At 38.2% G+C, this 144179-nt stretch overlaps 1 protein-coding gene across 1 annotated transcript; it reads left to right on the forward strand.

Moving 5' to 3' along the window:
* The first annotated feature begins 4700 nt into the window (after positions 1-4700).
* On the forward strand, positions 4701-55419 carry LOC126377323 (Down syndrome cell adhesion molecule-like protein Dscam2). The gene is made up of 30 exons (XM_050025000.1): positions 4701-4737; positions 5247-5335; positions 7446-7537; positions 8307-8458; positions 9599-9689; positions 11651-12071; positions 13442-13577; positions 15365-15484; positions 16029-16205; positions 16585-16729; positions 17118-17266; positions 17992-18157; positions 18680-18816; positions 19685-19837; positions 21056-21146; positions 22003-22085; positions 25831-25965; positions 26789-26941; positions 28242-28371; positions 30142-30326; positions 32008-32187; positions 34465-34659; positions 35051-35251; positions 35602-35762; positions 36043-36232; positions 38249-38366; positions 39752-39906; positions 41014-41127; positions 49600-49677; positions 55391-55419. The coding sequence occupies exons 2-30, from the start codon at positions 5285-5287 to the stop codon at positions 55417-55419; spliced, it is 4188 nt and encodes a 1395-aa protein (XP_049880957.1). The 5' UTR covers positions 4701-4737; positions 5247-5284.
* Positions 55420-144179: the final 88760 nt, after the last annotated feature.

Raw genomic sequence — 144179 nt, forward strand, 5'->3', positions numbered from 1 at the left:
ACTCAGAATCATGATCTGAATCACATCCATAACATCCCGAATACCATCGAATTGCCGACTTACAATAAAAAAAAAAACTACTACGTATAGACCGGCAATTCTCCGCCCCCCGTCAGCGTCTGAGCTAGGTTTACCTCACCCCCTCTTGAACACAGTTTAGACTTGAATCGTATGGCGTCAGACGTCACACACACAGATGCGCGTGTACGATAACGTCAATGTGTAGTGTCTGTGTAAAACGGGGTTGTTTGTATGAAGTGTCCGGGGTGTGCTTAAGATTTATTATTATGTCGGATATTCACAACTATATATGTTATTTGAACCATCAAAGCGTCTATTTTAATCCCCTCGCTTCCACTGATTGCTCAAGGGTCGAGAACTGTCTTCGTTACATCAAAGGCTGTTTATTCGCAGGAAATAAGCACTTTCGAGTCACTGAACATTCGATAAGGGACATGTCTCCCCCAATTTGTGCACTGAGAAAAAACGTACTGTTATTCTTATTTATTTAGATAAGTAAGTACATACTTTTCATAAACGTTAATCATCATCATCATCAGCCCATAAACTTCCCCACTGCTGGGGCACGGGCCTTCTCTGTGGATGGATAGGGAGATCGGGCCTTAAACCATCACGCGGGCCCAGTGCGGATTGATGGTTATTAACGACTGCTAATGCAGCCGGGACCAACAGCTTAACGTGCCTTCCGAAGCACGGAGGAGCTCGAGATGAAAACTTTTTTTTTGTGGTCACCCATCCTATGCCTTTGCGAAAGTTGCTTAACTTAAACAATCGCAGACCGAGCGCGTTTACCGCTGCGCCACCGAGCTCCTAAACGTTATAGGGTTCCAATCCCGGTACCAAATTTGCACCAATGAGTTATTAATTAATCTTAAGTGCAGTTTTCACTAACACAGTTGCCTCCACTAATATAGACGCCGATACTGCTCACCACCTATCACGCTATTCTAACAGGAAGCTCGGTGAGGTGTGGGTACTTGTTAATTTTGCGATGAATATACCTCTTCAAGAGCAAGAGGCAAGAGGGAAACCACTGCCCTATTTTTCCTTTAAAAAGTAGCATGGAAAATGCTGCCCCGACAAGAACGTGGCTCTTAAATTGATGATGATGATGATGTCTCTAACTACCCCATTTGGGATATAGTCGTGAGCTTATGTAGATTGAGAAGCGATCGCTCTAACCACTAGACCACGCAGGTCAAATCATCATTTTCCTAGCATTGTCCCGTGTTCCACGGGGACCTCGGAGGTCAAACATATCACGAAAAACGCGTGGATGTTTTATTTCACACTACCTCTGTCAATGTCATAATAAATGGGATTTTCCACGTAATCAATCAAATAACTCATATCAACTCATAATGTAAGGTTTGACTTCTGGCGAATAAGCGGCAGCGATTATTTCTACATAATATTAATTTGGTCTAATCTGATCGAGGCTAGAAAATTCCACTGCTGGCCAAACCTCCCTTTCCTCTTTCCATTTTTCGCGGTCCTGTGCATACTCCGTCCAGTTCCTCCGGCAAGCACAGAAACTTAGGACATAATGGTGTTGATTCCTATACACACCATCTAATTTTATGTTAAGTTATACCTGTCTTTTTCTTATCCGTTGAAAAAGAAAGGGACGGATAATCGACAGACATAAAATTATTCATTTACTCATTCACTCACTTTACTCATTCATTTATTCATTCATTTACTCATTCTTTCTAAAATTAAGAGTTGTCAATCATCCGTCCCTTTCCTTTTCGGCTAAGAAATTGACAGGTATAACTTAAAGTGAAATTAGGAGGTGTCTGCAGGAATCGGAGCCAATACTTATCCTATTTATTTATTTACCAATAATTTGTACTTACAAGACAACACAGAACCACAGTATCACAACAAGAAGAGAGACATAAGGCACAAGTTATTTGTAACAGAAATTTATTCCAGTACGCCTGAGATATTGATGTAAATGTTACGATTAGGTATGGGCCTGAGAGATTAACAAAAACCTGTAAGTAAGTTGTTAGTGTAAAATCATCACTAAGTTAAGAGCCAGCATTCTCCATGCTACTTTTTAGGGAAAAACAGAGCAGTGGTTTTCCTCACGCCTTCCACCCAAGTGAAAATTACGATGTTTTTTTTTAATTTACGGTGTTCGCATTAAATTTTTAGAAAAATTATGTACTCCTATGTATGTACCTTTTTACGAAAACCTCGGGAACTTTGAATTTATGTTTTATAGACAATTGATATCACGTGGTTTCCGGCATTTGTATAGATTATATAGATTCGCCCTATATGTCATGGAACTTGGGACTTAAACATTGGGGCTAATAATAAAAAAAACTAAAAAAAAAAACATGATATTTGCGACGGAAAATTCCACTTGATATTAACTCAGAATCATGATCTGAATTATCCCCATTAGTATTCGTTATGATGTCACTAATACCCTATATCAACGCCTCTGCCCACCCCCTTTAAGTATACAGGGTGAGATGTTATGTTATGTTATGAAACTTCCCAGAGTTTTGAGTAGCTATTAATAGTTTCCCGCTAATCGCTTATACTTAGACTTAACGTATTAGCGTCAATCAGGTTTGGTCTGGTAGCATGTCAATGTCTATGTCAGGAATGTAAGTAATATTGGAAATGAGAAGGCATCGTATGATTTATTACATTGATTTCGACTAACACTATGTAAAGACATTGTCACACCTCGGACTCTTCGTATTCCACCGAAACACAGACACTACGTTATTAACACATTAACGTTATCGTACACGTTTATCTCGGAGGAGCTCGGTGGCGCAGCGGTAAACGCGCTCGGTCTGCGATTGTTGAAGTTAAGCAACTTTGCAAAGACCGGTCATAGGATGGGTGACCACAAAAAAAAGTTTTTAGCTCGAGCTCCTCCGTGCTTTGGAACGCACGTTAAGCCGTTGGTCCCGGCTGCATTAGCAGTCGTTAATAACTTTCAATCCGCACTGAGCCCGCGTGATGGTTTAAGGCCCGATCTCCCTATTCATCCATAGGGAAGGCCCGTGCCCCAGCAGTGGGGACGTTAATGGGCTGATGATGATGATGATGACACGCTTATTTGTGTGAGAGACGTCTGACGCCCATACGATTGGAATCTAAAGTAAGACCGAAGTGGGGGGTGAGGTAAACCTATCTCAGTCGCTGGTCGAGCAGGGAGTTGCCGTTCTATACGTAGTGTTATTCCTTATTCTATGCCAGGGGGTGAGGTCGGCGCCCGATACGAATTGGTGCGGGGCGAATAGTTACCTTTCTGTAGTATTGTAGCAGAGTACAAACTCTGCACATACTGGCCTTTCGTTCTGACCGTCATCATTTTAAATTACGAAATTCTCATTCCATTCCGCATTTCCTTTCATTTTACACTGACTCATTGCATCCCCGACCTTCATAAAAACAACACAAGTATATTATACTGTTTAGTTTAGGCCCGTGCCCTCTAATTCTTGATTCTTTTGTGAAGTGTGTATATTGTGAACTATGTATATTCCTATACTGTTAGTGAAGTGCTTTTAATAAACTGTACATATTCCTGCCTGGGTGACCACAAAAAAAAAGTTTTCATCTTGAGCTCCTCCGTGCTTCGGAAGGCACGTTAAGCCGTTGGTCCCGGCTGCATTAGCAGTCGTTAATAACCACCAATCCGCACTGGGCCCGCGTGGTGGTTTAAGGCCCGATCTCCCTATCCATCCATAGGGAAGGCCCGTGCCCCAGCAGTGGGGACGTTAATGGGCTGGTGATGATGATGATGATGATTCCTGCTTGCTTCTAATTTATCATCGTTGTCACCAATCATTCTCCTACTCTGCCGACACGTCGGGATACCATATCCTCCGTGCCGCAGTATTATTCTATGCCGCAACATCTTTTCCTGAAAAACGTACAAAGAAACAGCATCGCTCCCGTCTGTTATTTCATTTAACGATGCCCACAGAACACCGCATTTCAATTTGGCTTCCAGTGCAATTCTCTTTGAAGTTAAAGACCTATTAATTTGGATGAGAAATGCGGAAAATATTACCGTGTTTTCCGGATAACAATTTACTGAATTGTATACGTGGCGTTCGGGAATTAAAATTATAGTACGTGCCGATAGAAACTCACGCCGTAATACCTAATGGAGTGGGCAGAGCCGCAACTGCTCATAGACAACTTGTTTCTGATGCGATCGGTATAACTTTGAGAAACTCTCAAATTCAGAACGATAAAAGAGTAGTGACCACCATCATGTGGTCTGTAAAACGTAGCAAAACATTTGTATGCGTATATATAATCTAGCCTACAAGATCCCACTGCTGGCCAAAGGCCTCCTCTTCCCCTTCCATTTTTCGCGGTCCTGTGCATAAAAAAAATCGTCCCGTCTTTATACCCGCATGAATTGTTTGATGAAGATGCTGAACAATTTTGCAGAACTTGGCATCATGCAATTCTTCAATTTTAATTATAGAATATATTCCACAGTCGACCTAATTACCAAGTGCAAAAAGCAATAAAATACGTTGATTAAATATTTGATTGAACACAAAATTATTTCTGATTGAAACGAATGTAACTATAATTGATTTATCCGTGATTGAATGTATATTAAATTGAATTATACAATGATTGAACCGTCAATTGTTTACAGGTTAGAAAGCAATGATGGAGACTTCAAAATCGCGAGATGGGAAAATGGTGTTTATAAGGGTAAGTATACCAGATTAATTTTCTATATGTAGATGAGCCTGTAGTCTGTATTATAAAGAGTCGGAGACTGAGAAATCTCTGAAATGATAAGAAAGTATACAATATATATTTTACTCTGAAATTTTCAAGGATTCCCAACTACTATGCCCAAGAAACCGATATTATCTACCTACAGGGTATTAGTGGCAACGTTCTGAAAATCGCGAAAGGTGATTAAGATCGTGATTCTGAATTAATATAAAGTGTTTTTTTTTATTTTCGCGATTTTGTTAAATATATTATATTTTTTTAAATACAGTTTGTGATGAAAAATTCTACGTTGATCGTTTATTTTTCTTCTAAATGACTAAAAAAATGCATGCTTAGTATGGCTTTCTACAAAATTCTGCTAATTTGTGTATCTCCGTTTTGTGTCCCTGTTTTGTGCAGAAGAAAGATTAGGAGCATAAAATTAAGTGGAAAAAATAACAAGAAAATATCTGTGGAATGTTTTATGACAATGCTTTCAGATTTTCATACACTAAGGAGAGTAAGAAGAAACTTACAGATGGTTATAACTCAGCATTTCAGTGATACCACAGTGATGCCTGGCGTTGATGTAAGTATGGATTAATTTTAAAGACCCTATCTGACTAGGACATATTTAAACATTGTTTTAGGTTTACGCGGTTATTATCATAATTAAAACACATTATAACACAGCCTGTGATCATGGCACTTGCAAGTGTCGAAATATCGGGAGTCTCATATCCCTGATTTAAACGCGGTAAGAACCCGTTATTATGTGTTTTAATTAGGACAGCTTTGTCGCGCCACCAGCGAGAAGTTATTCAATCAATGCTGGAAGAGATCTCTCTTAGAGATAAGTGCTCCCTTGTAAACGCCAATTTCATGTTTGTGATTTAACTAGTTGTTAAGTGCAATAAGGTATATATAATTTGTGATGGTGCATTAATGATGACGCTACCATGGTGTCCTATTGAGATAGGGCCCTAACAATATTTAATCAAATTAGCTCCATTACGAGTAGATAAAGTGTACATCTATCAGTGGATTCTATCTATCTATGTGCTAATCATGAGAAGCTAAAATCAAAGCCTCAGGGAAATGACTCCCGGGAGATCCTCACGGCTCATGCTAATGAATATTATCTTCGTATTTGTATTGGTCCTAGTACTCGCGATTTACATCGCGCCACGCGCGATAGTGTAACCATGTAGACCGTGCAGGACGATAAAGATCTAGTTCTAACCCATTGTATAAATAATTGTTTAAATAAAGTTTGACAGCTAAATCACTCGACCAATTTCTACCTCTACAACACAAACGTAATTTATTGCTTTCTCAAGTACCACAACACAACATGCTCACGTAGCAAGATGCTACGGTTTGTAACGTTGTTGTATTCTACGTAGCACGATGCTACGTGTGTTACGACTGCGGTAGTGACGTGTGGGCTTCGACGTGTGGGTGTATTTGGCTGGCTCAAAGCTATTATATCTCGTAACATCGGCATCGATTTCGGATAGTTAATAAGTTTCTCGTATCAGAACTATGTCTTCATTATTATTATATAATAAATAGCATATTATAATTATACCTTCTCCTGCTAGGCACATGTCTTCCCCCAATAAATTGGAGGGGTTACGGGAGATACACCACCACGCTGCTTCAGTTCGGTTCGGTAGTGGTGATGTCGTCATCATGCAATAAATAAATGAGAAGAGAAAATCAATCCAATACGTTTTTCAATTTCAATAAATTAAATGCAAAGTTCTCAGTAAATATGCATTTCTTATATCCGTGGAAAACACTTCTGATTTCCGACAATGAATCTTATAAAGCAAAATGCAATGAATTCCATTTGCACCGAGCACAGACCTCAGAAATTTATGTCGGTTCTCGTATTGGAAATGTCATTTTAAATCCGGACAATACTCGGTTTTATTGCCCTCATAATACGAATGGTTCCATGAATGCCAAATGTAATTATGCTGCACGGTTTCGCTACAAAGATTGGTCATCAGTTTTCAAATTGTTCACTTGATTGTACATAAATTGGTTCTTTTTTGTTTGTTACGTATATACATGAAGGAATTGCTTTATTTTTTTTTATTGTCCAAACGGAGCAATTTATATTTATGACGTTTATGATTCTCGGATTTGCATTTTCGTTTTGTTTTCGCCTGGGTGTGCAGTTATTATTTTAAAATACTGTCATTCTACCCAGCTGATTTTTGAATTAAAATTTCATTTTCCTTCAGGGAATAGAATTTGTTTCATACACACAAGTAACCAATAGAAATAACTGACAATAAAACAAAAGTTGCATCCTACACTTAGGGCCAAAACTCACTGTGTTGCTATGGCCATGTCGCCGACGATGAAAAACAATTCATATTGTAAATGTGATGTCGGGCAGGCAACTCAATAATAATAAATAACAATAAAAAAGTTTATTTAGGTAAAATCTACGACACAAATATACATTTACAACATTAAAATATACACACATTAAATTAATATTGGCGACGCTGCGCTGTGGCAACGAAGCCATATCAATATACCTACATTTTTAGCGACGTAACCAGCGACATGGTTATATGACTTTGATTGCAATTCTTTACGAGTGTCTCCTGTTTGCTCGTAAAAGCTAAGATTCTTATCACGTAAACACTTCTTTGTGGCTAATTTGTAATATTTTGCAGGTAAGTCTTCACTGCACCGTAAATGGGCCACATCCAGCCAGGTTTATATGGGAAAGAGACGGCCTGGTCATTTCTTCTAACACAGATTCTAGGTAAGAGCTGAGAACATTTAGTACAGGTTAATTTAACACTTTCACGGACTTAACATAAATTAACGGTGAACGTGTATGTGTATTGAGAGCCAATCAAAGTTGATTCGAATAATTTGGTAATTTGATTCAATTTTGCTTGTGTCTTAAATACTTATACACACGTTATACGCATGTTTATTTTAGTTAAGACAACTTAATCTAAATTTGGTGTGACACCAACCGGCGATTATTCCTATATGCACTATGGGACCAGCGTTGCCAGACGTCCCGATTTTGGCGGGACGTTCCGATTTTAAAATCAAAATTTAACGTCCCGCACGGGACAGGCTCAGTCCCACTTTCCGGGAATAACTCGACCGTGTGTGCAACGTACTGAGAAAGCGCGGGCGGATGACACAGACAAGTGTGGACTGGCCGTCTTGCCGGCGGTCGGGTAAATCTGATTAAAAATATTTTTATTAAAATACATTTTCTATGGATATTTTTGCTATCTATTGTCACGTAAAGGTAATTTGAACTCAAATTAAAAGATAAATATTCAAAAACTTTTTATTATATACGTTTTTTACTATGTGCCGCTTTCGACGAAAGAATCCCGCTTTTTTCACTCAAAAAGTTCCAAAATCCCGACTTGGCAAAAAAAAATATGTGGCAACGCTGTATGGGACACATAAAGACAATCCCCGGTTCGTGTAGGACTATTGCAGACTATTATTATTATCGTCTATAGGATGTCAGTGTTATCAATGGCAGGTTTTGTTCATGCCAGGTACGCCATCGGGCAAACCATGGCAGCTGATGGTGGAGTCACGACTCAGCTAAACATATCACATGTTAGAGTTGATGATGGGGGACTGTTCTCATGCTCTGCTCATCATGGAGAGAATACCGTGTCTCATCACGACAGGGTAAACGTGTATGGTAAGTGTTGTTAGGAATTATGATACGATTTTTATTTTTTTAATAAGATCATCTATCCTAAGCAGAGGTTTTTTGCAGTTATTTTTCCTCGCCTTACATGTTGTGAGAAGCCGCAGTAGTTTTAGCGGATGAGACGTTAGACAAAACAATATCTTTGAGTTTGATAAAAGGAAATTGACTCTTATTCTCATACAGACAGGTTCTCAAAAGGACAGATATGGTACAGTTACACACACATAAATTGTTTATTCATAAAAAAGCATGACAAAGTTCGTTGACGAGACTTCCCAGTAAGTAACAATAGTACTTGTGTTAGGAATGACTCGACAATCTTGGTGAATAACATAATAAAAACCGACTTAAAACTCGCTAAAAGAAAATATGCAAAATAAATGTATGGTAATAAATGTATGGGGAATGACTATAATGAATTCCTCGTGATTCACGATTCTCTCAACGTCGATACGTTGTGCCACGACGTTGCGTCGTTGTCGATATGATGTCGTTTCGTGTAATCAAATTTTTACTTCCATCTGATACAAGTTAAATATTATTTCTATACTTAATAATATGTATTTTATACACTCAGAAATCAGAATCATTTATTCAACGTAATTTTCATGGATAACTTGTTGAAGGTCAATGTAACATTTTTTAATTTACGTCATTTCGCAAGGTGTTATGGCTAAGAAATGACAAGAAACTGCAATAGCAACACATCTTTGTATACATTACAAGTTATTCATAATTTATTCATAAACAATATCATTGTATGCGAATGTCAGGTAAGTAAACAATTATAATATTTAATTACTAGAGGAACACATTTAATACCAGGTATGTAATACCACTAGTGGACAAAAATATAGGCTCAACTTATAGTGCAGGGGTTTGAGAAAATAACTGTAGGATACATTTTAGAGTGATAAGACTTGAGAATAATAATTTTAATTAATTTTAATTGTAATTTTGTTTATATTTATTATATTGTTATTATTACGATTTTTTTAAAATGATTTCTTGATATTTAAATTACAATAGGTTTATTTTATTTGTATTATTTTTGTGTGTGATACCTATATTTTCATCATTATCATCCTATTATTTAGCAAAGCTCAACAAAATTCTTTTTTTCCACAGGCCCTCCCTATATTCGCACTCTTCCTCCGTTTAAGGTCCAAAGCGGTCAGAGTGTCACATTTCGATGTCCTTATTATGGATACCCGATCAGGTAAGAATTACCACAGATCATATAAGAATTACATTTTATTTTATTATTACAAAATATTGGTACAAAATTCAAATTCATTTTCAAAATTAAATTCATTTATTCGTCAACATAGGTAAAAGAGTTTTTATGTATTGTTTTAAATCTGAAGTTTGGCACAACCCTAGTGTCCATGTGTAAGTACATACACTCTCCAGCCCGCACTAATTTATCTATGTAAAGCCTGGACACTTCATACAAAAATCTCAATCTCACTGTGTGTGTTGTGTGTTATTAGTCCCTGTGTGCGAACGAGACGAGTACGGCTTACATAAACTAAAGTGGACGTCGCTAAATCAAGAATTGCCAGCCAAGTAGTTAATATCATCTGAGGAAAATGCACAATAATCTGTCATTAATCTGGTTTGAGTCACGTCGAAAAAAGTAAATCAGATTCGCTCCAAGCTCGTATCAGCGCGGGGCGGAGTGTCCTCTTTTTTTGAAGCGACTTATTGTAGATTTCCCGCAAATCGCATTAACTACTTGGCCGCAGTGTCGCTTCTATATGTAGGTACTACTATTGTATATTCTTTGCCAAAGGCCGGGCTCACTTAGCTTAACGACTAGGAAAATGAGTCCAGTGGGATTGTGATAGACGCATTGACGTACTGACGAAGCCAGAAGAATTCAAAATAACGCTTTCCTAGTGATACTTCCACTTATTTATCGCTTCCATTTGTTTGGTCAATTAGCGAATGGTAATTTTACAGTGAAGTCGAAATTGTAGATTTTCTCTGTGCCACTTGTGAAATCAAGGTTGCCAAACTGGTTGGTCAGTCTGGCAGTCGCTTCTGTAAAAAACCGGACCTGTCAAATCTTCAGGTTGGGTAAGCGGACTCTGTGAGAAACGGAATGATGTCAGGGAGATGATGATTTGTTTACAATCATTTGAAAAATTACAGAGTGATTACTCCACGATACTACAACTCTCTAAAGAACAATGAACACATTTTATTTGAATATCAAATACGGATTTTCCTTCAAAAAGATTAAAGGCAAGATTGTATTTACAACGCTTTTAGAGACATTTACTCAAAAGACGTGTAAATTGATGTTTTTTTCCCGTTTGTCGTTTTCAATTACTGTTGTTTTTTTTCCTTTTGACAGTTTGAAGTCTTTCTGAATAACTTGTTTTTCTTATAGCTTAGAGAAAAGTGATTAAATAATGTCTACTACGTTGATGTCCGTTTCTGTTCATTATTTTTTTTTATGAATATCCACCATGAGCGTGATGGTAAAAAATTGGTGAATATTCATTGCCATTCTGTTTTTGAAGTAACGAAACGGCTAAGCCCCATATTTTGCTAACATGTAGAGTTTGTGAACTTAGTGTTCGTAGTAAACACACACCATACAATCCATACATACATACATATCTGCACCAACTTTACAAACGCAAACACATCAAATCTTACTCACCCATCACCTAGTGCAACAGATACCCACCAAATTTTCAGCAGTGAGACGTATATAGGCTGTTTATGTTATGCATGTAATAATATCTCGTTTTCCATTGTCGCCTTACAGTGAAAAAACTTTGTAATCTCCTTTTTGAACATTCGAATATGATTTTTGTTAACAAAGTCTCGCAATAGACTAGCTAGCTAGTTTCAATTCAGATAAAAAATTGTTTCTATTTTATTTTACCCGGAATGAAATTGATTCATAGAAATCGAGATTTTGTTGAAGAAAATCGTATCCGAATGTGAATTTTCAAAAAGGCGCTGTTTTCACTATAAAACTACAATACAATTTTATCTTACCTAACTTTGGTATTGATACCAATGCTGACAATGAACGAGTTTTAAAGGAAATGGCGTTTAGCAAGTTGATAATATAGATATGAATAAAAACCCCACCTAAAATATAATTTAATTTTAATCGTATTATTTCCAAAATATTCTAATGAGTATATTTCTTTTCAGAGACATAACATGGGAATACAGAGGCAAAGAAATCGGTTCAGACGTCCAACAGACGAATAGATATAAAAAATCAATTAACAACACATCGTTTAGCATAGAAATATACGGCCGTAAACCTAAGTTAAGAGAAAAAAGGGAATTAGCAACAGTCAGTAATAACGGTGTTCTTACTATAGGCAAAGTTTCGAAAGCCGACAGCGGTTCAAATTATGCCTGTGTCGTAAGAAGTCCTACTGGTGAAATGGCAAAAAGGTCTTTCGAGTTGCACGTGGTAGAACCGCCACAATTGGAGGAAATATTACTACCCTCAGACCTGCAGGAAGGTCAAATTGTTCAAATACATTGCAACCTCAAGACGGGAGATTCACCAGTGTATTATTCCTGGTTGAAAGACGGCAAGAAAATACCGACGCATTTGAAGGTGATCATTTTAATTTGTGTGAATAATTTGAACATATTATTATCATTAGAAAGGCAAAATTGCGAAAGGCTTTTTCGTTTCTTGTCATGACTTTTTACCCATTTGTCCAATTTAGATGACATCAACGAAAGGTTACATTGCTTTTTCAATTTTCTATGTCCAGCGATATCACATAGACTGCCATTTAGGAATATTTTGGCGCTTATGTAACTTTTCTTGCCTCTCCAGTGACGATAATGACCCCGATTCCTGCAGACACCTCTTAATTCAAGTTTAAGTTATACCTGTCATTTTCTTATCCGCCGAAAAGGAAAGGGACAGATAATAAACAGATGTTAATTTAAAAATGATTGAATGAATCAATGAAATAACCCTGGCGACTCAAATAGGCATCTCACTGATATGTGCGTTTGACGTGTGCTATCAACTTAATTTTGTCGGCCTATTGGCTAATGTAAAATTTTGAGAAGTTTGTTTTTTAGTATAAAATTGACTTGTGTTCCATAACTGTCGATTACCCGTCCCTTTCCTTTTCGGCGGATAAGAAAATGACAGGTATAACTTAAAATTAAATTATACGGTGTGTATAGAAATCGGCAACAATGACAATTTAGATACATAATCATTTATACAAGTAGGCTATTTATTGCTTTTGAATATTAATCTTCTATAATTTCTTCTCATTTATAAATAGGGTGTGTTTGTATTTATGATACCTACACCTACATTAATATTATTAAGCATAAACTCTAGTTCAGTACAATTAATGACTATATTTCAAAATAGATAAATAACACATCAATGTACGGCACGAGTTAGTTCTGTGAAAGTACAGAAACCATTGTTGTGATGTTCATTAGCATATCGATGTTAGTGAGATTAGTCCGAACTATTCTGTTCTATCTAACAATACGAAACTGAAAATAGAGAGGTAAATTTCAGTCTTCAATATAGATTCTAATTAATTTAAATTTAAATCTAGAGCAGCGGGTTCTGTAAAATTATCTTCAGAGAACAAAACGCATACAAATCTTTTAAGTTTAAGCGAGAGTTCACCCTTTAATTTACTTAATGCAAGAAGTTTCGCGGGCTCACTCAGAAATCACAATTCCACTTCAGTTTCTCGATCCCATGTAGTAATGAACACAAAGATTTAGTCGTAAAGTCTTGTGTAATTAGGCTTTACAAAATCCTCCCGAATTAGCGAAACCCGAATGGGGATTCGTTCCAGTTATCCTTAAATACTTAATAGGTGTTTTGGGAGCATCCTCCTTTGCATAATCCTTTCCGCTCGTGGATTATAATTTCGTTATTCCAATATCTTACGCTTTGAATATCTTATGGTGTATATATTTTGTGGTATTTTGCAGATTGCCGAGCGTAGCTTGGAGGTGTTTAGTGTGCTTATTATCAAGAATGTCTCCTTGGAACATTGTGGAACGTACACTTGTGTGGCAGCTAACCACGTCGCCAAAGTGAACAGGACAGTTAACTTGTACATTAAAGGTAATTTTAGTACTCACACAACCTTTTTTAAGATTGAATCTTCTGGTAAACAAACAATCGACACTGTTTCTAATGTTTTCGTGAAATAAACAGTGTATTTAGCACATAAAACTAAACATTACAAAAGTCACACTTGTTTTGATAAAAATGACCATATCTTGATATAATTACTTCAACATCACTAACAACCGCCATGTTTGAAGGCTCAAGAAACCTAAGTCCACGCACATTGGTCTCTATTGTTAAATTTTTATTACCTTAAGTAGTAGCGATTTGGAGTTTTTTTGTTTTATCCCACAGTATTTTTAGACAAAATTTCACACAGTCAAAACCGCATACAGTAGGGTAGTTTCCAAAAAGGCAAATCAGTTACTTTTTATTAAACGTCAAACCACAAAATGACTATGGAATTCGTTGGAATTCGTATGAAAAAACAACCTGTGACGTCATAGAAAAACGTGACAAAATGTGGTATTTATTATTACATTTTTCATTATTAAAATTCATAAATAAGTTAAATAGAAAAAGAAAATGTCTTTTGACATTTTTCGATTTGTCTTTATTAAGTAATCAGAATTTCATAATTTCTCATTGATCCAGGAAACTACCCAATTTTAATAAATAGGCTACTTGACAATCTAGTCAAATAAGATACTTTTTACGAAACGTCAAAACGAAAGTTTTCTTTGGAGTTTATATGAAAGTACTTTCCTGTGACGTCATCAACAAACAGTCAAACGTCCTACTCATTGTTACTTATTTCATAAATAAAATTCGAAAATAAGTCGCAAAGTAAAATGAGATTGATTTTTGATCATCTTACACTGGCATCTATTTCTAGGTTAGCTTTTTATAATTTATCTTTGAACCAGTCAATAAATACTCAATTGTTATAGACATAAGCGAGAAAATACTACTACTACTATTTCTACTAGTACTACTAGTACTTACTGACATTATTTTATATTATGTACAGTCATGAGTAATATAATGTACCCACTTTAGGACTCTGTCGCACAAACATATTTGACATTAAGTGAGACTTACAGTTCAATTTGTCAAAAAAGTTAATGTGACATGGTACCAAAGTGTATATATGTTAATGCTCGTGACCGTAGATATTGATGTATCATTAGCTAACAAGGAAATTTAGCTTCGATCGCCATCGACTCGCAAAGAAGAAGAAGCTAACAAGGGGTGTTGAGTATACTGCTTTACACGTAATTTTCACTAATATTGTGTATCATTTTACGTACATAACCTTGTTAACAATATTCATTATCTAATTAAATTACAGTTTCTTTTTAATTTACACAGAATTTTACTGCTCGTAAAATATTCCTCTTTCCGTTAATTTACTTTGAGTACTAAGACATCAAAATTAATATTAAGAAATAACCAGAGTGCTTTTAAAATTTCAGAAAATGCTCTCTAAAGAAACATTTTTGAGCAAGAATTTTCCTCCATCATGGTGTTGTGTTCTCTCGAAATTATTTTATATCTTCATTTTAATTCTACCTCGCTCTTATTTTTGGTACGACTTGAAATATTTCTTACTCTTATTTTAGGTATCTTCACTCCGTTTATTTATTTATTTTAACTTCTTCTGTAATGTACTTAAATCCAAATCGATGACATATTTAGTATTATTTTTCGTTTTAAATGTTTTAAATGTGATCACTATTTTAACTTAAGATTCTGACAGACACGCTAAATGTCAAGTCTCATACACCGGTCATCCTGACGTCAAAATCGGCAAGCAAGTTTTAATTGATAATGTGTTTCAGTTGCCCCAAAATGGAGTGAAGAGCCTCAGAATACTTCGCTGCTTTTAGGCAGAAACGGTCACATATCTTGTAGTGCTAATGGTTATCCACAGCCTCAGACTCATTGGCTAAAAAAAGATGGTGAGTTATTTTATATTGTTTGCATTACGCCTGTATCTTCGAGGGGGTAGGCAGAGGTGTATAAATAGGAATAGAAATACTCTTTATTTGCCTTTGAAAAGGGTTCATTAATAGATGGATGTATATAAAAGTTCCGCTTTATCAGTTATCAACAATAGCATGCAAATATTGTTACAGATTAGGTATACTGGTATGTCAGATCATGTAGTATTTATCAATAGTCTTTGCATTGTTATAATCAAATCAATTAATTCCGTTAATTACATCATTAGCTTACAGCTTTCCTCTTCCTTGCCTTCTTTGCAGCTTCCTTTTTAATGAATTCGTCGTGTCTTATTAAATGGCCAATCATCTTGCCTCTTCTGTCCTTAATAACTCTCGACATTTTCCTCTTTTCTCTTACTCTTATTAGCACTTCTTATATATATGTATGTATGTTAAAAAGAGTTGTAAAGTTTGAGAGCTTAAATTTTAGATGTTCTAATATGGGACTTCTTGTAAAAAGGGACTGCATGACTCATTGATCAATTCTTTTTCTTTTCAGTGGTATCAGAAACATGGCGTCCAGTACTAGAAGTAGCAGGTGGTGGTGTCCTGAGTCTGTCAAATGGCTCCTTAATATTTGACTCGGTAGCCTTGTCTGATGGTGGACTGTACACTTGTCATGTCGAGAACGGTGTTGGTGAAGCACTCAGCAAGACCATTTGGATCTCTGTTAATAGTAAGTTCACTGCCAAGACCGAACGGCCTCTGCGAGCTCTGAAGGTCCCGGGTAGGACGTATCCCAAAAGTCACTTTGTGATTCCCAGTTTTGTTCAGATATTGCTGGTTGATCACAAATTTCAGAGATTATGATAACTTAAAATTCATCTTAGTGCCTCTAATTTAGTGACGATTTTTTTTGCTTTTAGATGGCTCTAATTAGAAATATAAAATAATTGACATCATAATTTTAATAAAAATCATATAAAACGCTTCGATATTCTCACCTGAGCTTTCTGAAATTTCATACCACTGCTCAGTACGAATAGTTTTATTTTTTGTGCCTCGAAGAAATTGAGTTAAACACCTATAAATTAATTAATAATTTTTGTTTACAGAACCAGTAACATTCGACTTAGTATCAAGAAACCTTACAGCAAAATTAGGACAACATGTTTCTGTAGAGTGCCAAGCAAAGGGCGACGACCCTATAAGAATCATGTGGACTAGAAACGGAAAACCTATTAACCCTTTGACTCAGAGGTATGAAAAGCCTGTATGCCTATTAGATTAATTGATTACGACTTAGTTACTTGAACAGGTCATTGACTATTTTCAAAGGCAGGTACCTACCTGTCACAGATTTTTTTTTGTCTAGTTTCATTGCATAGTTTCAGTAATCTGTACGCGCCATTAGATGGCATATATTATTTGGTCAAAACTTATATCTATGAGTGTGTTATCGGCATTAAACTACGATGCTGCTTTATTTCCTTCAACGCAATTGGTTCGTTTAATTCTTCTCTAATAGGCCTCATCTCTTTCACGCCATCCTTTCCGGTCCTGTGCTTTCCGGCGTACCTCACAATGTGTCCAAAAAATACCTTAAAGGCCGAATCGAAAGTTTAAACCAAGATTTCAATTTCATTAGGGTGAAAATATCAGAGGTGAAGTCAGAAGATGGACTGACGAGTATCCTGGAGTTGCTACAGACGGAAACAAGTGACGGTGCTTTATACCAGTGCAGAGCTGGTAATCCGTTTGGAGCTGATGTTTACAGTGTTCATCTCACTATACTAGGTAAGGCTGTAGCATTATATTTCACAGACTGTCATTTGGATACCGGTACCGGACTTGCTCCAATGAAATATTAATTTATCTTAAGTGCAGCTTTCGACCATTACAGACGATACAGCTCTCCACCGATTACGTTGGTCTAACAGAAAGCTCGGTGTCGTGTGGGTACTTAGTTCATCTTGCAATGGATGTATCTCTGACAACTCCAATTGATATATTTATAGTCGTGGACTTATGTAATTTAGACCTCTCTACTGGACTGTGACACAACACAGTCCAGTAGACAAACAACAGTAGTGTGTCCAGTAGTGTTTGTGTGTGAGTAAACATAAGTGAACATAGAAATCGTTCAGTTAATGAATAATCGTTCAGTTAGTGTTCGAGAATGTCCTAAGAGTTGACTAACTCTTAGGACATTCTCGGGACGAAAAGCAAAACGAAAAAAAAAAAGATTTGCTCAGTCGAGCAAATCAATACCAAGAATAAGTCAAGGGAGAAACGCAGATTTGTATTTGTATGTAAAAACTCAGTTATAACTTCCACATTTCCGACAATATTTTTCATAAGAATTGATTAGTTGCCGGCATTGATTGCAATAAATCAGTAGAATAGTTCAAACGAGGTTCGAGTAACGGTAACGCTTTTATAAGTGCCCTGGCGAAAACTTACTTTTTTCATTTTTCTTTATCCGTTTTCAATTTTATTCACAAAATGTTATATTTCTCTAGAGCCACCATCACCACCGACGGATTTATCAGTGGACTCCATAAAAAGTCGTTCAGTCAGGTTGTCCTGGAGAGATATGACCAGGACCCTGGCTCAGTACTATAACCTGCAGATAACCAGCACTCAGCGGCAATCCTGGAGTACCGCGAGGAGTATCAACATTACTAGGTAATCAGTAGAAAAACCAAGTTGCCTTGCCTAAATCAGCATCATTGTGATTATGTGATATACTTTTCGAAACTATTTTCACAAAATATTGATATTTTGATGACCTCTGTTAACGATTAATATACCTAGATCAAACCGGAATTACGGTATTGTGCTCACAAAAATTGTCGTTTCAAAAGCGGCTTTGGTCTGAGTATTTCTCCACGATTTATATCGTCGACTCCACGAATGTTGATTCCCGCTACGGCGAGTCTTTTTATGTCGAGTGGCACCAGGTAGCGTCTGGCATTTGTTTGTACAGCTCAAAAATAACTATCGACGATCCGAAGTATAGCAGATATTTTAAAATAGCTGAAGTATGAAATGTTTTCAACAGTCCTTTCAAGATACCTTTTCAGAACAAATAGTATTTTAATTAGTACACCAATATATCATTTCAGCTCCTTAAGTACACCATTTTATCAGTTCTACTCCTTGTCTACCTACTTCTGCTATCTCTCTTTAAATGTGTTATTATTTTAGGTTAGAAGAGATCCGTCATTCCATAGACGTAGATGACCTGCAACCTTCGACCAGTTACACGGCTCGTGTGGCTGGTGGGAACCAGGCAGATCTCAGTGTGTACTCTACTCCTGTCAGATTCATTACTACAGAAGAAGGTATGTCATTATTATCATCTAAAATTATGTATTTTTACTTCTACTGTACGAGTCATAACATTGGTGCCTCTTGGCAACAATATGCTGGGCCAGTCCCATTTTCCTGGGCCGTGTTAGTTCATCCATTACTAATTTAACAGCCACGCTTTTGTCGGTGTAGCATTCTCCATTCTTGTTTATCAAAGGCAAATTCTTTCACTTCCTTATAAGACGCGACGTTCACCTTCTCTTTAATCTGTTTCATGGAATCTCATCTTGGTCTTCCCCTTCCTCTCATTCCTTGTAGCTTACCTTCTATGATGTTTTTAATAAATTCGTGTCTTATTCAGTGACCAATCATCTTGCTTCTTCTGGCTCGATAACTCTCAATATTTTATTCTTACTAAACACGTTCAGCTATTTTTCATACCAATGAGTAATATAATGTTACCATTTTCGTTGAATTTTCGACTAATTCCAAATAATTACAAGTATTATTGTGGTGTCTTGTGTGTGCGTGCGCCGTGGTAGCCCAGTTGGTAGAGCGCTTGCTTTGAGGTCGCAGGTTCGAATCCAGCACAGGCCTAAACCAAAGATTGTCGAATTTGTTTTCGAATTCATGTTTGGATCATAAATTATTATCACGTGCTCAGCCTTCAAGGAAAACATCGTGAGGAAACCCACATTCCCGAGAAATGCATTTTCGGAGGTATGTGACCTAACCTGGCTGGTATTCCCTTCGCGGGTTGAAAAGTCAGACAGGCAGTCGCTTTTGTAAAAAACTGGACCTGTCAAATCGTCAGGTTAGGTAATCTGACCCTGTGAAAAACGGGATAACGTTAGGGAGATGATGATTATTATGATGAATTTTATATCTTTCTTCCTCTAGCACCATCGTCACCACCAGTAGGAGTGCAGGTAGAACAAACGGACTCGCCAGGAGAATTGCGAGCCAGATGGTTGCCCCCTCCAGCTGATGCTCACAATGGCCAGATTATAGGATACCGGTTAAGAGCTGTGCCACAGCTAACTGGGGTCAAAGGTGTGTACTTAAAAAGTAAACATGTAAGGAAACACATAATACCAGCATCGTGGTTCACTCCGCGACTTGTGCTAAATGAGGCCTTTTTATCTCAAGGACGTCCACCACACGTTTTGCTTTGTTTTTTTGTGAACATTTTAATTGATGTTTGCGTGTGGCGTGCCTTTGTAATAAACTATTTCTATTCTATACCGTACTTGAAACATGATGCCTAAAGTATGGAAACATGTTGCCTAAATTTTGGAAATGTGATGCCTTGAGTTTAGAAGCGATAATACTAAATTATAGAACTTGCTGCATAAAGCGGACCGTGAGTAAATGTAATGCCTAATGTAAGGAAACGTGATGTCTAAATTTTGGAAAAGTGATGCCTAAAATACAGGCAAGTGGAAATATTATAATCTTGTAAATTTATTTACATCTTAAAAACAAAATAATATACAATATGTCAAATAATAATAATAATAAATAAAACAGAACATACATACATACATAAACTCACGCCTATTTCCCACCGGGGTAAGCAGAGACTATAGAATTCCATTTGCTTCGATCCTGACACACTTCTCTTGCTTCCTCCACATTCATCAATCGCTTCATACACGCACGCCGGTTCAGAGTAGATCGTATTGAACCTTTTCTAAGGACATCTCCAATTTGATCATCGTAAGTCCTTCTCGGTCTTCCTCTGCCAGCCCTACCATCAACTTTCGCTTTATATACCGCTTTTGCAATTCTATTATCCTTCATCCGCTCAACGTGTCCAAACCAACCTAACATTCCCTTCTCAATCCTAGTCACTATATCGTCTTTTACACCACATCTCTGTCTTATCACACTGTTTCTCACTCTATCACTCAACTTCACACCGCAGATGCTACGCAAAGACCTCATTTCTACGGCATTGATCCTACTTTCATGCTTCTTCTGCCATACCCAACATTCACTACCGTACTTCAGCGTAATAAAACAGAAAATACTTAATTCAATATTGTAGCAGGGATCCCTGCTTAGTCAAACAGCCCCCCAACCCCCACCCCCCGCTGCACCCGGGAAAAAGTGCCCATGACACTCGCCGAATGACGATGGACAGCCTTTGCATCGGGTATGACGCGGAGCGAGCATCACATCATGTGTTTCAGGAAATACAATTGTAGGTATAAATATATGAATACCACTCAGAGTTACAAGTGTATTAAAATATCTCATTTTTTACAGAAGCCGAAGAAGCCAGCGACAAAATAATAAAAACGACCTCGTTATATTCTAAACAAGAAACAATTATCACGGGTCTCCTAAAAGGTGTAAGGTAAATACATTTTCTATCTCGTTTACAAATTGTTTTCCTTAAAATGATCCTTTGGGTGTCTTTTTATGAAAAAATATTAAGAATTGCCCTTGTGATTAAAGTCTCATATTAATTTATAAGTACCTGTTTCCCTATTGGGACCCATTTATTAAGTGGGTCAGCGCTGTTGCCTTTATTAAGGGAATTATTCTTTCAGAAACGTATTTTATAATTCATTTTACTTCTCTGTATAAACTTATATTCATATTCGTTGCAAAGTCACAAGTCACTTAGAAAATTATGAATTAAACAAGCAAAATTACTTTAAAAAAAAATTGAGACAAGTTTATTTAAAATAACCTTTTTTTAGACAATGAAAAATTTACCGTCCAAACTTCTATGTAGAGTCTTGTGAGTTTTTTTTTTAAATAGTAGGTTTGCGTTTGACCATGCCTCAGGTGGTACCCGCTTACTGGGACCTATTAACTCTAGATTTGAGGAAGAGTCACTAAACAGGGAGAAAGCAGTCTCCTTCTTCTATCGTGTGGGTTGTGAGGTGAATTACCAACCTCACCAATTCTGGTGTCAGGGTTATTATTGAACCGCCAAAGGCCCCTGACATGGCTCATGTAACGATTACTTACTTATCAGTTATGGCCGGGACCAACGGCTTAACGTGCCTTCCGAAGCACGGATCATCTTACTTTTTGGACAATCAGGTGATCAACCTGTAATGTCCTTACCAAACTAGGGACCCGGGACCTCCGGATCGTGAGTCCAACGCTCAAGCACTGGACCACGGAGGCCGTTAATTTCCGGCCGGCCCCGGGAGATAGCAGTGGGACAACGACTTGTTGAAATAACTTTTTTATAACAGGTATTCAGTGTCAATAGCTGCTTTCAATGGCGCGGGGACTGGTCCATTTTCTATACCACTATTCCAAGACACCAGAGAAGGAGGTAAGCACACAAAAAATAAAACTTGATTTTACACCATAAACAAAACAGTTAAGTACAGAACAAAAATTTGAAACAAAACAAAAATTAAATAAAACTAAAACAAATAAACAAAACTCAAAATAAAATAAATTACACAAAATAATCACAACGGTGCCACACAAAGAAATCGGAGCTATAGATGGCTTTATACAGAATGTTAGTGACACCGTATCGAATACTAAGGAGGTTGATTCAGCTCACGATTCTGAGTGGAATAAATCAAGTAAATAATATCAAGTGGATTTTCCCGTCACAATATTCATGTTTTTTTTTAAATGATGGTCTGGATCATCCCCCAAAGTTTACGTTACGGAGTCACTAACACGCTGTCTCGTGTACTCTGTCACCAATTTGATTATGACATAATCAAAAAATAAAAATCTAAGAATTTTAGGTACTTACCTATCATTTATAATTACCACGTCACAAATGAGACGGTATTGCGAGAACTTAACTTTTAACAAGACAAGATTAATGTACCCCCCACAAGTATTCATAATGACGTAAATGAAACACGTCATATTTTCGTCCTCTTTTATTCACTTCCCTTTGAAAATGCAAAGTTCCATTTCAAGAGCCTGATTTTCATGTTCAAAATTTTCCTTGCAAATTGGTGCTTCAAACTCAGGGTTGCCTGAATAGGGTCCTACTTTGTTCCATACGAGTAAACTCCAAAAGTGTAATGATAAATTGAAGAAAACTCCAGCCAACTTTGTAACATTTTCATTGTGCCAACTTTGGGACAATTTCAAATTTAACAATTTGTACGCGGCACGTAAATTAACAACTCTTACTCTCTGGAACTTTGCTAAAGTGTTATCACCTTCATTATCGTGCTCCCCAAACTTTCCATTGTTGTTTTTAATTACTTCGCACCTTTGCGTTTTAAATTACTTAATTCTTTTAATATCCTTATTAACTTAAATTACGGCCGACGTAAACATTAAATATTGTATAATTACGTTTCCCGGAAGGATTTTTTGCCTCGAATTGAATAATACCGTCTAATGAGCGAGTCGAAAAATGGGAACTTCAGAAAAATAACAAAAGATTCGACATAAAAATGTTTACCAAATTATAAGGAAATAAGTGTTTGTTAAAAGATTAAACTTCAACGAAAAAGTAAATGAATATAAAAAAAGGTACGATAAGATTAAAATTTTAAACAGAACATACATTACAAATTATATAACAGAGGTATACTCAATGTTGAATATCTTGGTAAATATAATAGCCAAGAAAAAATAGGCATTATCGAAACTATTCAACTCGTCTAGACAACACGTTCAAGATCTGATTTAGGAAAATAATATTACAATACAACACAATAAAAAAACGCTTTATTGCACGTATAAACACAACACTAAAAAGAAATTTACAAAAATGACAAGAGAAGCACAATCGGCGGCCGTATTGCTAAATAGCAATTTCTTCCGGGCAACTTTAGGGTGAAAGAACTTACTACATGTTGGAGTCGGGGACGATGCAATACAGGTATAAGTAAATAATGCAATATAACTTAAAACGATCTACATAAAACAAATGACACTACAAAAAAATAACTATTATATGAATTATATTACAAACAGATTACGCGACATATTCATTTTTGCATTATATCCAAGAATTATTTGCAACTCACGCCTTTATTACTGAAGTACGCATATACAATTTCAATATCGCAGCTTATTAATAAGTAGTTTAAGAATTTCCATAACAAGGAAACTAGAACTTCAGCTTCGTATTCAAGCAAGTTGTGTCACCATCAATCACTGATGTGCCATTTCTGAGAATGTTCCCTATGTAAAAAGAGCTTTGTTACCTAGCCTTTAGGTAGATATGATATGATGGTTCAATTGTTCTTTCTTGTACTCTGGTACAAGAAAGAAAATTTTAAAAAAGGAAACAGCCAGTTTTTTTTTATTGACGTGACTTATTGTAGATTTGCCGCAGATGGCATTAACTACTTCTATCTATCTATCTATCTACTTGGCCGGAGGAACAGCCAGTATCCTTACTATTCTACTTCTATCCATGAGGTGGATTACCAATGTCAACCACCCGCCAGGGTCAGGTGTCAGGGTTATTATACAGCTGCCAAAGATCCCGAGACATGGCTCATGTAACGACTATGTACTTACATCAGTATAGTGCCTTCCGAAGCACGGACCATCTTATTTTCGGACTATCATATGATCAGCCTGTAAAGTCTTAAGCAAACTAGGGATCACAAAGTGATTTTTTCCCCGCCGGCGTGGTCGACGATTTCTCTCAATCAGCGCTTATCGCTATCGAACCGCTAGGGTCGATTAATTCTTTCAAATATTTTTCCTCTCAGACGACGCCCTGAGTCGAGGTTCGCACCCAACTGGGCACCCTCAGGCCTGTTGTCTTAAACGTTGTACCGGGTGGGAGCCATCAGCGCTCCCCATTCGTCCGGCCAAGTAGATAATGCCATCTGCGTCAAATCTACAATACGTCACGTCAAATAAAAAGTGGTTTTTGTGGTATGCTCCCTACGCACAACCATGGGACCACGAAGGCCTACTATTAAGGAGTTTTTACAAAAGGAATATTCCCATTTCGGAAACATTCTCGGGAACGGTAATACCCCTGCCTGCAGTACTGTAAAGCACAAACTTGCAGCAGTTTCATAAGAAGATAAGATTGCACAGACACTGCTGGAAGGAAATTATGAAACAAACATGTTGGAACATTTAAGTTTTTAATCTTTCTTTGAGAGAAGATGTAATGAAGCTTCGCAGAAACTACTAACACTTACAGAAAAGTATAAAATCTTCACTAGGTTTATCATCCTCCTTAGCGCTATCCTGTTCCTCACGGGATCCGCTTACCTAACCTGAAGATTTGATATATATATTATTTTTTATTTATATTGGCCAAGTATATTGACTCAACTATGCCTGATGGTAAACATGGAGAAACCCTAATTGCAGTAGCAACTGAAAAGCAACGCAATGAGTCAGTTTCGAATCAGTTGCGATTACCATACTGGCCTACTAGGTGCTTCTTCACGCTTCGCTTAAAGGACCCCATATTGTAAGAAGGAGGGAACACTTGAGCCGACAACCCGTTCGTCCAATTTTATGAACTATCGATTTAGTCAATTATGCATTATAATTATTTTACACTCCTAAGTCTTCTTCTATGTAAAATTTAATTATGACACCCGACATAACAGATTTGAATCCCGCTTGTGACCTAAAAGTTTCGATACTTTCTTTTTTCCCATTTGCAGTTTCCTTAAAAACAGATCAATGCTGTAAATATAAACCACTTCTGTATTGAACTTATCTTACGCTTCTTCTGCTACCGTGTAGGTTGTGAGGTGGATGACCAATCTCATGAACCCTGGTGTCAGGGTTACGCTTTAACTTAAACATGGAAACCTTTGTAAAAAAGATTACTATAAAATTTGTGATTATTTACGGAACTGATATTAGGCACCCAAACTACTAAATTGTATAACAGTATTTTGTTTCTTTTTAAAGATCGTCTAGGGCCTTGTGCCGAGGTTTTTCTTGAAGCTTCTTTTCCCCGCCTATACGTACAGTTGAGAAGCTGCAGTAGATTTATGCGGATGACACGTTCGTTATGTAAAAAATGACGCTTCAAAGTGTAACTATGTTACATACTGAATAAAGATATTTTTGGACTTAAATTTGAATTGCCTATGTTTATGTAGCTCCAGAAGAAGGTCCATCATCAGTGGAGTGTGGTGGAGTGACGTCAACAGCATTGAGGGTGAGCTGGCAGCCAATACCTCCACACAAGCAAGCCGGGGCTCTCATTGGATACACTGTCTTATTTGCTGCACAAGGTAAGAGATCTTCTTCATCTTCCTATATCACTTTTTCTCTATCTATTTCTTTCATTACGTCTTTTCTCTTCTTCATGTCAATGGCCAATATCCTTTGGAGTTTGAGTTGCCATCATGGTGAAAAAGATTTGCTTATGGGACGTTTCTACCTGCACCCTGGTTCCATTACACGTCAGGAGTGTAGAAATTGTCTTCTTCTTCTGTCGTGTGGGTTATGGGGTGGATTACCAATCTCATCGACCCTGGTGTCAGGGTTATTGTTGAGCCGCCAAAGGCCTTTGACTACGTAATTAAATCAGTTAGTAATACATTTATTGCACAGAAATTAATTTTAACAATCAGACATAACACATCAATACAGTACAATTTGAGCGGCATTATTGTTCTAGACTCTAGAGCAATTTCTACCAGGCAATCATTACCAGGAAACAAACATCCATAATAATAGTACATTATTCAGTGAGACTCCTTTTTTACATTTTAACACTTTGAAGGACAGAACGTCTGATGACGTGCCGATTCCATACTATCTATTATGAACCATCAATGACTCACCTCGAAGAGGAAGAGAATGGCCCATGGTCTCTGCTCATGAAAGGGTTCATTAAATAAACTGAAAGTCCTTGTTATTTTTTATGAATGAATACGCGGCGTATTTACTAATGTGTAGCAATGTGTTCGCAGTTGGTACAGGTGTACTATTGTCTTTATAACAAAGCTACTAAGTCATACAAATATAAGCGACTAAGAAATAGCTGCAGGCAACAACAAATACTCTTTGTACCTTTGTTTAAAACTATGATTATGTAAATAATCCCTACAGGTCGACACTGGCAGAACGCAACGTCCCTAGTTACCGAACTACGGTTGCAAGGCTTGCTCAAGTATACCAACTACACAATCAAAGTTGCTGGCTTTTCAAACTACGGTAGTGGACCATTCTCCTTCCCTATTGTGTGTTCCACTATGCAGGATGGTAAGTTTAAGTTTACTTCCACCAAGTTTTCTACCAAGCTCTACTTTGTCAAACTCACGCCTTTGTACGGAACTTGGGGAAAGTCGCCAAGTCTTATTAAGATTGTTGGTGACGATTTTCAATTGTTTTGAAGTATTCCCGTGAATGTAGAGTTTGTTATCTGTTTGTGAGTTTTTTGAATCACTGCTTCTAGGATTACGTGTTTTGTTTTTGTTTGGATCTCTTTAATTGCGTTTGCTTTGTTATTTTTTTATCAGATGCTTGTGGTTCTTTTGAAATACTTTGTTATCTAACAAAGTTTGTTTACTATTGTTATTATCTTCTCAAGTTATACCGGTTCTTCTCTTACATAATTTTATGCACGGCGGTCGAGCATGCGTAGTGTTCACATACATGTGTAATTTATGCATACATAGTATTTACATGGTGTAATGTTTGCAAGCAAAACGAATGCGTGCGTGATGTATGCATACGTGAAATGGGTGAGCAGGTTAATGTTTGATCATAAACTACGAGCGCCTAAGACCTACGCAATAGGCTGGTTTCCAACTAGTCAAATCAGTTACTTTTTACTAAACGTCAAAACACGAAGTAACTATGGAATTTGTATGAAAAAGCACACTGTGACGTCATAGAGAGACGTGATAAAATGTCGGACTTATTATTACGTTTTTATTGACTAACATTCATAAATAAGTTAAATAGAAAAAAAAGTATCGACCATAGACGACAATACGGCTCACTACTTATCACGTTGGTCTAACAGAAAGCTCGGTTAGGTGTGGGTAATTCATCTTACGAAAGTTGTACCTCCGACCACCCCAATAAGCTAGCTCCCAACTAGTCAAATCAGTAACTTTTTACTAACCGTGATAAAATGTCGGACATATTATTATTTATTACGTTTTTGTTGAATGAAATTCATAAATAAGTTAAATAGAAAAAAGACAACGGTGTTCGTTAGTTTTACACCTCTCTTTTTTTAATTTTTTCGTTTTTATAGAGTAAACAGAATTTTATAATTTATATTCAACCTAGTACACGACCCAATTTAATTAAGCGCATTAAAATCTGTAATCGTTTCTTGTTTTACCGGACAACGTATAGAATACAGAATCTATTACCTATGCTTGCATAAAATTATTACAAAACTATGTTAAATTATTTCTTTTTCTCATTTGATAATGATAAATCAAATATTAAATATTTACGCATAAATTAAATACTTATGTTTATTTTGTATGTTTCTTGTGCCTGTTTTATTGTAGAAATAAATAAATAAATTGAATATTCTCCCCAGTGCCCGAAGCTCCAGCAGAAATCAAGCTCCTCTCTCAATCTTCGCATAGCTTGTTAGTTAGCTGGAAGAAACCGAGGCAACCTAATGGCAGACTTCTGCATTACACGGTTTACTGCAAACCAACTGCAAGGTACGGTATGAAAACATATTATTACATCCATAAACTCATGCTCCGTGTCTCCTAATGAGGTAAGAAAACGACATAAGTAGTTGAGAAGTTGTAGCCACTTTTGATACGAAATCCTAAGATGGATATGATGAACTGTAAAGTGAAAAGTTTTATCAAATCAACGCCCACAATATTGTAATGGTCGATCGCTTCACATAAAAAGCTAACGAATAACAGTATCCCAATAAACTTTGAAAAAATAATTTATTAAAATTATTACAAATAAAAAAATTACAATCGAAACAAACATAGCTTAAATAAAAAAAACACGTAAAACTGCTGCTCTGATATTGGACCTCATAAAGCGTGTCAAATCCCCTCTAGTTATAAGGTACTAACATAAGTTAATTGAATTATACTAACAAATAAATGGATCTGTGTTGTCTTTAATAAATAAATTATTATTATTATTAAAACGCACAAAAAAACACAAAAATATTACAAAAAAAAAACTATCATAAAAAATATATACTTAAAAATATATTTTAAGCCTCTAAACCAGAAAAAAAAATCTAAAAATCTAATCTAAATCTTTTTAAATGGACAATTATTATTATTGTCTCATGAAACTTATTTTAATTAATAAATTGAAATACAAAAAGATCATAATCTGTAGTTTCATACTTTTTAGAGCGTGATTCTTCCGTAAGTAGTCGGGTTTTAGTATTTAAACTTATATTTAATATTTTAATTCCAAGTCTAGTATACTTACTAGAAACATGCGTTTGATTTCATGTATGTGTGTGCGTTACAGCTAAGTACAAGTAAGGCCAAGAATGAATTAAGTTAAGGGTGTAATTTAAGAGCTAGCTTACCACTTAGCTTTTTAAATTCAATTGCTGCTCTGACTTACGGTCTAGTTAAAATGTTTCTTAAATAAGTGAACGCGACGTCTTTTTACGTCGAGCTCTCCGTCGTCAAATAAATTGGGTTAAGTGCCAGTTAAGGAAATTGTGAAATAAAATTTGTAGTTTAAAGGGATTTTGAAACTACTTCTTGCTGTATATTCTTTAGAAAGTAAGAGTTAATAACTGCTAGTGAAACGAATAGCCCTGTTGTAAAAGTCGGATAAGGGGTTTTGTCTAATTCTCTTACCTAAATAAATAAAAGTCTAACCATTGTAAAGTAGGAGATCTCACAATACATAAAAAATAACATAATCATAATCATTATTTTATTAATAATCATACCATGGCGATGATTCTACTCATGATTCTGAGTTAATATCAATTGGATTTTTCCGTCGCAAAAGTCATGTTTTCTTTAGTGGTTTTTGAAATTTCAATTCCATACTTTTGTGTAAAAAAAATCACTTGATATTAATCCAGAATCAGGAGCTGAATCATTCCCCTCAGTTTTCGTCACAAAGCTTTAAATAACAAAAAGTAGACGAACAACGCGAATGTCTGGACACAATGATAATCGTAAGAAACGAGTCACATGGACTGTAACCTGGAATCTGACAGAGGGCAGCAGTAACTGTCAGTACTATTCAGAGGCGGAGGACAAGAGTCCTAGTACGGCTTTGAAATAGACTACTCTGGGCGCCATTGCACTCGCGTCAAAATACTGCGGGGCGGAAGGCAAGAGGGAAACCACTGCCCTACTTTTCTCTAAAAAGTAGCATGGAGAATGTTACACCGACAAGAGCGTGGCTCTTAAATCAGTGATGACAATGGTAATGAAAAACATCAAAAAACAAAACATGTTACATTATAATGAATGTTACAGCAACGATGGTCCCCAAACCATCCGAGTGGAAGCCCCTTCGAACACAGAAGCGTACGAACGGACCCAAACTATAGAACTCAAAGGTCTGGACATGGGCCAGCAGTACGACGTGTGGGTGACGGCGAGTACTGCGGTCGGCGAGGGCCCGGAGAGCAGGAGGGTTACCAACACTCCTTCTCAGAGAGGTAAGTTCAGGGTTATGATACAGAGTGTGATGTGGGTCATTCCAAACACAAATACTTTAGCTACTTACTGAGAAATCTAAATAAATGATGATACCACGTTCCAGGTCTCAAATTCAATTCATGGATCATTGACCCATTATTCATACACATATGCCACTTTGGAATTGAGATGTCGCCTGTAGACATGCAAAATATGTGTCGCGTCCTTTAAAAATAAAAAAAATCTTAGTCTTATTTTTTTCTGTACTGAGAAGTTTCTTGGAAGAAAACTTCTTGAGTAATAAGGCCGACTGTTTTAAATAGAGAATTATAACGTCTTTATTTTAAAATCTTAAAATTAAAGAGAAGCCGAACAGCGTATCTTATAAGTAAGTCACAGAATTGGCTTTTGATAGGCAAGTCATCAAGAGCGTGGCTCTTAAATTGATGATGATGGTGAAGTTAAATCAGTAAATTTAGCACTGTAATTTGATCGTCATTCTAGGCGGTTTTAACCTATACGTTGCGAGATATAATTCCATCCACGATAGGTTGTAGAAAGAAGAAAAGAAGCAAATAAAACTAAGGCTAGAAAGGGAAAAAGGACAAACTGAATGAAACAAGAGACGTAAAACTAAAACGAATAAGAAATAAGTACGACATTAATGTCAGCATTCAATTAATATTACTCAAGTCTTGCGAACATGGACTCTTTGTTAAAAAGTTTTATAAGAGTTCAAACTTTGATACGCTTCGCATTGTTCTATGAGGAAACAGTGAACAGGCGATGTAAAAAGACGGAACAAAACTCTTAAGTTCAAAAGTTAGACTTGCGCTTGATAAATTCTCCCATGAAAATTCTGTACGAAAGTCATAAAACTTTTTGAAACCGATAAACATTAATAGAGACATGTTCAGAAATATTCAGAATACGGAAGTAACTTACTTTTCTTGCTTCATATAGTTGCGTCTTTACCTACAATCTCACCTGATGATAAATGAAAATGTGGCCAAGATGATACACAATTAGCTTTAACCTAGAATTTACCTTTACTTCAGACTTGAAGATTCCGTTGTAATGACTAGTAATCAGACTTCGACAGTATTCTAGTACTTTCCGTTTTTATTCCTATGAGAATACGAAACTCTATAGTCATTCAGGATCAGGTAATTCCCGACTCTGTAGTTACGATATCGGAAAAAAATACGAAACTGCAGAATTTCGTAACTCTAGAGTTAGCATCCAATCCAGAGTTACGAAACCCCAGAGTTACAAAATTCCGGATTGCATGCTCTAGATACGAATTCATTCAGTGGTTCTCGAGATTAGTCCAAACATGTTTGGGGCAGACATTTTTTATAATAATGTATTCTACAGCCTTAGTACTCTAGTGGTGAGAGCGTTAGGCTCACGATCTGAAGGTGCGGGTTTCTTTTCCTGATGGGGACATTGTCGCAATCACTTTGTGAGACTGTTTTATGTTTGGTAAGGGCTATGCAGGCTGGAATCACCTGATTGCCTGAAAAAGTAAGATGCTTCGGAGGGCACGTTAAGCTGTTGGTCCCGGCTATTAGCCGTAAAATCACCTCTATCAACCCGCAGTGGAGCAGCGTGGTGGAGTGTGCTCCATACCCTAGTGGGACGTGTATAGGCGGTGTATTTATATTTTATTCATGATTATTTTCCACCTTACCCAAACAGTGGTGGCAGGAGTAGCATCATTGGGTGGTGAAGTAACAGTGGCTGTCAGAAATTCCTTGCTGTTGGAGTGTATCAGCGTTGGGTCACCACCACCACGCACCGTGTGGTATCACAACCAGAATATCATCACGCACCATCCCCGGTTTACGAGGAATAGAGACGACAGTTTGCTGATAAAAAGTAAGTATGACTTTTTTATTTAGATGTATTATCTAGTTTATTATTGTGTGTTGATGCATCATAATAAATAAATAAATAACCAACGTCTTATAAAACGGAACATTTAACTAAGCGCTTAATAAACCGACTTAAGCTATTTAAAGGTTACCTTAGATAAATATGTTTATTGCAAGCCTATATATGTAGGTACCCAGGTGGAACATGATGGCGCTGTTTTTGGGGCATCATCAGATACGATATAAAAATATCCACAAAACGGATCATTTTCCAGTAATTCACAACCTAAAGAAAATATGGCATTAAAAGGTCTTCTTGCTCGTTAGTGTATTACATCCATACTTCCATCGAAAACCCTAAGCCCCTTGAAAGCCTGCTTGCTACCATTAGCGTCTACACTCCCCCAGAGGATTAATTCCTCTCCTATTTTCGGGTATTCCCCATGGTATGTTATGAAATGTTGACCTGTTTAATAATTCTGGTTACAGTTTGAGTTACACGCTGTTGCAGATAGGGTTGCCACTTTGGAAAAAATAAACAAACCCGGAGTAAGTTTTAAAAAAAGATGCAAAACCTGAGTTAACTTTAGTTTATAAAATGCCGTTTCACTTGGAATATATCAATCCCGTCAAGATTTAAAAAAAATCCTTTGAAGATGAAAACAATTCTGACAAAATATCTCTGAAAAACCATTTTGTTGAGTACGTGAGTGGATTTCCTCACGATATAATGAATTGTAACAGCAATCCTGAGAAGTCTCCAAAAATCCTAAAAACAAGACGTTGCATTACGGCATAGTTGTATAGTATACAGAGTTATACATCCACTCCTCGCCAGCCATGTTTAAGTTCCATGTAACAGGGGGCGAGGCTTGCGATCAACCGGGCACAAATCCTGGAAACCACGTGATATTAATTAATATTTTATATTTTAAAATAACGAACATAAAATAAAAATATAATATAAATATAAAAAAATAAATAAATCAATTAAATAAATTATATTTATTTATTTTTTTAAAGAACGTCTAGGGCCCTGTGCCGAGGTTTTTCTTGCAGCTTCTTTTCCCCGGCTATACAGGTTGTGAGAAGCTGCAGTAGTTTTAGGCGGATGAGACGTTCGTTATGTAAAAATTGACGATTCAAAGTGTAACTATGTTACCTACTGAATAAAGATATTTTTGAATTTGAATTTGAATATCTATGATTCAAACATGAATCCAAACTTATAAAGTCAAATTCATAGTTTCAATAGATTCATGAGCCATGGCATGGGCTTTTGGCGGGTCAATAATAACCCTGACACCAGGGTTGATGAGGTTGGTAATTCACCTCACAACCCTCACGATAGAAGAAGAATAGATTCAACCCGTGCCGTGACACAACAATGTGAGTCACGCCTTCCTTTAACATGGCTATCACGGATCCTGAGAAGGCTCTAAACATCCTAACAAAAAATATTAAAATCACGTTTAAAAATAAAAAGAAAAGAAAGGAAAACATGAAACAGTAGGACTAGGGCCCTGTGCTGGGAGGTTTTTTGGCCTCGTCTTTCCCTCAGCGTTACAGATTCCGATGTGGTAGTAGTTTTATAGCTAGTTACATAATATTTTTTTGTAATTTAATTTTTTTGACGTTAACTTTGTAAGCCAATTTTGAAAAATAAATATTTTTTGAATTTTTGAATTTGACGTCAAATCCTAAATATTGACAACCCTAGTTTGGAATAGAGATTCAAGTAGTACCTATGTCTGTAGTTGAATAATATCTGTTATTATGTACTGCGGAGTGCTCAAACTTGCTGCTAAGTTCTCCGTCTAGTAACTCTTATTGCTCAAGTTGGTAGTGTTCGTAGAACAGATGTGTCTTGCCTCGTACAGGAACACTGTGTGTTTAATTGTCTGAGTGTTATGAAATTATCATAATGCATAACATAACAACATAACATTAACATTTTATCCACACACACACACACATACACAACACATAACACTAACACAACACACACACATAACACACATTTTTTATTTTTTTATTCTATAGTTTATCCCGATGGGAAATAGGCGTGAGTTTATGTATGTATAACATGTTTTTATTACTCATATATCCCTATTGCGGTAGGTAGAGGTACAGTATACAGAGTGTAAGTGATATCGTAACGAAACCTTTAAAGGATGATTCAGAGCATGATTCTGAGTTGATATCAAGTGGAATTTTCCGTCGCAAAAGTATGGAACGCTCGTCCTAGATTTATATTTTACGTTTCTTTCTTTCTCTACAGGTATCGACCAATCACTAAGCGGGAACTACACTTGTCTAGCCAAGAACCTATACGGCTCAGATTCTGTTGTGTACTCTGTCAAAGTGTTGCCTTTACCTGATCCTCCAAGTTTGAGGGCCACTCCGTACAAGGACTCAATTGTGGTTGAGTGGGATGAGGTCAGAACGCACGGGAATGATTCCCTGATTGGTATGAGTAAGTATTCTTTTGTACTATTTTTATACCTTTTTGATGGTAATTGAACACTTCAGAGTGATGACGATTTCCCTCATTCAGCGCTTATCGATATCGATGCACTAGACTATGAGATGTACTAAACGCATCTATTAATTCTTTCAAATATTCTTCCTCTCAGACGACGCCCTGAGCCGAGGTTCGCGCCCAATTGGGCACCCTCAGGCCACTTGTCTTAAGTTTTGTACCAGGTGAGAGCCCTCAGTGCCCATTTGTCCGGCCAAGTAGTTAATGCCATCTGCGGCAAATCTACATTAAGTCACGTCAAAAAAAGATGGTAATTGTGTTCATTATGATCTTATTTTTGTTACTCTTCAATTATTTTTTTTGTTTCATCCAATCTCTTTTCCAGGTTACAATCTAACTTGGAGGGAGGGAGATGGCCTGTGGCAAGAAGCGTGGCCGGTAGCAAGGGAAACCCGTCTTCCTGGCATTCAACAGCATACTCTGACAGGACTCAAATGTGGCACCAAATATTCTATCAGGGTGACAGCTACTGACAGCGTTGGCACCTCGGCACCAGCTCATATTGATGTCACCACCTTAGGTGGAGGTAAGTTTAAGAGTTCTTTAAGAAACCATGCAGTAGCGTGATGGATATTGGTGCAAAATGAAAATTTTGGACATGAGCAGTGGATATATTATATGTTTATATCACGTCTTCTATTATTATAAGTTTATCTGCGTTCCGCTGCTTATCATCCCTGAGGAGTTCAAGTCAACTGAGGTATTTTGTCCTCAAAATTCAAATTCAAAAATATCGTACCAATGTTATTTAAGGCCTTAGTAATAATAAATAATCTTTATTCTGTAGGTAACCTAGTTACACTTTGAATCGTAATTTTTTACATAACTTTCTTTTTGAATCTTTTCAATTTTGAATCTTGCGCTTTCTCCAACCAGCCCCAGTGTCTCCACCATCAACGGACTGGTTGTGGAGCAACGCTACTCACATCTACATCCAGCTGAGCGGCTGGGACGATGGAGGATGTGACGTCACCAAATGGGATGTCGATTACCGGCTGTTGGGGTCCAGCTCTTGGCTTCGAGCTGAGAATAGAGCGGTAAGGTATTCTATTTTTTCGTTTGCTGGATACATGCACGAAATTTCTGTTATGCATTGTACTCCCTTTACAAGTGTGTAAGATCTCTGTCTATTTGTTACTTTATTCTGCTTAAAATGGAGATCATTTAAAACCCAGAGAAGGGCTTAGAATACCGGGGATAAAAAAGGTTTGGATAAAAATAATATGGCAGCGCGCCTTAACCGAAGCTCACGAGGACCAAACCCTGACAATACTTCTTTTAGAATTTACTCAATTTACTTACTTATTATCCTCCTAGCCTCTAGACCTAAACCTGGGTTGGAACTACATGGAGAGCTACCAAGCGCCCCCACTACGCTCCAACCCTACATCCTACGCCGTGGGATCTCTCTCCCCTGGCAGCTGGTACCAGCTAAGAGTCACTGCCATCAATGATGCTGGCACCGCTTCCACTATCTACACTTACTCCACGAAGACCATTGATGGAGGTAAGAATGACGGCTTGAAAACTCTAGCGAATTGGGTCTGATTCTTGTCTAAACGCCTCCACCTTTACGCAGCGTGTCTGCGTGATGTATAGCTATATACCTCCTCCGATTGATTGCATGGAAACTCGTGGATGGCAGTGGGACGTATAATTGGAAATTTTCAAAAATGTTTTTTTATTTTATTTTTATTTATTTATTTATTTAGATAGGTATACCAATGTTGCCATATTCCTTGTAGCAATTAACCTAATCTACAAAATTCTTCATGAAGTTCCTTAAAGTTATTTTAATGCGTAATTTCATTCACTTTCAAATTAAAATTACTTTAAAAATATCTTCTTAAGCCCCCATTAACGTCTCAGATAACAAAATACGTTCATCTGCCTTTTTAATAAAGACTCGGCTAATGGAAATCCGATTCCCCAAAATATATACAGGAGTTATGAATTCAAATACCCTTAGGCGTTAGGCAGTGCCGGATTAAGTGTCTTGGTTATGCAAAGTAGGTGTGCCTATTTGTGCCGCTTTTCCTTCCATTGTTATCTTTTAGATGAGATTCTGATCAAACAGGAATCTGAATTAAATATATAATAAAAACATGTTTACGAAACGCTTATTATGTTACGATTTACAAGCGAGCAGTCAGACATTTTGAGCTATCAGATTTTTGCTACACGAAATCGACGTTAACAGTAACTATCCAAACTAAGAAGCAAAGTTATTTCGGCGCGGTCCCCATCGAAAATCAAATTCTATAACCATTTGACCAGAGTCAATGTTGTCTGGAGAGCATAATAATGATAGAGCTATAAGCAACTGCAAATTCCGCTTATTAGTAAATCCTGCTCTGACATCAGACTTGTCGTACCTATCGTTTACTCATCAAAACTTTTGGTTATTAGAAATCTGATAGCGTCAGCGCTTTGCCGAACTTATCCTGATGTTTTGAAGGTTTAATAGACAATACTTTAGTCGTTTGCCGATGGAAATTAGCCTGCTGTTGCAAGTATCCGATGCTTGTCGAAGTTTGTGAATACCCCTGGAATCTTTGGGATGTTTCAACTGGTGTTCTCTTATCTATTCCGTATTTGAATCCGTATAGACAGCTGGTGATTAGAAACGTAATGTATTTCTTGACTCTAATACTAACTTTTGAAACCCGATTTTCCGTTTCACTACCTTGAAATAACGTTACCACAAATCGTGTAGGTTTAAAGCAGATGTTTAGCTGCTTATATTACGAGCAACGTCATAAAAGTTAAGGAATCGTGTGCTTTCTAACGGCAATGGGCTTGTAACCTGTGAGTGCACGGTTCATCATTTCGATTTTATGTGAGTGTGCCGACAAAATTAGTGCCGGCGAAATTCAGAAAATCTACCTTATTACTGCACTATGTTTGTTATTTGTATTGGTTATAATTGCTGTTTTATATTGACAAAACTGCGTGTTGAACTTAGTATCTTAGTTTATCGTATTAAACTTGACAAAAACGTAATAGGATCCAAAATGTTTAATTTACTACTAGATATTCTTCTTGGAAGAATGCAAATCGGACTTACTTATATTAACTTAGTTCTAGAAATTTCCCCGAAGATACTTATAGCGAACACAGCTTTACATTGTCACTGATTATGCATGAGCCATAATATTTTTGTTAGAAGACCAATGTGAAGAACAGCAGTTGCTATTCTTAACAAGAATCGGGGTGGAACTGGCTAGGTTCCATATTGTACTGTGGACCAAAACCTCAGCGAGCATTGAATTATTCACGCCATATATTTCTTCTGGCCAAAGTGTGTCATTACACATGTTCTGGAGTATATTGTCTTCAATCCTCTTCATTTCCTTATTGTTTCTTCTGATTACTATAGATGCGTAGAAACGGAATAGATGGAACCAATTGAAGGCGTAAGGTCGAATATCCTTTAAAATCACAACACCTATTGGACGTCTCGGCATTAAGAGGTTAAGGATCTCCACCAAAAGGAGTATTAAACAAGTTTTTATGTTTTCAGAGGAAATCGGTCCACCGTCAGAGTTCTTCGACCTGAACATGCTAGTCATAATCTGCAGCTCCATCCTGCTGGTGGTGTGCCTTCTAGCATTCATCTGCATATTATTTAGAAGACACAGGTAAGAAAATACCATATCAAGAAAATTTTGTCGACAAGCTTTCCTGATTCGAACGTAAGTTGATTTTAAAATATAGCAAGTCAATTTAGGCAGACCCCGAAATATAGGCTATGACAAAGAAGAGACGAATGCAAGATACATTGTTAGGGTGGCGAACTTATTAGTTCACATCCTCCTTTGAAATTAGCAATCTGATTTGTCACAATAATCAGTTTGTGATCCCTAGTTTGGTTACGACATTACAGGCTGATCACCTGACTGTCCGAAAGTAAAATGATCCGTGCTTCGGAAGCCACGTTAAGCCGTTGGTTCCGGTCACTACTTACTGATGTAAGTGTGTAGTCGTTACATGAGTCATGTCAGAGGCCTTTGGCGTCTCAATAATAACCCTGACATGCCATGTCTTTGGCAGTTCAATGGTAACCCTGACACCAGGGTTGATGGGGTTGATAATCCACCTCACAACCCACACGATAGAAGAAGAAGAAGCATTCTAGTGGCTGAGCGTTGGGCTCACGATCCGGAGGTCCCGGGTTCGAATCCCGGTGGGGACATATCACAAAAATCACTTTGTGATCCCTAGTTTGGTTAGGACATTACAGGCTATTCACCTGATTGTCCAAAAAATAAGATTAAGCTGTTGGTCCCGGTTACTACTTACCATGTCAGGGGGTTATTTTTTTCGCTCAATTATAACCCTGACACTAGGGTTGATGAGGTTGGTAATCCACGTCACAACCCATATAGAAGAAGAAGAAGCATTTTCCTTTGATCATTTTTCATTTGATATAGTAAAATGAAATAATTGGTAAGCACATTATTCAGGTGTACTAATTGCCACTTAAATTGGCTCTGCGTACTCGACAAAACCCGACTCAACTAATAATTGAATAGACGTTTGTACAAAGAGGAAAAACTCTAGCGGGTTAAGTTAATACGGGTGTATTCTAAGATGTTGATTCAAACTATCTTCGACCTCAAGGTCTTCCTCGAGCTCAGCTCAAAATCGGTGTTCTTAGACAACGCCCAACCTTACCTCGAGTTTAATCCAGTAAGACATGATGTCATTAATTTCACATTATTTGCAGTAAAAAGACGCGAACGTTATGAAAAAGAGAGCTTTGTTACCTAGCGTTTAGGCAGATAGTATAAGAGTGAAATAATGGAACAAATTGCAACTACCAGGGGATTTGGATGGTGCCGAGCAGAATCAAAAAAACATTTTGATGCTATTTTGCATTGGACAATGGTTGGGTGTTAAAATCCAAACTTTATTTTACTATTGTATTTGGAAATCTTTGCCCTGGATGATGGGGTTTGTACGATGACGTTACTACTCATCCAGAGGTTTGTATGGTAATTAATATTAGATATTTTTTCACCAGGCAAAACTACTCCTCTCAGTACCGTCATTCGATAGCTGAAGAGGTGAAGTCTCGCAACGAGAGTGTGGCCTCACACTCGGAACATAAGGAGAGATATGCCCACGCGCCGAGGATTTACACCTCGCCTATACACGCCAGAAAGAGCAGTAAGAATGGTAAGTTTAAGTTACCTTTTAATGGGGGGGGGCACACAGTTCAGTACAATAAACGATTATGAATGCATTAAACCACCAACCCGCAGTGGAGCAGCGTGGTGGAGTATGTTCCATACCCCCTCCAGTTGATTGAGGGGTGGCCTGTGCCCAGCAGTGGGATGGCAGCAGACGCATGACTTCTTTCATGGCGCCCTCTACCTTCCTCATATACACAAATAGGGCATATTTATATTTTAACAGCCTCCGTGGTCTAGTGGTTAGAGCTTTAGGCTCACGATCTGGAGGTCTGGGTTCGATTCCCGATGGGGACATTGTCGAAATCACTTTGTGAGACTGTCCTTTGTTTGGTAAGGACTTTTCAGGCTTGAATCACCTGATTGTCCGAAAAAGTAAGATGATTCCGTGCTTCGGAGGGCACGTTAAGCCGTTGGTCCCGGCTATTAGCCGTAGAAACACTTCCACCAACCCGCATTGGAGCAGCGTGGTGGAGTATGCTCCATACCCCCTCTGGTTGATTGAGGGGAGACCTGTGCCCAGCAGTGGGATGTTATATAGGCTGTTTATGTATATTTTAATTTTATGTTACAATTTCTGTTACAATTTTCTTTTCGCAGTCGAAATGTTGTCAAACATTAAGCTAAGCTTGTTTCACGAATCTGTGTCTAAAATCTAATATACTTATCTATAAATTATTGTAACACTAAGATGGTAGCTGATGTCTTTAGCACAGGTTTGAGTCTATTTTAGGCATCAGCCGAAATTATTATTTTGTAACTTGCTCCTTGCTAATTTTGTAACTTCAAAATTGTTGTCAAATGGCTTTTCGTCGAAATAGATTTTGTTATTAGAGATCAATAATAATTTTGGTGTAATTACAATCAATGTTTTATTATTATTGTGATTTTATTATTTATTTATTTTTTTCAACAGTGGCTGCAAGTTGTCTTTGATTACTTGTGGCTCTGCCCACCCCATTTGGGATTACGGGCGTGAGTTTATGTATGTGTATGTATGTTATTTTTTATCTTCAGGTCTTCGTTGTGTAATAACACTGTAAAAAGTCCTTATATAAGAGAGAATAAAAGCCTTTTCCATTCGCCCTAACAGAAATGTTCGAGATCAGTCCGTACGCAGAATTCGCTCTTGGATTCAGGACTTTCGACCACGTGGAAAACCAGGACCTTCCTAGCAGACTACCTAGCAGACCAAGATTCGATACCGGTGAGTGACTTCAACTTCTATCATTTTTCTAGTAGAAATTATTTAAGAGCAACAAGGCGTCTTTTAACTAATAATACGTTGACTTGGACATTGCAAACTGATTACCCGATTGTCTGAAACTAAGATGATCAGTGCTTTGGTTGACACGTTAAGCAGTCGGACCCGGCTAAAAAAAATTATAATAAAAAAGTTTCATTAGGTAAAACCTACGACATACTCAGCTAGCATCTCACACCACCAGTAACCCTGACACCAGGATTGAAGAGGTCGATCATTGACCTCACAACCCACACGAGAGAGGAAGAATGATTTATCGAAAAAAAAAAACAAAAACATGATTCAATAGTACAAAACCCGACACAGGATTCGAAATCATGACGTTACGAACGAGACACACTTTCTCCCAACTGGGATAACGTAGTTGTATTAAAAAACATAACATATTATACACATACGTCCCACTGCTGGGCACAAGTCTCCCCTGAATCAACCCGAGGGGTATGGGTACTCTACCACGCTGCCCCACTGCGGGTTGGTGGAAGTGTTTTTACGGCTAATAGCCGAGACCAACGGCTTAATGTATTCTCCGAGGAACGAAATTATATTACTTTTTTGGACAATCAGGGGATTCAAGCTTTCAAAGTCCTTAGCGAAGGACAGCCTCAAAAAGTGATTTCGGTAATGGCATTGAACCCGGACCTCCAGATCGTGAGCCTAACGCTCTATCCACTAGACCACGCAGGCTGTTGTATTAAATCATCCCCCTAGCATTATCCCGTTTTTCACAGGATCCGCTTACTTAACCTGAAGATTTGACAGGTCCGGTTTTTTACAGAAGCGACTGCCTGTCTGACCTTCCAACCCGCGAAGGGAACACAAGTACAAGTTAGGTCATATACCTCCGAAAATGCATTTCTCGGGAATGTGGGTTTCATCACGATGTTTTCCTTCACCGCAATCGGAGCATGTGATAATCATTTATGATCCAAACATCAATTCGAAAACAAATTCGACAATCATTGGTTTAGGCCTGTGCTGGATTCGAACCTGCGACCTCAAAGTGAGAGGCAAGCGTTCTACCAACTGGGCTACCACGGCTCCACGGCAGGCTGTTGTATTAAATAAAAGATCATAATAAAGTGACTGCCTAACTCTGACATTGACATGGAAATCGCACGAGGATAACGTCAGAAAACTGTCTGAATAAATGTCTTCTAATCCGTCAGGTTTTCCGTTCTTCCGTTACCTACAAAACAAAATCACTTTGACTGACGCAGCAAAAGAAAGAATACTCGATTTACTGCGTATAGCGCTCCGTTTTACCCTTTGGCTGAAGTGAAGTCAATATAGAGGCAATATATTCAGAGCTGGGTTCTAGCTAGTGTCAGACCAAAAATACCTTTTACAAACCGGATATTTGATACTTTCATATTGCAGTCAAAACTCTGTAAATTCCATTTTCGTTTTGCAATTTCATTAATTGCGATGTAGTCCTGTGGTTCACTGGCTTGCTTCTCAAACGGTGTGCGCAGCTTCGAACCCCGGTAGCGCACGTGAACTGATTTATTATTTATCTTAAATGCAGTTTTCACTAACAGTTGTACACCATAGACGACAATACGGCTCACCACCTATCACGTTGGTCTAACAGAAAGCTCGGTTAGGTGTGGATAGTTCGTCTTGCGAAAGATGTCCCCGACCACCCCAATAGGCTAGTTTCCAACTAGTCAAATCAGTAACTTTTTACTAAACGTCAAAACACGAAATTACTATGGACTTTGTACGTGACATAATGTCGGACTTATTATTACGTTTTTCCTGTTTAAAATTCATAAATAAGTTAAATAGAAAAAAGAAAGTGTTTTTCGTTAGTTTTAGATGAGTCTTACGGAATTGGGATATAGTTGTGAACTTATTAGTAACTTAACTTAACTTATTAGGGATTACGGGCGTAAGTTTATGTGTGTATGTATGTCCCCACTAGGAATCGAATCCAGGTCCAAGTCAGCTTGACGCTCTTACCGGTAGATCCATGCTTTTCTACAACAATATTTCCTCAAAAATACGTTTTAGATGCCAATGATAACCTCGGTCTTTTTTTAAAGTCGGTTGAAAACAAAAGCTGCATCCAATATTCGCGTCACTCTGGTTCTGTTCTCAACTCGAATTTCGATATTCAGTAGAGACGTTCAGTCCGGACAATTGAAATGTGGCAAGCAATTTCCAGGGTGAAGCCTCGCTACATTGTCACTAATATGTTGAGGGGTACAAGGGAGAAAACCGGGTGAGAACCCTTAGCACCCTTAGCGCTCTCCATTTGTCCGACCAAGTGAATGCCATCTGCGGCAAATCTTCAATTAGTCACGTCAAATACAAGGAAGAAAAAATCTATTCTTTTATTAGATTCTTTATTGTACACATAACAAACACCATGTACATAAAATAACCGGACAAGTGCGAGTCGGACTCCCTCATCGAGGGTTCTGTGCCCAGAAAAGTTCACCACCATGCACCACCCAGAACAGCCTGCCGAGACGGCAAAAGGAAATTTTCATTGCTAAAAACAAAGTGCAGTAAACGACGATGTTTTGATCGGATAGACACACTCTCACCATAAGGGTTCCTTTTTAATAATAATAATAATAAAAAAGTTTATTTAGGTAAAATCTACGACACACATATACATACATGCTATTTAAATACGTAACCCAAAAACAGCCTATAGTTTGTCCCACTGATCGCCTTCTTTGTACCAACAGGATAGGGTAGGGAGCATACTCCAACCCACTCCACTGCGGATTAATGGAGTTATGTTACGGCTAGTAGCCTTTGGGCACTTTGTCGCTTATCCTACCTTCCGAAGCACCGAATCACCTTACTCTTAGTCCTAACCAAATAAAAGACAGTCTCGCAAAGTGATTTCGACAATGCACCCATCGGTAACCAAATCCGGACCTCCAAATCGTCAGCCTAATTCTCTAAGCACTAGGCCACGAAGTCTGATTGACTCAAGTTCTGAGAATAATAATTTTATCACTGCCTCTTCAAGCACCTCCTAACATCCACGCTCCGTTTCCAAGTGAAGTGATCACGTCTCTTTTGAAATATGAGCCGGTCCGCTCGTAAATTTGAAGCCAGCAAAGTACCGACGACTAGATTCCGCTTTGTAATTGAATTTAAACGCCTGCAGATTCCAATTTTATTGTACAGTTGTTCCCTTGGGGATGTCTTGTGGAAACTGGAAGTTATTAAAAACTCTTGCGGCTGTGAGCGCTGGATGGTCGTGTGGGCTTATGGTTATTTAATGCTCGTAAGTTGAGGGTATATCTGGCTTTTGAAGCCATAGCTTCAAAACAAAAGCGTTCAAGCGTTTGGGTTTCGGTTTTTTTTGGACCTTTGGCGGCTCAATAGTAACCCTGACACCAGTGTTGATGAGGTTGGTACTCCACCTCACAACTCACAAGATAGTAGAAGAAGAGCGATAGTTTTGTCTTCTATACTGGACTGGGAGCGCAAATAGAACCCTTCAGCTGCTTGTCTTCCTAAAATCCATCTGGATAATGTTATGGGCGATAATTTGATCCTTTATCACATAAAGTTCATCATGTGGCGCCCACCACAGACGCGTCACCTACAAAATGGATGCAAGTCAGGTAGTGTTTATGCAACGACATGCTTTTGTTGGTGAGAGACGCTGCCTGACTATGGTTGCGCCACCATGGTGTCTTCAGAGATAGGGCCTTTGACATGGTATTTACAAAATATCTGCACTTCATTTATACATGAATGACAGTGTATTTATATATACATAATATACTTACTTGAATGCTAATACGTCCTAAAAATGTGCTTACCATGGCATACGACCACGGCTATCTCCCGAATTATTTTCCTGTTTCATACTTTTTAGAGCGTATTTTTTTTCCGTAGTCGGATTTTAGTTTTTATATTTTTAAGTGATTTGTCTCCAACGGGATTCGAACACGGGACCTCCGGAAGAACGAATAATGAATACTGAGGTAATCAATATTACCCGTAAAAGGAGTTGTTTAAACAAAGTGTTTAGTTTATCAGGCTTCAAAGGTCGAGGCTTGTTTATGTAAGTTGAGACTTAAAGTTTGATGTTAATTTTGGGCAAGTTACAACAAGTTTTTGTAAGATTTCGAAGTTAAGATAAAGGCTTGTTGTAAAGTACCACGTTTTTAATATTCTTCTTTTATATCCCACTCATCTGCACCTTATTAGATGCTATATTCAACCATCGCTAGCTTTTACTCGTCAAAATATATTCTTAGCGCAGTCAATAAATTGCCCAACATTTTAACAATTCATAGCCATACAGCTAATTTTACAACCTCCATATTTTACCTCACTGTGTCCATAACTCACTACAATACTGGGACAAGCTTGTAGGGTGACCAACTTACGAATACAACGGGACACTCCTGCATCCATAACTCACTGTAAATGTCGGACAGTTCTGTAGGGTGACCATGGAAACTGCCGGACCGGGACTGTCCTTCTCGTGTAACATTATTCTAGAGTTTTTTTTTATTTTTTGTCCGTTTCTGTCGGCTTTCCTATTCAAGAGTCTAGATAGATTTATCGCAAGCTATTTTCTTATTCGTTGAACGAGAAATGGCTGGGTTTTCTTTAAACTTTGCTGATTGGATTCTTGCGTAACCATTCGTACGATAGTTATTTCAATGTTTAGGAAGGAAGAAAAATGGTTACTTTATCTTTGTTCAAAACGGAAGTGAAGCGGAATAAATTGTGAATGATATATTGTACGGGATTCCCGGAGCTTCGTAGCCTATTATGTGTGTCGTTTGAAAAGGATTGTAAAAGTTAAGCAATTCAGTTTAATGTGCGTATCTAGTGATATTGTATCTATGTAGATATTCTTCTTTTCCTCTCGTTTGGGTTGTGAGATCAATGACCGACCTTATCAACACTAGGTTACTATTAACCGCCAGAGATGACTCATCTTCTATCGTGTGAGTTGTGAAGTGGAATACCAACCTCAGCAACCCTAGCGTTAGGGTTGTTATGCCGCCAAAGGCCCCTGACATGGCTCCTGTAGTGACTACATAATTACATCAGTATGTAGTAACCGGGGCCGCCGGAACAGCCCGGACACTTCATGCAAAACACCTCGTTTTATACAGACACTACACATTGACGTTGTCGTATATACGCGCATCTGTGTGTATGACGTCTGACGCCCATACGATTGCAGACTAAAGTTAGACCGAGGAGAGGTGGGGGAAACCTAGCTTAGCCGCTGGTGGGAAGCGGAGAGTCGCCGTTGCCGGGGTGACCTGTGTGCTGGGAACAGCGACGGGACGTACACAGGCTGTTTTTGTTATGTTATTTAGCATTTTTTTTGTAGAGGATTTTGTATGTTTTCGAATTCATAAATGATTATCACGTGCTCAACGTTGAAGGAAAACATCGTGAGGAAACCCACATTCCCGAGAAATGCATTTTCGGAGGGTGAGGAAAACCTAGCTCAGCCACAGGTGGGGAGCGGAGAATTGCCGTTCTATATACTATTATGCCAACGGTTTAACGTGACTTCCTAAAAGGTGACTCATGTAACGAATACCTACATACTAATCATGGCATGATCTGTATGGACAGTAGCATCTTACTTCGTAAAAATTCGACACAGGCTAGCCTGATACCCGACTTGGTATAATATTAATTAATTTCTTTTGTTAAAACTTTTATTCGTTTCCCCCCACTTTCTAATTACAAGAAACAAAGGGAAGTTTAATTGCGTTTTAATATTAATTAGAGTTTTTGTTCTGGTTAATGTGATTTTAATAACATTTTTGAAGACGGGAATTTGTGTGGGAGTCGGGTAAAAGCGGATAGGAATTCGTCCAAATCGCACGCGCAGTCACCTTAGTCTGATATGACCGTAATCCGTTGTTGTGGAGTATGGGCAAACAGCTTAGATTTGACGTGACTCATTGTAGATTTGCCGCAGATGGCATTAATTACTTGGCCGGACAAATGGGAACGCTGAAGACTCTCACCCGGTGCAACATTTGAGACAGGCCTGAGGGTACCCAGTTGTGCGCGAACCTCGGCTCAGGGCGTCGTCTGAGAGGAAAAATATTTGAAAGAATTAATCGACCCTAGCGGGTCGATAGCGATAAACGCTGATTGAGGGAAGAAAAACAGCTTAGAGTAAAAGAGCGCGTGGTGACTATCTGTCTTGTTCGCACTTATGTGATAGACACACGGAATGAACGAGATCAGTGTTGCCCTCTGGGTAAATTTTCACTGAACACTGGCCTTTTTTGGTGAGCTGCGGCACCCATATACCTTTATGTTTTCCAACTAACAAATAAATATTAGTGTGTGTATATTTTAATGTTGTAAATGTATTATGTGTGTCGTAGGTTTTAACTAAATATACTTTATTATTATTATTTATTATTTTAGATCTTTGTATGGAATGTTCGTCGTGCTTAACCAGCAAGCAAGGGGAATATAATTCTCTTGATCCTTTAATACTTACTCTACATCTAGCCGTAACGTATAAGTATATATTTACATACTTAACTAAAAGCCTATTAACGTCAGCCAATAACCTCAAGCATTGTTAATAATCTCTAATTGGACAAAATTATCGACTCGTTCGTTCCGTTTCAATTAATCTGCTCTAAGCAATCAATAAATAGAGATGTGATGTAGTACCTACGTATTTTCTGTTTTATCGATAAAACTTTATTTAACAATTAGAAATAAACGAATTGGAACTATACGTACGTAGGTATTATGCTCATGATTATAAGCTCTAACGGGATTGGTAGCAAGGTAACAAGTAAGCATAATTATGAGCGGATAGCTTTTCATACAAAGTAACAATAATATTTTTAACATAACAAGGTCAAGGTCTGGTCAAGTAATTCGTGGTAACCTATTATTGGCTCAACGATATATCTTATTTTTCGGTTTGGTTCAAATACCGGCTCCAAACCACTAAATTCGACATTAAGAGCTTGAATTCGTGGTTTCCAGGATTTGTGCCCGATTGACGGGAATTTACGTAGGCTCTCCTTATTAGCTGGGAAGGAGTGTGGTGTATATACTAAACACCTATGACTACCCCTTTGCGGAAACAAACGCGATGCTATTTTATGTTATGTCATAATCTCCTCCAATTATTAAATACCTTGTATACCCTCAATATATACCCTAATGTATACCCTCATTGGTTTAAAAGATGTGTTGCTGTTCCAGTTTCTTGTCATTTCTTCTCCTCAGCCATAACACCTTGCGAAATGATGTAAATTCAAAATTCAAAAATGTTACATTGACCTTCAACAAGTTTCATCATCACTAATTTAAGAGCCACGCTCGGTGTAGCATTCTCCATGTTACTTGGAAAAATAGAGCAGTGGTTTCCCTCTTGCCTTCTGACGTAACGCGAGTGGGATGGCGCCCAGACTAGTCTACTTCAAAGTTGTACTAGGACTCCTGTCCTCCGCCTTTGAATAGTACTAACAAGTATAACAGTCAACAAGTATATACATTATAATTACGTTGAATAAATGACTCTGATTTCTGATTTCTCAACTGAATCGTAAATCGAATGAATCTCGGCCATATTATTATCACCGTTTCCCATCCCTACAGTATTCTAAGAAAGCTCAGTTAATTGATTGATCGTTGTTAGGCAAAAACAATTCATTTTTGTCCAAACAAAACAATTTAAGTTTTAGGCCAATTACGGTGTTAAATTGACTGAGGATAAATTATGTACTGTTATACAAAAGTAATTCTTTTTAATTAATTAACCGTTCTAGATTGTCACTGGCATTGTTTACGATGCTATGGTTGAAGAAATGTAAAGTTTCGTAGTACTTTCTCAGTGTATTAGTTACTCCAGATAATATACCCTGATGCTGAGCAGCAGCGGTATCAGTACTGGTTGGAGGCCGAGGAAATGGATTCTGGTAGGGTTCTAGCTAGAACATCACCGATTGAGAAATTGGTCGGTGTACTGCGGAACGGAAGGCGATTGGGGCAACCACCGTTCTACACGCCCTACCTATGGAGTAATGAAGGCGATTACTCCACCGACAAGAGAGCAGCTCTTAAATAAAAAGAGAGTTAATATAATTGTTATGCCAAAGCGGAATATTTCATATAAATAGATCATAGATCATAAATGAAATGAAATGAAACGTCACGAAACGAATTGACTCTGCACTCCAATAAGACAGTGTTTTACTCCTGAAATTCCTAACACATAAAGCCGACGTAGCATTTTATAGGTTAGCCCGTCCCAGTGAGCTACCCACTACGTTCTGCTAATCCTGTCGCTGTTTGGTCGGGGACTGCTTATTTTTATATTCGCAGCTAACCATCATATCTGATAGCCGTTCCACTATACGCCACTTGTGCTGCTCAGCCTACTACAATTTTTTATTAATACAACATTTGATTCCACAGAGACCAGCTTCCAGAATCGGTCGGAGTCTGATGATAGTGACAGCACTTCCAAAGCCACAGTCTCTGCCGTGCCTCGACGTAAGTTAACTGTAACACAGAAAACATCTTTCATACTACACAATTTAAACATACCTTTCATAGTTTATGTTTCTTTTACAACATAACATAACAAATACTTTATTGCACAAACAGGAAAAAACAAAATACAAAACAAAAGAGAAATAGAATGAATGAATGATGAGGTGCGCTTTTAACACCAAAATTATCTTCAACTAAGTCTTTTAACTCTTTATTTATTTATTTTATAACAGCCTCTGTGGTCTAGTGGTTAGAGCGTTAGGCTTACGATCTGGAGGTCCGAGTTCGATTCCCGATGGGGACATAGTCGAAATCACTTTGTGAGACTGTCCTTTGTTTTGTAAGGAATTTTCTGGCTTGAATCACCTGATTGTCCGAAAAAGTAAGATGATTCCGTGCTTCGGAGGGCACGTTAAGCCTTTTGTCCCGGCTAAGCCGTAAAAACACCTCCACCAACCCGCATTGGAGCAGCGTGGTGGAGTATGCTCCACACCCCCTCCGGTTGATTGAGGGGAGGCCTGTGCCCAGCAGTGGGACGTATATAGGCTGTTTATGTTATGTTACGTATTTATTTTATCCCTTTCCAACCGAAGAAACGAAATCTTTCGTAGGCCTATAAAATGTTAGTGACAGCTTTTTATGCCATGCAAAGACCCCGGGAAAAATACAAAAAAAAATCCCAGCTTAGCTGGTCTTCAGCAATCAGACCCTCACGATTGTGAGCCGTAGGAATAATTTGTAAGTCGCACGATCGTGAGTCTATGCGACTTGCATAATATTTTATCCTATTTGTGGAAATAAAACACATTTGGTATGAGAAAATTGTTTTATAGTAATAGTAAATGAGTCTTAGACCACTTCTTATTAAGAAAAATGTAACACAATACAGGTCTTCGTGTAACATTTTTGAATTTACGTTATTTCGCAAGGTGTTATGGCTGAGGAGAAGAAATGACAAAAAACTGCAACAGCAACACATCTTTTAAAAACCAATGAGGGTATAGGTATATACATTACAAGTTATTTAATAACTAGAGGAACACATTCAATACCAGACATTTATATCATTTAGGAAGTCATTAATATTATAACAAGCTTTTTTTACATAAAGTAAGCTTCACATGAGCTTTATAATTTTCTGACAAATTTAAAATATTATCTGGTATTTTATTGTAAAAACGTGTACATAACCCCAAAAAAGATGAATTTAATTTACTTAATCTAGAATTTTGAATAGCAGTTTTATTTTTGCTTCTTGTATTGCTTTGCGGAGTGTTAAAAATCGATCCCTGGTCATTACGCCGCTATAACTAAATCAAGTTTGATACCAGCTCTCCAATGCCACGCCAATCTAGGGTAGGAAATGCTGCCCACGATTATATGAATCGACAATAGCTTTGCTATCTCAGCGACAGTAGTTTTTAGTTCACGCCCATTAGAACGTAAATAATAGATAAGTATTTGTACAGCTACTAATCTCCTCCAGAAAGTCCTCATTGAAATATTCGTAAAAATAATCAATGGATCGCTTTACTGGTTCTATAGGCAGAGTCGGATAGTCATGGGATTTATCCTGGAACTGAGCTTCCTTCCACAAACGTAGACCTACCCCGTAGAACTGTAGGTATAATAGATGCAGACCTTCCTCTTTCTCCTCTTAGTGCACGCGTGGACATTCCTCCTCTTGTTGTTGATGCAGGCCTTCTTCCTCGTAATACGGATGCTGACACGTTTGCTCGTGCACTTGCAATAGATGGGCACAGACTTATTGGGCTCGTACGGCTCAGTGCGAAGGCTGACTCTTTTTGACGAAAATTTCTTGTTGGTCTAGCTGATGACCCTGGTAAAATTGGAGAACTCGGCTTCGATAGATACTGTTGAAATATTTTCCGGTTCAGGCGATTGTTCTACTACCACTTACTCTTCAGGGTCCTCGTCTGTTAGATCTAAGTTATCCATTTCCCTAAAGAGATGGTTTTGTACTAAATCGAGGTCATCATCATCTAAATCTTCGTTCTCCGAAAGGTTTTCGTTTTCTAATACTGCCGCTATCAGTTTGTCAGTTATATGACCCCCTTAAAAAACAAAAAAATGTATTTTGTAAGCCTTATAACCATAAAAAGGTCATACACATAGAAGTAACCAAATATGCACCTAACAACCGAAGCCACATGATCGTGCGAGTGCATTTTTAAACTCGATTTGTCGTATATTATACCACAAAATGTACGTAAATAAGCATGTTTCTATATACAGGCATGATTAATAAGTGCATTTAATGTAAAAACAACACAAAAATATATATAATTTCACAAAAAATATGGTACTTACGTGAGCGGGTCTGACGGTCAAAAAACGCAGCCATCCCTGACGCAGCCTCCGGGCGACTGACAGGCACAAACTCGCATGCAGGGGCCTGCACTATTTTTTCCCGCGTTTTTAGTTAGCGCAACGATCGTAAGACGTCGGTTGCGTTCGGAAAATCAAAGTATTTTTTTGTACAGATTTTTTAAAAGTTTAAACTCACAATCGTTTCATATCGGGTGGAAAGGGTTATGGGAAGCCAACAGCTTACAAGACAAAATAAACTTAAAAAGACGTTCCGGACCACAACGTCAAAAGACGACCATAAAAATCGTGTTGGATTTGTCACAAAGTCTGTCGACGATAGGCTTGAATGAATGCCACACCATTAAGAAACAGGAGATCATTTATTTATTTATTTATTGTAATATGGTAAAATGACGTATTAATGTAGTATTGCGGTATTAGAATCGAATAGTGTCACATCGTAATTATTTACAAGAAAAATGCGTGAAAAATAAACGGAGAAAAAATGTAAGGGAAATTTCATGTGACAATTTGAAGTGATTTAAGCCCCTAGCCTGTTTAAGCTCTGTTTCGAAACGTGTTAATGCTTCAAAGTAAAATGTAGCGTATACTCATTCTGCCAAGAGTATAATATAATAATTGTATGTATAGCTTATCTACCCACGACAAGTCACTAAGTAATGGTAAAAAGTAGAAAACGTGCTTGTCTTAACAGACATGAATACTAAATTTAAAAAACATACTTAAAATCTATTAGAACTCTGTAAAGTTCTTCTATCGTGTGGGTTTTGAGGTGGAGGACCAACCTCATCAACCCTGATTGACACCAGTCGGTTGCTATTGAGCCGCCATAGGATCCTGTCATGGCTGATGTAACGATTACTCACTTACATCAGTAAGTAGTAACCAGGACCAACGGCTGAACGTGCCTTCCGAAGCACGGATCATCTTACTTTCGGACAATCAGGTGATCAGTTTGTAATGTCCTAACCAAACTAGGGACCACAAAGTAATTTTTGTGATATATCCCCACCGGGAATCGAACCCAGGACCTCCGGGTTGACCCAACGCTCAACCACTGGACCACGGAGGTCGTCACTCTGTAAAGAACATTTACTTTTTACAATATTCGAATCACCCTAGATGCTGGTTTTCCAAAAAACTAAATGAATAAAACAAACTACTTATTTATCTAAGTAATAAAAAGCGTGTTAAAGTTTAAAATGAAATAACACCCTACCCTGCTTGTAAAGCATGCATAGTCCCAAGCGCTCAGGCATTCCCACACGCATGCATGCACGCAATCCCGTTTACACGCTACACGCGTTGCATGCAATTTGAGCCCCTTGCTTACCAAAGCCAACCTCAAGTCGGGCGACACGACCTAATCCCATTTCATCCCATTAATTAGTGGTCATCAATTTATTACATGCTCTGAGCCAACATTGGGGATGAAACTTGGCTCAAATCCGAACCGCCTACATAGTCGTTAATGGTGTTTGGATAATAAATAATGTTATATGTAATGTAGGTTTACGTAATGATCAATCTATGTGGGCTGTGTGGTCTTCTTCTTTTATAGTGTGGGTTGCGAGGTGAATTACCGACCGCATCAACCCTGGTGTCAGGGTTACTATTGAGCCGCCAAAGGCCCCTGACATGGCTCATGTAACGACTACTTACTTACATCAGTAAGTAGTAACCGGAACCAACGGGATAACGTGCCTTCCGTGCACGGATCATCTTACTTTTTGGACAATCAGGTGATCAGCCTGTAATGTCCTAACCAAACTAGGGATCACAAAGTGTTTTTGTGATATGTCTCTACCGGGATTCGAACCCGGAACCTCCGGATCGTGATCGTGGATAACCCACACGATAGAAGAAGAAGAATTATATAATTAAATATATAAATTAATAGAGGAGCTCGGTGGCGCAGCGGTAAACGCGCTCGGTCTGCGATTGTTGAAGTTAAGCAACTTTCGCAAAGGCCGGTCATAGGATGGGTGACCACAAAAAAAAGTTTTCATCTCGAGCTTCTCCGTGCTTCGGAAGGCACGTTAAGCCGTTGGTCCGGACTGCATCAGCAGTCGTTAGTAACCATCAATTCAAAATGGACCCGCGTGAAGGTTTAAGGCCCGATCTCCCTATCCATCCATAGCGAAGGCTCGTGCCCCAGCAGTGGGGACGTTAATGGGCTGATGATAGGTATTTAAATATCTAAATAAATCTCGACTCGCGGCCACTTGCCTGTTGTCAACTCAATTATACCATCATTAATACATTTGACAAATAAACTAAATGGCTAATTGTTAAATAGGATAATGCAGAATAACACTAACGAGCTATACCGGCCTTTGTGCATTGAAATTGGGATTTATAGGACGGATAATGTTAAGGCCATATAAATTTTGTTTTAGAGATCCGTTGGGGACTTCATTAAAATATACCAGAATAGAAAATGGGCAGAGAATGTGCTCTATCGTAGACTGTAAAAAACCTAATTCAAAAAAGACTTATTCAGTAGTATATAATAATACACCCACTCCCCGCCAGCTATGTTTAAATCGCGAGCCTGTTGCCATATCTTTTGTTAGTGAGCCTATACGCACCAAGACACGCTACTCAATTAGTATTGAACTATACACTCCACATAGAGAACATTTAAAACTAAAACAATTGTGACTCGGACGGGACTTGAACCAAGCCGGGACGAGCGTGTTAACCATTACACCACCGGGTCGTCGTCCTCCGGCCAAGTAGTTAATGCCATCTGCGGCAAATCTACAATAAGTCACGTCAAAAAAAGGGTCCTCCTCAGGAGGAGACAGGTCCATGCGAAATTCTTTCGATCTACGGCGCTATCTAACTATAATATTGAGTACTAATATTACTTTAGACCGACAAGTCTACAGTTACATGTAGACTTAGACCCGGCTATACAGGTTGTGAGAAGCTGCAGTAGTTTTAGGCGGATGAGACGTTCGTTATGTAAAAATTGACGATTCAAAGTGTAACTATGTTACCTACTGAATAAAGATATTTTTGAATTTGAATTTGAGACTTATCGCAAAGATGGCACCTTAGCTATTTCTAAACAACTTGTTTAAAAAAGTAGGAAAACTATTTTAAATGTATAGTTCAATACTAAATGAGTATATTTGATGATACTACGCACTGGCACAAGATGCATAAAGAAAAAGAGAATGAGAGAGTTTATTTACAAGATATCATTGATTTTCATTACCTATATTGATAAGACGGGTATTTATGAAAACTAAAAAGAGACAATTAAATCGAAAAAAATCGTATTTGGACCGGCGGCTTATAAAAACCATCCACATAAGATAACCATTTAGCATTTAAATATTTTTTGTTACAGGACACTGCCGAACCCCACACCACAGATAACAAAACCATAAGTAATAAGTAATTTTATTATTGTATTTATAAATATTATTATTATTATTTTCGATCATATCAATATATTTCCATTCCAAATACTTATAAAATGTATAGTAAGTGTGCCAAATAAGGTAATTTTAAAATCATAATTACTTAAAGTAAAATTACTAATATAATTAGAATGTTAAACAATCATTTTTACCCAAATTAAATTTATCTTTTAAAAGACTGATGTTTCAAAAGTATTTAAGTAGATATAAGTTTGACTATGCCAAAATGTTATTGTCAAAATCTAGTCGGAAGACATAATATCAATGCGTTTACTATGTTGGCAGTAAGGCCTTTGAACTGCAGGGCGGCAAAACTTTTGTCTGGTGAACGACGTGTTTTGTATGAAGTGTCCGGGGTGTAGCACTGCTAGGAAATCGCCTCACATCTCAGCTAAAATACTGCCAAAGTTCTTTTTATAATATAACATGTTACGCTTTTTTGATTATTTTGTATAAACAATCTCAAAACTATAATACTCAAACTTTATATACCTTTATAAAGACAAAAAAAAATATGTTATATGGAAAAGGTGTTTAAACCGTTTGCATGTTTTACTATGAAATGAACAGGGGCATTAGCCAAATTGCAAATAATTACGAACATGTCACATTTTATTCGATAACACTATGGCTTTTCGAAATCTTTCGCAATTTGGCTAAGGCTTCTTGACTACCAACTAATGATGCATACCTACAACCTAGCATTATTTTCAACGATAACATGAAAAAAAACAATAAAAAAATGCTCCAGTAACCGTAGCATGTTGCACGCATATCAAACACGACTGACACGACGCTATAAAGGAGCCAATATAATTGGTAGATAATTAATCGCATAGCCAAGTTACCAGTTGTCGCATCACCTTCAATTTAATACACCATAATAGTGTTTCTAACCTCAAAACGCAATTTTTGTATAAAATGTTGTAACTAACGTATAACATGTCGCAAACATTTTCTTTATCATCCTGAAATTGTAACAGATATTTTTTCTTTCTTAAAAAAAAGGGTGACTTTTTAAAGTGCCTTTATTCGTAATTTCGGTGGCGATGTAATCGATGTGGAATTTTTTTGGTGGCGCACATTTAGCATGATTTTTCAAGTATTGTCTGCAAAGTAAAAGCCTCACACACTACTTGATTTGATCGACAACGTATATCATACCATGTAGTGATGTAGAATGGGGATCACGACCCTCAGCACAGGATTACGACGCGAGGTGGAGGTATACTCTTCTTCTTTTCGAGTAGATGGCAGACTTACAGGGTGTTAGTGACGTCGTCGTAACGAAAACTTTGAGGAATGATTCAGGCCATGATTCTGAGTTGATATCAAGTGGAATTTTCCGTCGCAAAATTCATGTTTTTTTTTAAATTATTTTCAATGCTACACTTTTGCGATGGAAAATTTCGCCTTATCGTTAAAAAATGTGCCACCGAAATGACTTAAGAGGCACTAAAAAAAATTCGCCCAAATAAAATGTTGTATAAATACGTTATTACCTGTATGAATAGCATGTATTTCCAAATGACTGTATGACATAGATTTTGTTGTTAAACTAAGATGTCTTTTAGAATTCGTGTCAGAACAATAATATAAATGTTTAAAGTACTTTTTCTTGTATTATTTAACCGGAAATTCCTGTAATAATGATGTGTTCCATTATTAAATAAAATTACATTAAAGTATAGTCCAAATTTAATGTAATTTTATTTAATGGAACACATAATTATTAAAGTTCATTAATGCTTTTACGTTGTAAAATCGAAGTCACACATGTTTTGAGGAAGGTAGGTACTTACTGCTTTTAATATTATAAAGAGAAAATATTCCCGATAATCGGACTTCAACTAAGTCCTTACCGGGAATTGAGTCAACAATTCCCTTTAGATCGGATTAATGTCTCTGGTTTTATAGCGAGAAGGAAAATCCATTTAGGTAAGTACAAAGATTACCGGCGTAAGTTTATACGTACATACATAAAATCACGCTTAATTCCCGTTGGGGTACGCAGAGATCGGGAATTCATTTCAAAATTCAAATTCAAATTCAAAAATATCTTTATTCAGTAGGTAACATAGTTACACTTTGAATCGTCAATTTTTACATAACGAACGTCTCATCCGCCTAAAACTACTGCAGCTTCTCACAACCTGTATAGCCGGGGAAAAGAAGCTGCAAGAAAAACCTCGGCACAATTCCACTTACTACGATTTAGAATCACTACTTGTTTTTCCACCAGTTGCTATTCTTGCGTGTTTTGATTGTAAGTTACGTACGGTCACGAAGATTAATATGTATGCACTTTGGTACCATGTCACATTAACTTTTTTGACTAATTGAACTGTAAGTCTCGCTAAATGTCAAATATATTAGTGCGACAGAGTCCTAAAGTGGGTACGTTATATTGCTCATGACTGTACGAGTATGTGTTATTCCGTGTTTTGTTTTATATTTGTTACTGTGTCTTTCTTTCTTTCATTTTAGCTTCCTCCACTCTCCCCAAAGACTTCATGTGTGCTTACCAATTTAGAGTACTCTTGAGCTGGTCTTTCTTTAAAACATCCTGGATCTGATCGTGGTGTGTACGGTCACGAGCATTAATATGTATACACTTTGGTACCATGTCACATTAACTTTTTTGACAAATTGAACTGTAAGTCTCACTAAATGTCAAATATGTTAGTGCGACAGAGTCCTAGAGTGGGTACATTATATTGCTCATGACTGTACGCCTAGGCTTTTCTCTTGCAACCTTATCACTAACACTCGCAGCATAAATGTATTCGTAGGTCTATTTTCGCTCTAAAGTTTATGTACCTATGTATTATATTATGTTAAAGCTTTTGCCCGGGGCTTCACGTGCGTTAAATTCGGGGTGACACGGTTCCCCTTTCCTAATGTACTTACCAAAATTTTGCTTCTTAAAAAAATTTCGAAACGTCCCATATAAAATTTCACCCCCTCTTTGCATTTAAAACCATTGGTTGTGGGCAGATTTTCGCAAAGAAAAGATGCACGATTTTTTTGTTAGTCACAAATAGTCCGCATACTATTTTGTGGAATTCTACCTTGAGAATTGCGGAACGCTCCATGTAAACTTCCACTACCAAAAAAGAGACAAAATATAGCCTATGTCACTTTCCATCCCTTTAACTATGTCCACTTAAAAAACACGTCAATTCATCGCTCCGTTTTGTCGTGAAAGATGGACAAACCATCAGACACACACACTTTCCCATTTGTAATATATGGATATGCATGTTTCCCCACTTGACAGCCTCCGTGGTCTAGTGGTTAGAGCGTTAGGCTCACGATCTGGTGGTCCGGGTTCAATTCCCGATGGGGACATTGTCGAAATCACTTTGTGAGACTGTCCTTTGTTTGGTAAGGACTTTTCAGGCTTGAATCACCTGATTGTCCGAAAAAGTAAGATGATTCCGTGCTTCGGAGGGCACGTTAAGCCGTTGGTCCCGGCTATTAGCCGTAAAAACACCTCCACCAACCCGCATTGGAGCAACGTGGTGGAGTATGCTCCATACCCCCTCCGGTTGATTGAGGGGAGGCCTGTGCCCAGCAATGGGACGTATATAGGCAGTTTATGTTATATGGATGTTTTCCCAATACAGACTTTACAATGTAGGTGTGTCGACTCTACCGATATACCTTTTTCCAATACGGCATACTAAATAATTCGGAACTAATTTCGGGTGTTTTTCTACCGAAGCGGGGTCCTGCAGTGTTTCACGGACAGACCTACTAAATCACAAGAAACTTTGCTAAATAAATAAACGAAATCGCTTGCAAACTACGATCCAGTTCGGAAATTATTTTGATTACGAACGAAAGGTAAGTAAATACAAATATTTTATTATTTTCAAGCTATTTATTACTTTGTTGCTTCTCCGATACTGGATAAATAAATTGGAGTTTAATATGTGTTTTGAAGTTGTATCCGTAATTTTGAAAGGGATAGCTTGTTATGCGATTATGTTTCAATTTACTGCTGGACTGCACTCTTGTACCATGTCACATTAACTTTTTTGACAAATTGAACTGTAAGTCTCACTAAATGTCAAATATGTTAGTGCGACAGAGTCCTAAAGTAGATACATTATAATCTCATGACTGTACTGCAAAAATAACTGTCTCCAGTTTCTTATCATCCCGAGATTGTTGGGAAAAGGTATTAAACTTTTACTTCTTTTCTCGAGTGGGTTGTGAGTGCAATGACCGACCTCATCAGCCCCATGAAACGTGGCTCATGAAACGTAACTACATAGGTACCTAATTATTTAAGTAAATCAGCATTCGTTGCGATGTCACTTACACCCCGTACAAGTACGTACAGGTAGCCGAGTACGTACGAGTAGTACGTATAAGTGTTAGTTACACCGCCACGAATACTGAGAAGGATGATCCCGATCATGATTCTGAGTTTATATTAAGTGGAATTTCCTGTCGGAAAAGTCATGAAAATTTTCAGTTTCAGACTTTTTGCGACGGAAAATTCCGCTTGATATCAACTCAGAATCATGGTTTAACTAAATCATCCCTCAAAGTTTTCGTTACGATGTCACTAACACCCTGAATATACTTACTATACTCGCAGGTTTGCGTTTGACCGTAATCTCACCTGATGGCAAGTGCTATTCAACTAAATCAACTCTACTTTCAAACAATCCTCTTTCTCAGAGCTGATGGCTTTTCCATTCCAACTTTAACGCTCGGTTCTTCAAATAGCATAATATCAAAATTGAATAGTTTCAGTGAGGGCTATTTAAACAGCACATGCGAGAATTTGAAGAGCCATTGCAGCGAGTTGAAATTTTAATGTGATTAAATGCAAACTTGCCGACACACAAACCGATGTGCCGTGTGCCGATATGAAAAATCCAGTTTGCCTTTTTCTTTTTAATAATGAATGAAATGGCCTATATTGGATATAGTTTCCAACCAGTACTAGAAATAAAAAATAATTGATATTTTCACCAAACTAGCAGCCATTTAACTCGTTTCGTTTGTATCCAACGGAGGTAGTCAGAAGTCAGAGGTACATCCATCGCAAGATGAACTAAGTACCCATACCTCACTGAGCTTTCTGTTGGAGCAATGTGATAGGTGGTGAGCCGAATTGCCGTGTATAATGATCGAGCCAACTGTGTTAGTGAAAACTGCACTTAAGATAAATTAATAATTCACTGGTGTAAATCCGGTACCAGGGTTCGAACCGGAGCTCCCCGATTGAGGAGCAAGCCGGTTTACCACAGGACCATAGTGATTTTCTACGATACGTGTATAATCATGTATTTGTCGGCGATAGTTATGAATTAAGAAGGGAAATTGATCAAATCGGAAAATAAAATGAAGTTACATCACTTCCGTTATGAAGTTGCATCGCTCCGACGACAGGTGGCTTACGGGCAGAGCTCAGTGAAGTCGAGAGAGTCACTACAGAGTCGTCGTGTCGAGCAGTCGGGTAGTCTACCGCGAACCTTCGTCATGAACGGACGTGTCGAATAATTACGATCGGAACGTGGAGTGCTATAGTCGCCCACCTATAACTTGTAGGGACGTCAAGAAACTGTGATCGGAAAAGAGCACCTAGCAAGTACATTCACATGTCCCGATGATTCGGTCCGAATGTTGGAACCATGGGTGGTGGAGGGCCCCTTCGCGCTAACGTCCTTAGGCGCGCAAAATTACGAGAAACTGTGTAACCGTTACGAATACCGTGACGTTGCCGTGAGTGTGTACCTTATGCTGTGACTTTATCTAATCGTGATACATAAACTATGTGGAAGTAAATAAAATGATTGTGATACTATTGACGGCCATTATTGTCTTCTAACGCCCACCCTTCTGACACGCACCACACTGCGACGACATATTTATCTTTACCGTTTCGTAAAAGGTATCTCATTTCACTAAGTTGTCATTTTATCTATTATGATACGAAATCAGATACTATAAAGCTTATTATATCATCATGGTCATGTTGGTCCATCATGATGGGAACGATATAATCTGTGTCTAGTTTTACTACATGCCCTTTTGTCACATTGGCCCCGATTCCTGCAGACACCGCCTTATTTTATTTTAAGTTGTGTCCGTCATTTTCATATCCGTCGAAAAGGAAAGGGACGGATGATTCACAGCTCTTAATTTTAGGAAGAATAAGTAAATGAATGAATAACCCGGGCGAATCAAAAAGGTACGTCGCTGGTATGCAATCCGTTTGACGTGCTGTCTACTTAACTGTGTCGGGTTATTGACTGATGTAAAATTTTTAGACGGTTGGTTTAGATTTGTGTTTAAAATTAACGTGTGTTCCATAAATTTTATGCTTGTCGATTACCCGTCCCTTTCCTTTTCGGCGGATAAGAAAATGACAGATATAACTTAAAATAAAATTAGATGGTATTTACAGGAATTAGCACCATTATGTAACTACTTACCTCTAATTTAAGGAGAATAACATAAGCTCATGATTATATCCCAATTGGAGTAGTCAGAGGTACATCCATTGCAAGATGAACTAAGTACCCACGCCTCACCGAGCTTTCTGTTAGACCAACGCGATAGGTAGCATACGGTTCGCCGTCTATAATTATCGAGCTAACTGTCTTAGTGAAAACTGCACTTAAGATAAAATAACTCATTGGTGCTAGTCCGGTAGGTTCGAATTTAGCACAGGCCTTCTTTGGCATTCCAAATTTGTTTTCGAATTCATGTTTGGATCATAAATGTATATCACGTGCTCAGCGGTGAAGGAAAACATCGTGAAATCCACATTCCCGAGAAATGCATTTTCGGAGGTATGTGACCTGACCTGTATTGAGCTGGTTTTCCCGCGCGGGTTGGAAGATCGCTTATGTAAAAAACCGGACTTGTCAAATTGACAGGTTAAGTAAGCGGACCATGTGAAAAACAGGATAATGCTAGGAAGATGATGATGGTGGTGCTAGTCCGGTAATTAATCTAAGCGGATCAAAATTTAATCCCTGAAAAACCTCTCGTTTCGTGACAAACGGCTTAAAACAAACATGCGACAGATGGTCACACTAAATGAGGTCAGAGCACAAGTTGCGAACTAATATCCGGAACACAGTTTACATTGAAGGATTAAACATTGAACCAATAGGCCCCACTCTGCAGACGCGAACAGCGCTATAGCTAATAACAATATTGCGTAGAGTTCGTATTACACTGAAAGAGATGCGATAAATAATAAAACAAATGACATGTCAAATGCCGGGTTCGAATCCCGGTGGGGACAAATTACAAAAATCACTTTCTGATCCCAGTTCGGTTAGGACATTACAGGCTGATCACCTGATTGTCCAAAAAGTAAGATGATCCGTGCTTCGGAAAGCACGTTAAGCCGTTGGTCCCGGTTATTACTTACTGATGTAAGTACGTAGTCGTTACATGAGTCATGTCAGGGGCGTTTGGCGGGTCAGTAATAACCCTGACACCAGGGTTGATGGGATTGGTAATCCACCTCACAATCCACACGATAGAAGAAGACATGTCAAATGCCAATCTCATATATTATTCTCGTTTTCGTAATCGTTTGCAAATGTTGTTAAAAAAAAAAAAAAAAAAAAAAAAAAAAAAAAAAAAAAAAAAAAAAAAATATGAAGGACTTTCCAGGCTACGTTCCCCAAAAACAATATAGATGGCGTTGTACAGCTTTAACGTCATAATTAACAATTTTCACATTACCCGGGAACATAATTATTCCAAAATACAATGTAATGGAAGGAACGTATACAAAAGTATTTGCTGCTTGATATTTGGCTCATGTTATGTATAGAATTATGTAGCTACCTATATTGTGCTCTTTATTTTGATCAGAATAATAATAGTTGGTCACAACAGCCTCCGTGGTCTAGTGGTTAGAGCGTTAGGCTCACGATCTGGAGGTCCGGGTTCGATTCCCGATGGGGACATTGTCGAAATCACTTTGTGAGACTGTCCTTTGTTTGGTAAGGACTTTTCAGGCTTGAATCACCTGATTGTCCGAAAATGTAAGATGATTCCGTGCTTCGGAGGGCACGTTAAGCCGTTGGTCCCGGCTATTAGCCGTAAAAACACCTCCACCAACCCGCATTGGAGCAGCGTGGTGGAGTATGCTACATACCCCCTCCGGTTGATTGAGGGGAGGCTGTACCCAGCAGTGGGACGTATATAGGCAGTTTATGTTATGTAATAATAGTTGGAAGATGTAATTGTCCCTGGGTGTATTTTGCAATCTTCTTCTATCGAGTGGGTTGTGAGGTGAATTACCAACCTCATCAACCCTGGTGTTAGGGTTACTATTGAGCCGCCAAAGGCCACTGACATGACTCATATAACGACTACGTACTTACATCAAACATTGCAATGATTAGTCCACAGCAGGCTGGAGAGAATATAGTTCATATTCATATTTATATTTATATTCATTTATTGCATGTCACAAACATAAATTAAGGTGGAACATAGTAAAAAGGTACATGTGACGCCCTGCAAGGGCACGGCAATATAAAAGAGGCGACACTAGGTGCCTTATTATAATAATATTATAACAACTAACTAAATATTATTATTAAGTAATTAGGTAGGTACAAAATTATATCATACAGTTGTTTAGTGTGTGTACCGCACCACACGTGTAAAACTTAATAACAAGATTAGAAAAAAAAAAAATAACTTAAGAAAAAAGAGACATCGAAGCATTTAAGTATTTAGTTTATCTGCAAAAAAATCTTGAATGCTATAATAACATTTGCCTACAAGGAACTTTTTTAAATTACTGTGAAAGAGTGTAGGTTTGTCTATACTCCTAATATAGTCGGCTCTCGTTTACGTTTCAACATAGCATATCGTCTAGTAGAAACTACCCTACACTACAGCGATTGGAAACTTGTGTGCCCACCGCAACCCGCGCATAAATCTTGCCTGTTTATATTGGCTACACCAGCTAACCAGCGCACTGGCCACCTAGATAGGACAAAGGAGAGCTGCAGTCACTACAGACTCATGTATTATTCGCAAGAACAACGAAACCTGCCTAAAACTAGATGGAGTACTAGAGAGACATATTGTTTGGATGCCACAGACATATGTGAGTGTGTAGGTAAGGTATATATAGGGTGTTAGTGACATCGTAACGAACACTTTGAGGGATGTTTCAGGCCATGATTCTGAGTTAATATCAAGTGGAATTTTCCGTCGCAAAAGTATAGAACTGAAAATAATTTAAAAAAAAACACAAAACTTTTCATAAATTTTCCCACAGGAAATTCAACGAATACTGAGGGAAATGATTCAGCTGATAATTCTGAGTTAACATCAAGTAGAATTTTCCACCGCAAAAGTATAGAATTAAAACTAATTTAAAAAACTAAAAAATCATGAATTTTGCGACGGAAAATTCCATTTGATATGAACTCAGAATCGTGGTCTGAATCATTCCCCTTAGTATTCGTTACGATGTCACTAACACCCTATATATTTGTATGTGTGTGATACATTTATTTGCAAGTATTTATTGGTAAGTTGTACTTATAGTTTGTACCCGCAATCTTTCAATTTCAATTTTTACATTTTCCCTCACCTTAGGGTTTTCTTCTTCCTCTTTCTTACCATTTGCCATGTAACCATGTACTTGGTTACATGGCAAATGGTTTTTGTAATTATTCCTTTTTATTTTGGTGCAATAAAGTACCTGTCTACCCTCTTTCTTTGCCGCTTGTTTCTACATTTGATGTCAGTGTTGAAATGTCAGGAGTCTCATATCCCTTTGCATATCCCTGATTAACGCAGTAAAAACCCGGTATTATGTGTTTTAATTATGATAATAACCGCGTAAACCTCAAACAATGTATAAGTGCATAAACGAACGCGAGTAAACTTAAATCTGCTCTCCTGTGGGTTGTGAGATCAGAGATCAACCTCAGAGTTACTATTTAGCCGCCAAAGGCTCCTGACATGAGTCGTGTAATGACTACATATTTACTTAGGTAAATAGTATCTGGAAACGACTGCTTAACATGTTTTTCGAAATCGATCATCTTACTTTCGAACAATCGGGTTATCGGTCTGCAATGTTCTAACCAAACTAGCGATCATAAAGCGTAAATGCGTGAAAAAAATCACTTGATATTAACTCAGAATCATGAGCGGAATCATCCCCCTCAGTATTCGTTACGATGTTACTAACACCCTGTATGTAACGTATTTAACCCAAAAGGCCATCTCAGATAAAGACTGATGATTTTTTAATTACTTTCAATTACTTTTGCGCAATTTAGCTTCACATTTTCGTATTTCTTTCTACTAATTGCCGAGGTCAATCTCTTTGTCACGGTTAATTTAGCTAGGGTCGATTTGAGTACTCCGAAATGTAATGAACTGAACTTTAACAAACCTGAGTCATTACTAATGGCTGTTTTTAAACGTTTTTAAAATCTAATCGATTTTCAATATTCTTCTCTTCTTCTGTCGTGTGGGTTGTGAGGTGAATTACTAACCCTGGTGTCAGAGTTGATGAGGTTTCGATATTTTTTATATTTATTATTTTCAAAAGTGGTGCGACAGGCGTAGTAGGTGCAATAGGGTAGTTTACAACTATTCAAATCAGTTACTTTTTACTAAACGTCAAAACACGAAATTACTATGAAAGTATGAAAAAGCAACCTGTGACGTCATAGGAAAACGTGACAAACTGTCGCACTTATTTTTACATTTCTATTGATAAATAGAAAATAGAAAAAGATATTTGTCATTTAAATCTGTCTTTATTTAGTAATTATTTAGTAATTATTGCACAATTAATAATTATATTCGTTCGAGGAGCTCGGTGGCGCAGCGGTAAACGCGCTCGGTCTGCGATTGTTGAAGTTTGGCAACTTTCGGAAAGGCCGGTCATAGGATGGGTGACTACAAATAAAAAAAAAAAGTTTTCATCTCGAGCTACTCCGTGCTTCGGAAGGCACGTTAAGCCGTTGGTCCCGGCTGCATTAGCAGTCGTTAATAACCATCAATCCGCACTGGGCCCGCGTGATGGTTTAAGGCCCGATCTCCCTATCCATCCATAGGGAGGGCCCGTGCCCCAGCAGTGGGGACGTTAATGGGCTGATGATGATGATGAATTATATTCGTATATTTTAGTCTATGTAGACTCTCGCGTGTGCCAAATTTTTAATCATTAAAACAACTCATTTAAATAAAGGCAACTCAAAAACGATCATCTTGGTCTACCGTCAAAAAACGTATTATCTTAATGATTAAATAGGTATTAACTGACGCGGCACTTTGTAAAATAAAATATTCCTTCCATTTATAAGGAGCACGATAACAGAATTCTGCGGAGAATTCATATTTTCTGGTGTAGTACCAGTTTTGGCGGAAATAGCAATTGACTTTCTAAAGTCGACTTCACAATAATAAAACACAACATAACATAGCATCACAGCTGTATCCCCGAAAGTGTAGGTATTACAATATATACCCTCCCCCCTCTACCCTCCCCTCCCCCCCCCCCCTCCCCCCCTCCCTCCTTTACCCTCTTTTTGCCAACTATGCTATGTTTGTGTCCCATGTTATAGTGGGTGAGCTATTTGAGCTTATTGTTTCGGGTGAGAAGGTAAAAAAGCCGAATTGTCAAACATTCGTATAAAAAAGCAATATTGCTATTTGACATTGTGCGCAAGTATCAAATTGCAATATTGCTTTTCAGATGAATTGTTTCAATGAGGTATTATCCTGCTGCTTTTGGCCAGTCACAGCACGTTTGTGCGATCTCAGGGTAAGGCTGCTTTTCCACCAGAGCTGTGCGAGTAAAATGTGTCGTACGAGGCTGTGTAGCTGTGCTGTGGAAATGTGTAGGGGTTTCCACCAGAGCTGTTCGAGGTCTCGTACGATGAAGTGTAGCGGAGCTGTCAAAATGCGCAAATGTGCGACCCTTCGCACACATTTCTCGCTTGTTTTGTATGTAGAATGACCTCGCTTCGCTAAACCCTTTTCCACCAGAGCAGAGCTGAGCGAGGCTAGGAGAATGAAGTAATTCTATTGGTGGATTTTTTCCTCGCACACCGCTTAGCTACCTCGCACAGCTCTGGTCGAAAAGCAGTCTTAGGATACCATTTGTTTGACCATTGTTTTGACAGCTCGTTATTTCATAATAGTTTTATATACGTAGACATGTTATGACAATTTGTATAACGTACATTCAGGTCATATAGCTTGTACTTAAATCTTCACTTGTTTGGATATAGAACGAATATCATCCTGAAGACTCATTTGGTTCAATTTGTGAAATAAGTTAATGTGTCATTGTACTAAAGTGCATAATGGCTAATCGCTGAAAGTCGCACGTTCCATTTTTAACTGGAAAAAATTGCCAGTATTATCTTAAAACTCTACTCCCTATCTACGCTTTTTCAATCTTTTATGATATTAATTTAAGGCTGAGTAGCGTTTATCGGTGAATGAAATGACTTAGTAATGATTACAATTTTTTATTATCTATCGCTTCCCATTCTCTGTATTTAAATTTCATTTAATTATAAAGTTTTCACGATAAGAATGATTATGTTAGGTACATTGCTTGCTTGTAAAAATATTAGTGAAGAAAAATGTAATAATAAGTGCGACACTTTGTCACGTTTTTCTATAGCGTCACAGGTCGCTTTTTCGTGTTTTGACGTTTAGTAAAAAGTAACTGATTTGATTGGTTGGCAACTACGCTATTCATCTGGAAAAGCAATATTGCTTTTTGACATTTGTTCGCATTGCGCACTTACTTTTATATGCACAAATGTCAAATTGTAATATTGCCTCTTTAAACTATATCCATAACATATCTATCCATAGCTTACTTACGCGTTTATCGAGAGGTAATGGACGTGAAATGAATTCCTCATCACTTCGTAACGCGACGTACCTCAGTATAAGAGTAAGAGGATTAGCTTAATGGCTCTTACTGGGTATTTCTATTGAACGTCGGAATACAAATCTTTTCCTCCCACATTAACGGATGGCGCCTAATGTATTTTCAGGCAGATATTCGACTGTGCAATTAGGGGTCCGTTTGCGACCCTTTAATTGAGATTCGGAAGGAAGTTCCTAGATTGAGGCAATGAGTGCTAACAATGCCATGAAAACATAACAAACACTTTATTGCACAAATCACAAAATACAATACAAAAAAGAAGAACTAGAAAGAGTACATGCGGCGTTATTGCTACCTTTAAGTATACAGGGTTCTAGTAACATAGTAACGAAAACTTTGAGGGATGATTCAGGCCACGATTCTGAATTGATATCAAGTAGAATTTTCCGTTGCAAAAGTATGGAACGGAAAATAATTGAAAAAAACAAAAAATAAACATGATTTTTCCGACAGGAAATTCCACTTAATATCAACTCAGAGTCATGGTCTGAATGAAGCACGGATCATCTTACTTTCAGACAAACGGGTGATTAGCCTGTAATGTCGTAACCAAACTAGGGATTACAAGTAATTTTGTGGTATGTCCCCACCGGACATCGAACGCGGAACCTCCGAATCGTGAGCCGAACGTTCAACTACTGGATCACGGAGGTCGTTATTGCTATTACTAACGTAATGGATATTCTTTTATCAGTCGTGGACGTGAAGTTGGAGACTATACCATAAATGGCAAACCACACCAGTATCTCTGGTAGATCGTTTCCAATAAAATATAATTATATAAAAAAAATGCTTTATTTCAGATTACAATGATCCATAATTTACATAATAAAACATTCAAATAAATTAAAGTAATAAATAAAATCAGGTAAAACAAATAAAATCAATTAAAATATAACCACAGAATAGAAGAATTTCTTCTATTCCGTTTATATCCACACTCCACCTCATATCCCTAGCATTATCCCATTTTTTCACAGGGTCCGCTTACCTAACGTAATGATTTGACAGGTCCAGTTTTTTACATCAGCGACTGCCTGTCCGACCTTCCAATCCGCGAAGGGAAACCCACCCCAATACAGGTTAGGTCACATACCTCCGAAAATTGCATTTCTCGGGAATGTGGGCTTCACGATGTTTTCCTTCAACTCAGAGCACTTGATAATCATTTGTGATTTAAAAATGAATTCGAAAACTAATTCGACGATCATTGGTTTAGTCATGTGCTGGATTCGAAACTGCGACCTCAAAGTGAGAGGCAGTCTACAAAATGGGCTACTACGGGTCCCTAATCACACTTCACCTCACCAGCAATATTCTCGGCATCACTCCGCATGCATTATTCTACTTTCATTACTCTCGGCTACTTGTACAATAAATCGAACTCGCCTTATTCATTTCACTTATTGCTCCGTCCCTTTACTTTGTAAATAGCCGCTCTCAAATAGATACGTCTTTGTGGGTTTAAGATAGAATAGAAAAAAAACTTACCGAGTCGCCAAGGCCGAAATGTGACGTTGCCAAAGCGCCGCCTAGTGAATTAATTGTCATTTCAATATGACTTGTTTGGCGATGTTGCCAGTGATGTGTTTTTGGCGTTTCGGTGAGTTATCAGCCTTAAAAATTGCTCAAATCTACACTAGAACCATAGAAAAAAGAATACAAAAAAATACTACGCTATAGAGCGGCAACTCTCCGCTCCCCACCAGCAGCTGAGCTAGGTTTACCTCACCCCCTCGATCTTACTTTAGTCTTTAATCGTATGGCGTCAGACGTCACCCACACGGAGGCGCGTGTACGTTAACGTCAATGTGTAACTTCGCTTGCAGGATGTGGACCTGTGTCCTGTTTATCAAACCTTACAAGCCAACAAAATTAATTTAAAACAATAAGTCACATAAAAAAATACTTATGTGTTATTTTTCTCGCAGTCTTTCCAACCAGGTCCGCAACGTAAGAGGCGTCGTGATCACTCGAGATTACAATTTCATGAGGGCTAGACGGGATGCGCTTTCACATCGATGAATAATAATGCGCTGTCGATAGCACAGCGATGTCTATTAGACTTTGACGGGGATATTAAACTTCGCTACGTGAATGAAAAACCTGTAGGCCCTATTCTCAGAGAAAATAGAGACGGGAGTTGCCTATTTTTTTCTATTCTGTCTATTTTTTTATTTATTTGTTTAAATAGGTATACAAAATAATAAATAAATAATTATGATATAATAGTAAAATAGAAAGTCTAACAGCCTCCGTAGTCTAGTGGTTAGAGCGTTAGGCTCACGATCTGGAGGTCCGGGTTCGAATCCCGATGGGGACATTGTCGAAATCACTTTGTGAGACTGTCCTTTGTTTAGTAAGGACTTTTCAGGCTTGAATCACCTGATTGTCCGAAAAAGTAAGATGATTCCATGCTTCGGTGGGCACGTTAAGCCGTTGGTCTCGGCTATTAGCCGTAAAAAGACCTCCACCAACCCGCAGTGGAGCAGCGTGGTGGAGTATGCTCCATACCCCCTTCGGTTGATTGAGGGGAGGTCTGTGCCCAGCAGTGGGATGTATATAGGCTGTTTGTGTTAGAAAGTAAATGGAATTCCATTCTCTAATTGCCCCGGAGGCAATAAGTTTATGTATACATAATTATGTGTTGTGTACTCGTATGTATGTAAATAGGTATACCAACAGTACACATAATGTGAAGCTATAAAATTCAAATCTAAAGGTAATGTTTGTATAGTGTCCACCGAGTAAGAGCTCTTAGCGCTCCCCATTTGTCCGGCCAAGTAGTTGCCACCTGCGGCAAATCTACAATAAGTTACGTCAAAATATTAAAAAAGTAATTAAACTTTTTATTACTAAACTTTACTGCGATTTTTTAAGGGGTGAGAGTCCTCAGCGCTCCCCATTTGTCTGGCCAATTAGTGAATGCCATATGCGGAAAATCTACAACAAGACTTACAACCACACTCACAGCCACACACTCATAGAAAATCCATAAACGCATACGAAAACAAACTGTCACACAAAAACCACGAACGATCTTATAAAGTGATTTCGACAATGTCCCCATCGGGAATCGAATCCGGATCTTTAGATCGTGAGCCCAAACGTCAACCACTGGACCACAGAGACCAAGGAGTATTATAATATTTATATAAATACTATTGGGTATATCGGAAACGCAGTTACGTATGGCTATGAATCTCTATTCTAAAAAAAATGAAGTGAAATTGAAGGGAAGAGAGGAAGGCGTAGACCTAGGAGAACATTTATGAAACAAATAAAAGAGAAGGTGCAGGTCGTGTCGTATCAGGAGGTGAAGGATTTGGCAGGAAGAAGATAGGAATGGCGATCACTCCACCGTCAAGAGCGCAGCTCTTAAATAAAGAGAGAGAGATGAATCTCTATGAAGATAGATAGATAGATACCCACACATTTTCAAGTTTAAAAAGTATTCGTGTTTATTAAAATAACGACAATATACGTTCATGTTCAAAATACATAGAATATTATAATTATATCCATGTTCAGTCTCTGTAGAAACATTGGCTTGAATACACCTATAACAGTCATAATAAATAATCGTTATAAATCCAACTCTAATGTCCAATGGTCCGTAACATTTTAATAGGCGACCCTTAAGAGATTTCAACAAACTTTTAATCATATTTGTTAATATTGACGGCCCCCATGGTCCAGTGGTTGAGCGTTGTGCTCACGATCCGGAAGTCCCGGGTTCGAATCCTGGTGGGGACAAATCACAAAAATCACTTTGTGATCCCTAGTTTAGTTAGGACACTACAGGCTGATCACCTGACTGTCCAAAAGTGAGATAATCCGTGCTTTGGAAGGCACGTTAAGCCGTTGGTCCCGGTTAATACTGATGCAAGTACGTAGTCGTTACATGGATCATGTCAGGGGAATATGGCGGCTCAATAATAACTCTGACACCAGGGTTGATGGGGTTGGTAATCCACCTCACAAACCCAAACGATAGAAGATATTTGTTAACATTTACAGCCTACATAGATTACAGAATTCTTTATGAGAATTGGATTAAGAATAAGTCATAACATAATATAAGCCCACGGCTATATCCCAATTGGGGGAGTCAGAGGTACATCTATCGCAAGAACCAAGTCTCCACCGAGGTTTGTGTTAGGCCAACACGATAGATGGTGAACCGTATCGCCTATTATTATGAAATGCATGGTATAAGAAAACAGGTATTGTAACAGTAATAGCTAGTATTCATGATATCTGCTACCTTAATACTAGTTCCATATTATATTTTGGACACTGGCAACACTGTGAGCATTAGTATGACGGTTAATCATGGGGCGAAAGGCATAAAAGACGTTCATCCATCCCAGAACGGGCATTCTATCGTTATCGCTAGCTGGAGTATACATCTAAGTCGAATCTATGCTGGTCGAGTGCACCACTAGTTGTAATACTATATCGTGAAAGTTACCAAGTGTATTTACAATAAACGGTCGAGTTGGAAACTGATCTTTGAATCTCCGCACTGTCCCTACTGAAGGTTTCAGTATGCTCAAAACTGACAGCTCACATTTCAAGGTTAGCCCAGCTGACGTCATCCTACCCTACGTTGCTATTACGTAATAAAAAAAAAATTACGCCCGTCTAATGTTTTCAATTTACTTTGCAAGGAAATTTTGTACTTACAGTTTTAATTGATTTTGTATATGTGACAAATAATAGTAATTAAATACGTTAGTCATTTTCAATAAAATTTACGTCCTTGGAATGTTACAGATACCAATTTAATGGTAACACTTACGTCATCAAGGGCTAGTAATGGCGGCTTGTCATAGGATTAAGCATACCTGGTCTTTTTATACAATGATAAAATTGACATAAAGTGTCATGTAAATCCCATACTTTCGTCACTTTTTGTCAGTGTCGCGGTCAATTGTCATAATCATTTGCAACTTTGCTAACGGCCTCTGTGGTCCAGTGGTTGAGAGTTGGACTCTCGATGCGGAGGCTTTTTGGGTTGTCAGGTGGAATACCAGCCTCAGAGTTATGATTGAGTCACCAAAGGCCCCTGATGTGGCTCATGTAATGACTACGTACTTACATCAGTAATTAATAACCGGGACCAACGCACTTAACGTGCCTCCCGAAGCACGGATCATCTTAATTTCCAATCTAGGGATCACAGAGACATTTTTGTGATATGTCCGCACCGAGATTCGACCCGGAACATCCGGATCGTGAACCCAAAGCTCAACCACTGGACCACAAAGGCCGTTCGCAAGTAGGTGACTCAAAGAGGAAAAGAAGAGAGGTTTAGCATTTTATAATATATCTTCGACCCAGTAATCTACCCTATTGAAGTACTTATACAGTTATCCGTTTATCTATGTAGATAAGGTTGGAGCAGATTTAATTAGTTCCGGTCCAGTGAGTTTCCCGTGTCCTTGGATCCGTGATGGGTCAAGTGGATATTCCGTGGATATTCATTCTCGACTCCATCTTACCACGGATTTATGTTGTTTGATCATTGTGGGTAAGGGAAATATCAGTTTTTGGGTAAGTACTTACTACTGAGTGCATCCATATTTAAGATAACAAAGCATTATGCCTATTTCTCTGAATAGTGATCATCATCTATACACGCTGTTAGTAATATCTTAACGAACACTTTGAGGGATAATATAGACCATGATTCCGAGTTGATATCAAGTGGAATTTTCCGTCGTAAAAGCATGGAACTGAAAATCATTTAAACAATCATGAATTTTCCGACAGAAAATTCTACTTGATATCAACTCAGAATCATGGTGTGAATCATCCCTCAAAGTTTTCGTTACTATGTCACTAACACCCTGCATATGTCCCGTGATCCCGTACATTATAAATGGAGTAACTTCGTTTTGGTTGGAATAAGCATTGTTACTTGGCTAGGCAATCGAAAAGGATAAAAAAAACATGATTTTTATGTCGAAATTTGAGTCGTTTTTGTTAAAAGTAAATGTGTTTTTGTTACGATCTCACTAAAACCTGATATACAAAAGCTAAATTGCCCCACAATGATTAATCACGAAATCTCAGAAAGCGCTAGGACTCTTAAATTTTGCGTGGGGGTTCCTTTAACCCCTAAGGGGTTAAAAAGATGTGGCAAAGACTGTATGAAACATCTATAGTTTTTGTAATAGGGATTCATGCGAACACTCGCGGGTAACAGGCTAACAGCTAGTTTCATATAAAATTGAAAATTCTGATAGCGCGTGCGATACGGAAGTACTTTGATCTGTTCAGTTCAGTTAGTGATTATTTAGAAGATATGAATGCATGGTATTAACTGTCTGAGAACTGATATTAGGCAGCTAAATTACTCAATTGTATACCAATATTTTGTGTTTATTTTTATTTATATTTTTGATAGAACGTCTAGGGCCCTGTGCCGAGGTTTTTCTTGCAGCTTATTTTCCACGGCTATACAGGTTGTGAGAAGCTGCAGTAGTTTTAGGCGGATGAGACGATCCTTATGTTAAAATTGACGATTCAAAGTGTAACAATGTTACCTAGTGAATAAAGATATTTTTAATTTGAATTTGAATCAGCCTTAAAAGGTAGTGCAGAGTCCTACGGATTTCATTTTCAATCGTAATACCTAGATGTAATATTATACTGATGACATACTCCACATGTAGAGTATTTCAATTTCCGTTCGGAAGCGGCCGGTACAGTCGCGACTTGATATATAATTCACACATTTCATCAATACCATACACTGTAACCACACATAATATATTTGTAACGGCCTGTGTGGTCCAGTGGTTGAGCATTGGACTCACGATCCGGAGGCCCCGGGTGCGAATCCCGGTGGGGACATATCAGAAAAATCACTTTGTGAATTTTGTAATCCCTAGTTTGGTTAGGACATTAGATAGAAAAGAATCGATCGACCTAATATCGACTGATACATCACTATGTTTATAAACGACACAACACTTGCTTACGTATTTTGACAGGTCTAATTCTTACCGCGCATTGAGACTATTGTAAAATGTTATCCTTATTGAAATATAATCACTAATCTTTCTGTGCGCCATGTGGCCGAACCTTCAAATCGAAGTTCGGTTTTGCTAGCCACATTAGAGCCTATCATAACATCGACCTGGGATAGACATTTAGGAGTCGCCGTCGCCGGACACGGCTTTCATGATGATGATGATGATGATGATAATCACTAATTGTACTGAATTACTAAACAAGTCGTTCTGCTTAATCTTTATTTAGTAATCAAAATTTCATAATTTATCATTGACGTAGGAAACTACCCAATTCATAGCTGTTTTATTTCGCTTCAAGTGTATGTACTTTTGCATAAAACTTCTACGATTAAAAACTAACCGCACTTAAATATTCTCTAAAAAAAAAAACAAATTTTAAATGAAAAGTAATTTATGCGTTCATTTAGCACTAAAGCTGAGAAATAAAACAAAAAGACGAGACTGAAGGCATCTCTTTGTCTAAGGATCGGAATCTCTTTACAGAATACTCTTAACCGTTCATTTTTTATTGCAGTAGTTGTTAGCATTTAACTCTGCAGTTTAAAAAATAAGATTCATGAATTACTTGGAGCAAAAATTGGAAAAAATTAAGTGACATTAAGTGGCGAGGAGCTCGGTGGCGCAGCGGTAAACGCGCTCGGTCTGCGATTGTTGAAGTTAAGCAACTTTCGCAAAGGCCGGTCATAGGAGCCAAGGAATAGCAAAGTTAAGTTGACCATATCGTTAATGCAGGCGGTGTCTATGTTATGTGGTGTAATAAAAATGCGAAAAGTCGATTAATTTCTTAGGTACCTAATCGATATGAAAAATTGTACAATAACATCGATCAAGTTTTAAATAGTATAATGGACACCAGCGCCACTACCGTTTGATAATGTTACTAATTTTAGGATATGATTACCAACGTTTGGCCATATCATGAAGTAATCATGCATTTAGTTGCTTAAACGTTTTGTGTTCATTGATCTGGCCAAACTATATTATTATCATGATGTGGTCAAAGAATGATATTCTATTTCATGAAATGATCGAGCACATCATGAAATGATCAATTCTAAGATCTGGCCACGACATATACGTCATAGAAGCAAAGAAAGTATGAAAAAGTACCGCTAATCGTCTGTACCGGGTATAACATAGCAACTAGCGAGCCAGCTGTGGCAGCTCGCTATCAATTAACTAATGCACCACAGACGTCGCATGAATATGGAAACACCACTTCGATTCCGTTATTACTCCCGTTACTCATCTCGAATTCGTTTTTACTTTAAATCCCTTTTCATATTTGCAAATCCTTTACTGGTTTTATCCAGAAAATTCGATTTACAACTTCTACATTTCATCTACATTGGTAATGACTTTAATTTTTTTTCTATTGTTTTTGGTTAAAATCGAGTCTGTAAGTAGCCTCCCGAGCGGAGCGTAGCGGTTTGTGGGTTGTAGTGGTCTTCTGCGCCAACCTTAGTCAAATATATGATTATGATTATAATAAGTACTGGATACTGCCTTGTGTAGTTATATTGTTCCTTTTTTTAATTAAGAAGTACTTTCATTTTGATTACTACTTAATAGGTATTTATATGTGATCCTGTTGCCGCACTTACCTACCTGTCCGTCCATCTGTCTGTCTGTCCATTCGTGACAAAATCTCGACGCAAAGTGCCAAATACAGAAGACTCGAGCAAAACCCTCCTATAACTACACGCTCAATTCGTCAGGTCAGCTTTACTGTGTACCTTGTGACCGGATCTTCAGGGCGAAGTTCGGTTTCGCCAATCCCATCAGAGCCCACCACAACAGCGACCTAATAGATATTGAGGAGTCGCCGTCGCCGGATACGGTTTCGACGACATGATCATTCTGTCCGTCTGTTTGTCCGTCTGTTTGTCCGTCCGTCCACCCGTTCGTTCGTCCGACCTTCTGTCGGTCTCTCCGTCTGTCCTTAAACGGCTGTATCTATTGAATTTATCACGGAATAAATAGCCAGTTGAAATATTCACAGCACTGCTAGTTTTCAATTTCACAGCGACGCCAGTTTTCATCTACCACTTCAAATGCAACTCCCTATCAATAGACAGCCTTAGACCCGCACCTAACTTGATAAAGAACCACACGTCAAGAATTCCAGAACCAGGAACAGAAATGGAATTAGATTTAACTCACCAACGTCAATGCGAATAATGCCAAAGTGCTTACCACTCATAGGAGCTTTGCCGGTTTTTCTCGAGGATAGCTTCGTTTAATTCATCGATAGTACTACCATATAGACTCCTACAGCTTATAACAAAACGAAAACTAAAGATAATACCAGGCTTAAAATATATTCCGCGCCACGAAAAAACGTCCACGGATTACGTAATGGACTAATTGACAAGTTATAAATTTATAATACTTCTATGCAGAATCTGTGCTGCGGCACGGACATTTTTAACAGTTCGGATTATATTTTACATATTAATATACATACATCAACCTATTTCCTATTTCCTACCGGGGTAAGCAGAGACTATGGAATTCCATTTGCTTCGATCTTAATACTTCTTACTGATTATATTTTAAACCTGTTATTAATCTTTATTTAGTATTATTTTTGTAATACACCGGCTAATGTTTAATTTTTCGCAAATAATTTATTCATTTTGACAACTAGCGATTACCTATTAACTATTTAGAGGTAGGAGTGGGACGAGGAAAGCTAAACACTGCGTTCTGATTGGCTCGTTCCAGATTCTAAATACGTGCGCCTAAAGTTGGGGTCGCAATTGGTCGATCGTTGTCAGACGGGTACTTCTGACCTATTCGTCAGATGTGTTGACAGTAATTTGTCTGTTATTAGGAGTCTAGACGTTGTATTATCGATGGTTTAATTGTTGTCTGAAATATCTGTCTGAATGACATTTGAATTCGTGTTTTTTATTCAGATAGTGAAGCGCCGGATTTAACTCTTTTGAGAAAATATTTCTTCCATCTTATTTTCAAAATGGCCGACTCGGCTTGCACCGCGTGGCGTTTTTGCATATTTATTAAAATAAAAGAAACTTCCAACTCTTTAGATTTTAAATTTTCAAGAAAAGAAAATGTGGGTAGTATTTATTTGTAACACGCGGTACAGTTAAATGGAAAACGGTTGTTGAATATCGTGTTGATAAATAAATATAATTAGATTTATTTACTCAAACCTCACCATTTGATAGCAATGACTTAAGTGCTATGTCGGTGTTGATTTATGTTCTGTAAAATTGATAAATTAAGTCATCATAAATTAAATCCAATCATAGTAAATATTGTTTAGATTAGGCATATGGAACGAGGTTCTTTCCAGGCTACGTTCACCAAAAACAATATAGATGGCGTTACACACTTAAACAGCCTATATACGTCCCACTGCTGGGCACAGCAGACGTGATGCTCGTGGTGTGCATTTGTGCAAAACTATAACGAATGCATAGGTATATCTATAGATATATTCAAGTTGTTATCGCAAAACCAAATGTTCCGTGAAATAGCGTGGACTACGAACTAGGGCGGCAGATGATTAAATTCTGTAACCCGATCATAGCGTGAATTAATCGAAGGGAGATACATCTAGTACCAAGATTGATTGGTAATTAAGTAAGTTAATTTACTGTTGAAATGGATACCTACATAACACTACGTATAACTAACAGAAACTTTACAAAAAAGGTTATTATAATGTTAGTGATTATTTAGAAGATATGAATGCATGGGATTAACTGTCTGAGAACTAGTATTAGGCAGCTAAATTACTCAATTGTATAAAAATATTTTGTTTTTTTTTTTTAAAGCACGTCTAGGGCCCCGTGACTAGGCTTTTCTTGCAGCTTCTTTTCCCCGGCTATACAAGTTGTGAGAAGCTGCAGTAGTTTTAGGCGGATAAGACGTTCGTTATGTAAAAATTGAGTGTCCGGACTATAATATTAATGTAATGTGTGTATATCTTCATATTGTAAATGTATATGTGTGTCGCAGATTTTACCTGAATAAACTTTTTTATTATTATTATTATTACTATCATCATCATCTCCCTAGCATTATCCCATTTCTCACAGGGTCCGCTTACCTAACCTGAAGATTTGACAGATCTAGTTTTTTACAGAAGCGACTGCCTGTGTGACGTTCCAACCCGCGAAGGAAAAACCATTCCAATACAGGTTAAGCCACATACCTCCGAAAATGCATTTCTCGGGTATGTGGGTTTCCTTCACCGCTGTGCACGTGATAATCATTCACGATTCAAACATGAATTCGAAAACAAATTCGACAATCATTGGTTTAGGCCTGTGCTAGATTCGAACCTGCGATCTCAAAATGAGAGGCAAGCGTTCTAACTGAGATACCACGGTTCCCAGCTGGCTCCCAAATAGATATCTACATGTTTCGTTTATTAATCAAACTAATAGACACAACTCAAGCCTGTACCCCTTTAGACTGAATTAATCAATCAATCAGTAATACTTTATTGCACAACATCATATACAAAGGACATAAACATAACGAATAAAACATAAGAACAATAGGCGGCCTTATTGCTAAATTGCTTATTGAATTAAATATTGCGTTGACAGCGACTCCCCGAACGGCGATTCCCGCTATGGCGATTCTTTTTACGGCGAATAGGTCGCGCGATTTTTTTGTACAGGTAGTACCAATCAAAAATCAGCATTGCATCAATTCGGAAATGTTTTTTTTTTTGGAATTAAACCAGCAAGACTAAAATTTGAAAATGAGAAAACAACGAATATTCATTTTTTGTATTTTGTAGGTGCCTTTGGGCATTTTTAGACCGGACACTCTATACAAATACTCTTTTTTTACCGCGAGCTGTCTTATTCAGTTGGTGCGAACGAGACAGACAGTCCGCGCGTGCTCCCTTGCTCTAGCTTACGGAGTGGCACTCAACGGTAGACTAGACATCTACTAGATTTCTACTAAATAAACCACCTCCCATCTTATCTTCATTTCGAAATTAGACTTGGAAATCGTCTGTCTATTATTCTTCACTAATAACAGCTGAATAAAGGCAGATTTAAACACACACAATACTTTCATTGTTGCAGATATAATTGCTGGCTAGAGGCCTACTTTAAATGAAAGCCTCCTTCCATTGGCTTCCTACGAAACAAAGACACTAAAATGGCCCCAGACAGAGTCGGTTGATGAATGTTTTTAAGCAAAATAATTACTTACAGAAAAGATCTAAAAATTCTGATTTTAACCCACAACTCTTGTCACTACGCATGATATCAGAAATCAGATTTATGCAACGTAATTATCATGATAAACTTGTTGAAGGTCAATTTAACATTTTTGAATCTATGTCATTTCGCTATGCTGTGGCTGTGAAACTGCAAAAGCGACACATCTATTAAATCAATGCAGTTCATTAAAAGTTATTTAATAAATAGAGAAACACATTCGATAGGTATTTTTATAATTTAGGTAATCATTAATCTTATAATAAGCTTTTTTTTCTAACAAAATATTGTCTGGTATTTTATTGTAGACATAGCCTCAAAAAATATGATTTTAATTTAGTTACACGTGTTTTAAAACACGCGTGTTAATACACGTGTATTTAAACACGTGTAAGTAAATTATATTTAACTTTTTAATTGTTTCGCTTCGCTTTGTAAGAAAATGTATGTGGTGGTGTCCACTGCAACGTACGGAGATGCTACGCTCGAATTGTGTCAGAGACATTTTTTTTTTTGTTTTGGTTTTCCCCGAAGGGTAAGGCAAAGGGAACTATGCCCATACAGCCATGTCTGACGTATTTTTTTTCTTGATGATTAATGAAATGATGAAAGGTGATGATGATGAAACCTAAGCCCCCACCCTCGGAGTAGACTCCTACTCCGAACCCCAAACGAATCAACTCAAAAGTCCGCATAAACTTTTGAGTTATGAAGCGGCTTCCCGGCACGAAGCGAAAATAGGCAGATACACTTTGTTCATTGAATACTCCAATATAACAACACTCGCGAATGCCTTCCGACTAACTTAATGCGATCATTAACCACAAAACACCACTTCGTATTAATTATTTAGATTACTCAATGAAGAAAGCAACTGTCCCGTTCCCGTTTCCCACCGAAAAGCCTGTGTCAGAGACAAGCGCCATCTAGCGAAAACGGGATGTAACCTTTTTATCAAAAAACAAAAGAAAAACAATCTAAAGAAAATGGAGTAACAAGAACGACGCCGTTTTATTTTCCCGCTCCTTATATTTATTTTATACAACCAAATATATCCATATTATTTACCTATTTCTTCAAATTGACTCCATTGATACACGCGTGGCGTGCTCGAATAGGCGGTTACATAGCTCAACGCTGTCGACGTGGGTCTACGTTTCCACTGGAGTACACAAATATGATCCACGACTATGTATAGCTCACTTTTCGCCCTTCGGCCGCCATCGCAACCACGTTTCGCAACCAATTGCAAAGGAAGAGTTTTAATCCTTTGTTGGCAACTAGTTGCGAATGAAGAATGTTTTGTCTTAATGCGCAACCAGCTGTGGAGCTGTGTGGAGAGGAGCGGAGATGTGCAGGAATCGACCAATCACCGTGAGGGAGAGAGTGATAGAGCGTCTTCGTTTTTTGCTCTCTCGAACGCTGTGATTGGTCAAATCTGCACATCTCCACTCTTCTCCGCCCGTCTCCGCGTCAGTGGAAACCCGGCCTTGAAGGTGGCTCGCAATGTGAGTACCTTCGTGGCGAGATATATGGTACGCACATACCTATAACTATAGATAGGTAATCTACCCGGTATCTTGAGTAAATTCCCATTTAAGATATCCATTTTATACCCTCACATCTTATAAGTAAACATTTGTTTAATCTATCTGATTTTTATTTGAACTCAAAGACACAATAGTAATGGTAGTTTGTCACAGATTATGTTTTTTTTTAAACATATTTATTAATGATCCAATAGAGTTTTATGTCACGATACATATATAGCAATTAAGCATAAAATAAATAAAAATACAGAGATGTACCAGAATGATGTATACATAAAAAATTACAAACAAATAATTTAATTTACATCAGGGGGTTAAAATGGCCTCATAGAAGCAATTCATCTAAGAAAGCAGTATTGCAATTTGACATTTGCGCATATAAAAGTAAGTGCGCAATGCAAACAAATGTCAAATAGCAATATTGCTTTCTTAGATGAATTGCTTCGATGTGGCCATTTTAACCCCCCTAATGCCTCTTTGCACTATGGGTTTATTGGAGTTAACGTAAAAACTTCTTGCACCAGTTTCCACAGTTTAAAGTTCAGTCTCCTTTCTACATAACATAAACAGCTTATATAATATGTCCCACTGCTAGGCACAGGCTTCCCCTCATGCAACCGGAGGGGGTTATATTTTATGTATGTATTTATATTATAAATAGAAAGTAGAGATTGAAATGAAGGTGCGAGATTAAAATCAGTCTCTGAATACATTCCTGCTTCGGATTGTTTTTTGTTTCGTCTTCAGAAGGTAATGAGGCCTTAGAATAAACGAACAATTATTGTTCGACGTAATTGAGAAACAGGTCGTTGTTATAACAAATTGCCGTTTTATATTACCTATTTATTTTGGTTGAGTTGTTATTTTTTATTGTATGAAAACGACCTCCGTCCAGTGGTTGAGCGTTGGGGTCATGATCCGGAGGTCCCGGGTTCGATTCCCGGTTAGGACACATTACAAAAATTAGACGATAGGCGCACCTGGTAAAATTACAGGATATTAGTGACATCGTAACGAAAACTTTGAGGGATGATTCAGACCATGATTCTGAGTTGATATTAAGTGGAATTTTCCGACAGGAAATTCCACTTAATGTCAGAATCATGGCCTGAATCATCCCCCTCAGTATTCGTTACGATGTCACTCACATCCTGTATAATTCTCTCAGATGACGCCCTGAGCCGAGGTTCGCGTCCATCTGGGCATTCTCATGCCTATTGTCCATAAATTTTGTTCCGTGTGAGAATCCTCAGCGCTCCTCATTTGTTTGGCCAAGTGGTTAAATCCATATGCGAATCTACAATAAGTCATGTGAATTAAAAACTGCGCATTGTTATAATCGTTTGCATTTGGCTAAGGCCTCAAGACATAATTCCTTAGTCGACTACTTTAAATTGAAATGGTTTCAGAAATCCAATTCATTTCCCAATGGAAGCATGGGACACGTAAAATCACTTAGCCTGAGAAAAATAGATCCAAAGTTAATAGATTAATGGAAGGGCAGAAAGCAACTAATTAACGCGAAACCTTTTCCAAGTATTACTCATGGAACTCGATAGCGTTTTACATTTTTGAAGACTTTTCTTCTTCTTTCGTGTGAGATCTATGACCATCTTCATCAACCCTGGTGTCAGGGTTCATGTAATGACTACATTTTAAGTAAATAGTAGCCAGAACCAGCTTAACGTGCCTCCCCAACACGGTTCATCTTGCTTTCTGACGATATACTTATCACTCGCAATGTCCTAACCAAACTAGACATCGCCACATGGTTGTTGTTAATACCAAGATTCGAATCCGGGACTCCAAATCGACTCCAAATCGAGAGCCTCACGCCACAGAGGCCGTTGAAAAAACAGTTTCAACTGCTCATCTTTCTGAAAATGTCATAAAAACTGACAGAGGAATTGTTACCATAGTAAATGGGTAATGGACTGATCATCATCTAGCGTTATCCCATCCACGGAGCAACAACGGTTCGCCTGTGGCGGACCCAACTATTTGACGAGCTAGTTTCGCCCACAAGCAATAGATGGCGCCACATTCAATTTAATGCAGTCCTGAAACGCGTTATCGAAGTTTACACAGCGAGACACATATATACAACTTCTAACGTGACTCAAGCGGATCCCTAGTCACACTTCCGACTTGTGGCTAGCGGGTACCATGCTCTGTTCGGTACTACGATAACATCCTTTGGCGGCAACACACCCTCGCAGCGAAACACCCATACGGTTCATCATATCCTTTTCATTTAGCACTACATTAAGATCTCCAGGGATTTAAAACACGAATGTCACATTAGTCCCTTCACCAAATCGTAATCCAATAGTCTTCTTCTTCTATCGTGTGGGTTGTGAGGTGGAGTACCAACCTCATCAACCCTGGTGTCAGGGTTACTATTGAGCCGTCAAAGACCCCTGACATGGCTCATGTAACGACTACGTAGCTACTTACATCAGTAACTAGCAACCGGGACCAACCACTTAACGTGCCTTCCGAAGCACGGATCATCTTACTTTCGGACAATCAGGTGATCAGCCTATAATGTCGTAGCCAAACTAGGTGCCACAAAGTATTTTTTTTGTGATATGTCCCCACCGGGAATCGAACCCAGGACCTCCGGATCGTGAGCCCAACGCTCAACCACTGGACCACGGAGGCCGTTCCAATAGTAACGCCTCATAAAACCCCGTCCAATTTATTAAGGTCAAATAAACGAGAGAGTTCAACGTGTTATTTCCCAGTTTTTTAAGAAAATTGCCGAAATTCTTAACTTTTGGACATTTATGACGGAAAATTCAGGTAAACTCGGAAAAACAAAGGACTTATTAAAAAAACAAGTATTTTATTACATTTGCGTTTGGGGAACGTACAGTTTTGTGGACTTTAACTTCGAATTGGTCGTTATTGATTGCGGGAAAAAAGTTTTGACTTTTATGAATATTTTTTCCAATAACATTTCATTTTGAGTTTAGCCGGTAAGTATTTATTGGTATCGAAAAAGAATAAGTACTATATATTTCTCGTACCTATTGATTTTAGTTAGGTCATGACGATGATCGATTCAATTACAAAAAAAATAATAGATTATAAGTACATCTTACAACACCCTTCGTGGTCTAACAAACTCCGTGGTCTAGTGGTTAGAGCGTTAGGTTCACGAACTGGAGTTCCGGGTTCGATTCCCGATGGGGACATTGTCGAAATCACTGAGACTGTCCTTTGTTTGGTAAGGACTTTTCAGGCTTGAATCACCTGATTGTCCGAAAAAGATGATTCCGTGCTTCGGAGGGCACGTTAAGCCGTTGGTCCCGGCTATTAGCCGTAAAAACACCTCCACCAACCCGCAGTGGAGCAGCGTGGTGGAGTATGCTCCATACCACCTCCGGTTGATTGAGGGGAGGCTTGTGCCCAGCAGTGGGACGTATATAGGCTGTTTATGTAAGTACATATACCGAAGGCATTACTATCATAATTATGATCCATTAGCAACTTAGTCTTCAATGGTACGTCACACACACAGACGCGCGTGTACGATAACATCAATGTGTGGTGTCTGTGTAACGAAGCTTATATGAATGTTTACTGAATTCAGTGCAAAACAGGAACTTATACTATCACTCAAGGAAAATGATACCCAAATACATCTGACCCCAGGACAGCACAACAAAATCAACATCTCTCTAGCATTATCTTCTTCTATCCTGTGGCTGTGGGTGTGGGTTGTGGGTTATCGTGTAGGTGTGGGTTCTGGCATTATCCCTTTTTCCCGGAATTCACTTACCTACCTGCTTGTCTGACCTTCCAACTAGTTTCAACTCGCGTATGGAAAACCCAATAGAATAAATAATGTAATTAACGCTGATTTAATTATCAAAGAGACCATGATAAATGAATCAACTAAATCAAATGCGTGCGGTCTGCCGACTGTAGTATCAGGCCACGGCTCGTTGGTTGCAGCGCAAAGATACGCAAATACAGCGCCCGGTCCCATTGCAATCAGCTGGTGTGTATCTAGTCTGGGCGTTGACGAGCGCTCGCCACGGGAATTTTGGATGTGGTAGAAATTGTTTAGAGGAAAAAACTGTCAAACATACATACATACATAAACTCACGCCCGTAATCCCTAATGGGGTGGGCAGAGCCACAAGTAATCAAAGACAACTTGCAGCCACTGTTGATACGAAAAACTGTCAAAGGCCAAGGCAAATTACTTAGGCTAGATAAAAGGCCGACATCTCGACATAAAAGGAGGTCAAGGAACTTGCAAAAGTTCGACGAATCTGGAAAGAGTTCCACCGACAAGACCTTAAGCTCTTAAGAATTAATGAGAAATTGTCAAAAGGAACCTTTAGCATCTCCATAATGATCCCGACTCCAGAAGACAGAAAGCAGAGAATGAAATGAAAATGAGAGAGTGAAAAGGATAGAAGCCTAAGAAAATGCGATGAAGTAAAAAAAGTAAAAAACTAACTCAACCCTTAGGCATTAAAAGGTCAGAGGGAACCATGCGGAATCACGTTCGCATTTGTAATTTAAGTAAGTACTGACCTACGGATTGGATTGAGACGGCATCTAGTTTCATGCACTCTCACTCTATCCTTATTTATGGATCGTTCGCCTTCATCTTACTTCGAAATTATCTGCCCATTTCACGCAGCACATCTGAACATGTCATTTGTAAGATAAGACAGGTATTACATTTTCGCACGCGAGTTAAAGACGAGGCGAGGCCTATGAGGTTGCCGAGGTAGGCACAATCAGAATATTATTTGAGAAGATAACGTTGGATAAAAACGGTCAGAATTGGCTGATGCCATATCTACCGAATTAACATTCACAGTTCCATGGCCGATACAAATTGTCTTGTGTGTGTACACGAGTACACGTTTGATGTGCAACGTTTGGTTCCGACTGCAACATTACGTCAGGACGTTTCGGATGAATTTAGCGAAAATGTATATTGAATATTTGGACTGGTTTGCGAATAAGAACATAGTGCCACTGGCACAGAATTGAGAAAGGGCCAAATCGAGTTGTCATGTAAATCGCGTTTGAAATTCGAAATTCGGAATTGGAAATCCTGACATTACCACAAAAGAACAAATATGCACCAAGGAAATATTATACAGTACTACAGAGACTGCTCAAGACAGAAAGGAATGGAAGAGCAAGACGGAAGCCTTTATCCAGCAGTAGGGCACAAGGTTAGGGCTAGGAAAAAAACTCCACCACGCTGCTACAATGTGGGTTGCTGGAGGTGTTTCACGGCCGAAGCGTGGAATCATCCTGCTTTGTCGGACAGTCAGGTGATTCAGCCTGCAATGTCCTTACTAAACAAAGGACAGTCTCACAAAATGTTTCCGGCAATGTTCCCAGCAAGAATCAAATCCAGACCAGATTGGGAGCCCAACTCCCTCACAACTAAGTAGACCATAAGAGGTACCACACTGAAGCTTTTACTTTTACCCTCACTTAATAAATCAACCGCAACCAATTGTCCTGAAATACCAGAAACAGACTTCTTTAACAAGTCAAAGCCAGTTGAAAATTCAATGAAAGTAAAATTATTCGCCGCAAGGAATCAGCCTGGCTCATGTATTATTCTGGGGCGTCCTGCTTTGTTTCGCCGCGCAATTGGTTTCCCGATAAATCCGATGCACACCCCTTACCTTTTCGAGGGCATTTGCACCGTTATGTAAGGTTCGGTTGGTAAATATTCCAAAAGGACGTCTTTGAAAGATATGACCTTGAGTTGTCATATACTTAGATGGGCATTTCCCACCACTTCCTGCTAAATATTTCTGTATGTGGTTGGGATGCAAAGCATGACGGGAGCATGATGGCAATAGCACAGAATAAAGAATAGTAAGTACGTATACAACGGTAACCTTCCCCCCCGCCCTATTTCGTATCGGGTGCTGAACTAGAAATACCTCACCCCCTCTATGTCTTATCTTAGTTGCAATTGTAAATTGTATGTAACCAGGAGGTCTTAAGTGGAACCAGTTAATGTATTAGAAACTGATTGGACTTTTGCAGCTTATCGTACCTACCTAAACCAACGATCAAGTAATCAATAAAAGATTTTGATGAGAATAGAGAAAATATTAAATTTATAAAAAGTACCTATCATATTTATAAAGACTAAGTTTAAAAAGAGCCTTTAACACGATAGCTATGTAAAAAGGAGCGAGTTAAATGATCTATGTAGCGTATAACATAGTATCTTCCAAATGAAGACACAAATTCAGGGAATGGCGTGGTCTGGTGAATGGTCCATTACCGGTCATTGTAAATCTCTTGCTCTGAATCCCTGTAGTGCTGGGGTGTAGCCAGAGGGATCGTAAAGGTTAAAACTCATATAACCCGGGTGCTTTTAAGGCCAGAGTGAACAGGCACCTTCTGGGCGAGCTCCATCTTAGGCCTTGTCAATGCCTCCCGGCAATTCTGGGACCAAGAGCAAACCCATCGAAGGTAAAAAAAAAACTATACATGAAGGTTCGTCATAATGCTGAACTTTTATAGAAGCAAGAGAAGTGTGTCAGGATCGAAGAAAATGGAATTCCATAGTATCTGCTTACCCCGGTGGGAAATAAACGTGAGTTTATGTATGTAGTACTTTCACGTGGTCTACGATGTCCCTCTTCGATCTGACGATAACGTCAAGCTATAGAGTCTGCGTAAAACGAGGTTTTCATATATGAAGAACCTGGGGTGTGACAGAACCTTAAATAAATAAGTACAAATATAAGCTAGATTGAGGCCAATCTTCTTCTTATCGTGTGGGTTGTAAGGTGGAATACCAGCCTCATCAACCCTGGTGTCAGGGTTATGATTGAGCCACCAAGGCTCATGGCTCATGTAACGATTACTCACTTACATCAGTAAATAGTAACCGGGACCAACATCTTAACGTGCCTTCCGAAGCACGGATCATCTTACTTTCGGACAATCAGGTGATCAGCCTGTAATGTCCTAACCAAACTAGGGATCACAAAGTGATTTTCGTGATATCTCCCGGGATTCAAACCCGGGGCCTCCGGATCGTGTGTCCATCGTTCAACCACTGGACCACAGCGGCCAATTATACAAGCTTCTATATATTAAACAAAAGCATGTCAAAAGATACTTAGATTTAAATATCACTTCGCATTTAAGCCCATATCTATCTTCCCCTATAGGGATGTACCACGTCGCTACGTAGATATGTATCTAGATGATATATTTAGCTGTTAGGTTAGTCAGAGAGCCGTCGGGTCAGGTAAACGGTCCATTACTGGTGCACTAAATGTTCCACGCTCTGATTTCTACCCACAGTCAGCAGTGCTATGGTTAAGTAATGAATTTGGAGAGGTAGCATGTGGCTTCATGTACATGTTTTCATACATAACGTAGGTTTAAGATACTTGTATGGCTACCTGTATGTACTTGTATGTGGTGTAAGTGACATCGTAACGAATACTGAGAGGGTGATTCAGCTTATTATTCTGAGTTAATATCAAGTGGAATTTTCTATGGCAAAAGTATAGAATTGAAAATAATTTAAAAAAAAAACTAAAAAAAGAATCTGTTTTTGCGATGGAAAATTCCACTTGATATTAACTCAAAATCATGGTCTGACTCGCCCAGCAAAGTTTGCGTTACGATGTCACTAACACCCTTTATAATAATGAATAAGGAAATTCTCCACATCAAAACATACTTTGAAGAGCAATTTTGTCATCATGTATCATTCTCAGACTACTCTAGACGTAAATACGCCATTTTGATCGATGTCCCGCAAATAATGTCGCCCCGAATAACCAATTTATCAACAAAATTTCACCCTGAAATAGGTCTTGACGATACCGAATAAGGTTGAGGGAGACGCATAGAAAAGTTGGGCATTTTGCAGCCCCCAGTCAGTGATAATGGATTGGTTGTCATTGTCAGATTTCAGGCTTTGATGGGCAAAAGATATTATAAAGCTTGACCATAATATCTTGGACATTCAAATACAACGTGGTGTTATTAAAAAAACTGTTTCTTTCTACTTTCAAAAGAAGATATATCTTTTATTTTAGGAATGTACACAGACAGATCGCAAACACAAATATAGGATTATTATTTTAGATCTAGTAAAAAAAAAACTTAGTTACATCGCACAGCGCGTTATCTCTCTAGCATTATAACGTTTTTCACAGGGTCCGATTGCCTAACCTGAAGATATGACAGGTTCGGTTATTTACAGAAGCGACTGCCTGTCTGACCTTCCAACCCGCGAAGGAAAAACCAGCCCATTACGGGTTAAGTCACATACCGAAAATGCATTTCTCGGGAATGTGGGTTTCCTCACGATGTTTTCCTTCAACGCTGAGCACGTGATAATCATGTACGATCCAAACATGAATTCGTAAACAAATTCGACAATTCGTAAACAGGATTCGAAGTGAGAGGCAAGCGTTCTACCAACGCCCTGAGTGAAGGTTCGCGCCCTGCTGGGCACTCTCAGGCCTGTTGTCTTTTTGTACCGGGTGAGAGCCCTCAGCGCTCCTCATTTGTCCGGCCAAGTAGTTAATGCCATCGGCGGAAAATCTAAAATAAATCAAGTAAAAAAAACAGAATTATAAAAATAAGGCACATTTTCTTGCACTTAAATCTTGTATCTAAAGCTGAAATAGCAGAAAAACATCAATACCATTTTGACTTATAGTGGTCAAGCCATAAATTGTGTGAAGAAAACCACCTTTTTCATTTGTAAGAGACACAAAATGTGATTGTTATTTCTATAATGGCGACGAAGACAATCTCTTTGTAGATTAATTTGTGGAAGTGTTGTGGTGTACGAAATGATTTCGGTAAAACTTTTTTCTAAACTAAAATCGGAGGGCTGGGGTGATCACTGTCTTTCACACACACACACACACACACACACACACACACACACACACACACACACACACACACACACACACACACACACACACGCACACGCACACGCATACGCACACGTACACACACACACACACACACACACATAAACACATAATTTATGTATACTGATGCATCGATATACGGCGCATCTTCCGTTCTCTGCTAAAACTGTTTACATTTATAATTGTATGTGGAAGTTTGTAATGGACTTCCAATTTATATACTTAAGTTTTATTAATACTATTAAGACGCTGTAAATTTCCCAAATAAATAAAATAAAATAAACGGAGAACGACCGACGATGACGGACGGTAGCCGTTGTTCACGACATATAATTTTATAATCTGTGCCAACTATATACTCTATGTACATTCGTACCATTCATTCTTCCCTTCCAAATAAAGACGCATGAACAGGGAAATCCTTAGATTTTCGGTGAAATTAAATAAAAAACTGAAATTGCTTGCAGCTCCGTTTTTTTTTGTTTTGGTTTTCCCCGAAGGGTAAGGCAAAGGGAACTATGCCCATACAGCCATGTCTTACGTATTTTTTTTCTTGATGATTGATGAAATGATGAAAGGTGATGATGATGAAACCTAAGCCCCCACCCTCGGAGTAGACTCCTACTCCGAACCCCAAACGAATTAACTCAAAAGTCCGCATAAACTTTCGAGTTATGAAGCGGCTTCTTGGCACCAAGCGAAAATAGGCAGATACACTTTATTTATTGAATACTCCGATATAATAACACTCGCGAATGTCTTCCGACTAACTTAATGCGATCATTAACCACAAAACACCACTTCGTATTAATTATTTAGATTATTCAATGAAGAAAGCAACTGTCCCGTTCCCGTTTCCCGCCAAAAAGCCTTGCAGCTCCGTTCGCGTCTTTATTTGGAAGGGAAGAATGAATGGTACGAATGTACATAGAGTATATAGTTGGTACAGATTATAAAATTGTATGTCGTGAACAGCCGTGGTAGCTCTCACTTTGAGAACGCAGGTTCGAGCCCCAGCAGCCTAAACCAATGATTTTCGATTTTTTTTTTCGAATTCATGTTTGTATCATAAATTATTATCACGAGCTCAGCGGTGAAAGAAAACATCGTGAGGAAACCGACATTCCCGAGAAATGCATTTCGGAGGTATGTGACCTAACCTACTTATATTCGGCTGATTTTCCATTCGCGGGTTGGAAGGTCACCAAAAAAAAGTTAAAATCCGGACCTGTCACATCTTCAGGTTAAGGTAAGCGGACTCTGTGATAAAAAAAACAAGATAACGCTTGGGAGACGATGATTTTTCTAAATGGAGAAAAGATTTCTTGGTTTACTTTTTTAAGACTTCGCTATATTATCAAAAAGCGATACCATATATCTCTGACTACCCTAATTGATTGTGTTATGTTATATTTTATTCACAGACAGAAAAGACTGCTTTTGTGTACGACACAAATACTTTCAATAAACATTTAACATACCTACAACCCTGTCTTTAAATACATCTCCGAAGTATTGAGGCCGTGTTTTGAACAAAACCTTTTTAGAAACACGTACAAAATAACGTTTCCATTTTCCTTTACCATAGTATAAAGAAAACAGTGGGTCGGGTCGGATAAACATGTTGACGAATGCCTGTGCCACACAGAAGGTGCATTGACTTTTTTACTTTTTTTGGTTTGGAAAACTACCACAGTGGTCACGAGAGTACTAATATGTATACACTTTGAAACCATGTCACATAATTTTTTTGACAGATTAAACCGTAAGTCTCATTAAATGTCAAATATGATAGTGCGACAGGGTTCTACAGTGGATTCATGATATTGCTCATGACTGTACTAACGCCAATGCCTTAGGGAATCACATCCTAGCGCTGAAACAGAAACAGTGTCAACCTCATTGGTTGACATTTCAACAAAATTCCTGGCTATTAGCCAGCTAATTCTTTCTGGCTCCTCTCGTGTCGTATTTTTTATTTCACCATTCCACATTCTACATTTCACCGTTTCACCGTTTACTATTTTGTATGCTTATTTTGAGGAGCTCGGTGGCGCAGCGGTAAACGCGCTCGGTCTGCGATTGTTGAAGTTAAGCAACTTTCGCAAAGGCCGGTCATAGAATGGTTTACACAAAAAAAAAAGTTTTCATCTCGAGCTCCTCCGTGCTTCGGAAGGCACGTTAAGCAGTTGATCCCGGCTGCATTAGCAGTCGTTAATAACCACCAATCCGCATCGGGCCCGCGTGGTGGTTTAACGCCCGATCTCCCTATCCATCCATAGGGAAGGCCCGTGCCCCAGCAGTGGGGACGTTAATGGGCTGGTGATGATGATGCTTATTTTATAAAATATACTGAAGGGTCAGATACCAATGCCCGCCACTGCACAGCGTTTTGGCGGCACCATTTCTAGTATAGCGACTGACCAGCGGTTGACCTTCAGGGACCTTGTGTTTTATGTAGTAGAACAAAGGGTGCTTGGAGGAGTTAGTCCATAATTATATGAAGATTTAGAAACTGATAATTAAAAGTCACAGTCAGTAAAATAAAAAAATAAAATCCAATAAACCTACTGATCTATCTACACTACGGCCCCACGCCACATCATTGAATTCTCCACCCATTTCTTTAACTTATCTCCACACATAACGCTCGCTCACACACAGGGAAAAGTTAGCATTCAATCAAGTGAAACCACAAACAAAATATCTTATTTGTTCAATCGCATAGCTTCCTAGGTCAAAGATAACTTATGAAATTCTGTTACTAAATAAAGACAGATCTAAAGGTACAGAAATTGTGAAGGTACAAATATTTATTTTATTTAATTTATTTTTGAATTTTAATAAAGAAAAATGTAATAATAAGTGCGACATTTTGTCAGCTTTTCGTATGACGTCACAGGTAAGTAGCTTTTTCATACAAAGTCCATAGTAATTTCGTGTTTTGACGTTTAGTAAAAAGTAAGTGATTTCACTATGCTGGACTGGGAGCAAATAAAAATACCTGTCAAATGTTGTTCGATTCGCGCACTGAGGGTTACGAGGAAGCTTTAACTTTGCAGTCGAAAATATATTGTCTTCATACATTGATACAGCTCGCTATTAGTCTGGCAACCGCAAATAATTTTGTAATCACAAAAACATATTTCTTTTTGTGATAGAATAACAATGATAATGATATTGCGTATTTTTAAATGTACCTCATTGGAGATACTCAATTATTTATTGAGTGTTACATAGGATCATAGGATCTAAAACATGGACCTTGGTGGGCACAGCAACGAGAAAGAGAGGAAGTGTGTATTAAAAACTTAATCATTTAATGATTGCGGGCGTGATATTATTTACTTAAATGATATTTTAGCCGTTGATCCCGGTTACTACTTACCGATGTAAGTAAGTAGTCGTTACATGAGCCATGTCAGGGGTCTTTGACGGCTCAATAGTAACCCTGACACCAGGGTTGATAAGGTTGGTACTCCACCTCACAACCGACACGATAGTAGTGTACTTTTGTATTTTCGTATGTAAATACGTATTTGTTCAAATTTAGATTCGGCCAAATAATAAAAATTGAACCGCAACTCGCAAGGACGGAAACTTTGTGCTGTTTTGCGGAATTCGCAAATTGCTGGGGGCCGAAACCGAAATTTGCGCCGTAAATTATCTAAAGTGTCGCGAACAGATGTATCGAATGTTTGGTTTGGGCCTCGGGCGGTTTTTGACATGTTTTTTTACCCCATTTTGCATGTTTGATTGCTCAATTTGCCATTAGGAAAGCGTTACGGCGTCAAGTGGATATTTATGCCTCGGATTGTGAATAAATGGATGATAATACTTTTTAGTACGGTCGGCGTGAATTTTTTGTGTCATCATGAAATAAATACAGAATGCACTAACCTGCTACTACTATTATACATACATACATACATAAACAGCCTATATACGTCCCACTGCTGGGCACAAGCCTCCCCTCAATCAACCTGAGGGGGTATGGAGCATACTCCACCATGCTGCTCCACTGCGGGTTGGTGGAGACTACTATTATATTTGTACAAATTTTTCCTGTACCCAAAGGTTGCCTGAAGAAATTGCTGAATGACCAATAAGGCCGCCAGTTGTGTCTTTCTGTATCTTGTGTCCATTGTGCTCAATAAAGTAGGTATCGTAGTAGTAGTGTAGTAGTTGTATCTACGTATCTATATATCTATTTAAATACAAGAACAACAACTAACTTAACAAGTGCACTGTGTATCTGAAAATTAGATATTAATCCCACACGTGCTATGTTGTTAGAAAAAATATGCCCCACATATGGGACATGCAAGTATGTATGTATTCAAAATTGCCTCATATATGGTTCATACACAGTGAACGTATTAATTAATGAAAATGAGGAAAAACATTACACATCTATGTATTTTTATTATTAATTAGTGGTGTATAGGTATGTAAAAATTCTTGAATGTGTTATGTTTTTCTTCATTTTCATTCTCACATTCGAATTGTGGAGTTTAACGACTCAATATCTCAACCAAACATTCGCAGATGAAACAGTAATGGCTGCCATTTACATCCCCTCGCGGGGCACACAAGATTTTAATTATAGCAAGGTATTTTGTAAATCAACGCACGTAGGCTACCCTGTATGGTACGGCTATTAATCCTTTCGTTCTTGGCTGGATTAATTCGTCAGACTCGGCAATCCATTACTCTGTGACGGGAGCATGGATGTAGTGTTGATGGAAGAGACATGCAGATACAGATCACACAGGAACGACTAGAACCACAGGCATAGAATAAGGAATAATACTACGTATAGCATTGCGTGCGATTGTTGAAGTTAAGCAACTTTCGCAAAGGCCGGTCATAGGATGGGTGACCACAAAAAAAAGTTTTCATCTCGAGCTCCTCCGTGCTTCGGAAGGCACGTTAAGCCGTTGGTCCCGGCTGCATTAGCAGTCGTTAATAACTATCAATCCGCACTGGGCCCGCGTGATGGTTTAAGGCCCGATCTCCCTATCCATCCATAGGGAAGGCCCGTGCCCCAGCAGTGGGGACGTTAATGGGCTGGTGATGATGACTACGTATAGAACTGCAACTTTCCGCTCCCCACCAGCGGCTGAGCTGGGTTTAGGTATTGTAATTGGCAGCCCTCTGACGTCACACACACAAATGCATGTGTTGATAATGTCAATGTGTAGTGTCTGTGTAAAACGAGGTTTGTAGTGTCCGTGGTATGCCACAAGTTAAAGTTATTTCAATAGACTATAGGTAGTTATTACGCAGACTATATAAAGTTTCGGCCAATTAGTGAGTGCCATTCAAAGACAATCTGTCTAATATTAATACCTATCAATTGGCATCTGAATTGACTCGATAATTACTCGACCAATTTGATGGTTCTTTTTCAAATTCAAAAATATGTTTATTCAGTAGATAACATAGTTACACTTTGAAACGTCAATTTTTACATAACGAACGTAGCCTAAAACTACTGCAGCTTCTCACAACCTGTATAGCCGGGGAAAAGAAGCTGCAAGAAAAACCTCGGCACAGGGCCCTAGACGTTCTTTAAAAAAAAACATAAAATATTTTTATACAATTGACTAATTTAGCTGCCTAATGTCAGTTCTCAGACAGTTAATCCCATGCATTCATATCTTCTAAATAATCACTAACTTTATAATAACCTTTTTTGTAAAGTTTATGTTTAACTGCTGTCTTAAAACAGTTGAAAGGCAAAGGATTTTGCAGGTATGTTTCAGCGGTTACCTGTACGGTTTAATTCTACAGCAATTTCCTTCGGACAGCCAGGCGCACAAAAAAATAGTATTTCTTCTAGTGTTAGTATATCAATGTATAGCTATAGTACAGTAACTGAGATCGTAAAGCTTTTGTAACTTATGTTATGGGTTTTTAAAGTAATCGAGACCCTAAATAAAGATCACTTTAGTATACATAGAATAATATACATACCTACATAAGCTATACAGGTTGTGAGAAGCTGCAGTAGTTTTAAGCGGATGAGACGTTCGTTATATAAAAATTGACGATTCAAAGTGTAACTATGTTACCTACTGAATAAAGATATTTTTTAATTTGAATTTGAAGCTCACGACTATATCCCCATTGGGGTAGTCAGACACATCCATTGTAACATAAACTAAGTATCCACACCTCACCGAGCTTTCTGTTAGACCAACGTGACAAGTTGTAAGCCGTATCGCTATTCCCCCCCGCTGATATTTCATTCACGAATCAAAGTTATTTTTCTTCTACAAAAATCCTGTTGTATACTATAGTAATACTGTACATAAGTGTGCGATAGTGGCCACTCTTTGAGATTAGTTTCGGTGGGAATCTTAACCATCCATCACGCCCGGTGGGAGGGGGGAAGATTAGTGGATGTTTAGCCAGATACCCCCACTGGGGGCGATGAAGCGAGAGTTAAAAGCTGGACTAATGCGCTAACCAGTGGCTAAGTATTTTTTGTAATTAAAATTTTTTTTATTTTTGTTTTTGTCCTTTGTTTGGTAAGGACTTTTCAGGCTTGAATCACCTGATTTTCCGAAAAAGAAAGTTGATTCCGTGCTTCGGAGGGCACGTTAAGCCGTTGGTCCCGGCTATTAGCCGTAAAAACACCTCCACCAACCCGCAGTGGAGCAGCGTGGTGGAGTATGCTCCATACCCCCTCCGGTTGATTGAGAGGAGGCCTGTGCCCAGCAGTGGGACGTATATATAGGCTATTTATGTTATGTTATGTTATTTTTTCTTATTCTTTAAATAATCTTATGTGTCCTTATGGAACGTTTCTGTAAAAAAAACCGGAGCTGTCAAATCTTCAGGTTAGGTTAGCGGATGCTATGAAAAACGGTATAATATTTGGAGATGATGATTTACTGTATATTATGCCAAACATGAATTCAAAAACAAATTCGATAATCATTAATTTAGGCCCGTGCTGGATTCAAACCTGCGCCCTCAAAGTGAGAGGCAAGCATTCTACCAACGGGCTACCACGGCTACATAGGATACCGTTAAAAAAGCCAAGTTACTCGCTCTACGCTTTAAGTTCACTGAACCTTAAGGGTAAGAGTCGTGCTGTCCATTGGAAGATGTTATATTGATCTGTTAAGACTTTAATAGCGTGGCTTAAGACTGATAGACGATAAAGAGGCTTCATCTTAATTCTTATATTATTATTCTTGTTTTTATAATATCGCCAATATAAAAAAAATACTAGCATGTTCACTGTGTAACTGAAAATTAGATATCAACCCTAATAATAAAAAACTAATATTAGTATTTATGTGCATAGACACACTATGGCAAGAAAAAATGTGCCCCAAAAATGGGACATGCACGTAATAGTTTCAAATTGATTGCCTCAAATGTGGTTCATACACAGTGATCGTGCTAGTTTAGGAGTCAGGGCCTTATTTATAATTATTACTTGTTTGATATACTTAATAATTTTTTTTCTTTCTTTCAAAAAATGCCCGTGATAGCTCTGTTCGGAGAACACGACGTTATTTCCATGATATAGGCCCCGATTCCTGCAGACACCTCCTAATTTTACTTTAAGTTACACCCGTCATTTTCTTACCCGCCGAAAAGGAAAGGAACGGATGATTGACAGCTGTTAATTTTAGGAAGAATGAGTACCTAAATGAATAACCCGGGCGAAACAAATATGTATGTCGCTGGTATGCAAACCGTTTGACGTGTGGTGTCTACTTAATTCTGTCGGGTTATTGGCCGATGTAAAATATTTAGACGTTGTTTTAGATTTCTGCTTAAAATTGACGTGTATGCCATAAATTTTATGCCTGTCGATTACCTGTCACTTTCTTTTTCAACAGATAAGAAAATGACAGATATAACTTGAAATAAAATTAGATGGCGTCTGCAGGAATTAGCACCAGTGTCTCCAATTCGGGTTATAATCCACTGAATTTGACTTTACGAGTTTATTTTCATGTTTGGATCATAGATAAAATTGATATCATGTTGTTTCTGGCTAATGTCTATAGACTCGCCCTCTATTACATGGGAATTAAACATAGCTGGCCAGGAGTGACCTCTTCGGGGATGCAGGGGTGATGCTATGTTATTGTTAAATAAAAAAAAACACTCTCGCCGCCTCCGAATTATCTTATCGAGAAATCTCGTCAGGCGATTTAAAAGTTGCCTTTCGTCAAGCAAGGCGATACTGCTTAAAGTACTTGTTAAGAAGATTGTATTAATGAACCCGGAGAATTTTCATCACGTCTCGAATGAAACGGACTGGAACCTGTTTCTCTCGTAATCGTTTCAATTAAACATAGCCCAGCGCTTCAGAATTTCAATTATTACGAAACTTAATGCTATGGCTTTACAGAGGATAAAATAGAGAACGGTGTTCTAGTTTCCTAGAATTTATGGTTTGAATCGCTGCATTATCTTAGTATCTACTTAACGTAATACAGCATAACGCTTAAATCCGCGAAGGGGCAGGCAGAGATGTATAGTTCACCCACTCGTCGCCACCTATGTTTAAGTTCCATATAATGGGGGCCGATCCTATTGCTATTAACCGGGCACCATTCCTGGAAACCACGCGATACACATGACTATATTGTAAAGGTAAAGGTGCACGTTACACCATCTAATTTTATTTTTAATTATTTACTTATACCTGTCATTTTCGTATCCACCGAAAAGGAAAGGGACGGGTAATAATCGGGCATAAAATTTATGGGACATGCCTCGATTTCCGGCAGAAATTTTGAACTGTTCTCTCAAAATTGCATAATGGCCAATAACCCGACAGAATTAACACGTTCACTGTATATGAACCAGATATGAGGCACTAAATTTGAAACTCATACGTGCATGTCCCGTATGTGGGGCAAATTATTTCTTGACATAATATTATGTCTATGTATATAAAATATGTTTATCGAAAAATAACATTGCACGTGAGTTAGGCTGCCCGCCCACGTCACGAGAACGTGTTAAGTTGTTGTTGTGCGAATGTCTAACTCCACATAAAACTAGGTACTTACAGGCCTTCCTCTGAGATATAAATAGTATAATGTGTCATAGTCATAACAAAAAATAGTGAAAGCATAATACATTATGTTACTCGTCACCATCAGTGTAGCAGGGAAGTGGTCAATCCGTCACTGGAGGTGTTAGGTGACCACGGAACCATAACATCGACGAGGTGGTATTCGAAGGTAGCCCCGTTGCGAACAACCCGACCTATGACGTCATTGGAGGGGGCAGGAACTAATATTAAGTAAATGTCCTATAAACATCGCATCTGCTAACGGTATTTGTGGTCCAGTGTTGGTGGGCTCACGCCCGGAGATTCCAGGTCCGAATCCCGGTGGGGTCATATCGTATCATAAAAATTACTTAGTAATCTCTAATTAGGACATTACAGGCTGATCAACTGATTTTCCGACTGTACAATGATCAGAGTTTCGGAAGGCACGTTACACTGTTGGTCCCGGTTACTACTTACTGATAAAAGTAAGTAGTCGTAACTTGAGCCATGTCAGGCCTTTGACGGCTTGAATTATCAAGGTTATTAAACCTTGACACCAGGGTTGATGAGGTAGGTAATCCGCCTCACAACCCACACGATAGAAGAAATCTGCTGACTACAGGCTTCCCCGCAATCAACTGCAAAAAGTATGGAGCATACTCCACTACACTCTTCCACTACACTTTGGGGGAGTTTTGGAGTTGGGACTAACCGCTTAACGTGCATTCCGAAGCAAGGAATAGTTTTCGGTTCGGACAACCAGGTGATTGAGAATCTAACCCGAAGCCTGTAATGTCCAATTCAAACATGGAGCATCGAACCCGGACCTCCAGATCGCAAACCGAACGTTTTAACCACTAGACCATTAAGACCATGAACGCTATGAACAATGCCACCTCCTCTGCGTTATTGCTCCATGTTTTGGTGACGTTGACAGAGTTCCACGATTGAGGTAACCAACCCAAATCTCGTAATTTGCGACGATTTTTCTCAGTCGAAGACGCTCGAGATGAAATTCAAAAGTTAATGTAACTCTGTAACAAAAGCTTTAAGTTGTAAATGCCAAAACCATTATTTTAAAGATTAGACAATTTAATGGAATTCCATAGTCTCCTCTTAGACTACTTCTATCGTGTGGGTTATGAGATGGATTACCAACCTTAGCAACCCAGAAACCCTTGAGTCATATTAGGGACATTTGACAGCTGAATATTTAATAGAGTGAAAATTGTAAAATAAAAAAATGTAATCACATTTTTCAACTAATCAGTTACCTAAAATTTTTCTTAAATTCAATAATATTCCTATGTTTTTTAACAGGTATGTTGTCATAGATAAACTAATCTACAGATCTAATCAAAATATATCAATCATCCTTGTTAAAAAACACAAATAAAAGTTAATTAAAATGGCACAAAATTCACTCTATACCCACATTGCCTTGATTGACGTCGAGAAGGGCTTCAATGCTGCCTCGTCCACTGACATACATTACGCTGGAATGGCTACCCCGGCCACTCTAAATAAAAATCTCATTTTTACCGTATCTAACGCGTATGGGATGATGACCATGCTTTTGGACAGTTCGCATTATAAATAAACTCAACGTCAGAAAAACAATGCGATCTTCTTTACTGCGGTGCAATGTGTATTCTGCTATCTTTGTTCATCATTCGTTAGTTAAACGAGTTTTTTGACGCACAGACACGCTTTTGAATCTACTAGGAACATAGGAAATACACACTTATATTATAAATACGAAAGTAACTCTGCCTGTCTGTCTGTTACATTTTCACGCTTAAAGCGCTGGATCGATTTAGATAAAATGTTACAGTATGAAACTAATGGAAGAACAAAGGATAGTTTTTATTCCAGAAATCGGAAATAAAAAAACCTTTTACAGGCGCAATAATTAGTTCGGAACGGAAAGCTAGACATGTATAATTTACAATATATGACTTTAAAAAAAAGAAACATTAATTACCCGTCAACCCGTCCATTACACTATATTATATCAGTGGCCACGCTGCCTCATCCGTTATTCATGTAGCGCAACGAAAAACATCCGAGGTACTTGGAAAAACATCTAATAATTGGACAGTCTCAAGGAGTATTTGTTCCTTTGTGGTACCTCTTTGTGGTGCAAATAAACGAAACGGGAAGGAAGTTTAGCGGACCTCATCTATATTCTTTCCGTGTGGGTTTGTGGGGTCATCACCCTGGTGTCAGGGTTACTATTGAGCTACAAAATGCCCGTGACATGGCTCATGTAACGAAGTAAATAGTAGCTTGGATCGACTGCTTACTGCACCGAAGCACGGATCTTCTTACCTTCGGTCAATCCGGTGATATAGCTGCAAACTAAGTTTGGCAAGGGTGTACCAAAGGATGTTTTCGGGGTACCGAACTGGGCGTAGTACACCGCTAGTCACAAGTTAGTAGTGTGACTAGAGATCGACGATCCAACGGTGTTATGTTGGAAATCGTATGTATGCGTTGCGCTATGTAAACTTCGATAGCGCGTTTCAGGCCTGCTTTTGAACGTTATGCGCCATCTGTTGCATGTGGGCAGAACTAGCTGGTCAACTAGTTGGGTCCGGCATGTCCCCACAGGGATACGAACTCGGGACCTCCAGATCGACAGACCAACGCTTTAACCACTAGACCACGGAGAGATATTAGCACGTAAAGATCTCTCCGTGGTTTTACCTTGACTTTAATTTATTTTCAAGCTGGTTGATTTCTTGGCTATTCCTCAACAAAAAGCTATTAGTATCGACTTAAAACCAGAAACTCAATACGCCGAGTGTTGAAAATAACAAAAGGCAAACCAATTTGGTCGTTCACACACGAACAATCCCATAAGTCCACAGAGATTAGCCACTGCAAAACAAGTTTATTATCTAGTTTCCCACACATAATTGTATTTTTACAAAGTTCTGTAAGAGGACGTGCCTCAAACTTTGCCGGTCTATCGAATAAGCCCTCCGAACCTCCTTAGAGTTGCTCAGTAAATCAATAAGCGAAACCCACTTTGGTGAAGTTGGGAACTTCTGTGGCTGCGGAGTCTGGCCATTTCTGGCCGGCCAAAGTTTGTGAATAGATAAAACACTACACACATCTGGACACTAATGAAAAGCATATAAACTTGCAAGGACTCAAGTCTAACTATACCGATACCTTATCTCCATATTTTGTGTCCATTGTGCTCAATAAAGTATTTTATCTATCTATCTACCGACTCCGCCAGCATGGTCGACGTTTTCCCTCTTATAGCGCTTATCGCTATAGACCCACTAGGGTCGATTAATTCTTTCCAATATTCTTCCTCTCAGACGACGCCCTGAGCCGAGGTTCGCGCCCAACTTACCACCTACAAGCCTGTTGTCTTAAATTTTGTACCGGGTGAGAGCCCTCAGCTCTCCCTATTCGTCCGGCCAAGTAGCTAATGCCATCTGCGGCAAATCTACAATAAGTCACGTCAAAAAAAAATGTCTAACTCTGATACTGACCGATACCTCGTAGCTTACAAATCGTCTCCTTATAGCGAACCCCTTTTTTAAAATCGCATTCGTATTAGATTTTTATTAACAAAACCTCACAATAGACAAGCTAGTATCATTCCAGGTAGAAGTTTATAGTCTCAATATTTATTCAGAACGAAAATAATTGAAAGAGAATAATTGAGTTTTGTCGAAACAAATCACATCGGAACATGTTTTAAAAGTTGTCTTGCTGTAGCAGTCTCTTGCTTTATTTAACACTTTCATGCCAATACAGAACTCAATCTCTCTACGCTCTCCATATTCACGTCCAAATAGATGCCATTTATGACAAATCTATAATAATAATACATAACACATATAAAATCCGAGTCATCTCCCTAGTGTTATCCCGTTTTCACGACTCGTGAAAAGATTTGGCAACGGGAAACCACTGCTTCTATTTTCATAAGAGAGTCAGCATGAAGGGTCCTCGCAACCCTGATGCTGACCACGATCCTCAGATATGAGGGACCGACCCAAGAGAAAGAGAGAGAGAGAGAGAGAGAGAAGATTTGAAAGGTTTGGTTTTTTACAGAATCGACCGCCTTTCTGACCCTCTAACGCGCGCGGCGCGAATAATATTGAGCGCTTCGACCAATAAACGATACGAATGCTATCTACGTAGATGGACGTCAAACGGCTATTGGTCGAAGGCCTCGATATAATTCGCGCCGCGCGCAACGCGGTTCCGTGCAGAGCCTACTGGTCTATTATTTTATTTTAGATTTTTGCTTTGTGAATAAGTCCCATGTCTCTAGTATAAGTAGACTGTCGCCTCAGCAAATGAAGTCTTGTGTCACGTGCCACACAAACAACAAATCAGGAGTCGCAGTAATCAACTTGCGACTGATTCGCTCTGTTCCCTTAGTTAGACATCCTGTTAGGTCCAAAGTTCGAATCAACTTAGATATTGCACTCTTTATTGAGCACAATACAATCAAGACAATCTTTTTATCGTGTGGTTTGTGAGGTAGAAACCAACCTCATCAACCCTGGTGGTAGGGTTACTATTGGGCCACCAAAAGCCCCTGATATGGCTCATGTAACGACTGCATACTTACATCAGTAAGTAGTAACAGGGACCAACGGCTTAACGTGCCTTCCGAAGCACGGAATGTCCTATACTTACTTTAATACATATATTATATATTAGGCATTATGTGATAGATAATGTTCCTTTAATTTAGTTTTGAAAGAAGCAACTGTTGGATGTTCTCTAATATCAGATAGCTTGCAGCTACGAATAAACAATAAGTCTTCTTATATAATAAGTGCTCTAAGACTTATTATTTATTCGTAGGCTTGCAGCGAAAGTCAGGATGGTAAAAATCACATTAATAATATTAGCAGCATACTTAGCAAATGATCAATCATTAAAACCAACATATCAATTCATTCAACATTCAAAGATGACTATCATAATATACATATACTTACAGCTTAGCCATAGGTACATAGAAGTCAGATTATTCATAATGTTACCCGAGCGATAATAAAGGAGTGGACTGTTTTTCTTTTCATTTAGAATAGAATATAAATTGTATATTATAAAAGGACTCCACACCCAAAAACAAGACAACAACATCACTTAAAATTTTCACAGAGCAAAATAATTACAAAAAAGCATTTAATGAACATTAGAATGATTATAAGGTGGTGGTAGACGTCCTGAGATAAAAGGGCCTCACTCAGCACAAGTCGCGGCGTGAACCACGACCCTGGTATTATGTGGACCCAGTTGGGTGAGGCACGAACGTCGTGTTTCGTTATAACATAAATAGCCTATATACGTCCCACTGCTGGGTACAGGCCTCCTCTGGTAGGGCGACAGAGATAAACGTTAAGTGTGGAAAATCGTCAACCACGCCAGCGGGGTCAGTATCGGATTCGTGCAGTGTTTGTTGTTGTGAGCTGATTGGCCGCCTCTATTGTTAGTAGCTTTGAGTTTTACTACGTTCCTAGTTCCAAGTTAAAAATAGGTAGTGAAAATAAATTATTTTCTTAAAGAGTACATTATGCATTCGTAATGAGTGAATCTCAGTGGTCCTCAGGGTTCTGTAGTGGCTTTCAACAATTTATGATTTCCCAGCAGTAGTCTCATAAAAAGCTTACACAGAAATGCACTCGGGAAAGAAGGGAAAATAATTTGGCCGTTTATTCGTCCATAGGAGATCCTGGTTTGATCCTGGGGGGTTAAAATGGCCACATCGAAGCAATTCATCTAAAAAAGCAATATTGCTGTTTGACATTTGTTTGCATTGCGCACTTACTTTTATATGCGCAAATGTCAAATTGCAATATTGCTTTTTTTAGATGAATTCCTTCGATGTGGCCTTTTTAACCCCCCTGATGTCACCAAATAGTTTCCAAAATCAAAGAAATTAACATCACGCCTGTATCCTCAAACGGGTAGACAAAGTATATAGTAAGTACCCACTCCTCGCCAGCTTTGTCTAAGTACCATGTGCGCGAGCCTATTCCCAAATGAATTACGGGTAAAATAATCATACTTGCAACGATCCCCATGGTCCAGTGGTTGAGCGTTGGGCTCACGTTCTGGAGTTCCCAGGTTCAAATCCCGGTGGGGACGTACCACAAAAATCACTTTGTGATCTCCAGTTTGGTTAGGACATTACAGGCTGATCACCTGATTGTCCGAAAGTAAGATGATCCGTGCTTCGGAAGGCACGTTAAGCCGTTGGCCCCGGTTACTACTTACTGATGTAAGTAAGTAGTGGTTACATGAGCTATGTCAGGGTCCTTTGGCGGCTCAATAATAACCCTGACACCAGGGTTGATGAGGTTGGTATTCCAATTCACAACCCACACGATAGAAGAAGAAGATCATACTTGCTAGGCATGTGCCCCGCATGCCATGCGTCGCATGCCTCGCTATGTGTATACCGTCATATTAGTGGCGCTGCATATGCTACGCACATGTAAAGGCGTGCGTACCTACGGTGTAGGACATATCTCGAAATGTCTGTATCTACTTTTACTTGTACACTCGATCCGAGTTTTTGTATAGTAGAGAATAGAATAGAATATTTACATTAGTAGTTTACTCAAACCGATGGCAATAAATTCCATTTATCCCTTTTACCTTACCAAGGTCCACCCCTGTACCGGGCACAGTATAAATACAATAGCTAATATACAAGTAGTGTTGCAGGTTGGTTCCTTGTGTACAATAAATTGCAGTATTTTCTTTATATCAGATAACAAAGACACATACAAATATATACCTTAATCCTTATTTAACATAATATAAAATAAAAAATGAAACTATGTCGACACTATAAAACTACTTCAGCACTTTTTTATGTACTTAAAATTCCTAGAAATTACTATAATTTGTATGAAAAACCAACTTGTGATGTCATAGAAAAACGTGATAAAAGACATTTTTTAAGTTAAATAGAAAAAAAAAACGTTTGAAGCCACCTTAAGATCAGTCTTTATTTAGTAATCAGAATTTCATAATCTATCTTTGACCTAGGCAACTACCCAATTCTGCCACGAACATTTTTTAAATTAGTATCGTATTTCGTTACTGTTTCGCAAGCACTGTCGTGGATAGGTACCATATTTTTTTCTCTCGTTTTCACTATTGTTATTAATATTTTTTTTGCAGTTGGTACTTATTTCTTTCATTTCTTATTTTTGTTTTTTCGCGCACTTGCATTATAATCTCAACACTCAAGCAACAATATGTAAAATCGAATAATTCGCGGAAAATAATACAAAAACAATACATACAAAAATAAAAACACAACAACTACTGTGTAAACATAATGTACCGTTCTTTTTTGTCCCCAATAAAATAAAATAAAGTTTTTTTTTTTTTTGACGTGACTTATTGTAGAATTGCCGCAGATGGCGTTAACTACTTGGCCGACAAATGAGGAGCGCTGAAGGCTCTCACCCGGTACAACGTAATTTCAATCTACGCCACTGTCCATGTATATCTCTCTCGCACGTATACTGGTAGCTATAGAGGCATCCTCTCAGCTATTTGCTTTGCTACTTTAAGAACGTTCTCGTCTGGAAAATTGCGCCCCTACGCGCCAGTTTATTAAAAAACATACCGGGAAATCTGATTTTGTTTCATCACGCCTGTTTACTGACTCAGGAATGCTTTTATCAGTGCACTTACTGGGTAAACTTGTTTATACGCTGGGTTTTTTGCTTACAAAAAAGCTTTTAAGAAAAACGCCTTCAGCCAGTAGCAAGATCTTACAGGCTAGATTAGATTAGTGTACGGTCACGAGCATTAATAATATATGTATACACTTTGGTACCATGACACATTTACTTTTTTGACAAATTGAATTGTAAGTCTCACTAAATGTCAAATATGTTAGTGCGACAGAGTCCTAAAGTGGATACATTATATTGCTCATGACTGTACGGGTAGTAGTACTACGTGGTTTAGTTGTTAGAGCTTTGATCAATCTGAAGTATTCTAGAGGTCCTGTGTTAAATTCCCAGCGAGATTAGCACTTTGGATTAGGTTAGGAAAATTTTCCGTGTTTCAGAAGGCGCGGTTTAGCCGTTGTTTCTGGCTAATATATTTAAGTACTTATTGAAACGTCAGATTAGTAGTTGCTTTAACGAATACCAGACCTGTAAGTAACTTGTTTATCGGTTCTTATGTCAGAGCTAAAAGGCTTTTAGTATACCTAGGACGTGGTAGTAGTAAGAATAAAAAATAGTTAAAATAAAGTAGGGATGTTTTTGGAGGTAGGTACCTACTATATCCCTTAGAAGATCTAAAAAATGGTGCTCAACTTGCGATGTATACAGGGCGTTAGTGACATCGTAACGAAAACTTTGAGGGATGATTCAGGCCATGAAAATTTTTGTGTTTTTTTAAATTATATTCCGTTCCATACTTTCAGGGAAAAAATCACTTGATACAACTCTCAGAATCATAGTCTGAATCATCTCCCTCAGTATTTACGATGTCACTAAAAATATAATATGTTTAAAACTAAAAACCAGATCGCGGAAAAAGATGTACAATGCACCAGATGTATACGACAGTCTGTCCCAAGAGTTTGTTTACCACGGCATGCGACTACGGAAAGGGGGTAGAATACATCTGTTTATGTACACCGTAATTCCATTTATGTAATGTAGTATTATGTAATATATGTACACTATGTACATATTTATGGAACACGTTGTTCGTGCCTCACCCAGCAGGGTCCACGTACCTAACGCCAGCGTCGTGGTTCACGCCGCGACTTGTGCTGAGTAAGACCCTTTTATCTCAGGACGTCCACCACTACCTTATATAATTATTTCGACAAACATCTGTTTTGCTTTGTTGTACTTAATTATTTTGTGAAAATTAGTGATGAATCAGAATCAGAATCATTTATTCAACGTAATTATCATGGATAAACTTGTTGAAGGTCAATGTAACATTTTTGAATTTACGTCATTTCGCAAGGTGTTATGGCTGAGGAGAAGAAATTACAAGAAACTGCAACAGCAACACATCTTTTAAATCAAAAATGTACATTACAAGTTATTTAATACTAGAGGAACACATTCAATACCAGACATTTTTATCATTTAGGTAATCATTTATCTTATAATAGGCTTTTTTACATAAAGTAAGCTTCAAGTGAGCTTTAAACAATGTTATTGTCTTGTTTTTGTTTGAAGCGTTTTTTCATAATAAACAGTGTCTATTCTAAGTGTCCACTCCTCACGGAACTTTCTGTTAAACCAACGTGTTAGGTAGTGAGCCGTATCGTCGCCCGTCTATAATAATAAAGTAAGTAGATAAAGTTCTAATTCACTTAGCCAAGCAACACTACGTCGGTTAAATACGGTATGCACTTATCGACTTCCAAGACTAGCTCTAAAAATTTTATCCCCCCGTAAAAGGAAAGGAACCAGGTGGGGTGAAACATATTATAGACTATCCGAGAAGTATTTGCTATCTAGTTATATTGGACGCTAGCTGATAACCGCGACTTCGTTCGCGTGTAACTGTATCAAATCAAATCATTATATACTAACTCTTCTCTCTAGCATTATCCCACTTTTCATAGAGTCCGCTTACCTAACCTGAAGTCTTGACAGAACCGGTATTTTACAGAAGCGACTGCCTGTCTGACCATCCAACCCGCGAAAGAAAAACCAGCCCAATATAGGTTAAGTAACATACCGAAAATGCATTTCTCGGGAATGTGGGTTTCCTCACGATGTTTTCCTTCACCGCTGAGCACGTGATAATCATTTATGATCCACACATGAATTCGAAAACAAATTCGACAATCATTGGTTTAGGCCTGTGCTGGATTCTTTTACAGATTTTTTACAGAAGCGACTGCCTGTTTGACCTTTCAACCTTTGAAGGGAAAATCAGTCCCATACAGGTTTCTAAATAAATAATGTACTAACTGTACTGTTAAAACTACGAGTATAGAAATTTCATATAAACTATGCCACCCCTTTTTACCTCCTTAGGAAATTAATACGGCGATACGGCTCACCACCTATCACGTTGGTCTAACAGAAAGCTCGGTGTGGATACTTAGTTCATCTTATGATGGATGTACTTCTGACTATATGTATGGAGTGTGCGGGATGTGTTAGTGCTCCGAGGACCTCTGATGGTCCCTGAAACCCTCCAAAGTAGTTCGCGTTGTCTGTGTGTGTGACGTCAGACGCCCATAATCATTGAACTAAAGTAAGAACGAGGGGGAGGGAAGGGGAATGAAAATACACCTTTTTTATAATTTTATTTTTCTTTTTGCAATCTTATATGTTTTTTTCTATAATTACCATTTTTTATAATGTAAAGATTTCGATTATAAATCTATACGAATAATATTTTAATTTTCATTATCCTATATTGAAGGATGACACGAATTCAACAATTATTTAACCCAATTAGGGAGCGGAGAGTTGCCGTTCTATAAGTAGTAATATTCCTTATTCTTTGCCGCTAAGTAGTTAGGAACCACTGATATAATATACATGTATAATCTGCATCCTAAGCGAGGTTCATACGAGTTAGTAACTTATTACGTTGCCTTTCATCCATATACGACATACATATTCATACAAATGTAGCAAGGTAATCAAATATCCATATTTTAGTGTCAGGAAGTAAAGCATAGCTCACACCACCACGTACTAAAGTGCTTTGAAGCGACAGACAGAATTTTAGCTACATATTAATTAAGTATTATGCGTTGTGGATTGTCTATTTTGCCTCAGATGTAATTAACTACTTGGCTAGGCAAATTGCAAGTTGGTGAAAGTCCCTGTTTTTTAAGTAGAAATGAATTCTAAGGAAAGGATGTACGAATCTTCATGATGAATTTGGTTGTGGTTGTTGCTGCCGTTGAGCTCACAATCCGGAGGTTCCGGGTTCGAATCCCGGTGGGGATATATCACAAAAAACATTTACGAGCCCTAGATTTCTTAGAACATTGCAGGCTGATTACCTGATTGTCCGAAAGTAAGCCGTATTTCGAAGGCACATTAAGCCGTTGGTCCCGGTTAGTACTTACTGATGTAAGTACGTAGCTAGTCATTAGATGAGTCTTGCCCCTGCCTTTTGTGGCTTAATAAAGTAACCCTGACACCAGGGTTAATGAGGTCGGTATTCCACTTCACAATCGACGCGATAGAAGAAGAGTTTACTAAACGGAGACAGCTGCTGCACTGATGCGCGTCACAAAAGCACGCACCGACGCAAGCAACTACTTTTTTAAGCTTTGCAGCTGTCGCCTAATCCTTGTAACGCGCATCATAGTGTGAAAATTGCCTTAAATTCTCTTACTTAAGGCAATTTTCACACTATACGCCTCTCTAGACATATATCTCCTATTTATTTAAGGACCAACCCACGATAGAAGCGTTACCATTGGTTTGCGAACTCGATATTTAAGTGCCCCAAAGTACTTTCGAGTTAGTATATTTTTATTGTTGGACATCGGTAGGTATTGGAAAGAAGCTTCTTAAATGTTAAAAGGACTATGGGGACATTTTTAAAATGCTTTATTTGATTTCGTGTTACTGGTAACGCGTTATTTCTGGAAAGTTCTATATCAACATTGTAAAGAAGTTCTTATTTATTTATATTCAAATTACTCGTAGCATGTTTCCGAGACTAAAAAAGTAAATGAAACGACATAATAGGCTAATTTCCAACTACTTAATCAGTTACTTTTTTCTAAACGTCAAAACACGAGATTACTATGGAATTTAGGTAGGTAAGTACATGAAAAGCACACTATGACGTCATAGAAAAACTTGATAAAACGCGGACTTATTATTACGTACGTTTTTCTTGATTAAAAGTCAGAAATAAGTTAAATAAAACGCCATTAAGTTATGTAGATAGTATAAGTTTGTTCCATCAAATAAAGATGTTACAGCTGTTCAAATAAAGTGCAATGTCGGTTGTAAAGTGTCGTTACACACCGTTGCGTGACTGGAGTGCTGTGGACACTTTTTTACAGGGACAGTTTGCCTATTTGTTATACAAGGTCTATGAACAGACTGTGCATTCTGCCTATTTCAGCTTCTGTAGCCTGAAAGAACATTCATCATCATCATTAGCCCATTAACGTCCTCACTGCTGGGGCACGGGCCTTCCCTATGGATGGATAGGGAGATCGGGCCTTAAACCACCACGCGGGCCCAGTGCGGATTGACGGTTATTAACGACTGCTAATACAGCCGGGACCAACAGCTTAACGTGCCTTCCGAAGCACGGAGTAGCTCGAGATGAAAAGTTTTTTTTTTGTGGTCACCTATCCTATGACCGGCCTTTGCGAAAGTTGCTTAACTTCAACAATAGCAGACCGAGCGCGTTTACCGCTGCGCCACCGAGCTCCTCAACAGACTGTGTATTCTGCCTATTTCAGCTTCTGTAGCCTGAAAGAACATTACAAAGTGAAAATTAAATCGAAAAAGGATCTGACTCAGTCGCGACTTGAACCCGCAGCTCTTGTTAAGGACGAGCGTGTTAACCATTACACCAACAGGTCCTCCCCCTTATTATGTATCGTCATTAAGCCGACGCGAACGGGTTCAAGTCCCGTCCGAGTCAGGTTTTTTTTTTATCGATTTCATTTTCGAGTTTCCCTAAGTACGGCTGAGTTCTATAATTATAAAAAAAACTTTAAACAATATTATTATTAACAGCGCTTCTGTAACCGCTGACCAAAACCACCTTCAGATTTCCAACTCGCTCAAATTCCTAAAGAACTTAAATGTAAAGATAATCAATTTAAGCAAAAGCTTTCTAGAACCAGTAGTAACCACAAATCCCAAGAGTTCAGGGAGTAAAATAATCGACTTAGAGCAAGTCTGGGACAAATCCATTTATTTAATTAACTCGTGAAGAAGTTGAGAAGTTTGTAAACTAATCACGGGGAGGAATCGAGGTTTCCATTCATTATGATCCGTACAAATATGGCCCAATTGGATTGATTCAGTAATTAATTGGAAACTCGAGAGTGCTTCCTTTTTGTGGTATGGAGTTATAGTAATTAGGAGAAACTCTTACTGCCTTATCTCAAAACGAAGACTTAGGATAATACAATATAAACTGCTGGTCACACCCTCAATCAACCGGAGAAGTAATGAACATTCTTCACTACTCTGCTCCACTGCGTGTTGGTGTTGATTTTTTTACGGCTAATAGCTGGTACCTACGGCTTAACGTGCACTCCGATTTCCGAAACAGTTTAAACTAGTAAATTGTCATGTAAGTACTTATTATAATGTTTTTGTGTGGGGAAATAAATATTTTTCTTTCTTTCTTACTTAATCATACGCCGCGGCGGTACTGTCTCAAATTTTGCAAGGTATTAAGTATTACGACTTGTCAATTAGTTTTATTAACCACGGACTTCCTTTGTGAGCTACATTTTATACCAGGGGGGTTAAAAAAGCCACATCAAAGCAATTCATCTAGAAAAGTAACATTACTATTTTGACATTTGCAGTCGTAATGAGCACTGTTGAGTGTTCCTAAATTTTGACAGTACTCCAATTCTGTCCAGCTAAAATCTGTGATAAATTGCTATAAAATGTGGAGCAACGTGGAGTATATCCCGTCTGAGGGATGAGTTACGAAAAAAAGTAGCTAGTAGGAAAAGGGCAGTTTTGATTGAAAAAGTTTTCTTCTTTTCGATATTTAGGCAATAAATATCATCATCAGCCCATTAACGTCCCCACTGCTGGGGCACGGGCCTTCCCTATGGATGGATAGGGAGATCGGGCCTTAAACCATCACGCGGGCCCAGTGCGGATTGATGGTTATTAACGACTGCTAATGCAGCCGGGACCAACGGCTTAACGTGCCTTCCGAAGCACGGAGGAGGTCGAGATGAAAACTTTTTTTTGTGGTCACCCATCCTATGACCGGCCTTTGCGAAAGTTGCTTTAAGTACTTCAACAATCGCAGGCCGAGCGCGTTAACCGCTGCGCCACCGAGTTCCAATAAATATAACACTATAATATTGCAGTTAAGCGTTACGCAAAGGGTTTTTGAAAAAATAAAGATAATACCGGGGGCTGGCGGTTTCAAAAAGGCCGTCATGCACACAAGCAATATTGCAATTTCTCATTTGCGCTTATAAAAGTAAGTGTGCAATGCAAACAAATGTCAAATAGCAATATTGCTTTCTTAGGGTGGTATTAATAAACTAATCTCAGCTTCGAGACTGCCCTCAAGATCATGTCAATGTGACAGTTCTCATATAAAAACAGGGACTTGAGCATGATCTTGACGGCAGTCTCAGCTGAGATTCGTTTATTAATACCACCCTTAGATGATTTGCTTCTGTTCGTTACGGAACAAGGGAATAAAAGAGGAGAACTGGATTAAACAGTTATAATTTCCTGGACTTTTAAATATACAATTTTGGAGACAAGTGAGTTAGGCGACAGCGATGTATAAGAAGGGAATTTGCCAAGTGACCGTTTTTTGACTTCAAAAGTCTAAGAACAATTTGAAACGCGTATTAATTTAGAGAGGACCCTACGCTTAACAATATAAAGCACACAATAGCATAGATACCTAAGGTCCCCACCTAACACTATTCAAACATAATCAGCTGATTGGCTACTATGGAATTGACGCTACATGACGATATCTCTAGACATGGCCAATCAGTGCAAGAGGCGTTCAAAATATATAATTAAAGAATTACACAAAACCATTATGCTGCGCCTAACAAATAAAAATAACTTAAAACTAACGCTGTCGCAGCTTCAGGCGTAGACAGCTTCGATGTGGCCATTTTAACCCCCCTGGTATCTCTCCTATCGTTGGTTTATTTCCCCCGATTCGTTTGCTATTCGATTCAAAACGAAGTTCGTTTTGAATATTTTCAGGCAACAATCCGTCAATCACACCGCAACTGTCATTGTGTACATGTTGAATTCAAAATCAATTTTGTTCATAGTTCGCAGACAGTTCAGTAAATTCTGTTATCCATACTAATATTATAAATGCGACAGTGTTAGGAGGCGAGGGTGTGCTGCCGCCAAAGGATGTTTTCCCCGCTACCCCGCTAGCCACAAGTTGGTAGTGTGACTAGGGATCGACGATCCAACGGTGTTATGTTGGAAGTTGTGTATGCGTCTTGCTATGTAAATTCGATATCGCGTTTCACGACTGCTTCAATACTGCATTGTTGACGAAAAAATCCACTTGATATTAACTCAGAATCATGGCCTGAATCATCCCTCAAAGTTTTCGTTACGATGTCACTAACACCCTGTGTGTTTTACCTAGAACACACTTTATGACCCGAGTTTGCATCCTATAGAAACTCAGCCCACATAATACCCAGCAGTAGCAGTTAGTTGCTACTATAAGATCTCGACATACATAACTTACTCCACATAATCTAGGACGCCAAATGCCGGCATTACATAGGTTACACCAAAGCCTACCAGCCGGAACATATCGCACATACATACATATCTCTACTGTCATATAGTACGGTCCGGTACGCATACACCACGGAATACAAGAAAGAGATTGGATAGGCCCTAACGCGCATTTTGTATGAGTATGAGAACCGCTGTCGCCGGTTCAACCCCGCTCTCTTTTACTACTACTCCTGCAAACAGATAACTACAATAGCTCTACTGCTTCTCAAATTCCATAGCTACTTTACCTGCAATGTATATTTTATGTAATAGTTACATTACTTTTCGTAAGATACTGCATACAAAAGCCAAGTAGTTAATGCCATCTGTGGCAAATCTACATTAAGTCACGTAAAAAAATAGCCGATCATACTAAGGTTTTTAGCTTTCCTGTAAAAAAAAATGAGGGATCTCCTTGCATGATAGTCGACATTTATTTTTTGACCGTGCAGGTTATAATGCACAGGACGAACTTTTAATGTTTTATCGCGGAGCTTCGTGTGTCGTTAAGTTTGCGAAGTGGAAGTATAAACAATTTGCTCATACTAGTATGGCGCGCGTTTCACGCTTGGCCCTTCCAACCTCTTTATTCTATTCCATGGCATACACAGTCCTGACCTCATGAATATTCCGCGTCCGGTGAGAGATTTACGGGCGCCCCGAAACGTCCGTCCCGCACGGACGCACGCACGGATTGGATTAGTGTCCCGTTGTCCCGTCGCCATCGACGATACGGCCTCTAGACTCCTAGTAACATACGACCGGGTTGTGTCAACATATCTGATTAATATATCTGATATAAAATACCGCCCGACAACTTCATAATCGCGACCGCTTCTGAAACCTTTCAACGTGTTAAGGATCTGGAGTAAGGCAATCAGAACGCAGCGTAAACAGAATAAACAAAACAAAATAAACAGAATTAATTCTATGTCAAAATGAGAAGAAGAAGATGATGAATCTGACTCGGACGGAATGTATATCGCTAACACAGTTGGCTCGACTGTTATAGACGGCGATACGGCGTTGTTGTAGGTACTTCATCTTGGTCTTGAGCATTCATAGACTGACAAGTCTACAGTTACATGGAGATTTAAGCTTATCGCATCACACTTTAATTACAAGTGAATGCAAAAAATAAATTCCATTAAATATAAGGCGTCTATTTGGTAGTATTGCCGATTTCCCGTTGCATGTTGAAACTGGGACAACTTCAGACTCCTAGAGACATCGAAGTGTTTGTACACTTCGAAGTGTTTAGCACATATACATCAATACAACACAAGTATCATCAAGCAATTCGTTCATAGACGATAAACTCACGTCCGTTATTGGAAATTCGAATACTTAATAGTTAGAAGACAAGTTTCGGTAACTTTGGTATAATACGAGTATGTTACTTGACAATATTTTTTTAGACGTGACTTATTATACAGGGTGGCCCAGAAGTTCAGGTTCAAAATGAAAAATTAGAAGGAGGGGCTCATTAGCTACCAGAAACACCCCCATGTATGTTCAGCAATTATTTACGGTTTAGGAGATATGACCCATTTTGTACCTTTTTCTAGATTTTCTACCTTACTTCAGAAATAATCATTTTGTCGCTATTCCTTTCTTAATACTTATTTTATTTTACTTCACAACTATGCCTAAGTTTGTGTACCGCTCAATCAAAGATAAATCAAAGTGAAATCAAAGATAAAAAAAAAGTTATCGCAAGTCAAAGTGAGAATTCGACCAAAATTGTTACAGTTGTTAAAACTTCGCCGAAGAATAATAAACACATGAGATTGTCATGGACACTGAAAGTATTTCTAAAAACTGCTCCATTTAATAGGCGTTTAGAAACATTAATAAAAAGTACCCTTAATATGGGCAAAAAACTAAGTAATTAGCCCTCAAAGATTGCAAGACAGACATATTTGAAGGAAAATTTGACATTCTCATACAATGTAGCTGCTTCTTTCTAACGTTTTTAAAGGTGCTAAAAGACAGATTTTATTTTAGTATCCAATAGTATGAATCACCAACAGTGTTTGGGGATAACTTTTTCCTTGAAATCTATGTACCTTCATTAAAATACGAATACCAAAAGTGACTGCAAGTTTTGTCTTCGGATTGTTGCTATGTCTACCCTGTTAGCGATTATAAGCGTGATTTTTATTTACTTTTAACTGAAAATGTGTCTTTGAGCACCTTTAACAACGTTAGAAAGTAGCAGCTACATTGTATGAGAATGTCAAATTTTCCTTCAAATCTGTCTGTCTTGCAATGTTTGAGGGCTAATTACTTAGTTTTTTGCCCATATTAAGGGTACTTTTTATTAATGTTTCTAAAAGCCTATTAAATGGAGCAGTTTTTAGAAATACTTTCAGTGTCCATGACAATCTCATGTGTTTATTATTCTTCGGCGAAGTTTTAACAACTGTAACAATTTTGGTCGAATTCTCACTTTGACTTGCGATAACTTTTTTTTTATCTTTGATTTCACTTTGATTTATCTTTGATTGAGCGGTACACAAACTTAGGCATAGTTGTGAAGTAAAATAAAATAAGTATTAAAAAAGGAATAGCGACAAAATGATTATTTCTGAAGTAAGGTAGAAAATCTAGAAAAAGGTACAAAATGGGTCATATCTCCTAAACCGTAAATAATTGCTGAACATACATGGGGATGTTTCTGGTAGCTAATGAGCCCCTCTTTCTAATTTTTCATTTTGAACCTGAACTTCTGGGCCACCTGTATAGAGTGGTATTGACGTAACGAAAACTTTGAGGGATGATGCAGACCATGATTCTGAGTTGATATCAAGTGGAATTTAATTAAAAAAAACACAAAAATTTTCATGAATTTTCCGACAGGAAATTCCACTCAATATCAACTCAGAATCATGGTCTGAATCATCCCCCTCAGTATTCATTACGGTATCACTGACACCCATACCCACTTGTACGGCTACCGTATGTACTTGTACGAGGTGTAAGTGACATCGTAACGAATACTGAGGGGGATGATTCAGCTGATTATTCTGAGTTAATATCAAGTGGAATTTTTCATCGCCTTGAGTATTCGTTACGATGTCACTAACACTGTATTTTTGCCTCACTTAGCTCACATCCGGGAATGTATATTCAAATTCAAAAATATCTTTATTCAGTAGGTAACATAGTTACACTTTGAATCGTCAATTTTTACATAACGAACGTCTCATCCGCCTAAAACTACTGCAGCTTCTCACAACCTGTACAGCCGGGGAAAAGAAGCTGCAAGAAAAACCTCGGTAATAGTGCCAGGTTACTAGTTATTGCAGATAAAAATGATTGGGCCGTTATTTTAGACTTTATTACATTATTTTTAGAACACACCCTTGGCATGATACGATGGCGTTGGACTGACTCAAAGCTTGGTGACATGTGGGTTCATCTTGCGATGGATGTACTTGTACTTACCCCAATTGGGATAGAGTCGTAACCTTATGTTATATTGACATGATAAACAGAACTGAATTTTCTAATTTATTTTCATTTAGCCTTTAATCATTCGAATATTTTTTGCGTATAGTTTCGTACTGTTTTTACATGCACACATTAATATTATTATCATTTAAAATATCTAATAGAGACCCTGAATCAACCCGTCGATTTACTCCATTTTCTAAAGGCACATACTAACAGACTTACTCCTCACATGAACTTTTAAACTTGTCACAAAAATCTCAGCCTCAAAAACAAGCCAGAAACGAAACATAATGTCTTGTTTCCTCCCCATATAGGCCCGGAGATAAATCAACAAAACCTCGAAAAGGCATTCGGATAAAAAAATAACTCTCCTAATACACTTAGTGGGTACGTGCCAGTGAATTTATAAGGCAACCTTCGCGTAATAACTCTCGTTCGCTCTACTGAAGACCAAGTTGAGATACTGGATGAGCCTTCAGCGCTCTATACGGCAAAGGAATTTTTAGAATACTTACATAATATAAATTCACGCCTATTTCCTACCCGGGTAATCAGATACTAAGGAATTCCTTTTGCTTCCATCGTGACTCACTTCTCTTGCTTCCTCCACATTCATTATGAGGCCCTTTTATCTCAGGACGCCCACCACCACCTTATATGATCATTTCAACAAACATCCGTCTTGCTTTTTTGTAATTGTTTTAGTGGAAATTTGATATGTTGTTTGTAATTTTTTTTGTGTGAACGCCACACACAAAAAAAAAGATAAACTATTTCTATTCTATTCTATTCATTAATGGTTTCATACACGCACACCTGTTCAGAGTAGATCGTACTAAACCTTTTCTAAGGACATCTCCAATTTGGTCAATGTACGTCCTTCTAGGTCTTCCTCTGTCAGCCCTACCATCAAACTTCGCTTTATATGCCGCTTTCGTAATCCTATTAACCTTCATCAGTTTTACGTGTCCCAGCCAACTTAACATTCCCTTCTCAATCTTAGTCACTATATCGTCCTTTACACCACATCTTTTTCTTATCACACTGTTTCTCAGTCTATGACTTAATTTAACACGGCAGATGCTACGCAAAGAAAAAAAAAATCAGAACAATTCTCTTCAAAAAAACTCTAAACAAGAATTGAGAAAGGGATAGTTAAATGTGTTGGCCATGAAGAGACAATTAATGAAAGTAGACTTTTGTGATGGACCGTCTGTGGAGTTACTTCTAGTGCTCTATGTCGTGACGCGTCAGTAACTCAGCGCGACGGACCGAGAACATTCGCCGTACGACGCACGCACGACAGCGCGCATTGCCGTCACGACGTGGAGCCACGCTCGTTGAACTTTACCTGATCCTTTATGTCAAAGTGTTTTCATAATACCTATCGACAACGAAGTGCAATGACTCCACACTGTCATTTTGACAGTTTTGTAATTCTTATTTAACACGTTCACTGTGCATGAACCATATTTTAAGGCAACTGAAACTCATCATAAATTCCAATGTGTTTATCGAAAATTAACATTGCACGTAAGGGGTTAATATCTAATTTTCAGTTAAACAGTGAACGTGTTAAGTACCTGTTTATATCGATTTAAAATATATTTTGCATGCACTATCAAGACTGCCTAACTTGGTTTCGTATTTTTTGAGATCTTTAAAAAAAATAGGTCTGCCTATAAACATAACATAACATAAGCTCATCCAACGCAAGATCAATTAAGTACCCACACCTCACCGAGCATTCTGTTAGACCAACGTAATAGGTGATCAACCCTATCGCTAGTGAAAACTGCACTTAAGATGAAATAATAACTCATGGGTGTAAATCCGGTACCGGGGTTCAAACCGGCGCTCCCTGTTTGATAAGCAAGTGTACCACAGGACTACAGTCACTCAGCTGATAAACATACGTTTTTTTTCCTTTTAGAATTCAAGCCAGTTGAAACACTCCGAAACAGTTTGAGATAACTACGAAGTAATTCCCAGATTTCAAACAAGCTCCCGAGCGCGAAGGAGCCCGGTGGTCGGGTGACATTGTGAGGTACGTTGAAAAGCAATGGATGAGACTTACACAGAACCGGATACAGGCTGAGTAGATAGATAGACAGAAACAAGTTCGAATAAAGAAATTCGTTCAAAAACTGATGCACTTGTGAACAAGGGGGTTAAAACGCCACATCGAAGCAATTCAACTAAGAAAGCATTACTGCAATTTTACATTTGCGCATATAAAAGTAAGTATGTGCGCAATGCAAACAAATGTAAAATTGCAATATTGCTTTCTTAGATGAATTGCTTCGATGTGGCCATTTTAACCGCCCAGGAAAGAGCCTTTGAAAGTAATCCGGCCATGTCAAACGGGACGAGATTCCCTAAAACACTTCCCCACGTCAAAGATATCCCCAGAATCCTTTACAGTGGCTCTAAAATTCACAAACATCCATCCATTTCAGCCTTGCTTTTAGGCACAAATTGCTGCTTTGACATACTCCATTAAATGCGACGTAGTGGAGTATATCCTGTATGTATAGTGCAGAGCATTTCATGTGAAACGTTCCCTTTGTTGCTTTTGAATTTGACCTGTTGATATTGCTGAAAGTGGACAATGGGTCAGCCTTGCTAATAGGGTAGTTTCTAACTAGTCAAGTACTTTTTACTAAACGTCACCATGGTAACGACCTCCGTGGTCCAGTGGTTGAGCGTTGGCCTCACGATCCGGAGGTCCCAGGTTCGATTCCCGGTAGGGACATATCACAAAAATGACTTTGTGGCCCTAGTTTGGTTAAGACATTACTGGCTGATCACCAGATTATCCGAAAGTAAGATGATGCGTGCTTCGGAGGGCACATTAAGCCGTTGGTCCCGGTTACTATTTACTGATGTACTTAATTATGTACTGATTATTATTATTGCGTATGGCAGACAAATATCCTGCTTGGATCAAATATCCAGCTTAAGCTCCCTTAACCAAGTCTCTGCTGCATCCGTCACACAATGCAGCTCGGCTATACCACCTGGGAACCGGTGCAGAGGGCACTCGTTCACTATGTGAGATATGGTTTGGTCCGGGTGACCACATTCACAGTATGGTGACTTCTTTAAGCCCCATCTACACAGGTGATGGTTTGACTTTCCATAGTCGGTCCTACACCGGTTCAGTCGTGTCCAGATTTTTCGCTTGGAGTCAAAGCCAAGGACCCTCCGCGAGGGATCCTGAATAAGGTCCGAATTTGTGCCGTCGAACATGTTCCACTCCAGCCTCCACGTATCTTCCACACTGAATTGACTTTTTATACGCTCGTCATTCCAGATCGGTGACCTTGATGGAAGGCGTGCTCTGGGTAGGTTATCCAGCGTGTCCCTTATTGGCATGGGGGCAGAGCGGTTCATGTAGAAGCACTTATTCCACTCAATTGCGGCCGCTCTGCACCTACGCAGCCCAGGCGGTGGAATATGAGCCAGGACTGGAAGCCAGGGGAGTGGTGTAGATCTTATCACTCCCGTTATAAGGCGCATTGCTTCGTGTAGCTGAGTGTCGACCTTGTGTGTGTGTGCACTACGGTACCATGTACTGATTATGTACTGATGTCAGGGGCCTTTGGCGGCTCAATAATAACTCTGACACTGGTGCCAACCTCCACCTCACAACCCACACGATAGATAGATAGATACTAAACGTCTAAACACGAAATTACGATAGCTATTGTATGAAAAAGCTGCGATTAGTGTATTATTATGTATGTATTAATGTGTATGCTTGTACACACTATCTGCCCGCTCCTCGTTAATCTCTCACTCTCACAGGCCCACTGGAAGAAATTTCTGTTAGAAATAAGTTGTGCCTTTTGTCTTCCCTCATTTTGTCGTTTTGTGTTTCTGTGTTATTATATGTACAATATTAAATAAATAAATAAACAAACAGAAAAAGCAACCTGTGACGTCATAGAAAAACGTGATAAAATGTCGCACTTATAATTACATAAAAAAAAATAGGGAAAAACCCATTAAACCCTTTTTTTTAATATTCATTTTTAAAAGTAGCATGGAAAATGCTGCACCGACAAGAGCGTGGCTCTTAAATTGATGATGATGAAAAAAAGTTAATAAAATTTCTAAATAAGTTACATAGAAAACAGAAAACGTTTTTTGTCACCTTTAGAACAGTTTATTATTTAATAATCAGAACTTTATAATTTATCTTTGACCTAGGAAACTACCCAATTATAGTTAGGAGGTTATATTGTTTTCCAAATATGAAATGTGTTTCTTTAGGCAGACAAATCAAATCAAAGTATTATTACAGGGTGTTAGTGGCATCGTAACGAAAACTTAAGAGGGATAACGTTAACCCCTAACGTTATCCCGTTTTCACAAGGTCCGCTTACCTAACCTGAAGATTTGACAGGTCCAATTTTTTACAGAAGCGACATTTATGATCTAAACATGAATTCGAATACCAAAATCATGCGTTCAGGCCTATGTTGGGATTCGATCCTGCGACCTCAAAGTGAGGCTACCATGGCTTGTAGTGTCCGTTCTATAGTCACGTAGTATTATTATTTATTCTATGACCCAACCCAGTTGTTCTGTTTTCCATCTGTGTGTGCATCAAACTTAAATCTGCGGAAAGCTTTGTAACGCAGATGCGCATAGTTCACAAAATGTTTTCCAACTTTCAGGTTTGTCGGTCGGTTGACCGTTTAGTGGCGTTCATTTCAAACTACTTTATATCTTCTGATGGTGTAACACGGTTGAAGGGAAACTGTTAGTAATATTACACCATAATCGTGTAGCTGGGAGTACAGATAATATACAATGTATGCATACATCGAGAGAATTTCGCATGGTCAGGAGGAGGACCAGGTGGTTTAGCGGTTAACACGCGCCCTGGCTTTGCAAGAATGTGTCTGAGTCAGATTTTTTTCACAAATACATAACCATTACAGACAAAAAATAGAAGTCGTTACTAAAATTGCACAGCATAAAAATCGATTTGGATTGTCTGTAATGGTTATGTATTTGTGAAAAAAAAACTAACTCAGACACACTCTTATATATATATATACACACTCTTATTATACATACTTATTGTGTGTGAGTGTGTGTGTGTGTGTATATATATATAAGGCACTAGAACATACATACATACTATGTATGTTGTAGTGCCTTTACAGGGTTCCTGTTTGTACTTTACTTTTATGACCTCTGTAATAACATAAGGAATGCAATAAATATCTTATCTTATCTTACTTATATGAATGGAATACTTTATACTATGCTATTGTATGTAGAGAGTTGCAGTTCTATGCGTAGTATTATTCCCTTCATTGCTATGAAACCATTTATATATAACCAGTTACATGAGAAGAAAAAAATGACTTCCTACGAAGCTAGTTACGTAGCAAGAATTAAATTGATATTTCGATATTGAATACTCTTTTCTAACAAGACTGACTGATTTATTATACTACGAACGGCAACTTTCCGCCCCGCACCAATTCGTCTCGAGCTGACCTCACCCCCGGACTTTTTGGCGGGAACGGGAACGGGACAGTTGCTTTCTTCATTGAATAATCTAAATAATTAATACGAAGTGGTGTTTTGTGGTTAATGATCGCATTAAGTTAGTTGGAAAACATTCGCGACAGTGTTATTATATCGGAATATTCAATAAACAAAGTGTATCTATCTATTTTCGCTTCGTGCCAATAATCCACTTCATAACTCGAAAGTTTATGCGGACTTTTGAGTTAATTCGTTTGGGGTTCGGAGTAGGAGTCTGCTCCGAGGGTGGGGGCTTAGTTTTCATATGATTTTTGTAAAGAAGTATTTGTGTGTATTTGTGTGTATTTTCTCATAAAAGGCCATAGGCTAAAGTTTGAGGCGATATCGAGGTGAGTTGCAGTTGTAAAAAAAACAGTCTTCGCAGACTTTTTCGAGGAACAAATGACGGAGCCGCAATTAGAACGCAGCGTCCACACTGGTGTCACACTCGCTAAAATACTTTTTGTGGTGTCTCTTTATTTTCGGCACATCACGACGGAGCTGCAAGCTGCAAAAATCTGGAATTTCAGCTGCATGGAATATTTAAAAAGGTAGAAAGAGATAGAGTGTCAAATTATTAATGAGATTCTCAGTCTAGACTTAAACTAATAACTCCGGTAGGAATTTAGATTTCGAGCTCAAATGACAAAAGTTTGAAGCGTTCACGAATTTAATAATTAGAATTTTATTATGTAAATATTCAGTCGTCCTAATTAATAAAGTTTAGTACTGATATCCGGTTGATTGAGGGGAGGCCTGTGCCCAGCAGTGGGACGTATATAGGCAGTTTATGTTATGTTTATGTAGTACTGATATTACATTTTAGCAAAACCACTTTTTTACCAACCCGCATTAAAATTATATCTTAGGTTAATATGTTTTATTAATTATATCAAAACAAAAGTCTAATAATGATACGGGTTCCCTTTTACCATTTTGGTATAGGACACAAAAAATAAAGAAATTGGTAATATCTTACCTAAAGTGAAAACCAAGTAAACGCCGTTTTGAGAAATCACGTTCACGTATGTGATTTTTGTTATTGAAACTTCGCTAAAATTAAATTGAAAAAAAAAATCAAGGTTCATATTTCTCCTTTGCTACATTAATTAATTGCTCATTATATTTGTGCCACAAGAGGTGAAATGATAATGAATTTTCTTTTAATTACAGATTAAATATACATTCCCATACAAAAGTGTTTATTTTGTTTCTGTATTTTTGTTACAAATAAACGTAAATAGACCTTTACAAAACTATTTTTATATTTAGTTTCTAATAAGAAGTAACAAAATGAATATTTAAATAGGAAGTTGTCAATAACTTCAGACACAGAGTAAACCGGAAGAAAATAGGAAGTGTTCATAATATTTTTTCTTGTTTGTAGCTTCTCTGGAGCTTCAAGTCACTACTTGAAGCTCCAGAGAAGCCACTGCAAAAAGGTGTAGAGCTCATTTAGCTTAGTTTATCTATGACAAAAATAATAATTTCTATCACCGAATGGTGTGGCTACATTTACGCCATCTACTGACGCCGAAACGTATATAGCGAGGGTCCCAACACCCTTAATAAATCACTCACACATACACGTGTGTTAAAGCGAGTCGAGTCGATTGTAAGGAGTGTCCGTTCTGTGCTACTACTCACCTATGCCCATAGCTGGGACCGACGTTAAGTTAATTTTCAGACATTTTCACTTCTTATAACATTAAAACAAGGTTCGAATCCACTGAACAACAAGAATGACATCAAATAAAGTGCCAGTTTAGACCAAAAATGTCTTCAAGAACCCTTTGGAGCCACCAAAGCAACTTAAAACTATTACTCATACTCGTTACAAACCGTTTTGTAGAGCCACGACTTAAGAGAGATGAAATAAAATAACGCTAAAAGCTGGAAAATTGCATTGTTTTGTTAAGGACTAGCTTCCACTGGGTTTATAAAATAAATTTTTTAACAAAAAAAAACCGACTTCAAACGCAAAACTAAAAAGCAATAAATAAATTTACTTCGCACAAAGTAATTAGTACGTATTTTCAATTGGTTAATTATTTTTATAAATCTGAAGCCGGTGCCAAGGAAATGCTACAACAACCCTACTACAATATCAAATTACTATGTACACACAATAATGTTTAATACCTTGGAATTGAGAACCTCCTCCTTTTTTGAAGTCGGTAAAAATTAAATAAACTTCATATATCACAAATCGTCGTTCGAATCCCAGTGGGGACATGTCACAAAAATCACTTTGTGACCCCTAATTTGGTTAGGACATTACAGGTTGATCACCTGATTGTCCGAAAATCTGATGGTCCCGGTTACTACTTACTGATGTAAGCGAGTAGTCGATACACGAGCCGTGTCATGGGCCTGTGTGGGCATGGGTGTCAGGGACCTGTGGTAGCTCAATAGTAACCCTGACACCAGGGTTGATGGGATTGGTAATCCACCTCACAACCCACACGATAGAAGAAAACCCACTTCCCAGCTTTACCATGATATCTGTACCAAATATCATCGTAATATCAAATATCATCGTAATTCGTAGTAACAGCGTGGAACGGGCTGCTGCAGGACGTGGTCTCCGCTTCTAGCATCAACACCTTCAAAAACAAATTGGACAATTACCATAAAACAGAGAAAGGAAAACACAACTGAATAGTTGAATACAGGCACTTATCAGTGAAAACTGCCTGCCTGAGTTAATAATAATAATAATCGGTTTTGTGATTTAAGTATAAAAAGGTAACAGACAGAGTTACTTCCACACCTACATAACGTTACATAAGCTGACGACTATATCCCAAGTGGGGTAGTGAGGAGTAAGTACATCCATCGCAAGACGAACTAAGTACAGTCATGAGTAATATCATGTACCCACTTTAGCACCCTGTCGCACTATCATATTTGACATTTAATGAGACTTACGGCATTTGAGGAGCTCGGTGGCGCAGCGGTAAACGCGCTCGGTCTGCGATTGTTGAAGTAAAGCAACTTTCGCAGAGGCCGGTCATAGGATGGGTGACCACAAAAAAAAAGTTTTCATCTCGAGCTCCTCTGTGCTTCGGAAGGCACGTTAAGCCGTTGGTCCCGGCTGCATTAGCAGTCGTTAATAACCATCAATCCGCACTGGGCCCGCGTGGTGGTTTAAGGCCCGATCTCCCTATCCATCCATAGAGAAGGCCCGTACCCAGCAGTGGGGACGTTAATGGGCTGATGATGATGAGACTTACGGTTTTATTTGTTAAAAAAGTTAATGCGACATGGTATCAAAGTGTATACATAAGTACTCATGACCGTACCCACACCTCACCGAGCTTTCTGACAGACCAATGTGATAGTTGGTGAGCCGTAGTAGACTTATTACTGGTATGAAAGGCTAGCTCGCCGGTTTATTTAAAAGTGTTTGGTAATAACAAATGTTCAGGACCTCTGCGATACAGGGTTTCCCTAGTGCGGGGTCCACCAGTAATGTACTTATACATGTTTAAGTTTTTTAATAAATAAACATATTCTATTCTATTCTATTCTATTCTAATGGACTTTCCAAGCTACATTGCTCAAAAACAATATAGATGTAAATATTTTCCTTCATTTAACCTTCTAATGGTGCTAATTCCTGTAAATACCGTCTAATTTTATTTTAAGTTATATCTGTCATTTTCTTATCCGCCGAAAACGAAAGGGACGGGTAATCGACAAGCATAAAATTTATGGAACACACGTCAATTTTAAGCACAAATCTAAACCAACCGTCTAAAAATTTTACATCCGTCAATAACCCGACACAGTTAAGTAGACAGCACGTCAAACGGATTGCATACCAGCGACGTACCTTTTGATTCGCCCGGGTTATTCATTCATTTACTCATTCTTCCTAAAATTAAGAGCTGTGAATCATCCGTCCCTTTCTTTTTCGACGGATATGAAAATGACGGATATAACTTAAAATAAAATAAGGCGGTGTCTGCAGGAATCGGGGCCAATACTGGTTTGAATTCATGCTTGGATCATAGATAATTGAAATCACGTAAGTTCCAGGACGTGTGCCCGATTTCTGGCAATAGGCTCGGCCATTATTGAGTGGATTACAAATGTGGATTAGGGTTATATGTGGGTATTGAGTCGCCAAAGACACATCGCTCATATAACAGCTACGTTCCGTTTGATAATCAAAGTTTTTTTAAATGTTAGCATGCAGTGATTACCTAGGCATGACGGCGTTTTCTTTTTTGGCCGGAATACTCGCCGGAATAATCTTAATTAACCAGTTTATTTAGTATGACAACACAAAGTGATTTTTATATTCTCTAGTCGACCGATATCAATCAAATGTCAGTGAACTATCCTTTTCGACGGATATGAAAATGACGGATATAACTTAAAATAAAATTAGGCGGTGTCTGCAGGAATCGGGGCCAATGTCTTGGTTAACAGATATATATATGACATTTTTTATTATTATTACAAGTACACCCAGGCACAATTACATCTTTCACCTATTATTATTCTGATCAAAATAAAGAGTAGCAACAGAAATCTATACATAATGTGATCCAAATATCAAGCGCAAATTATTTTTATGTAAGTATGCTTCTGCAATTACATTGTATTTTTGAATAATTATGTACACGAGTAATGAGAAAATAGGTAGGTAATTATCACGTTAAAACTCGACTATTTTTGGAAAACGCCGCCTGGAAAGTTCTTTATTTAAAAAAATGAATTTGAAATACAAAAGGCTGGTTATACATTGTTTTAAGTTTACGCGGTTATTATTATAATTAAAGACATAATAACGGGTTCTTACCGCGTTTAAATGGGGATATGAGACAACAGTATGGGATAACAGTGTCGAAATATCGGGAGTCTCATATCCCCATTTAAACGCGGTAAGAACCCGTTATTATGTGCTTTAAAAGGCTGGTTAACGAAAGCGTCCCTTAAGCGATGTCACTATAGAAAATGAGTTTCAAAACTTATCTCCGCTACACTTTGTGCCTTATTAAGAAGACAAATTTAGTGCAGTTGCTACTAGCAAAGCCTTATTACTTTCGTGAATAACTTATCTTCGCTTCGAGTCCTTTTTGGAACATCTCAAAAGACTATTTTTTAATGAGATTGTTCTTTTTACTTTATTTTTTTTCCTCTTTTTGTATCTTTAAAACGTTTTCAAAATTTGTGGCCAGTATTATCTATCAATCAAAGTAGTCACTGTGGTTCTGTGGTACACCGGCTTGCTTCTCAGACGGAGAGCGCCGGTTCGAACCCGGACTTGCACGAATAGGAATGCAATATTTCTAAAATTCCTCTCTTCTTCCCGCCAAAACCTTATGATCCATCATGGCCCAGTTTGGAAAACGCGATTTCGAATCCCAGCTCGGGCTGTAATCCACTGAATTCGACTTTATGAGTTTGAATTTACGCTTGGGGCATAGATAAGTAATTAATGTCATGTGGTTTCCAGGATTTGTGCCCTGTTAATGGCAACAAATTCGCTCCTATTACATGAGACTTAAATATAGTTGGCAAGGAGTGGTTGTTTTTACTATACAGAGTGTTAGTGACATCGTAACGAATACTGAGGGGGATGATTCAGACCTTGATTATGAGTTGATATCAAGTGGAATTTCCTGTCGGAAAACTCATGTTTTTTTTTAAGTTTTATCAGTTGATATCAACTCGGCAACATGGTCTGTATCATCCCTCAAAGTTTTCGTTACGATGTCACTAACACCCTGTATACACCTGCCTAACCCTTCGGGGATATATGCGTGATGTTGTTATGCTATCATGTTAGAAAGGAGACGTGGAATAAGCAGCTGAACGAGTGGTCAAAATAGATTAACATCATTAACGTTCATAAGCAGGATTCGATCCCACGACCTCTCAAAACTAGTTAATCGGACGTCAACTAAGCTACCATTATCGTAACCAGACTAGTTAGTTTCAATACAGTCAGACCAAGTTATGAACAGCTTGCAAACTAATTATGGTGAGTTTGGAAATCTGATGCTTAGAACCTGATGTCGATTAGGTGAAATGGGTTTACATGATAGTTTGATTTATACAGATGTCTTGCACATATAAGTTAAGAACTTGCATATATATTTTATTAGACACAAATTAAAAATACATAAACAAAGACGTAAGGAGGAAGTGCTAGTAAGAGTAAGGGAAAAGAGGCAAATATTGAGAGTTATTGAGGACAGAAGAGGCAAGATGGACACTTAATAAGACACGACGAATTTATTAAAAACGTCATAGAAGGGAAGCTACAAGGAAAGAGAGGAAGGAAAAGACCAAGAAGAGCTTACATGGAACAAATTAAAGAGAAGGCGAACGTCGTGACGTATAAGGAAGTGAAGGAATTGGCTTTTGATAGACAAGAGTGGAGAATGCTACACCGACAAGAGCGTGGCTCTTAAATTAATAATGATAAATAATATTGCGAGGTTTTGTTAATAAAAATAAGATCAGAATGTGATTTTTAAAAAAAGCCGGTTTCGTGATTTCACTATAAGGCAACGATACACAATTGGGTATGTAAGGTATTTTTGAAGGTATTCTTTATAATTTTAAATGAAACATTCTATTATAAAAAAACTAATTTGAATATTTTTGCTTTTCATGCGAATGTTATTTTTTTACAATTTTTAACAAAAATCTCCTAAAGTAGGCTGAATGAAGTTTATACCTTTGCCTGTGCTTAGTTTGTATTTTTTTAATATTGACAATTTGTTAGGCTAATGTGTCCAAACTGTAGGCGGTCCCTAAGAATACATAGGACCAATAACATTTTGTTAATTTTTTATTTCTTTACTTAATTGTATAGTTTATGCTTCTCATAAACATGAAGGGGGTTAGTAAAAAGTTATTTTATTAAGTTTGTTAACCGTACACTCGTAGGACACCTTACCCTAGTGATGACTAGTGATGACCACAGATTATATTAAATTTTATTTATTATAAACGGTATTTGGCAATCACTTTGTGAGACTGTCCTTTGTTTGGTAAGGACTAAGGACTTGTCAGGCTTGAATCACCTGATTGTCCGAAAAAGTAAGATGATTCCGTGCTTCGGAGGGCACGTTCGGGACGTCGTTGGTCCCGGCTATTAGCCGTAAAAACACCTCCACCGACCCGCAGTGGAGCAGCGTGGTGGAGTATGCTCCATACCCCCTCCGGTTGATAGAAGGAAGGCCTGTGCCCTGCAGTGGGACGTACATAGGCTGTTTATGTATATTGTATGTTTGGCAAAGACTACCTTTAGAGCTCACATGAAAGTCAAATAAATACACCATTATTGCTAAAATAAAAACCATCCGACTGGTTTGAGAACCAAACAGAGAAATAAAGCTAATTAAGATGAAATCTCGAAATGGTTTTAGAAGAAGCGTAACTTTTTTTCCCTTACATACCCAATTCAGTATAGACCAGCCTAACCTAGTAACTAGCTCAATCAGGCATAATTCATCAGCGACGCATTAATTGCATGACATTTGCTTTGTATAATTTGGAAATCAATCTAACGATAAGCTCATGTGAGGACTCACTAATTAACTATTAGGCTTTGATTATGTAAAAGCAATGTCCGAATAAATTAATAAATACGCCTATAAGTTTGAAAAGTAACACCCAATCACGGAGCGAGTAATCGGGGAACATTGGTACATAGAAATAAAAAAAAAGATTCCGACGAATTGAGAATGTAATCCATTTTTGAAGTCGGTTAAAAATCGCGCTCTAAAAAGTATGAAACAAGAAAATAAGTATACGTAACTCTTCCGAAAGTGATGTTTGCAGCTAGCCATCATCGTATGCCTTGGTAAGTGTGTATGTTGGCGTATGTCGGTTGGTTGTATGTTGTCTTGGTGTGTATGCGGTTGTATGTTGTGTGTATGTGTGTGTTTGTGTTGGTTGTATGTGTATGTGTGTGTGTGTGTTGTGTATTTGTGTTGTTGGTGTATGCCTATCTGTCCTAAGAATTCCCTTACCAAGACATACTTACGACCACGCGGCTATCTTATTTATTTAAGTAAGTTCTTATTTACTTTTCGGAAAACCAACAGCTACTTTGAGCATTACAGTACTTACATACAGAAATATATAGGATACAGATGAGCCATATATAAGGTTTCCACAAATTAAAAAATCATCACAAATAAAAAAAAATATATAATCTTCTAAATATCACTATTCGGAAGAATTTCAGAGAAATATTTTCTTAATTAAAACAAACAATACCGGGTTCTTACCGCGTTAAAATCAAGGATATGAGACTCCCGATATTTCAACACTGTTGCAAGTGCCATGATCGCGGAATCTGAAATTGGAGTTTCTCATATATACCTGATTTTAACGCGGTAAAATTCAAATTCAAATTCAAAAATATCTTTATTCAGTAGGTAACATGAATGAATCGTCAATTTAGTACTCTTTGAATACGTAATTCAAAACCCAGCATTGTGTGTTTTTATTATGATGATAACCGCGTAAACCTGAAACAAAATATTTTCTTGTTTAATACTAGTTTCAAGCGCGAATTTTTCCGTAGTCGGATTTTAGTTCTTAAACTTCATTTTATAGCTTTACGGATTTTTCTGTCTGAATTATCTGCAGTGCAGAAAACATTTTGAAGAACATTACACTCCTCGATGAAACAGAAATATCTTCCATCTTTCTTGCCTTTTGTTACTGTTTTGTGAAAATTGTAAATCATGGTATTGTCTTGTTTTTGTTTGTGACGTCCCTTTATAAACAATTTATTTTATATTTTCTATAATTGACCACGAAAGAAGATGGCGGAAAAGGAACCGAGTTTGCAACAAACAAGTACATACTGAAAACAAAATAATAGGACGCACCTGTTCCCAAAGTTTCCAAGAGTTTTGCTCATTAACTTTAAACAAAAAACTTTTACATTTTCTTTTATCTGTAAATATGGAGGTAAGAACTAGGTTATTAGGGCGGAAAGCCAGTGATGAGCGGGGCTACAGTGATGACAGTGCGAGGAGAGGCCTTAGCCAAGATGCATACATATTGTGACGGATTGACAATGTCACATCGCATAAACAAATTATGCAACCAGAGACTTCTGGAATGTCATTGCATATTTTTCCTATTAGATGCATCCTTTTCTGACGCATAGCATCGTCCTTGTTTTTCTTTACTAGAATGTTCCACCCGAGATTATTCGAGACAAGAAGCGACTATTCTGGTGACTGAGACCATTGGCTGTATAAAGCGATCGGAGCAAGAAGAAGAAGTGAAAAAGTGGAAGTGAAATACAGTGTTTAAGCGGTGTAAAGTGCAGTAACAAGTGCAGTGTTAAGCACAGTATTAGTGCAGTGCTAGTGTCGTGTTACGTGCTCTGTTCGAGTGTCGCGAAATTAAGTATATTTATATCAAAATCATGGTCTGAATCATCCCCCAAAGTTTTTGTTACGGTGTCAGTAACAACCATACTCGTATGGCTACCTGTAAGTACTTGTACATGGTGTAAGTGACATCGTAACGAATACTGAGGAGGATGAAACGACTCATGTAATTTTTCATCGTAAAAGTATAGAATTGAAAATCATTAAAAAAGCATGAAATTTGCGACAGAAAAATCCACTTGATATTAACTCAGAATTATGATCTGAATCATCCCCCTCAGTAGTCGGTACAATGTCACTAATACCCTGTATTCTTTGTCGAATGTCCCATCAAAACTAGTGCAGCTTTTCACACTGATCGCTACCATCCGATTCGTGTTCGTGGCCTTAGACCGAACAAGAAAGGGAACAAGGAAGTTTTTCGCCCAGCCAAAGTAAATAGCTAGATAATATTTGTTAAAACAACTTCACTCCAAAATACACGGCATTGATGCTTCTTCGGGCGCACACAAACTTAACCCTAATTGTAGTTTGATAGCTCTTATTATCAAACTCATGCCGTCCTTCACTTACAATTAGTACAAGAAAGAGATAGAACAAGTTTTAGTCCTGTTAAATTAAGTTGAAATTAGGTTGGTGGTTACCCGTTATCTTCGCAAAATTATCTTTAGCTATTTTTTTTGCTAATACAAACTTCTTTTCTCGTTGGAATAGAGTTACTGTTAATTTACTTTTGAGGTATATAATTCGCTTGTCCTGGCTGGTTAAGAGCGAGGTCATCTCGTCGAAGTAGTAAGTCAGATGTTTTCGATTTAATTTTCTCTTTATGAATACCTACTTTTTTCTTATCGATTTCCAAAAAGGAAAAGAAAATAGTGTAAGTACAAGCAACATATCTACTTAGGTTAAAGTTTAGATACTTCTGCTTCTATCGTGTTGGTTATGAGGCAGATTACATCAGGGTTTTTACTGAGCTGCCTGAGGACCCTGACATGACTCGCGTAACAGCATACCGTGCCTTCCGAACAATCGGGTGATCAACTTGCCATGTCCTAACCAAAGGGTTAACAAAGTAATTTTCGTGATGTGTCTGCACCGGGATTCGAACCTCCGGATAGTGAGCCCAACGTTCAACCACTGCACCACCGAGCCCGATACTTAGATACCTATTATTATAAAGCTACTACCCTGATGGTGTAAAAAGGCCTTTGGCCCCGATTCCTGCAGACACCTCCTAATTGTATTTTAAGTTATACCTGTCATTTTCTTATTCGCCGAAAAGGAAAGGGACGGATGATTGACAACTGTTAATTTTAAAATGAAAGGATAACTGGGGCGAATAGAAAAATAATTTGGCCAATACAAAATTTTGGAAGGGTCTTTTAAATTTCTGCCTAAAATTGACGTGTGTTCCATAAATTTTATACCGGTCGATCCTTTCCTTTTCGACGGATAAGAAAAGGACAGGTATAACTTAAAATAAACTTAGATGATGTTTACCGGAATCAGCACCACGGTGTCCTTTTTAGACCCCCCAGTTAAATTCACTTGGTCTAGAAAAATAACTAAATACCTAGTATCCCCGTGCAATCCAAATTGCATCTCTTCCAAATTAAAAGTAAATTTTGTACTTTCCTTAATTAAACCATACTCGACGAGGACGAAGCGTTAGTTTCAGGTTTTTTTCTCAATCTGTTTAATGGTGGCGGAATGAAACACGGGCGGGACTATTATGTAGTCACTCGAAAATTGCAGTTCGAATGGTTTGGATAAGAGCACCTTCGAAACCGTTATATACGCCGCCGTTAGCGTATCAAAACTTGCAGCTATTCAATGTTTATTTATGTACGTACATACCGTAGGTGAAATCGGTTACTTATATAGATTCTTTCATCGTCATCATCATCTCCCTGGCGTTATCATGTTTTTCTCAGGATCCGCTTAACGAACCTGATGATTTTGACAGGTCATACTTCTTCTTTTAATGCGACGCAGCAGTCGTGTGACTAATGTCAAGACGCCCATAAGCTATGAAATAAACAATTTATATTTTATTTTAGGTAGGTAAGGAACTTAATAATACGTATTTTAAACGCAACGAACTGTAATAGCCAATCATAAAAATCAGCCTAAATGCGACGAATTCTACTTCTCTCAGAGGACGCCCTGAGCCGAGGTTGCGCCCAACTGAGCATCCTCAGGCCTCAACGTCTTAAATGTTGTAACAGGTGAGAGCCCTCAGCGCACCCCATATGTCCGGCCAAGCAGTTAATGTCATTTACGGCAAATCTACAATAAGTCACGTCAAAAAAATGTCTGACTTTTCAACCCTTAGGTTCTTCTATCGTGTAGAGTGATAAATCAACCCTAGTGTCAGGTTTATTATTGATAATTATCTCAGACGACAGACAAAAACGAGTATTTTAGATCTTTGCCACTAACGAACGGTTTCATAATACCCGCGTCATTTTTTTCCATTTGACGGCACTAAATCGCAGAGTGCTCGCGTTAATGTATCGGTTGAAATAATATTTACGTTCCGTAAACATTTTTACGTATTTTTACGTAAACGTAGACGTAGGGCTCGACGTATTTACGCTGCTTTTTACGATTGGCCGAACAAATATGGTTTACAGTTCGCTGCGTTTGAAATATTATTAAGTACTTTACCTAATTAAAATAAAGTATAAATTGTTTATTGCATAGCTTACAATACAATACAATACAACACAAATACACTTTATTGCACCAAAATAAAAAATTACAAAAAGACTCTTAACTAAGTAAAACAAGTAAGTAAGTATGTAAGTAAGTGGTAAGTGAGTGGTAGTGAGTGGTAAGTAAGTGAGTGGTACTGGTAGTGGTGGTGGTGGTGGTAGTGGTGGTGGTAGTGAGTGGTAGTGGTGGTAGTAAGTGGGTGGTGGGTGGTGGTGGTGGTGGTAGTAAGTGTGTAAGTTCTTAGTTTAGTGAAACCTAAGCATTTAAGGTTGTAGGGACCCTAGTCTAGTTCTTATCCGTTACCTAGATGGCATACGTGTAGCGCATTTAGTGTAAAACGTAAATAATTTAGTCTTTATCCCATTTATCATTATTTCTGAGACTTCATTTTATTTGTGCCAGAAGAGGTAAAATAATTATTTATTTTCTTTAAATTATTGATTTAATATACATTCCCATACAAAAGTATTCACAAAGTTTTTGTATTTTATGTTACAAATAAAAGTAAATAATCCTTTACAAAACTTTTTTAATAATATTTTCTAATAATAAGTAATAAAAAGAAAATTCGTTCTAATTATTAATAGCTTAAATATTAATAATTTAAATAAATAGGAGTTGTCTGTAGGAGTTTCGGTCCCACAGTAAACCTGAAGAAAATAGGAAGGGTTTATAATATTTTTTTATTGTTTGTAGGTTCTCTAGACCTTCAAGTAGTGGCAAAAAAGTGTAGAGCTCATTTAGCTTAGTTTATCTATGACAAAAATTATAATTTCGATCACCTAATGGTGTGGCTACATTTACGAGATCTATTGTCGCCGAAACGTATATAGCGGGCCTTCACATTAGACGCACGGTTGCTGCGCTGCTGTCGTGCGACAGTCGCGTCGCAAGATAAACCCATACAACAAAATATACCGTTAGCGTGGCTGCGGGCGCAACTCAGGCGCGTTTTATCTTTGAGAAAATTAAATAACAAATACATAACATAAACAGCCTATATAAGTCTCACTGCTGGGCACAGGCCTCCCCTCAATCAACCGCAGGGGGTATGGAGCATACTCCACCACGCTGCTCCAATGCGGGTTGGTGGAGGTGGTTTTACGGCTAATAGCCGGGACCAACGGCTTAACATGCCCTCCAAAGCACGGAATCATCTTGCGTTTCCGGACAATCAGGTGATTCAAGCCTGAAAAGTTCTTACCAAACAAAGGACAGTCTCAGAAAGTGATTTCGACAATGTCCCCATCGGGAATCGAACCCGGACCTCCAGATCGTGAGCCTAACGCTCTAACCACTAGACAACGGAGGCTGTTTGAGAAAATTACAACTAGAGAAAAACTAATTTTCTTTCCTCGCTTCTCTTCAGCCATGACATAACAATGTTATGTAGGTAAGTGCCTAGATGTAGTAAGGGATATTATTGTTGTAGATATGCGATAAAAATTTTCTCGTCTCCTTCCTTCTACAAAGTCAATATCTCCCTAGCATTTTTTTTTTTGTTTTGGTTTTCCCCGAAGGGTAAGGCAAAGGGAACTATGCCCATACAGCCATGTCTTAGATATTTTTTTTCTTGATGATTGATGAAATGATGAAAGGTGATGATGATGAAACCTAAGCCCCCACCCTCAGAGTAGACTCCTACTCCGAACCCCAAACGTATTAAATCAAAAGTCCGCATAAACTTTCGAGTTATGAAGCGGCTTCTTGGCACGAAGCGAAAATAGGCAGATACACTTTGTTTATTGAATACTCCGATATAATAACACTCGCGAATGTCAAATTCAAATTCGTTTATTGCAAAAAAATGTGATGTCTTCCGACTAACTTAATGCGATCATTAACCACAAAACACCACTTCGTATTAATTATTTAGATTATTCAATGAAGAAAGCAACTGTCCCGTTCCCGTTTCCCGCCAAAAAGCCTTTATTACCTAACCTTTACGCGGATAAGACCAGAGTACAAGAAATAACAATTTGAAAAAGAAAAGCAGCCAGTATCTTTTACTACTAAAGAGTTTTTACAACGGGAACACTCTTCTTCCACGGCTCCCGTGGTCCAGTGGTTTGAGCGTTGGTAGGTTGGTAGCTCACAATCCGGAGGTCCCGGGTTCAAATCCCGGTGGGGACATACAGGGTGTTAGTGACATCGTAACGAATACTGAGAGGGATGATTCAGACCATGATTCTGAGTTGATATCAAGTGGAATTTCCTGTAGGAGAATCCATGAAAATTTTAGTGTTTTTTTTTATTATTATTGTCTGTTCCATACTTTTGCGACAGAAAATTCCACTTGATATCAACTCAGAATCATGGCCTGAATCATCCTTCAAAGTTTTCGTTACAATGATACTAACACCCTGTATAAATGCAAATTTTGGCATTTATGTAGTGTATATAGCCTGATGTCTAGTGATAATATTAGGTATATTAGTATAAACTCTGTCTCTCTCTCTCTATTGGGACTTAAATATAGTTTCTAGTCTGTCTCTATGGAGACCTTTCTGTGGTGATCTTAGCCCATAGATTGGTAAGCATCCGACAGACGTGACCTGCCCAATCCCACGACCATAATATAAAATCACAATAAAATATTATGTTCATCTTTTTATTCGCTCTCAGACCAGCCAAAATATAAACTATAAGTACTTACTTATACACCAGGAATGTTTCCTCGTAGTACAGATTAGGTACATTATGACAATAAGCTTGGTAACAAACCGTCGTCCATAAACCGTCTATTGAGCCGTCCATTCATTGTTTGAGATTCAGTTTGGTACAATTTCCGCCGGATGGTTATAATATTGAAAATCCTTTATGTTTAATCACAAGGATATAAAAGGCACTAGAAGCATCTGTAACATAAGCTCACGGCTAAATATATCCCAATTGAGGTAGTCAGAGTTACGATAAGGTGCAAAAGTTAAGACCCTGATACCGACCCCGCCGGCGTGGTCGACGATTTTCCTCATTCAGCGCTTATCGCTATCGACCAATTAGGGTCGATTAATTCTTTCAAATACTTTGCCTCTCAGACGACGCCGACGCCCTGAGCCGAGGTTCGCGCCCAACTGGGCACCCTCAGGCCTGTTGTCTTAAATTTTGTACCGGGTGAGAGCCTTCAGCGCTCCCCATTTGTCCGGCCAAGTAGTTAATGTCATCTGCGGCAAATCTACAGTAAGTAACGTAAAAAAAATGGTGAAGAAGTCCAATTTGTTTCTTGCAAAGTAATAAATCAACTGGTTACACTTAAGACCTCCTGGTTACATGTCGTTTCTGTAGTACGGTTGTCTGGAAGAAATCGCTTTAAGGGATAAGGCCGCCATTTGCCATGTACCTAGTTAAGAGTCTATTGTGATTATTTCTTTTTATTTTGGTGCAATAAAGTTTATATGTATTTTATGTTTGTAGACTAAAAACACCTACAAAAATATAAATTTTATAATTATGACAAGTAATGGTTCATAATTTCACCATTTTGTTAGAATGCACTACCCCGCTATTATTATACTTATACAAAATTTTCCTGTACCCTAAGGTTGCCTGGAAGAAATTGCTGCATGAGCAATAAGGCCTTCTGCTGTGCTTTTTTTCTGTATATCTTGTCCTCTGTATTTTGTGTCCATTGTGCTCAATAAAGTATTTTATCTATCTATCTATAGTTTACAAATAATTCGATGGTCTTTTGCTGTTTGACTGTACATCCATCGCAAGATGAAGTAAGTCCCACACCTCACCGAGCTTACAAAAGCCTACTAAATGACATAGCATACCATACGCAGCCTATACGTGCCTCTGCCGATCACAAGCATCCTCTTAGTCAAGAAGTCGCTTAGTCAAGGAGTATGGAGCATACTTCACCACACTGCTCCAGTGGGATTAGTCTGGGTTGCTAGAGAGGTTTTTGACGTCTATTAGCCAAGACCAACGACTTAACGTGTCTTCCAAAGCACATTCGTGCCCATCTTAGAACTTCATTCGTTTTGAAAAATAATTGCAAATTGTTTTCTGATTACTTACGGTGCCGTTTATCGTATAAGGAATTACGCATTTCAATTTGTATCATCACTAAGACAGCCACGCCCTTGTCGGTGTAGCTATCTCCATGCTACTTTTTTAGGGACAAATAGGGCAGTGGTTTCCCTCTTGCCTTCCGCCCAATTTATATGATATGTTATTTAAAATGTTTAAATGGCACGTGGTAGCCCAGATAGATGGTAGAACGCTTGTCTCTCACTTTGAGATCCCAAGTTCGAATCCAGCACAGGCCTAAACCAATGATTGTCGAATTTGTTTTCGAATTCATGTTTGGATCATAAATGATTATCACGTGTTCAACGGTGAAGGAAAACATTGTGAGGAAACCCACATTCACGAGAAATGCATTTTCGTAACCTATATTGGGCTGGTTTTCCCTTCGCGGGTTGGAAGGTCAGACAGGCAGTCACTTCTGTAAAAAACTGGACCTGTCAAATGTTCAGGTTAGGTAAGCGGACCCTGGGAAAAACGGGATAATGCTAGGGAGATGTGATTTATAATATTTAAAATGACGTTTCCAATATTCATATATCTTCGATAATATTATAGTCATAGACATTCAATTTGTAGAACCAACACCGACAAAATATTTGATGTATTGAAAGCTGCACCTGAATAAAACATTAATTAATATTTATTTAATAAAGTAACAATAAATATTTCCATTCACGCCTCGATCCGGCACAATTTTACTATTCTTAATAAATTTTCTTGTAGGTAATGAAAATATTTTTCCTAAGTAAAAAATGTTTTTGTAATATTGTAAAACTATTTTTTTTATAATGTTAAGACCTTCTACTTTACACAATTTCACAATAAGTAATTTAGAATCTTAAATTCAATCTAAACTAGTTGTTCCGGCCTTTACGGCGTTAACGGCCTCCGTGGTTTGAGCGTTGGGCTCACGATCCAGAGATCCCGGGTTCAAATCCCGGTGCGGACATATCACGAAAATCACTTTGTGATCCCTAGTTTGGTTAGGACATTACAGGCTGATCACCGGATTGTCCGAATGTAAGATGATCCGTGCTTCGGAAGGCACGTTAAGCTATTGGTCCCGGTGACTACTGATGTAAGTTAGAACCTTTGGCGACTCAATAGTAGCTCTGACGCCAGGGTTGATGGGGTTGGTAATTCACCTCATAACTCACAGGATAGAAGAAGAATTACTTGTTCCTACTTATATAAAAATCTCATATAAGTTCTCGTTTCCAAAAAAGCAAGAATAAAATATATTTGCATGCCTAGTTGAGGTTGAATACTATGACATACTATAATACTATACCATCTTTTGAAAATTGTATTCTGGTAAAGAAAAATGATTGATTGGTTAATTGATTACGAAGTAGGTACTTACTTTCTTAGAACATCATACATAAACAGCCTATATACGTCCCACTGCTGGGCACAGGCCTCCTCAATCAACCGGAGGGGGTATGGAGCATACTCCACCACGCTGCTCCAATGCGGGTTGGTGGAGGTGTTTTTACGGCTAATAGCCGGGACCAACGGCTTAACGCGCCCTCCGAAGCACGGAATCATCTTACTTTTACGGACAATCAGGTGATTCAAGCCTGAAAAGTCCTTACCAAACAAAGGACAGTCTCACAAAGTGATTTCGACAATGTCCCCATCGGGAATCGAACCCGGACCTCCAGATCGTGAGCCTAACGCTCTAACCACTAGACGACGGAGGCTGTTAGAACATCATACAAAACCAATATTGAAAGTTCAAAAACCCCTTTTGCCCACAACCATAATCGTGCCATATAAAAAAAAACCTCTAACGTTGCGATAAATCCGCAACAAAAGGCTTCCAACCTTTTACTCTTCGAATTCAACCCCTATTCTTAGCACTTTGGACCCCCAAATAGTATTATGGTGGGAGAAAAATGGTTTAACTCAAGAAAACAATTTTTATTGAAAGGATCGCATGTATCGCCTCTTTCGTTTGGATTCTTCCCAGCAGTCCCTTTTAGATTATTTTCAAGTTGTATTACCTAATAATACATTGTTTGAGGTTTACGCGGTTATTATCACAATTAAATCACATAATAATACCGGATTCTTAACCGCGTTAAAATCAGGGATATGAGACCCCCGACATTTCAACACTGCAAGCGCATGTGGGTAGACAGACATGTTTGCCCTTAGAAAATTATGGATCTGCACTCCAATTTCATCAGTCGTCCCGTGATCATGACACTTGCAACACTGTTTAAATATCGCGAGTCTCATATCCCTATTTTTTTATCTAAACCAACCTTTTTTTGACCTAACCTGACCCTTTTTTGATCTAACTTAATGTTACCCTAATTATTTTTGTAATACAAAACATTTATTTTTAAGTTACCACATGTCTTAGCTTTCGCATATAAGTTAAACGGACGCGTCGTGCGATAAAGCGCGGGCTATTGAAATCGGCAAAAAGAGCCCTTTCCAAAGTAGAACACCATTTATTTCGATCTGCAATGACATTTCCTTTGAAAAAGTCCCTGGTTCCTTTTACATGAGCGTGGAAGCGGTGACGGGGCGTAAACGGGCTCAGGGGCGACAGCGGGCGCAGGGGCAATTGTGGGCGTTGGGGCGATAGCGGGCGCAGGGGAGATAGCGGGCGCGGGGGCCATAGTGGGCGTAGGGGCAATAGTGGACGCGCTTTTATAAGATAAGTATACTTTATTGAGCACAAATAACACATTGTACAGAAAATAGGAAACCACATAAGAAATGCACAACAGCGGCCTTATCGCTCATGCAACAATTTCTTCCAAGCAACCTTTAGGACAGGAAAAAATATACAAAATATAGTAGCGGGTTATTGCAGTAGAAGAAAAATCTGCCTACTTTTATTGTGAACTAATGTGAAAATTATTTAGTAGATTCAACAATTAGTATTTAAAATGACGTCGATTAAATGAATTATACTCTTCAATTTCTGTAATGTTCGTCTTTGGCTTACATTTTTTACATTTTCATTGTTATTTATTTTTGATGTTATTTTATTGCAGCTGTGGCGTCCTATTATAATAAATATTTAATTTCTTTTCAAGAGGTGAAATTGAGGCGAGAAGTGCTTAGAGTTAAGTATATTTTCTTCAGCCGCCGCCCCCGCGTCCGCGCATTGACTGTAGGCGTTCTGTCTGTGGTAAGAATGTTCACGAAACAACTCAAGAATTTAAGTCCTTACCCCTTGTCAACACGAAGTGACGTCGGAAAGTAACCCGGTCTTTTGTTAAAAGTTTTTCAATATAAGTGTGAAGAAAAATCGCCGTATGAATTGGAACTTTAATGTAGGAGTAAGTAGCACAAAATTCCTGGTGCAAACAGAAAGACCACGGAATTTCTCTATCATCGTTCTGACCCACCACTACTATTTCCTAAACTC

Source organism: Pectinophora gossypiella, chromosome 23 (genome assembly GCF_024362695.1).
Source record: "Pectinophora gossypiella chromosome 23, ilPecGoss1.1, whole genome shotgun sequence".
In the NCBI taxonomy this organism is placed as follows: Eukaryota; Metazoa; Arthropoda; class Insecta; order Lepidoptera; family Gelechiidae; genus Pectinophora; species Pectinophora gossypiella.

What these genes read in the sequence shown, in the direction of transcription:
- LOC126377323 (XM_050025000.1), top strand. Translation starts at nt 5,285, where the DNA reads ATGGTTATAACTCAGCATTTCAGTGATACCACAGTGATGCCTGGCGTT. An exon ending in AGGAGTATCAACATTACTAG is followed by an intron (nt 18,158 to 18,679) that starts GTAATCAGTAGA and finishes TTATTATTTTAG; the next exon opens with GTTAGAAGAGATCCGTCATT. An exon ending in CAGACCAAGATTCGATACCG is followed by an intron (nt 41,128 to 49,599) that starts GTGAGTGACTTC and finishes TTGATTCCACAG; the next exon opens with AGACCAGCTTCCAGAATCGG.